Source organism: Drosophila erecta, unplaced genomic scaffold, assembly GCF_003286155.1.
Source record: "Drosophila erecta strain 14021-0224.00,06,07 unplaced genomic scaffold, DereRS2 tig00000055-arrow-pilon, whole genome shotgun sequence".
Lineage (NCBI taxonomy): Eukaryota > Metazoa > Arthropoda > Insecta > Diptera > Drosophilidae > Drosophila > Drosophila erecta.
In genome coordinates, this window is record NW_020825200.1 from 12652345 (window position 1) to 12792873 (window position 140529).

The 140529-nt window shown below is 44.0% G+C and overlaps 10 protein-coding genes across 15 annotated transcripts in view; 5 read left to right on the top strand and 5 right to left on the bottom strand.

The window, feature by feature from the left end:
• The first annotated feature begins 13068 nt into the window (after nt 1-13068).
• LOC6541141 (protein hunchback) lies at nt 13069-51027 on the top strand. 5 transcript variants are annotated; one of them, XM_015158950.2, is made up of 7 exons: nt 13069-14110; nt 23216-23257; nt 41505-43178; nt 43259-44033; nt 44340-45070; nt 45133-46363; nt 47396-51027. In XM_015158950.2, exons 3-7 carry the CDS (start codon nt 41566-41568, stop codon nt 49580-49582), a joined length of 6537 nt encoding a protein of 2178 aa, XP_015014436.1. In that variant the 5' UTR covers nt 13069-14110; nt 23216-23257; nt 41505-41565; the 3' UTR covers nt 49583-51027. The 5 variants fall into 5 exon arrangements, with proteins under 5 accessions (XP_015014436.1, XP_001969689.1, XP_026834042.1 ...); XM_001969653.3 differs by having other exon boundaries at nt 44328-45070; nt 47396-50309; XM_026978241.1 differs by having other exon boundaries at nt 13070-14110; nt 44328-45070; nt 45133-45823; nt 47396-50309.
• Nucleotides 51028-51633: 606 nt separating this feature from the next.
• On the top strand, nt 51634-53375 carry LOC6543342. Its single transcript, XM_001969654.3, has 3 exons — nt 51634-52742; nt 53024-53152; nt 53221-53375. The coding sequence occupies exons 1-3, from the start codon at nt 51795-51797 to the stop codon at nt 53272-53274; spliced, it is 1131 nt and encodes a 376-aa protein (XP_001969690.1). The 5' UTR covers nt 51634-51794; the 3' UTR covers nt 53275-53375.
• Nucleotides 53376-53719: 344 nt separating this feature from the next.
• LOC6543153 (ubiquitin conjugation factor E4 B) lies at nt 53720-59559 on the top strand. Its single transcript, XM_001969655.3, has 9 exons — nt 53720-54117; nt 54728-55045; nt 55293-56705; nt 56770-57341; nt 57457-57853; nt 57916-58028; nt 58254-58578; nt 58637-58979; nt 59039-59559. Exons 2-9 carry the CDS (start codon nt 54833-54835, stop codon nt 59305-59307), a joined length of 3645 nt encoding a protein of 1214 aa, XP_001969691.1. The 5' UTR covers nt 53720-54117; nt 54728-54832; the 3' UTR covers nt 59308-59559.
• Nucleotides 59560-59778: 219 nt separating this feature from the next.
• Nucleotides 59779-68509, bottom strand: LOC6541133 (serine/threonine-protein kinase Tor). The gene is made up of 7 exons (XM_001969656.3): nt 67953-68509; nt 67677-67897; nt 66961-67527; nt 65877-66610; nt 63878-65819; nt 61263-63818; nt 59779-61203 (listed from the first exon to the last, which is right to left on the bottom strand). Exons 1-7 carry the CDS (start codon nt 68176-68178, stop codon nt 60037-60039), a joined length of 7413 nt encoding a protein of 2470 aa, XP_001969692.1. The 5' UTR covers nt 68179-68509; the 3' UTR covers nt 59779-60036.
• A 614-nt stretch (nt 68510-69123) lies between these two features.
• Nucleotides 69124-72483, top strand: LOC6542152 (V-type proton ATPase catalytic subunit A). 2 transcript variants are annotated; one of them, XM_001969657.3, is made up of 5 exons: nt 69124-69199; nt 69531-69662; nt 69903-70600; nt 70686-71663; nt 71722-72483. In XM_001969657.3, the coding sequence occupies exons 2-5, from the start codon at nt 69587-69589 to the stop codon at nt 71812-71814; spliced, it is 1845 nt and encodes a 614-aa protein (XP_001969693.1). In that variant the 5' UTR covers nt 69124-69199; nt 69531-69586; the 3' UTR covers nt 71815-72483. The 2 variants fall into 2 exon arrangements, with proteins under 2 accessions (XP_001969693.1, XP_026834041.1); XM_026978240.1 differs by having other exon boundaries at nt 69130-69185.
• A 123-nt stretch (nt 72484-72606) lies between these two features.
• LOC6541789 (protein YIPF5) lies at nt 72607-79556 on the top strand. Its single transcript, XM_001969658.3, has 6 exons — nt 72607-72835; nt 72904-73109; nt 73527-73561; nt 75348-75458; nt 75627-75811; nt 79053-79556. Exons 1-6 carry the CDS (start codon nt 72741-72743, stop codon nt 79213-79215), a joined length of 795 nt encoding a protein of 264 aa, XP_001969694.1. The 5' UTR covers nt 72607-72740; the 3' UTR covers nt 79216-79556.
• A 14746-nt stretch (nt 79557-94302) lies between these two features.
• Nucleotides 94303-96811, bottom strand: LOC6542277 (V-type proton ATPase catalytic subunit A). Its single transcript, XM_001969659.2, has 2 exons — nt 95669-96811; nt 94303-95503 (listed from the first exon to the last, which is right to left on the bottom strand). The coding sequence occupies exons 1-2, from the start codon at nt 96788-96790 to the stop codon at nt 94421-94423; spliced, it is 2205 nt and encodes a 734-aa protein (XP_001969695.1). The 5' UTR covers nt 96791-96811; the 3' UTR covers nt 94303-94420.
• Nucleotides 96812-96901: 90 nt separating this feature from the next.
• LOC6541190 (V-type proton ATPase catalytic subunit A) lies at nt 96902-101325 on the bottom strand. Its single transcript, XM_001969660.3, has 5 exons — nt 101208-101325; nt 99948-100046; nt 98872-99569; nt 97783-98760; nt 96902-97713 (listed from the first exon to the last, which is right to left on the bottom strand). Exons 2-5 carry the CDS (start codon nt 100021-100023, stop codon nt 97621-97623), a joined length of 1845 nt encoding a protein of 614 aa, XP_001969696.1. The 5' UTR covers nt 100024-100046; nt 101208-101325; the 3' UTR covers nt 96902-97620.
• Nucleotides 101326-107616: 6291 nt separating this feature from the next.
• Nucleotides 107617-108842, bottom strand: LOC6542816 (high mobility group nucleosome-binding domain-containing protein 5). The gene is made up of 2 exons (XM_001969661.2): nt 108528-108842; nt 107617-108321 (listed from the first exon to the last, which is right to left on the bottom strand). The coding sequence occupies exons 1-2, from the start codon at nt 108681-108683 to the stop codon at nt 107629-107631; spliced, it is 849 nt and encodes a 282-aa protein (XP_001969697.2). The 5' UTR covers nt 108684-108842; the 3' UTR covers nt 107617-107628.
• Nucleotides 108843-139242: 30400 nt separating this feature from the next.
• The window catches only part of LOC6541869 (adenylyl cyclase X E), a 4583-nt gene continuing 3296 nt past the window's right edge, over nt 139243-140529 (bottom strand). The window contains exons 8-12 of the mRNA XM_001969662.3: nt 140470-140529; nt 140319-140413; nt 140105-140256; nt 139873-140008; nt 139243-139814 (exon numbers count right to left, since the gene is read on the bottom strand). The exon at nt 140470-140529 is cut by the window's right edge and continues 302 nt beyond it. Of these exons, the coding sequence (XP_001969698.1) occupies nt 139243-139814; nt 139873-140008; nt 140105-140256; nt 140319-140413; nt 140470-140529 (1015 nt within the window). The remainder of the gene's footprint in view (nt 139815-139872; nt 140009-140104; nt 140257-140318; nt 140414-140469) is intronic.

Consider the following 140529-nt stretch of genomic DNA (forward strand, 5'->3'; position numbering starts at 1 on the left):
CGCTTTATTCGCTTAGCACTCTCAACTTCATCTGTTTACTTTTGATAACATCACAGTCGTGGTCAATCGTCGTCGTCATCGGTAATGTATCGCATCGAGGTTTGAATGACGCGTATCATTGGCAATAAAATTAAAATTTACACAACCATAAATACGTATAAATAGAAGTGCGGCTACAGTGAAACTGGAAGCAGAAGTCCGCGGAGACACACGTGTGTGTGTGTTTGGTCGGACATACAAACTTTTTGCAATGCCAAACGCTGCCCAGATACAAATGTATCTGTATCTATGAGTTCGTGCGAGTGGAGGAGCGACTGCAGTCGCTAGTGATTTTTCGCCAGTGACATTTTAATTGCTGTTATGTTTTATTGATATACAAAAACTACTACAGCTAATTGTTTTATTGTTAAATGCGCTTTATTTGCTCTCTGAGTGGCAGCTTAATAATCAACTTTAAATATCATACAATTAGCGCTATTATGGGAAGTTTATACTTATCTCCATTTCTATCGATCTCCTCTGTTTCTTCAGTTGGCTCGCATTGAATCTTTCGATTTGATGGATTGCAGCCAAGTCTCCCGTTGACATTGCGAATGTTTTCATGGCGTTAATTGCGTTGGTGGAAGTGAATTATTTTAATGCCTTTATCTGTTCTTGAGAGCTCCGAGACTTGACATTGAGTGAACTTTTAGTACTTACTTGCATTTGATATTCGATATATTAAAATAAATAATTATTGGCTCATCAGAATAAAAAGACCTTACAAGTCTAACTAAGATTGCTTACTATTTTGCTATGGAAAACTAGTTAGGTTTTTGAAACTACTTATTACTCTTTATCATCAAAAGTCCGTCGCTTCAGTTACATAATTTCATTAACTCCTCGTACTCGTATCTCAAAATTTGTTTGCATTATTTGCCCCGCCGCTGCTGCTGCTGCTGCTTCTTCCAGCTCCATTGTTCTGCTTTTGGAAAAACACTTGAACTGCTAACTGGTGACTGTGCTCCTCCGCCTCTTGGATTTTTTGCTCTTCGTACTTTTGCACTATTGAAAGCTCGCATGTGTAATGGTTGGAACTGGGAACGATGGAACGTGCACAACAAGAGCTCGTGGATGGACGTAGTTCGTCATCGTCATCGTCATCGTCATCGTCCTCATCATCATCATCGTCAGTATCATTATCGTCATCCATACCGTCATCGAATCCAATGGCTTAAATGACATTTCCGCACCTGACGCCCCGTGGCCCCGCCCCCTTAAGCCAAAAACCGCCCAAGTCATTCATCAGCAAGCAGCTATAAAATAGCCTGTGCCTTGTCTATATCTCGTGGATACCCTTTGCAAATGGGGTACAGTAGGTTGAACGTATTTTTGGGGTGTGCCCAAATAGATACAAATTAAGACAATGTACACATATAAATTCCAAGCAGCAAGTTTTGCCTCTGTATTGTAGGCAATTGTTTGGAAACACATATATATGATTCATTATAGTTATGATAAATGGTTTTACCGCTCAAAGAAAAAAGTACAAACTTTTTGTAAATTTCGGAATAGTTATAATATCCCACGGATGTCTCAGCTCCGAGCGCACTAGAAGAGTATCTGAAGTTGGCCTGTCCGGCGGTTCTTGTTGCGTTGTACCGCTGTCCGTCTGCGCTGTCCGTCCGTTTGGCACTCCGTCCGTCTCTTCTGCGTCTGAAGTGCGTGCTTGAGTTGTGCCTTTGCCTTCCATCCTCCTCTGGTTCAGCTGCTTTTGCTTCTGCTTCGGATTCTTTTAGCTTTTGCTATTGCTTTTGGTGTCTTGCGTTTGCATTGCGTTCCTTTCATTTGCTGTTCTTGTGCAATCCCCACACTCACACTCGCACACACACACACACACCCACCCACAGACAATCGCAATTTCTATGGCACTTGTCCATGCCGCCACTTGTCTTCCACTTTATGCGGTCGCCGCTGGCGGCAACTAACCAAACCGAGAACCACCGAGCCACCAACAGCACCACCACACCAAAAAACAGACCCCACCACCTCCCATTAACGCCCCGAAAAAATAAAAACCAAGACAGACACTCCAATTGATTATTGGCGCTGGCTTTTTGTTGCTGCTGCTGGTTTGTCTCCACTTTTTGCACACGATGATATACATTTTGCTGTGCTACCCTGCATAAGTTGAGTGCTCAGTAGTATCCTACCATGGCAGGATATTGTATTTAGTTTCAAGTTAATCTACTCTGATAATTGTAATTAACTTACTTCCTAATTTGGTGCACCAGATTACAAAGAAGTTTGCACAGAGAACAATGCTCTGTCAACAAATTTTGGTTTATAAGCATTTTCGATTGTCTTTGAGAGAAAAACGTGTTCAAATAAATGATCTTCAGTTGTGGCAATAGACTTAATTTTAAATATCAAAACTGTGTTTACTTATTTGCAATACAATAGTATTGTTTGGTTAACGAAAACTCAAAACTCTGGTATTTTCTGACTTAACTATTATAAAAACTTACTTAAGTGGACACTAATCATTGCTGATTACAAATGAAATGATGGAATGTTGGGCCTTAGCCCATTAGTGGGGATAGTATAGAGTATATTTCAGTCGAACCCTATGCCATGAATATTCGCGATAAGTATAGTCCGGTGCCACCTCGAAAATGATTTCCTCCGCTGGTTCTTCTTCGTCGTGGTATTGTACTTGTATCTGAGTTTTTTGCTGGCTCTCATTAACCATGCCCCCGCCCTTCCCCCTGTGCTTCAATCTTCTTCAGTCTCCGCCTGCCGTAAACCTGAGTCCCCCGATTCCCGCCTTTTGTTGTCATTTGCACTTTTGATTTCATTTGAAGTCCGAATACGAGTCTGAATCTGAATCTGAATCCGAGTCCGAGTCCGAGTCCGAGATACTCGCAGACATTTCTGTCTGATGTTCCTTTGTTGAGTGCTCAACTTTTTGTTTGACTTGTCGCTTCTTTCGTTTCGTTATGCTTCGTTTTGTTTAGGTTGGTTTTTATAATATTTTTTGGCATACAAATTAAGTTGCATTCTTTTGGCTGTCGCGCCGCTTATTAGTATATATGCGCACTTTTGTTGTTTTGTCATAAGTCAAAAGAAGGTGGCATCTAATAAGCTCGGTACCTTTTGTGGTAAGCCCACACAATGATGAGTTCAGTCGAGTTGAGATGTTGATTTTGATGTTGATGTTGATGCTAATGCTGATGATGATGATGATGATCAGCGAGCCATAATCGCTGGGACTATTCAAAGCACGTCAAAAACCGCAGATAGATTAATTACGGAACGGACTTGGTCGCAGCCGGAGGTAGTTTCATAGTAGTTTTTGTGTGTGTAGCCATGAAGTGCATTTCATTTATTCTATAAATTATCGCCACGAATTGTTCATGTGAAACGGGCGTCGAGCTTTTCCATGCCACGCCCCCTCCCACGGAGCCGCCCACAATTTGAGCAGAGGTTCGCCATCTTTTCGCTTCCGCCGTTTGCCTCGTGCATCTTAATTACTAGTTTTTTCCCTCTTCTCTCACTCTGAAAATTTCCACAACGAAACGAAATTCAATGAAAAATACTTATTCAAATAGCAGCCAACTATTGAGGCTGTAAAGCCACCAGCAGTAGCAGATACTTTTCCCTATCTGTATTTGTATCTCTATCTGCGCCAGTGTATCTGTATCTGTGTTTCGTTTCGTTTTATTTTTTTTTTTTTTGTCGAACGCTTCGCTGGCTGCTTTGCACTTGAGATTCTTATCGCCGGTTGGGGCCACAGCGTTGATTTCCAGATCTTTACAATGCACATTCCCACTACTAAACCTCCCTCCGATCCGCACTTCTGCTTTCTGTCACCCGCCTGGGAAATGTTTTATATCTTAGGTAATATTCTGTGGAGAGGAGGCTTTCTTGAGGAGTAGCTGGCACGCCTAAAATCATTCGGTTACGTAAATTGTCCACAAAGTGACGTTTTCCCTGGCCAAGCCAAGGGCCACAATCATAAGCAAGGGTAAAAGAAACTATTAGTTCTTGATTAGGTACTAGCAATACCCTTGCAAAACCACACTTCCTAAAGCTCTCTAAAGACAGAACTAAATTAATTTTATAGTTTTTGAATTAGTTGTTCTTTAAAAATCATTTTTGGCAGTGCCATGTCCACCTTTTTATATTTTAATGGAAATAATTAATTCAAATAAAATTTGTATTCACAAAATGCCAGAGAACGTCTAATTCCCTTCATATAAAGTTTATTCTACTTAGTTTGAAAACAGTATATTTGGACTAGTATAAATCACTCAGCTATCAATTTAATGAAGGTTAACCAAGCACTCCAATGAAGATTTTTTAGGCATAATTATCTAAAAAGAATGGCCTTTTATGTAGGGTATTAAGATTAGAGAGGAGAGTGCCCCCGGAATCCGAGAATCCGAGAATCCGAGAGAGATGTCCAACTAAGTTGGGCACTGAAGTGCTCTGCGCTTATGTCTCATTAGAGATACTTTGCCGGCGAATCATCGTCGTTGTCGTGGATGCTTTGCTACTTCTGCTGCTGGTGTCTTCTTCTGGGGCCTGACCTCACAGTGGCGTGGCTTTATAAAAAGACACAGATTAGTAATGCTCTCGAGTGTGGTCCCATTCCAGCCACATCTGTATCTGGGGGCACGGAACACACAAGTGCGAGTGTAATGTGTGTGTAAGTAGCTGCGCAAAGTGTCAGCTTTGGAGGCAGACTTAAGCATAAGAAAGCTTTGCGCCAAGAGGGAAAATGAAAGAAAAACCAACGTTAAATTAGTGGCAATTGTGCGCGACATGTGTAGTGGTACACACACAGCGCCCCCGTCGATCCCCGAAATCCCGCTCTTACTCGTAACTATTTATTTAGTCGACTTTTGCAGTTTCAGATACATATGTATCTTCTGGGGCTCAAGATCAAATGGCCAGCGATTTGTCGGTGGCGCTGCCCGTAAATATCGCAGATTTCAGAAACTCTGTAAATGGCTCTGGTAGCTGATGAAGGCACTTCTTCCAAGTTAGAGCCATAAATTACCGAAGGATTGAAAGTTGCCTTCGTTTTACTTCAATAAACTCAATCTGGAACATTTTATACTGTCTATATCAATGTTTAAATCCCGCATTGCAATAAAAATATATTGATTATAGAATATAAAAGGTGATTAATAGCCAAAGATTACATTAACGCCAAATAAATTATATAATTTAAGTACGAATCTAATTTAAATGAAGACTCGCCAGTGGCATACATTTGTCATCATTTCTGCTGAGCGATATTTTGTAGAACTAGATAAACCGAGGGATTAGCGGATCTAAACAGATCTTAACCTTATGCACACATTGTTTGGGTTGATTGGCCTGCTCTTTCGCTTATCGTGGCACTCGGACCAGTCGTGATGGCCCTTATAGTGGGCACTTTTCCTCTGGATTTCTGCTGTGGCTCTCGTCGAGCTATCTAAACGTACATTTGGTGCCGGGGACTTGTCGCTAATTTAGCTGATTTGCTTATCGCGCTGACGTGTGCAGATACACTTGGCAAACAATCACTCACTGGCCAGCGCAGACCTAAAATTTTCACGGGCCATTTCGCCGCCTTCCCTTTTCTGTGGGCTGAGGTCTGAGCATTCAGCATTCAGCATTAAGCAGCAGCGAAGAAATAAATTCTATATTTTTTCGCAAACTGAAAAGCTGAAAAACTGAAAACTGACCCAAAAAGCGACGGGGAAATAAAGGAAATCCCAAGGCAGACAGATTAAACAAACATTGGGCCGACAGCAGCAGCAGTCGAGCTGAGTCAGTCAGTCAGCGCCTTGAAGTGGCTTCTATTTTTGTGGTCACCAGCGGACGAACTGCATAAATTTCAGATTGTGATTCTGTTGCTGTTTCTGTTGCTGTTTCAGTTTCAGTTTCTTTCAGCCTTCTGTAAATCTCGAGGCAAGTCGGAATGTTCGCTCTGCGAGTGCAATTTGTGCCAAAGTTCTTGTTTAAAGACCGCGCCAAAAGGAGGCCAAACTAATAAAGATGAAATGGAAATTCATTGCGAGAAAACGAGAACAGACGGACTACTATGTGCGATCAGTGGACTGAAGGCGGTGCGGGTTCAAGGCTGTCGGCGAGAATGGGAAAATGTGGGAAAATATGCCGAGTTGGGTGGGGAAACTGAAAGCTAGAGTGGGCAGGGAATTGTGTGGAGATGCTGGATAGAAATAAGTTAAATCGAGTTAAATCGGACCTTAACAACTGACCATTGTTCACCTTGAAGCATGAAGAAAGTGCGTACAGTACGTTTCATAGTTTTAGATACTGTTATACTTTTTAAAAACATTTTAAGTTCCAAGTTATGTAAAATATGAGTATAGCAGAGATAATCTTCGAAAAGACTTGTTTTAAGTGCCGTCTAAATTACCTTTAAAGCTTACACATAAACAGACACATAATTGCTTTTGTCCTGCTATCGCATTACCAATTCCCTCAAAATCAATTAGAATAATCCAATTGAATTCACCTGGAAACCACACCAGACTAAGCCCCACAATCATTCCGATAATTGTCGAATTATAAGCCAAACAGGCATCAGGTCTGATCCTTGGATCATTGAAGCCCTCGCCCAATTAATCCCAAACCGTTCCTAGGGGCAAATCCCCCGAATTAAATTCTAGGAAAAATCCCCTTTAAAGTGTGCGGCACAGCAACAACATGTTGCACGACCCACCCTTGGGCAGCAGCCGTTTTGTCACGAGTCCTGCCGCAAAGCCCCACTAAAGAGGAGCGCAGGCTGCCACTTTCAGGTTCTGCCGCCCGCAAATAAAAACATTAAATGCTTTGTTGGCCATGCTTTCCCCCTTCCCCGCTTCTCCCCGACGCAGCCACGCCCCCCGCCGCCCACCGCGCGGCAACGTGTTGGCCATTCATTCAGTCATTAAGTGGCAGCTGACGCCGCAGGGGGTGTCCACCGACCCGAAGGAGGGGGATGTGGATCTGGATCTGGGGCACAGCGACTCCCGCAATTTGTGGCCAGCTAAATAATTTTTATTACAATTCGGTTTCGGCTTAATGCTGTTTTAGTCAATTTATTATTAATATCCTCGTTTGGCACTTGCGTTTCTATGCGCTGTGGAAGTTTTGTGGCTGGATGGTTGGGTCACAGATGGATTTCTAAATATTTTATTTAGGATCGATGTAAGTTTGGGGGATTTATTGTTATATGTAATAAAGGCATAAAAGCATAAATATGTTTATTATAAATTCATTATATTTCATCATAAGAACTACACTCTATGTCTTTTGTAACTCTGTGATAAATACCTCTATATTTTACTTAATTACTTAAACTTAATCTAGTTCTTGATATAGTTTATAATAACAAAAATAGATGCTAATACCCTTAAATTCCAGTTTTCGTTACCGGCGACTTTTTGCCATCGGCAATTAAAATCTTTTCCATTCTGTACTTGAGCTTGCCTAGCCGTCAACTAAGTCGCACATAAAATAAATCCAATGTTGCGGAACCAACTGAACGATTGAACTTTGCAGTTGGTCTAAGCACACACAAATCAAGCCCAAAACCGCTGTAAAGTTTGGCACTTCTTCAAAGCGCTTTGGAGGCGGCACGGCAAATTAACCTTGAAATGTGAATAACATTTCGTCGAAGACTCGCAGCGCATTTTAATTGAATTTAATTAACATTTTACTACGCCCGATACTTTGGATATGGGAAAAGCGACGACGACGACGACGACGAAACCGAAACTGGCGGACAAACAAATGGACGGACGTGCGGACGGATGGCAATTGGCGGACAAGCCAAAAAACCAAGTTGACAATGAAGCTGGCGACGCATGCGCGCAGACTAATTGTCTGGCAAAAGGTTAGCGGCAGGGGGGTAGGTTTCGGCCCTGAGGGTGGCCAATGAAAAAAGCAGCTACAACTATATTGGCAACGTGACCCAGACAACAACAAAGCTCATGGTGGGAAACAAACGGACGGTTGTGGGTGGTTTGGCGGCGGAGGCGGCGGCGGCCAGACATTGCACTTGAAAGTCAAGACAATGGAAAATTTGTAACGATGGATGTTGTCGGCGATTTGATTGCAAGGTGAGGTTCAGCGAAGATGCAGCGGAAATACCCTGAGAATTTAAATAGATCCCAAACTAACGATTGTGTGATCCCGTCGTTCATACGGACGGACAGACGGACGGACAAACGGACGGACAAACGGACGGACAAACGGACGGACAAACGGACGGACAAACGGACGGACAGACGGACAGACATGGCCAGATCGATTTGGCTATTGATCATGATAAAGAATATTTATTCTTGTTACATACTTTCAACGAGTTGAGTATACCCTTTTACCCTGCGATTAACGGGTATACAAAAAATAGCACTTCAATATGGTAGGTAATCGAAGATTGGTGCAATAAAAAAGTAGAAACTCTACTTCAGAGTGAGATCTCATCTTACCAACAGCTTTGGTGCAATCAGTAAATGCGGAAAAAATGTTTGTCCAGGGCATTGAATGTCCGACCCAAAACTGACAGATTCAAATGCAGCCAGAGCTGCAGATACAGATACAAGAGGAAGGAGGCGTTTGCTTGGAGGTATATACGTATTGGTGGAGTTTCGCTGGGATCATATTAAACGCTTAGCTGGACTTAACCACCACCCCCTCCAGAGGCACTTTTGGAACAGAGCTCGTCTGTCAACGGGAATCCAGAAGGGACCAAGTCAAATGTGTGCATTAAATGTCAATAACCATAACTTAATTCGTTTGGACTTTCATTTGGTTTTCGGTTTTATGTTTTGGGTTTTGTGTTTTCGGTTTGTCTTTCACATCGTTCATTGTCATTGTTTGCTTTTGAAACAAAGGTCAACTTACGAACGTCCTCCCCCCACCTGAAATCCCTCAATTTGGAGCTGGAGCTCTGAAATCGAATAGGTCTGCTCACTGCAAAAATATTGACTCAACTGCAGCGTTTTTGCAGGGGGCGGAGTAGGTGCACCATAAATCACAATGATGGCCAGACTTGGTCAGTGGCCCAATATTGATTTAGGTCGCCCGGGGAACAGTTTAAGCTAATTGTCAGCCAGAAGAGTTTCAGTGAGATGCTTGACCCGTAAGTAGGTATATATAGAAGTAAGGAAGCTTATTCTGGAAGCCAACTGTTGAATTGAACATATTCAAGTCAAATTTCTAGTAAAAATATTAAATATTAAGTTATTCTAGAATGTTACTTTAAAATACATACATAGGTTAAGTAATATATTTAAAACTATGGGGAACATCTGAATATATTTTTGTCCCGAGCTTTACAATTTTTAAAGTCATAAGGTCGCCCAAGAAACTTTCCACTGAACTCCCACCAAGATTCCCAGCGTGGCCATCAGCCAAATGGAAATGGAATACGTCTCAAATCGAAATTCCTTGGGGATTTGGCATCAGCTCAGCTCCAAAACTATCTGTCAGACCAATAAAAACGGGAGCATTCAGCATGGAAAAAATGAAATACTCAGGTGGCTGACGCATGGCCCAAACACACACAGCTATAATTTACATACTTTTTGGCCAAAAGCCGAGTGGAAATAAAAAGGAGCAGAACCAACCCAAAAGTAAACAGGAGTTTTTTCGGTCCAGCGGAAAGGGGAATACCCATTTTTTTGTTGTGAGTCCCAGGAAGGTTGGTTGAAATTGAAAACGGCGTTGATTATAATGTCAATACTCATAAAAACAACAGAAATGCTCGTACAACAAAAAGCAGTTGCCCAAAAAAGATATGAATAACTCTATGCTTGTGACACACAGAGAAGTTCGATATATGTATATATATATAGCCTAGGGCGGGGGGATGCGCCGCAGCGCGGGGGCGTGGCTGATTGGTCCGCTTCTGCTGATGGGTGCGGTCCAAAACATTTGGCTCGCTTTACCCCTTTTTATTATCGTTGGGCTCTTATTTATTTTGCGGTCAGTGTTTTTGCTTTTGCCTTTTTGTGTATCTTTTTTTTTGTTTTATCGCCGTGTCTTTTTGGAGTTAAAAAATCAAAATGTATGTTTCATGTTCTCCATTGGCACTTTCATGGGCATTCCTAATGCTCGGGGGATATGTGGGGTATTTAAGTTTTGCAGCCTAAGATGAATGTGAAATGGCTTCTTCAAAATATTTGATTAAAAACGTACTATATCGTAATTCGACTGTATATTTACGGATTGTAACATTTGCTTACATTTTAATTTTTAGAAAAATCAGATAATCCAAGACTATCCTGAAATATTTCCTTCCACAAAAATTGGGTTCAGTATAGAGAGTATCCCGCTCCTCGAGACTCTAATGCTCAATTGATATCTTGTTGCTGACTTGTCCTTTGGCTACCTGCCTGATCCGCTCACCTCCCCGCACCGGGGAATCCCCCTCGCCCCACAGCTCCTCGATGTCATTGTCACCCCTCGACTTTAATGCGCTTTGGCATGCTTTTAGGCAATAATTCATGGATTAACGCCATTTGGCTTAAGCTCGTTTCTTTGGCTGCTTTTAGCGCAGAGTTTTTGATATTTGGAGCCTCGCCTTCACCTTTTCGATGGTGCCATCGCCAAAACCATCACCAACGCCATAGCCATCGCCACTCGGGATTTGGGATTCGCATTCCTTGGAAGTGACTAATCAACCTTTGTCCCCATCTCCATTGCCATCCCCATCTTCCGACTCTCTAATGATCTTGCTCATTTTTGGCCACAAACAGAGTTTCGTGTGTAGCGATTTGTTGACCACAACAAATTGCATTCGCCCATAGTGCCATAAATAACTTTTGCAAGGGTCCCCGTATACATATGTGTCCTTGTGCCTGGACAAAGTGAGTGACTGACTCCCAGGACTGACTGAGAGCACGTGCTAAGTGCCGAGGTAGTCATTTGTCAAATCGGGAGGAGCGGGACGTATTGGTCCGCCTTGATTTATGCCTCAGAATATTATTTTTGATTTTTAGAATTCCTTCGATTGCAGTACGTTCCTGCTGAATCTTCGCAAATTTCGTGTGGCATCTTGTATCCTTTATCCTTGCGCCTGTTCCGAAAGCATTTCGCATGAAATTCAATCGGGCCTGAGAGCATCCTCTTCTGTGTCCTGTCCTCCACTTGTTTTAGCCATTCCAATTCCCAGGCGGCAGAACATTTTGCGCTCGCTTTGTTTCTGCCAAGGCATGCAAAATTTTCGGATGGCGGATGAGTTTGAGCAAAACTCGGGGGAGGAATGGTAAAGCGAGCAAAAAGATACTCGAAACGGGTTGAGTCAAGATATAGACCAAGCGGATGTGAAAGCAAAAACGAAGGACTAGCAGGCGAATGAAAGTTTTAAGAAAGGTTGCATATTTAAGAACCAACTTCTTTTTTTCTGGGATGTTCGCAATATCCACACAATGCCTAATAATATGATTGCACTTTAGTATTTAAGTTTCATAATTTTCAAAGTATATGCATTGTTTTTTTATATTTGGTATGGAATTTTTGTATGGTCTTTTATTAATATGGGTTATTAAGCCTGCAGTAAATATAGCGTCTAAATAAAACAAAAGGATATCCCTTAAAACTACATACTATCTCCACAAAGTTATAATGCTGGAAATTCGAAACAAAAGGAGCCCGAAGAGAGCCTGGATAAGGAAACCTCATTGAGTAGCAGCTGGCCATCATTGTTTGGGAGGAAGGGGAAGACACCGAGGGGGTGGCGACTGGGAACTGTCTTGCGGGTGACTGAGGCTCCCAAGTGGCATTGGAAGCTTCCCCATCTTGCGCAACTTCTTCTTCTGCCTCCTCTTCTTCTTCTTTACTTCAACTTCCGTTGCATGAATTTCCGGCCATGGCATTTTCATTGTTTTTACCGCTACTTTGCCCGCGTCCTCGACTGGCACTTTCCATTTAGCTGAAAGTTGATTCGCATTCAGGGCATTTAATAAGCGCTTATTGTGCTTAAGCCTCATTGTTGTCCGTTCATAGTTATTTGTGTTGTTCGGTTAATACTTTCAGTGACTTTAATGACCGGGAAGGAACAATCGAGCCCGAGCAAATGGCAAACTTTGCCAGCAATTGGTTAGACCAAGCAACAGGACTTATCCGTAAATTAGACTTAGAGAGCAGACGAGTTTTGATTGCACGGTGGTAAGCTTTGTTTAATAAGTTTCAGTCCTCTCCGCCATGCCCAATTGTCATATACTGTATGTAACTCTTGGCTGCTTAACTTATATCTATGAAATATTTTACAGTTATTCACTAAAGGACAATTTGAATAAATGTTATAAACAAGTAAGTTACTATGGCTTTGCTGGCAGAGTTAATTCAATCAAATAACGGAAAAAACTTTGTTGAGGCAGTCCTTACACTGGAAGATCAATAAGAATATACTTGTATAAGATTACTCGTATACGGTTAGACTTAAATTTGCTTATGGGCCACATACCAGAGCAGAATTTTGGGAATTTGTTAAGCATTCATATCGGAAAATTCAAATACGAAAAGAAATAGTATGCAATGTTGTTTCGTGCCAGATAAAGGGCTAAGAGGGTGGCCTGTAATGCCATTCTGTGGCTTCTTTGGGCAATTAGATTGGGCATTTAGCCATGAAATTTGCGAACATATGGCTTCTATCAGGCAAAAACAACAATACGTCGTGCTAACAGAGCGGCTAACAGTGGGCGGTTAGCAGAGCGGTAAGCTGTTGGGCGTGTGGTTGGGAGGGGCGGTGGGGTTGCTTGGAAACTGCACTGTGGGGCTAGGCTTGGCGCTCTTTCGTGCGCCCTCGCTCGCTTGCTCTCGCGCTCTCGGTCTGGCTCTTTCGCATGCCCCCCCCCACCAACCAGTTGTTCGTGTGACTTCGGCTCAACGCGTTCGACGTTCGGCGTGCGCTTCGGCTGTGTTACAGCAGAGCATCTGTGTTCTTCAACATTCTTCAACACAACAGCACCAGCAGCAGCACCGCGGATGCTCCTGCTTCTGCTCCTGCTCCCCTTCGCATCTTCTTCGCTCTCTTAAACGTGGAGCTCTCTTGTGCTGTTCCGTTCCGCTCCGCTCGGCTCTCTGGTTCGGTTCTTATGGTTTGTGCCACCGACTGGTTGGCGTTGGCTGGTTGGTTGGCTGTCGCTCTGCAGCTGCGTTCGTGCGCTTTTTGAAAATAGTTACAAGATGTTCATCGAAGTGAGTGGAACGCCGCAGCGGTTAAACGTGGACTCTTGAGCAGCCGAAGAAGCTCGCTTCCGAAATCGCTAAACAAGCACAATCGCGTTCATTGAGTGGAAACGACAGCACAAATAAGAAACAGCCCCAAATCAAAGTCAAATCAAATCAAAACAACACTAATTCATCTCTGCGACTGGAAATCAATTCAAATTCTTCAAGCCAAATAAATAGAAAAGAAAACGCTAGTGAAACAAGAAGTGCATTTGATTTTCCTGCTCGTGGAGCTATTGTTATTTTTAAATCGCTGACCGCAGAATATTTCTACTGCTTAAAATAGACGGCAACACACAAAAAAGTGATGCCGCCGAAACAGAAATAAACCGAAAACCAAAAGGGTAGAAACTCGAAAGTGCCAAAAAAAAAAAATAAATAAAGAAAAAAACAAGAATTTTACTTCGAAAAAGTGCGTGTTCTAAAAATATAGCAACAAATACAAAACCGCAACACAGAAGAAGCAAATGGGATTATTTTGCTGCCCATCTCAACACAAAACTGCATTTTATTGAATTTTATATTCAATCTGGAAAAGCGAAGTGTCAAAGTGTAGTGCAAAAATATTTATAAATCTCTGCCAAAACATAAACAACCAACGAAACGGGAGAAGAGAATTCTACTCACATTTCGTGCATTTTACACAGATTTTCGTTTTTTTGGAATACAAAATAAACAGAAGTACAAGAGGCGGAATCCATTAGTCCCGCATTAAAGTGTTAAAATAAATTAAGTCTTGGATACTCCGTAAACTTTGCATTTTGGAATACTTCAGCAGCATTTTGGATATCCGTGCTAGTGAATTTTATATATACAAGTATATACATACGTATACGTATAATACGTTGCCGATCGATCTGGAGGGCAGAAGGAAATAATTTCACAAAAGGTTGGTAAACAACGAGTGTTTGTGATCTCTGTGATTGTTGAGTAATAGATTGTAGCTCACATAAAGAAATCCATTTATTGCCGTCGCAAAATATTTATATTATGCACACGTCATTAAGCATACGACAGGTTGGCCAATGTAAGAATCTGCTTGTGGACAAGCAAAAGGCCCTGGGAAAAGTGTAAACAAGAAGTATTGGCGTTTGTTTCTTTACACAATATTTAAAAATGAAATATTGGCAGGAAATGAAATCTGTGAAATTGAATATTTGGGAACTTTATAGTGAATACAGGCAGATGTGTAATGTTCAGAGTGATCAAAATTTAATATTAGAACTAAAATAAACATTTTTGATGTTTCCAATTTTTTTTACAATTATTTTTTTGGTCGTTGAGTTATAAGTGAACACAATTTCAGTCAGTTGTGAAATTTGCATATGTTCTTCAGCTTACAAAAAATGAAATAAATCTTCAAATTTTTAACTAACATTTACAAAAATGTTTTGGAGTTAGTTTCTCGCAAATAATCATGAAAAAGTTCAGACAGCTTAATATATGTATGTACATATACAAAATTGTTTGTAAGTCAATTGGAATATAAACCAAAAAGGTTTTAGGATCAGACTTCGACCAACTGATTTTAATTGGAATAAACCCAACCAGCTGGTGTTTAGGTAATTGAAAAAGCCGGGCAGACTTTCCCGGGAAAACGAATCCATTTCCAACAGACCACAAACACATGGGCACAGCCAGTGCGAGATCTTTACAAAGAATAATAGTACTTGAGCCCCTTTAGACACAAATAAAACGAAGCACTGTAAACAAAAGTCGCCGAGTGCATATCTCATTACCAGACCAAGGATCATCGTCAAACAAAAGAAAGAATTGCAAGAAAGAACAACAAGTGTAGGCAGAACAAAAAGACGAAACTTTTCTCATTATCAACGCAAGTGTTTCTGCACTCCCCCATTTTTTCTTTATTTTTTTTTTCAATTTCCTTATAAGTGAAAGTGTCAGTCAGGGCCATGAATATGGCCACCGGCAGCTGGTCAGTCTCAGTTCTCGATTCCCGAGTCTCGATTCTCGGATGGCAAATGCCACTTCTGCCACCGGAATCAACGTCATACATGAAACCGTGGAAGGAAAGATATTATAGAACGAGGGACATTTTTTACATCTGTCATAAATTCTTGCTGCACACGGGCATAAATCTATTTTCTGCATTTTATTTGTTTATTTAAAAATTCTTGTGCACAACGAGAATAACAGAGAGACGAGAGCCATAATTTGCAGCGTGATTGATGTGACAATTCCTTAATTAATTTTTGTTGGAAATACGCCTTATATATGGCTGCCATTTAATTAGCAAATCTGTTTTTGGGAGAGGTAATACATCAGGGCAAATGATGCGATGCGAGTGCAGCAGAGAAATGAGTTTATTCACATCGCCGAATCTATTATCTGGCTCGTTTACCTTCCCCTCGCCAGGTAATTGAACCCTGATCTTGTCCTGCAATGCCCTTCCTCATTAGACCCACATATCTGTATCGTTCCCACGATTTGTCAATCAACCAGTCACTTTCGCTTCCCTAACCAAGGCGTTTTGGCAATTATTTTAGAGGCAGCGCCCCGAAAATATTGGGCAAAGCAAATAATACACGCTTTTGATAAGGACTGTGTGTTGTGTGCTTCTGTGGAGATCGAGTTCAGTGACTTGACTTATCACTGCTTGCTGAAACTTTTTGGCTCAACATTCTTCGTTCTTCGCTCTTCGTTCTTGGGGCTTCTTGTTTCTTTTCTGCTGATAAGAGTTGCTGAGGCTGAGACGCCGAAGAAACCGAAACCGCAGCTAATGTGATTGCTTTGCATTTTCAATTGTCCAGCAACACGAGATATTTCTAGAATGGATGGTTACGAATGAGAAATTCTTGCAGGTCTATTCTAAAATCTTTTCATCATTGTTAAGGAGTAGGTACTACAAACATTTTGTTTTTTCGGAATTATTTTAAATACATAACATTCAAGCTCTTAAATAAATCACACCAATAATTTAAATTCGATTATATTTAATTGGCACTACCTCTGAAGAACTGCCTCTCCATGTCAGCAGAGTCAACAAATAGTTTTCATCCATAAACATTGTTAAGAATGCAGAATGCATTATACTCTGGCCGCGCCACCCCCTCAGTGGCCACCCAATTAGCTTTGGCTACTTGTGCAGTAAATAAGCCAGAAAAAAGTATACAAGATGCTGCTGCAAACAACAAAACACAGAAAAAAAAATATGGAAAATGAAAAGCTGGCAATAGAGGAAAATATTTTCTGCGCCATATTTTGCAGCCAACGCACATAAATAAGCTTTAGACCAAGAAGCCAAAAAGGCAACAGAATGGGCGTACCAAAACTTGGTCGCATTGTTGCTGCTGCCACTGCCGCTCTGTTATGGTTGGCAACTGGCCAAAAAGACATGGCCAAATGTGCGCCAGTTCTCGCTGCTCAGCCCATCGTCCAAAATTCAGCCTCCCAATCATCCCTTCTCGGCCAATTTCTGTTGTCGGCTGGCTAATAAATAATTTTAATTGTATTTCTTTTAGCTTTACTCTTCTATTTGGCTGCCCCACTTCTTTGGTAATAAAAAGATTTCCATTGTTGCACTAGTTGGTCTGCGAGAAATGGCTAAAAAGGAACGTGATCAACAGCAAATTGAGTTCGCCTTTATGACTTGGCCAATTTGCACAGTATGTGTGTCTTATCAGGCAGCAGCGACAGCATTGAGGTTGGCCAGGTTTTCCCTTATTTCCCATCTTTTTTTTATATTTTTTGCTTGCACTTTTTCTGTGCCGTCTACTGGCTGGTGCCTCCTCCAATCTTTGGTCGACAAATATGTCGAGTGCTTGACTTGGGCAAACTTTGTCACTGATAAGACTGTTGAACACCCCTGATCAGCCGTCCTTCTGCTCATGTTCGAAACTCTTCAGTTTTATGCTCGCTACACGCAGAAAAAAATAAAGATCTTTTTATTATAATATTCGAAAACTGTATTACCAGCAATGGCTTGAATTAATGAAGTGTTTATTAGCTTATCACGTGATTCTCTATGTCTTCCTAAAGTATATCATTTCCGAGCCAAGAATGCCAAGCTGTACGCTAGTTGTTCTCAGTGCAGCAAACAGAACCATAATAACCATACGCCACGTTGCACTGAAACTTAAATGAAATGAAACGAAAGTTGTCTTGGTTGTGTTTTTTTTTTGGCGACTTGGTCACGTCTTCAATGCACTTTGCCTCGTGGGAGGGGGAAGCGGGGGGTAGTTCGATGGTGTGCAACGACATTTATTCTGACTGGTTATTGGTGTTGTTGCCGATTGATGGTGTTGTTGAAGCAGATTCAGTTGGTCCCGGCACGAGTGTGTGTATCTACTAGATGCACGGATATAGTATCAACGTATAGGACACACCCACACACAGGGCGATGAGTTTTATAGGCGCTTTCAATACTGGGCCAAGGTAGTTTTTATCTTTTTACTTTGCCATTTCATTGTTGATGTGATGGCTGTTGTTGTCGTTCTTGTTGCTGTTGCTGTTGTTGCTGGCTCGTCTGGCAGCTTTAGCCGATTTTTGTTGCTGCCTTTTGTAATTGCAATTTGCAATCCTTGAACAATTTGTTTTTTCTCTTTTCTTAGCCCATTTGCGCTCATTGCCTGCTGTCTCTTCAATTTTGCATTACTCATCTGCTTAATATTATTTATTTATTTTTCCTTTTGCCAGATGCGAGGAAAATGTGCACAAATAGCACGTGCTGTTGGCAAAATTTTCCGATAATACAGCAACAATTACCCACACACAGAAATTAAGGAAAAATCACTGCAATCCAGCTTTGTTCTACAATTTAAGAGCTGGTATCTGGTTTCTCATAAAAATAATGATATCAAATAATTACAAATTGAGAGAAGCCCTTTCGCATTCGAATTTCGATTTGCTATCCACTTGGTTTGCTAGTTTTATGTGTGCTTTCGATTTTCCAATGACGTCTGGCAGAAATTTTCCATTGCAACGAGACAATTGGCAGCCAAGTCAAGTCAAATGAATGCAATTGGCACACACACAGCGGCATCACGCTCTCTCACCCCCTTGGAAAAGCCCGTCACCACGCCCCTGCACTTGTGTATCTCTTATTCGATCAACCTTCCTTTCTTGGCTTGGCTCTTTCGGTTCGTTTTTCAAACAATGCCAAGCTGTCAAAGCTATTGATTTGAGTGTGCGACTTATGTTTGCCATGTGAACGCCTTTGAACGCCCACTGCCGCCCCGATTTGGCCGCCCCCTTTTTGCCCCATCATCTCGGTGTCCTTCTCTCTTGTCTGCGTGTTGCAATCAATGAGTTTTACTTGGCAAGCGCTTTTCTTCTGCGCTTTTGTCCTTTTACCCGTTTTGATCCTTCCTTTCACTCTTTCACCGCCTCCTTTCACACTCCGCGTCCCATTTTCCTGGCTTTTCCACCCTTTCCTCATCCCTATTCGTTCCTCCACACATGTAACTGCATCTGAGGCAAAAATGCAGAGCGAGCACAAAAAATAAAGTAAGGAAAGGAACATTTTCCACTGCTCAAACTTTGTTGCCAAGCTTGTTTTACTTAAATTGTATTTGTACAAGGCTTCAACACTGCCACTTTTCACCCAAACTCCCCGGAATATTGCCCTTTTGAGCGTCCAAAAAAGTGCCTGCTGGTTAGTTGGTCTTAACTTTTCGCTTTTTGCCTGAACCAATTTCGAACGCCGGAGAAGCATTGCATATATCACGGATTTCTAAGTCATACACGTACATACCAAAATCCAGTCGCTCCATATGTATGGGGGGCTATATAGCCCCAACAGGCAATGAACCAAAAATCTGGAGCCAATTCATTGGCCTTTGGTCTCCGTTTTGCCAGAGGCAGCTGGCAACGGGGGTAAAGGTGGTCATAAACAAGACTTTCTGCTGAATACATGGTCATAATCTATGGCCACGTCCTGGCTGGCCTCCCATATCATTCGCTTTGGCCCGGTAGGCCTTTTGTTTAGATTTATTGCTTTTTCTGTTTGTGCTCTGGTCTCCCTCTGGTTGGGTCCTTCTTAGTTGATAATTGATGAACATTGTGAATGCTGCACTAAAGAACACCCCTGTGCCCACACATTCAGACCAAAGCCGGCCAGAGATCATCTCTGACCACACACATTCTCCTCGATTTGAAGCCAATCCATACATATGCGAGCATATGTATGTATGCAGAGGAGACATGTCAATCACACTGATTCAATTAAGTGAAGTGCAAGCCAGCCAAACAAACAAAGGCACACCAACACAAACAGACTCTGGGGACTTAGTCCAGGCAATTGAAAGTCGACCTCCAAGCAATTGTTTGCCTTTGTGCACCAATTGCGCTCACAAGTAGGCAACACAAATACTCGGGCGGCACATTTGAAATCGAATGGAATGATGAATAATGAATATCTGCTCGAAAAGTGGATTAATTAAAGTAAATACAACTTCTTGTTCGATCGTAAGCTAATAGTTTAAATCAACTGCCGTGATATAGCTGCGAGTAAAGCAATAAGCAGCTCTATGCCCAATTCCCCCCTCGGCTTCGACCTTCAACCCACTCAGCTGTCAACAAAGTCATTGCAGGTGTTAAGGCGTGAACGTGCACACAGAAATATATTGGTCGGGGAAGGAGTGTTAAGGACTGCTGTTAACTGCTCGCAGGACCAAAATCATGTGCCAAATGCCTTCGAGCGGCAGCTAAAAGTCGTAAGCAACAGGAGCAACAAGGGGAAACGCTGCGCTGGGGGAGGCTTTAATGATGACAGCCCAGGAAAAGGAGAAAAATGCTCGGCTCAAAGCCAAGGACTAAAGAAATCATCTCACTCGAACTCGCAGGCACACAGAAGTGAACAATATTCCGGCCTATTTTACACATTTAGTTTCTTGCAACCAAAAACGGCTTACATCACTAAAAGTTAAAAATGAAAAGAAAATGCTAATTTTTCATCAAAATATTTCCCATAATACGCTGCTGTGAAATCGATAGGTATATTTTTTTCCGTGCAGTTCATTGTTTTCCCCGGCTGTGTGCTCATGTTGAATGATTGCCGACGCCTGCTGCTGACAAGTGTTGCGTGTTTTGAATATGGTTCCACATCTATTCAGAAAGTGCGCCTATACTCGCTCAAGTATGTCCTTTCGATTTGTCGCCTAATGACAAAGCCAAGCGAATTTCGAGCCCTTCAAGTGCTTTGTTTGCTGGCTCATAGCGATGTTGATTGGCGCTGTCGAGGGGTTTCAGCTTGTATTGAAAGTGCCCTTCATATCTCAGAACATATGTTTGATCTGCATATAGGAAAGTACCCTTGTGTTTCCCATTTAGACGGCTAGTTCTTGACCTTCAGAGCTGGGTCATAAGACCAACAAATACAAGCAATTAAATTTAATTTACGAAATTTCGTAATGAGTTGCAAGAAGGTTTTTGTGATTGTAGTTCCGTATTATTAAATGTAAGAAACTCAGCAATAAACTGAGAAGTTTGTTGACTCAGTTCTTATATTTAAACTTCTAAATGGACAGTAAATAAGGCCCCAAAAAAGGGCCGCGGATAAAAACAGCTTCAGCTGGCTGAAATCCTTCTGTTGATTGACTCACCTTGAGTGCTGGCAACTTTGCCTTTTAACTGACCTGAAAGTTTGTTAATGCCATTCCCGAATGGCGATAGAATCCCGGCTATGCAAACTGCTGCAGCTGCTGCTTAGCTTCATTTTAATTTTTAGCTGCTGCTGAAAAAAGAGCAACGAATAAAAACTTTACCGTCAGGGCTTTTGCGCCACTTTTCATGCTGCATTGCAAATTTTTTCAATGTTGCGAATAGAGATTATGGGGTGGCACAAAACTTTATAACACTCATTTCATTCAAAGTTTTCCGGCACGAAACAAAGTCGTGGACAAGTGGAGGGTTTTACTGCAGTACTCTTGGGGTCATTCAATGGTTCATCAATCATGCCACGCCCTCCAATCAAAGCTTGAAGTGCCAAACAGAGGGTTCAGCTGGGGTTATGCCAGCCATATGCTGGCCGCCTAAAAGCCAGCAGCAATTTTGTTGATTAGCCTTGTGTCTGCAGGACTTTCCCACCCACAGCCCACCTCTTCCTCTGCCATTGCCGTGTTTGTTATGGCTAAACATAAAAACTAAACGCTAACGCACACACATGTGTTATGTAATTGATACGGAATGGGCAGGAGGAAGGCAGGGGGAAGTTGAGGACATGCCTCAGCAGCTTGCAGAATTTGCACCTTTATGTCCCAGTATCCTTCAGTCAGGGTATGAAATATTTTGTTGGTTAAATGCTTACAAGCAGTTTATCAAATATAAGAATTATTTAAAGAACAAAGGGGAAATAATGTAAGCGGAAACTAAATAGTAAACGTTTTTATTACATATTTATTGACCAGCTTTAAATTTTAATAACGTGTGCATGTATTAATATAAAATTATTGTTCAATTTTCACATATATTTTAATGGCCAATAGTGCATTTTCATGTCGACTCTTAACAGGTTTTCTTTATCTCCGCCTCCTTGCTTTTTTTATGGGTGACGCTTGGTTTTTATTGCGACTTGGCCCGCCTCAAGGTAACAGGCGACGCATGAATGTGGGTATTCACACCACAGAACACTCCGCCACTCTGCCACCCCCTTTCCTACGCCCACACCCACAACCGAGCACAAAACCTCAGCCATTCCTCAGATGGCGGCCAACACCCAAGGCAGCATCATTTGGGCCTGGCTTTATTCCCATTGCCCCGCAGCCCCTTTTGGCACAGGTGCACGTTGATATATGGGCTTGAGGTTGGCCCAAAAGCAGAGGGGGTGGCTCGCGGGAGGCGCGAGCGGCCCAAAGTCGTTTTAGGCTTAGGTCGGTGCTGATATATGTATATGGCCACGTGGCAATCGCCAGATCCCCATGGCACACATATCTCCCTCTTCCCTCGTTTATTCGGCATGGGCCACATTTGAGTTTCTAATCAAGGTAATTTTATGTTTGCCAAGCTCGTCTAATGCCAAAATTACATTTTTAGTCGCCCCGCCGCCGTTTCTTTGGCACTTTCCGTCTCTTCCCGCACAAAGTGGTTTTTTGGCCAACACGGCGTATGCGTGATAAATGCAAGCCAACATTTGGCTTATCCTTAATGCTCATGTGTGCGGTGGTTGTCTGTGTGTGTGGCTGTGGAAGTGGAAGTGCGACTGCGACTGCGACTGTGGCAAATGGCCATTCTCTTTGAGCTGCTAATTAGGCCAGCATTGTGGGAGGGAAACCAGCAAAACAACAGCAGCCAAGACAAGCCATTAACATTAGAGGGGAGGATGGAGACGCCGCCCAAAGAAGGCGAGTGTGAGGATAATACTTTGTGGCGGGGAGCCAAACAAAAGGTCACATTTGAGGCCGCGTTTGTTGCCTTGAATTGCTGACCAAAACAAGCTAGGCAGAGGACTTGAAAATGTGAAGTTAGGTAACGAAAACAACACAAACAAGTTTTTTATAGCCAAAAAATGTATGCTATTTACGATGATGTCCGGCATAACAATGTGTCAATATAAGAGTGCACGACCCACTTGACAGCTAAATCTCAATTCGAATTGATGCATCCAATCAACCATTTCGACCACCATCCATCAGTCAATCAATCAATCAGTCAAGCGATCAATTGCGCCTGCGTTTAGGGTCAAAAGGGAAACGCTTGTCAACGAGGAAAGTTCCAATAAGAAGGTGTCGGAAAATTCGCGCGCTTGTGTGTGTGAGTGTTCGAGCAGCTTGTGTGAGTGTGTGAATGTGGTGTGAAGTGCATCACTTAATGCATCAGTGAGCAAACGATATCTGGGCCATTGGCACTGAGTGCTTAGAACATTTTCATTCCAAGCCTGTGCTTTCACATGGCACAAACATGATGGGTGTCGAATGGGAGAAAAAATAAATATGCGAACTACAAAATGTTATGAATCTATTTGAATATAATTGAATATAATATACCATGCAAGTTCCTAAATGTATACTTATCATTTACTCCTTTGCTCTCTTTGCAGTTGACATGTTCAAAGGCGAGGAACACTCCTTTATACATATCGGTAAGTGGAAATTTCCGTGCCCCAAATACAAGTGGGGTATGTTCCGCATTAGGGCTCATTAAAAATTTATTGCATATGCAAATTGAAAGTTTTTTGGGATTCGCTGGGTGTCTGCCAAAAGGCACGACCCAAAAACGCATGAAATTGAAGCTAATCAAAAATACATATCGACACCACAAGGACGCAAAATGAAAAGGATGATAAAGAGAACTCTGCCGTTACTAAAGCATGAAAATGGAGTCCCATTCAAATGCAGATGCTGGCAATTTTCAAAGCAAATAAAATAAAACATGTTTGGGTGTGCTTTTCCGTCTATGAAAGTGTCGGTTAAACGATTTCACAGTTTTTCTTTTGAATATTTGACAAAAGCTCATCTAATTGACAGGCTCAACTTTCTAGGATACGCTTTTTCTGGGCTGCCCTGCCACATTAATCATACGCCATGTGTTACAGGCCGGCACACTCACATTGAATTATTATGGGCTCGCAGGGAAATGCTGCCCAGCACATGAAAATTTCATTAAATTTTAAGCTTGTTATTGTCAGTCTGCCCAGTCAGAGTCTCAGTCTGTTATGGGTCGAAATCTGGGCTGGGTTCCGACTCTCCATTGCTGTTGTTGCGATGACAAACGCCCCGAAAAGCTGTCATTAGTTGAAATCACATGTCATTGGCAGGGCGAAAGTGACCCGAGCGTGCCCGTCATAGGAACCCAGAAGAGGAGCGCAGGCAAGGGGGGTCAGAAGGTCGCCCTTGGTTGAGGAAAGCTGATCTTTCCGGGGCGAAAGCTGTGAATGTGACACCTGGGTAGCGCAACTCCTTGGGCCCAAGCCCAAAAATTACTTTCCCTCTGTTTTGTTTTTAGGAATTTCCTTAGATAATATTTATCCACATTACATTATTTACCACATTTGATGTTAGAACGCCCCCTTAAGCAGCCTGCCCTACGCCCATGGCCCCCTGTCAAGTGTAAATCTTATGTGTGTGAGTCGTCCCCTGTGCATGTTTGAGCCTGTTGTGTTTGTGTGTGTTTGCCTGCATCTGTTGTTGTTGGGTGCTTAAATGTTTGCCTACGTGTCAGTCTTGTCATTGGCAGTTGCTCCCTCGCTCGCACAGGATGCTGCTTTTATGACGGTTCATTGATATTCATTTGTGTGTGCTCGGCAATATAGAAATATCCTTGGATGGCAAATGTCCCTTCAACCCATTAGGTAACTTCAGTTCGAGTTTTGGTCAGGGCAATCCAGAACTAGCTGGAAAAATTCAATTAATGCCATGGAAAACCGCTGAAAGAAAGGCAAAGTTCTAAAGGGACCGCAAATCGGCTTAGGGTTATGAGCGGGTTCCAAACGAAACTCAATCAAAAGTGAAGTTTGATTTCCTGCATGCGACTGTCGCTTACTTCCTTTTCCTTGCATACTTTGCTGCGCCCGGGAGAAATGTTGGAGAAATGCTGGAGAAATGCTGGCAATTTCCAAGTGCTCAGTCAACTTTGTCTCAGTTTTCCCCGACCGTATACCCTTCATTCGGTTCCTTTCTCACTGCATGTCGCTTTATTTCCCAGCCTCAATCAATATGGCTTAGGCAGACTCGTTATAAATTCATGTCCAGAATTTTCATTTATTTCTTATTTTGCATGGAGCCTTAGCATGAATATGAATGAATGTGAGCATATACCACTGCAATACACATGATAGCTCCAGTGCGACCTTCTTCGAAATAGGATTATCCCAGATCAAAAATGCTTTATGTGCACAACTTTTTATAGCCATAATTAAAGGAAGAAAGCAACCATTTGTTTTATTGCTGTGATAAATTTAAAGCCGCACCCTTTAGTTATGTATTTTATCAGCTATTATCTTGGCTATCACTGTACTCCAGTACCATCACCCTGCCATTCTTATGACAGTTTTTCTTTACCTGCTTTTCCCTTTAGACTGCCTTTTTTCTGTTCGGCTTTTGCTACGCCAATTGAACTATCTAAATAGAAAACTCTTTTCCTATTCCTCTGCTCACCTTGCCCTTTGAGCGAAAATTCCTTTTCGAAATCCTCTCCAACAGCAGGATGGAAAAGTTCAAGTGTCGACAAACTTTAGCTTCAAAACCAAAGCAAAGAAAATCTCATCAATTTTTCAATGCTCACCTTGAAAGAGGGAAAACCAACACAACAGCAACAAAAATTAGCAAAGTTAAGGACGAAGCGGAAATTTCGTGTGGTTAAAGAGGAGGAAAAACTGGGGATGTATCTTCCACCACGCCCCCTCTCGAAAGCCCAGTGATATACATCTTCTAGGCCGGCAGCAGACACTGAGACACTTAATCCGCACGTTTACACCTCAACGCACACAACAAACACTCGCAGAGGGGCGGGGGGCGTGGCCGGGGGCCATGTTACCTTCAACTCGGTGCTCACCATAAATTTGTGTATTCTACTTAATAATTAACTGGAGTTGGGGGCGTGAAAACTTTGGGGCCTGCTCAACAAAAGACCCAGATACAGCTTAATAAGGATGTGGCAAGTGGAGGTCATGGGGGTCCAAAGGAGTTACCAAGAATGGAAAACGTGGAAATCAAACGTAAGATTAGCCTCAGTATGAAACCGAGATCGGCAGAAGGCCTGCGGCAAGAACTGAAACCTAAGAGGTCCTTCCTCAATCGATTTTCTCTGCAGATTAATTGCGATTCATCGAAGCGGTATTATAAACCATTCCTGGAATCGAATTAGATGGCTTAAGACTATTCATGTATGCATTTAATTAAACTCTGATGGGCAAGGTGATGCGATTTAATTAAGAAGTTCGAGTAAACAGCATTACAGTATGCCGTCAATGCTATAAGGTTATTAATTTGCAGCCTCATTTTTGGCAATAAAATCGCTTTAATTAACATACAAGGTGTAAGCAAACTTATCTTCATACTGCATCATAATGATTGGCCGAACTATGCCAATCAATTCAGCATCAGCAAATCCTCCTCGGAATTCCTTGGAACTTAACAAGTGGAGAGTGGACTTTTCCCATTCAATCCTGAGATATTTTTCTGCTTACTCTATATTCAGTTTCGTGCGGTTTTCGCTTTCCCGCTTTCTTTTGCCCACGTCAGCAATGAAACGAGGCGGGGGAAAAATTAGATGATTACAAGACAAAATGCGGCGCTGCTTTAATTGCACTTGAACCCACAACCTTCGACTCCCATCCAACCCCGCTTATCCATCCCTTTGGTCACCTGGGCCGCCAGTTCAAGTTAATTTGCTCGGCGCCTGGCTCAACGATGTTCCACTTGCTCATTAATTACAGCTTAGTCCGACCCGCAGTTGGAGCCTTAATGATTTACCTGCAGATGCTGTTGGTGCTCCCGCAAATATTGCGGTGTTTGGCGTGCTTACACTGCTACAAAATAGCTATCCCTAATTGCGGGATTTCGTATAAACAAACTACATAAAATATTTGCAAGCATATATCAAATATTATTCTAACACATCGGCTTTTTAGCTGAGCGAAATAGGCTGCATTTAAAACTGCCTGTACAAAATTTGCCAAGTCTTTTTTTTACATTTTAACAGATTTTTTATTTTGTTTTTTAAGAATTTCATTTTTGTTATTTACTATATTTTTGGGTAACGTCCCATCTTAAAATTAACATATATATTTAAAGAGCCTTGCTGTTTTGAATATTTGATAATTTTGTTCGCCCAAACTTTTTGCGCCTTATTATTTCTTGATTTCTGGCACTTTGCTTTCCACCTTTTGCACCTTTCCCTTTTGCGGCATTTTCCGCTGCGGCTGCTTGCAAAAGGACTTTTCTTTGGCGCGGCTTTTCCGGCGTTATCCTCGATGGTTTTTTACCTTTCGCCGCGGCTGCCGCTTTCTATTAATGTATTGTAATCAAATACACTCTTACTTATCTGCTCTCGTTTCCCGTTCCTGGATTTTTTCGTTGATTATTTTGAGCTTTGCGTACTATCTGATGACCGCCTGCCCTTTTCCATTTCCCCTCCCGTTGCGCATTTAATTAAGCAAATAGCAGGAAAAGTTTGTTTGTTTTTTTCCTTTGCGGGATTTCCCTTTTGCTCTTTTCGGGATTTTTAAGGCTGGCATTGATGTTCACTTGTTGCTTGCTTTGTGGGTTTTTTCCGGTTTCTATTTGGCCAGCGGTCGCTTTGATCGAATAATTAAGCAAAGAGTGAATGTAAATTGTTGAAGGGGCCAAAATATTTGACATTAAAGTATAAACTCCTCTTCAGATTAAGTTCCAATACCATTCATTTTCCCTTAGATTCTGCTCCCATGACTCCCTTGACAACTTTCCAAAGACAATGAATTTCCATTATCGTTGGATTTCCTCTCTGGTGAACATATTTAAGCATTAAATAAACTCTAAAACCCATATACAATGTACAATGCGTTAAGTTTCCGTTGCCACCTTGAAATAAATAAATGGGAACTGAAACATCGTCCTTAAGTCCACTTGAAGTGCATTTTGTATGTTGTGCCACGGCATTGATTTCTTTTGTGCACACGTGTGAATAGGGACCTTCGGCACCAACTTGACGCCTTTCAACTCCACTCACTTTACCAATTTGTGACTAAATTTGCACGGCTGTCGCTCAGAGGAGGAAAAAAGGGGAAGGACATGTCTCTCACTCACGTTGGCGCGTTGGAATTTAATAAGAAAATATGCTGCTGGCAACGTGATGGAAGTGGAAATGGGGAAAATCAAGAAAATCGGGAGGGAATTCCTCTTAGAGCAACTGCCAGCTGGCGAGGAACCGCAAATGCAGTTTAATTTTAATCAAATTGCAGAGCAATTAACCAGCAAAATGCGTTCGGAGCGGAGGCATGAAGGAAATGCAGGTAAAACGCAAGGAGATGACACAATTAATAATGAATTACACGCAAAGAGGGGCGACTTGTTCGAGCCAAAATGTCAAGACTGCGACTGCGAACAAACAAGGTTGCCACTGGCAAAGACAACTTAATTAACCTCGACCTTCTCCTTACAACAACGGCAGCAACAACAACGCCGACAACTGGCTGACGTCACCGCTGCTTTTTAGCCACTCAATGCCGAACGGTGGACATCGTGGGCAAGTCGCCGCTTCGATTTCAATTCCAGTTGACCATCGCCGATTGCCACATCAAGACATCAATAATATGCCAAAACCGCAACTTTTAGCAGCAATAAGTTCAACAGAGTAAACTTTACAAAGGAAAATATGACAATCTTGCCAAAAATGTAATTCATTGGCCTGAATATTTAAAAATACGAGTGCTCCATTTTAAAGGATTTGTACATTTTTTAAAAATCATAATTTTGTATATGATACATTTATACTCCTTTTTAGTATAGATTTATTATATTGCATTATTAAATCATCTCCACTAAATAATTAAAAAGTCATTTACGGCTTAGTATAAAGTGTACGAGACTTTTTTGCGGTGCACGTACCACTAGCCAGCTACTAAATGCGTGTTGACGCATTGCGAATTGTGCGCATGCGCGCCGTTCCAAAGCCGAATAAAAAAAAAAAGCGAAGCCGGTGCCCCCCGCCCCCTCCGACCCCTCAAACGTGGCGCTGCATTTGCCGGCACTTCGCGAAACCTGTTTGTCAGCCTCTCCCAATGTTGCACAAGTGCTGCTGCGGCTGATGTTTGTTGCGGCTTGCTGCCGCTGCTGCTGCTGCTGCTGCTGCTGCCATTGCAGTTTCAAGAACCGGGTCAAGGTTGCTGCTGCTGCTGCTGCAGCGCCTCGGCGATCACAGTTGACGGCGGCAGAGCGGCGCAGCTTTCGCCTTGTGCGCCTCGCATTGAAAGTCAAGTTCGCGCACACATGTGTTTGATTGACATTGGCCAAGTAGCAACCATCTGGCGATCATCAGACTTGCAACATGTTGCCTGCGATTCGCTCGGTTTGAGCCATCGAAAAGTGGGAAGAGTTATGCAACTTTCAGGTTTCTGCGCCACTCAAAGGATCTTGTTGCTTTAAATCTCACATGACCTACAAAACAATATTACGAACGCTGAATTACAGATGCAAGATTTAATCAGGGGCTAAAGGAACAGGGACCATACTCTTAAAATAGGCGTCCTCAATTAAATGACTGTAATAGAATCCTATTTTAATATTTGTCTACATTTTATCTGAAAATTTTCGACAAAGCATGATTAAATTAAGCTTGTTATCCAATTTTATTCAATATGTTTCCAATTTCATGTTCACTTGAAATGCTTTAATGGGCTGAACAGAAATGCCAATCGATATATTTTCATATTGTGAGAATTCTTTCATTTTCATCATTCTGGCTCTCCTTAATACGTATTCATATTACCAATTTAATTCTCTGCCAAGTCCAAAGACCAAACAAAATGTATATTTATGACTGCAATTCGATGGTGGGCAGAATTATATTAATTGCGAGATGCAATAATTAATAATATTTTAATGAAATTGTCAAGCCAAGAGCGGATAATTAAAAAAAAAAGATAAATTCCGCATTAAAAGTGGCAATAAAATAAAGAAAATGCAGACAGCGGAAGGGTAGAGGGTGGAGCGTGGGGGGAGGGGAGTCGGTTTCCATCAGCTGCAGGCAGCAATTTAATTTCGTTTGTGGCAACATTCTCTCTCACTGATTAATGGCTAGCCACGCACAGAAGCCACCCACTCCAGCCAATCCCACACCCCTTTTGAGGCCGCTCAATCTGCTCCTGGCTGGGAAAACTCGGGCGCAAGTTAAGCGAAATGCTATTAATTTTCATAAGTAAATGAAAATTGATGTACGTGTGCCCTCCTGCCATTGCCCACTTTATCACTCCCATGGATGGAGGGCCTGCACACGAGTATGTGCGTATAGGTTCAGTTATAAAAGCCTTGGCAATCCGAACTTTTCAGTGTGCGGCACTCGAAGTGCAAGTGTTTCGGCCACCCATCGGTGGGCGTTCTATGTGGTATTTCAGATATTGTGCCCATAATCTACAAGTATATAGGTCCAATGGTATCAGCAAGCGGGCGCTGTCATTGCGCTGCAAACACAGTTCTCAAAGTCATCGAGTGCCAGACCATAACACACTAAAACAGAATTTGTATATACTATAGTACGCTGTTTATTTAGATGCACCAGAGACCCTGAAAGCTGCAGCAACTGAGATAGCAACACGATGCCAGAGAGAGACGGCAGGCGAGCGGGCAAGGAGACACGCTGCGATGAGATAGCATTGAGCAACTTGGCAGCCTCGATTGTGCACTCATCATCAGTAGTTGCTGTTGCTGCTGCTGCTGCTGCTGCAGTTGCTGTTGCGATTTTCTGCTGCAGCTGCTGCTCCAACGGCAACCGCAATGCCAAACAGCGACTCAAATGACTCAAGAAGTCGGCTCTGATTATAACTGGAACTCTGCCATGGATCTTTGATACCCTCTATAAAAGAACGAGCATAATAATGCAGTACAATTCGGCAATTAGTTGAAATAGGTACCAGCACTACTGCGTTACGCACGTTGATGCAATCAATATTTCCGTAAGAAACTCCATTCAATTTCCTTTTTAATATTACTAACGAAGAGCACTGTAAGTGCCTTAAATGCCGTTTTCATTTTGAGTCATTAATGATATTGTTGTTTTCAAAGCGATTCAGGCCTCCGCCGCTAAGAATAAATTATGAATCAGGCTTTAACCACAAGAGTGGATGCCAAAGTGGTTCACTCTGGTGTTCGTTTTATAATCATTGCTGTTGTTGCTGTCTTTGTGGCTGCGAAAATCAATTGTCACAAGGCCAAACTTTGGTTTAACCACCACCACGTCCCCTGAATTTCCTTTTGTGCCCCTGCGTTCTGCACGCAATGCTGCTGCGGAGCCAAAACGATTTTGCTGCTGATCTTGAACCAATTGCAAATTGCTAAAACGCAGCCACAGCAACAACAATTGTTGTCACGGCCGGCTACAGATACAGATACAGATAAAGATACAGATACTGATGCTCAACACTGTTTGAGTTACATTTATAGGCATGCCATGGCATTGACTGGCATCAATAAATTAGAATTAGAATTAGAATTGTACTCTCTGCGCTCTTCTCTGCTCGATGCGACCATTCGGCAACGGTGCGTATGCGTAATAAACTTGAACTTGTGCGTTCTCATTGCGATCGCTGTGCAGTGTGCATGTGAACCGTATATTCTTTGCGCCACATCACACTTCTCCATGCCATATTTGCACATTGCGCATACGCAGCGTTGACCTCGTCTCGGACAATGCAACTAATTAGCGATTGCAGGCAGATAAACAAGCGAGAGTGTGTGTGTGTCCGACTGTCTGACTGCGGACAATTGTTTGATTATCAATTAGTTTCGTACAGGCCCAAGTGGCTGACCTTAGCAGGCAGATAGTAGTAGATAGCCGTGGTGTCGGAGTCTCAGCCCGTAAACTCTTGCGCTCCTCAATCCCTGGCTGGAACAAATAGACCAATGTCAAATGCTAAATATCTCACAACACACGGCCACTGCAAATTTGCATTTGTCTTTTATCTCTTCCACTCGGCGTTTGTTTCTCTTCAAGTCTGGAAAAAGAGACTGTGGCTCATCACTTTAAATTTGTCATCGCTTGACAGTAGTATGTGTTTCATTTAAAATGCAAAAAGCTACTTGGCCATCGCAGTTTAGGGATAGCAAGTTGCGTGCTATTTTAGTTTTGGTTAAGCTGCTAAACAAAATTCTCAACTATTTAATCAGCCGTCCTTAGAATTCATATGTATATTGGCAGTTTCACTTTCAAAATGATTCAGAAAGTCAAGTCACACAACCAACTTTACTTTGATCTAAGCAAACCTTTTTCATTTTTAAGAACTTTCACAGCCCCAGGGACCCTAAAACCACGTTGATCAAAGACAAAACCGAAATAAAAATAAACCGAGCTGGGTGGAAATATTTTCAGAATAAATGGGAGAAAATTCGGCATTTTTGGTTTCTTGCCTTCCGAGGACATATTTCTTATAAGTGAACTGCGCCACATACTGGCAAATATTTGGCCCAACATTTCTTATTCGACTCTGTAGAGAAATGCAATATGTTTTCCAAAATATGCAAATTTCATAGCCACACCCATCGTCTGCGACATAATTAAAGAGTGAACCATAAATTTGCTTAACGCAACAGCGATGCATAAATTGTTTTTCTCCCTTTGTGAAAATAATTGCAATTTATACGAGCTTTGTGGTATATCGACGCGTGGCATCGGCGACGTTGTCGCTGTTGCTCCATAAATTTTGACCACACTCGCCACTCGACGGGCTCAAAGAATATTTAATAAACAAAACTTGCGCTAATCGTTAAATTATGATTAATGTGCCGACAACAAACAATAAACTTGGCCGCCCAAGAACAGCAAAAACGTGCATATGAACCGTGGGCGACAGCAGCGGACGTGCCTAACAAAATCGCAGACAAAAGGCCAAAATACTAAAGAGCAGAAACCAAAAGACCAAGATGGAACGCAATATAGAACCCAAAAATCGAGTCCTTGAAGGCGAGTCGTGTGTGCTAAAATATGCGCCGCCATGAACTCAGCCGGCCAACAAACATGGAAACTTGGCAGGCATTACGTGATAATATGTGACGAAGTGAATAATTAGGGGTGATGTGCTAAATAGCAAGACGGCACTGTTTTGATGATTAAAGTCGGCTAGAAGTGCTGTCATGTCAACATTTCGAAAGAAGAAAAATGGAAAAGTTCGAGTGTATAGAACTTCATTTAATACTGACTTAAATTTTCGTACCTTGGATTATAGTAAGTAATCAGACCACCGACTTGCATGCTACTTTTTGCCACAGTATAAAACCGTTTGCCATCTGCCACCCCACTGCATAATTTTCATCCGGCCTTGGTCTTGTTTTTCCCCCAATTCATTGGCCATGTCACCGTCTGGGCCAACTTGCCTTTACGCCACGCCTCTTTTGCATAATTGAAGACGGCTTTTGCTGCTGCCTTTCGGTTTTTTTCTCCTCTTCTGAGCCAATGGGGTATTTTGGCTTAGCTCTGCTCTGAACTTGCCTAGACCGAAGTCAGCTTATTAAATATTAAAGGCCCGACTGGGGACCGCTAAATCCTGCGGCTGTCAAGGTGCCGCAAAAACTCGACTCAAAAGCCTGTCACACATCCTGCAGAGCTGGGCGGAAAAGGAAGTGGATGGGGAAAAGGTGTTACCTGCCACCTGCAGCCGAATTCAATTTCTTGTCGTTCGCTTAGTGCCTCTGCCATCTTGTCAAAGCCAAAACTCAGTTGCAAGTCTGTGCGGGAAAACTGCGAAAAAGGAAAAATCCGTAGCAAAACCATGGCAGAAAAAGTGGAAAGTAAAGGAAAAAAAAATCAACTACTAAAAGTATTATTATTGTTGGTTGCACCTGCAGGTGGTTTACTTTGTCACGGATATGTTTTCTTTAGACTTACCATGTCAGACCCGACTTTATATATCCCCATTGCAGTGTGGGCACGCTTTTGTATGTGTGCTGAAACATGCCGGAAGTTAAATAGGAAATTTTATATGCTTTTATAACTGTGCACGTGTCTACAAGTGGCGAGCTCCCAGTTTCTGGCTGCCGCAAAAGCAAAGAGTTCTTAACTACATGGTATATCATGGTATATGTACACGCACAGCAGCGGGCAAGGTTATAGCACTTAAGATGGCAGTTATGGTAAATACACGATGTTCGAATTTTTAGAGCGCTTAAAGTCTGCAAAGGTCTAAAATATTAATAACAGCATATTCCTTAAATGCAGTGCATGTTTATGTTCTGAATATATTGTTTTTCCTCCAACTGTTTTGAGTGTGTGGAACTGGGTGTGTTACCTTGCGGCAAGTTGCTCGTTTGATGAAGTACTGCTCTTGGTTGCGGCTGCGGCTTTGACTGCAACTTGCAGCAACTTTGAGGCGAGCGTGTGCATCCTGCCTCCTTGCCACACATACCTCAGAAAAAAGTAGGAAAATAAAATACACGTGTATGCGGCTTTTACTCTGAGAACCAATCGAATTTGCGTGTGAAGCCATGAAGTTGCCTGCAGCTTGGCAATAGCAAATTTAAATCCCTAAAAAATAGGCAATGAAATATAAATGAAATATTACCAATTCAATTTTTGTCAACAGGCAGCAGAGATTTGTAGCACATGCGAATGAACATGCTATTGACTTATTTATGGTGATGATATGGCCTTAACATAAGGAATTTATTTGCTCACCATTTTCTTTGTTTGTGACTGATATTTCATTTCAGCCCTTCCTTTTGGTTATGCCCTAAGAATTTTGCCAGTTTTGAGTTATGATAAAAGACATTCATATCGTTTTTCTTCAAATAACCAAAGAGACATATGAATAACTATATAAAGATTCGTTGATCTCTTTTATAATAGAGCATTATAAATAAATTTAACTCGGTACTTATGGAAAATTCTAACCATTCGGAATTACCAAACTTTTCCACAATGCGACTTTAATTTTCCCATGTCAGTCTGGGGTCAAGCAAACAAGCTGCAACAAATTACTTTCCATTTTTCCTCTTTTTGATTACTGCAAAAAAGCCCTGAACAATGTTGTGTGCATTTGTGCGGCTTCATTACACCTCCTTGGCAGAATCCCTCGCCCACATTGCCTCATTCACTGACCAAGCAACACTTTTTGCAACCACATCGCCATGGATGGAGGTCTCTGTGTACCCATAGGATTGCAGATGGAAAAACTTCGAGCTCCACATGCTGCACTCGAGGAACTTTCTCTTCACTCTGTGGGCGAAATTGAGCTGCTTCATTTAGCTGCTGGAGAAGAGCCGAGCTGCAGGATACAAGTGCAGCTCCATCGGGGCAACAGGCAAACAAACAAGTCGAGTTTTCGGCTAGACACGGACTTAAACACACCCATCCTCCCACATATCCGGAAAACACTCTTCAACGCTTCCGTGGCCGAGTGTTTGATTAGAAAAGTTTACAGAGGAGTTGCTTAAAAGATTTGCGTCAGTACGAACTGCAGTTTAACCACTTCTCCCTTCTGGTCAATATTTGCCGTCAAAACGTGAGCTCGTTCAGCATGTCCTGCTCATAAATGCAGTAAAAATCTGAGGAATTAACTGAAGGCACAAAAATGTCCCACATTTATCACAGGCCTATGGTGAGTGCAGAATGGTTAGGAAAACCATACAGGACCCGTCTCAATGGCAGGCTTAAATGTCAAGTGTCCGTGTCTGATGCTGACCATGGATGCTTCCTGTCCTTCCGGGCTTGCATGTCCTTCTAACCGTTGCTCTGACCTCTCCTTCCCTTTTCTGTGTGCACATGAAAAAATAGTACACATTTTAGATATGGCAAAAGACTTTGCTACGAAGCGAACGTTTTTTTCCCCAATTTGTATGTTGTAGACCTAAAAACAATGTGGATTTTAATAGTTAGCACCCAAAGCCCTTCTTCTAATCGCTAATATTTTGCAGTGCAGGGCGAATAAAAATGCATGACCGCAACACATTTCTCAGCTGGAGCACCCCTGCTCCATGTTGTATCCTTTTGCCTTAAAAGTGTTAAAATGTTGATTGTCCTTTTTTGTCGGCGCCTCATGCGTCTGTGTGTGTGTGTATCTGCGGGTGCGTGTGACTGTGTGTGTGTGTCTGGCTGCCACAGTGTGCGTGTTAAGTGTTTGTACTTTGCAACGCCTTCAGTTGGATTCTCTTTCCGCCCATCACCCGCACCCTTTGTGTCTGCGTCTCGTGCGTGTCACAAATAAATTTTTAAGTAGCATTTGTGTTGATTGCCTTGAAAAAGGACACGGAACAGTGGCATAGCCCTCAGCCCAAGGACCAAAACGAAGCCGTCCCAAAAAACCGAACCCAAGCTGAAATGAAACCCGCATCGCAGCTCGTCTCATTTTACGGTTTCGGCTTAGCCTCTCGACAGTTGCCGCCCGGCTGAAGTGCGCTTGATTTCCACATTATTTTCCCCCGATGGCTTTCCTTTTTGTCCGCCGGCTTTTCTTTTCAAGTGGATCTCGTTCTTCTGCCTGGTTAACAAATTAAGTGCGGTAAAATGTCATTGGGATTGCCACAAATTAAACTGGTGTAAATGGAGATGCTGTCTTGCCTTTTTAACAGGTTTTGTGGTTTACACTGATTGGCTTTGATGGCGGAACTGATGATCAGTTAAATAAGTTATGGATACACTAAGGTGTTTAGGCATAGAAAAGAAATTTAGGTAATAATGTTATCAAACTTGATAATTATTATTTTCATTTTCTTTTATCTCTTCATTCAACTAAAATAAATTGAATGGCACTAAGGAAAATATCTTGCAGAATTTTAGCCGCAATCCTGCTAAATGCCAAAATATTTTGTTTAGCTAACAGACTCTGCTTAACATCCTGCAATGTTTTCTGTTGCCTTACATTTGTAAAGAGAGAACAGAACACTCTCCTTCGCATTCCGATTCTCTTAAGGCCAACTGTATGGCAACCTTTAACAGTCTTGCATCTGCAGAACAAGAGAGGCCAACTTACCAGCAGCATCCGCAGTTGAAGCAGCACCAACAGCGACATCCTTTTCACAGGATTTTCGCTGTGAAAGTCCAACCACGGCGGTCACTTCTTCAGTTGTTGTTGGACCGCTAGACCGACTCGTCGTGTGACGGCTGCGAAATAATCGCGAAAAAGACATTGGCAAAGAGAGAGAGAGTGAGAGAGAAAGAAAAGAGCGCTAAAAAGAGAAGTTGTTACTGTTTTGTTAAAAAAGGAAAATCTTTCTGTTAAGTCCGACGACAGGCGAACCAAGTAAGTGTGTATGTGTGTGTGTAGCTGTGTGCGAGCAGACAATGCAAACGGGGCGCATTAGCAACGTTGTCCTGCCATTTTTGTGCTGCCTATTAATTTGCATGTGCGCGGTTTCATAGATATCTCTCACATTTTTACCAACATTGTGGTTTTTGCTACTCGCCCCTTTTTATAAGCGCTTCCTAGGCTGTTTTTTCCCCATTTAATATTACAAACTGAAGCTCTCGAAGCATATGTTTGTTTTTATTTTGATTTCGGCCTCTACATTTCCCCCCAAATATTTCATAGTTGTGGGAGGAGCCTATAAAGCTGGAAAAAAGTATGAGTTGCGAATGGACAACATGGCGTATGAGTGTCAAGAGGTGAAACTGACTACTTCGCGTCATGTTTATGTATGAAGGGACAGGGCGACTTGTGGGTGGGTCTCATCAAATCGGGCGCCCACGGAAATATATTCACACATTCGTAGCCAGAGGGCACAGCAGGTGACTGTCAACATATGCCAACATATGCTCGTATCAACGCCCCTAGTAAATCCCAAATGAGCGAAAAAGCCAATGAAAAATTCGGACTTTTTGTAGCACTTTGATAAATACTTAATTTCGATTTCACGGCACATTCCAGCCACTCTACTTTAATCTAAAACGGAAGTGGGAAGTCTGGCCACTTCCGGTCAACTTTTTTTTCGCGACAAAAAATGAAAATGCCAAAGTTCTCGAATATCTTAAAAGGCAAGGTTTCGACCTTGGTATTTGTCTAGGAGAATAAGAAAAAGAGAGCAGAAAATACGGAAATACAGTTTTACTTTTTGCCGTCTCATCATCCGTGTGTGTGTGTGTGTGCTAGGGACAACTCAATATGTGTGGGTGACTTTCAGCAAATGGATTTCTACGTGACAAATCTTTATTTAATTTCAAAAATGCGAAATAAACTTTGACGTCTGTTGAGATTTATGTGAAGGCAATATAAATGCGTTGGCCCCGTTGGTACTTAAGGATGCCAAGGAAGTGGATTGGCCGACTGTTTTGTAAAAGTTTTGACTGCCTCGACGATTTAGTTTTAGCAACAGAATCTTTAAGTAATAACACCCCGAACACCCCGACCAAGAATGGCAAAAACTTTTCCGCCCCTCATCAACTTTATTTAGCGCGAAGGAAAAGTGGCAAAAATCTGGATAACTTGTTTTCAAACATAAACATAGGCAATTTGAATACCAGTTTTAAAGCAGCAAATTGTGTTTAAGAAAGCGATTTTCCATTTTCCAAACGCTCTTAATTATAAACTTTGCTATTACACTCAGCTACATCGCACTTTTACGATGGCTGTTATAACGTTTTCAAAGGCAATTCGCACAGCAGTAAACATGGCGATAACTTCCTCTCGAAAGGATCATGAAATTAAAACGAAATGACCAGCATGAAGAGCATCGAAAGCGTTAGTTGCCATCGAATAAACAAATTGATGATGAATAAACATTTTGTCGAGCGTTCGTGGAGACCTTTTCCCTCTGGCACATTTCTTATTTACTTCACTGCAGTTTGCTGTTAATTTGTAGCAACAACACAGCTTCCGTTCTCCCATTTCCAGTCGCTCCACTTCCCTTTCCGGCTCCCCGCCCCCTCCCCGTCCTCCTGCTGCTCCGCAAGCAAATGACCAAACAAGGAAATTGGCTACCCGAACGCCACTTGGTCCACAGAAACTTAACGATTGCAGTGCCAATTAAGCTGCGAAAATTCGAACCGAACATTCAGGACATTTTAGTCGCTGTAATGCACAAATTATGCAGCTTTTACATTTTACAAGGCTGACGAATGCAGTAATTAGGGAAATGGAACTCGTTTAAAGTAAGAATTTCATTTAAGATGGGTTTATTAAGGTTTTTATCTAGGCTTCCCTTTTTTGAGCATTTTACGTTATTTTAGATTTTAAAATGTAACAAAAGCGCTATGTCTGCGCGGTTGTTAATTAAAGTGACAAAAAGCCGAAAAGCTGAAAAGCTGAAACGTTTGGGACTCTGCGAAGCATCAATCAAACCGCCAACGCTCAACAGTGTTTAATGCAGCCGAGGAAAAAAAGGCGTAGCACTGTCGCCTCATTATCACCAAAAACAGTACAGAAACAGACCGAAACGGCAGAAAAGAAGTCTTACAGAGTCAAATCGCTTGGTGAGGGGGGATCCGGTTGCGGGAAGGGGCAGAGGATAACCGGGATAACCGAGCACTGCCAGGACAACGGGCTAAGCCCACAGCAAGATTAATTAAGTCCGCGTAGGCTGCAGCAGCAGCAGCAGCAAGGAAAACAACAACAGGAAGAGCAAACAATGGCAACAGCTTGGGCCCACCAAGTGCGTACGCCAGCCCCTTTCACCCAGCACATCCTTGCCTCATCCTTTGTAGCATACTTTTTGGCGTCGCGTGAGAAATTAAAATTTCAAAGCAAAACGTGTTGCCGCATAAGCAGGTTGTGTGTCTGTGTCTGTGCCTGTGCCTGTGCGTGTGTGTGTGTATAAGCGTATTTACACAGCCAAGAACAACAATAACAATAGGCCAACAACTGAAAACTGAGCAGAAAAAAGAAAACATCAAAAATAAGAAAAACAAACCGTAAACAAAGGCAAATAAGCAGGAAGCAGCTCGTCGACGTATTTTCTCCAGTGCCTTCCGTAATAAGCGCGGTGTCAACAACGCATAAGGACGGGGCGATCCTGTCCAGAACGAGGGCTACCAGAAACCGTGACTGGGTTTAGCTAACTAAGTTTTAAAACTTATACACTTTAGCGCTTTAAAGTGGGATTAGATTTTGAATAATGCTCACTTGTGGTTAATAAGCCCAAAAATGCATTCAGCACATACGGAATATGTATTTAAAATACAACATTTTGAAATTAATCCTTTTTGCCGTGGCATGTAATCTACACTGAATTGTGAAGTGCAAATGCATATATTCCGAAGTCCAAGAGCAGCAATTACAGCTCGCCTGACCGACCCCAGGTTAAATTAATATGGAGTGTGTCCTTCCGTCCAGTGATCGCCAGCAGTGACTGCTGTGCATGTTGTCCTGCCAGCCCTGCAGCCATCCAACCACCCAACCACCCACACGAACGCACTTACACACACACACACCCACTCTCTCACTCGCTCTCCCGTGTTGTTAATGAGTTCCGCCTTGACGCTGATGAGGATGTAGGAAGAAGGATGAAGGATGCTGGGAGGATGATGAGCTTGTTGCTCTGCGACAATAAACGTGTTGAATGTCAAGAGTACACAGCCTACACGAGTGTGTGCGTGGAGGATATATATGTTTATCTTAATGTGTTTTTCGCGCCATCTCTTTTTATAATTAAATACGTTACTTAAACGACGGCACCAGAGAGATGCTCCATCAAATTGTTTCGTCTTTTTTCGATGGTCCTCCTCTAAGCCAAAACACAATTGCGGTTACTGTGCGGAAAGGACTTTCGCACACACACCCATGTGTGTTGCGGGTGGGCAATAAAAAACGCTTAAAAAGCAAAATTACTGCATTTGATAAAAACGACACCCCAAGGATTAGCCGCAAGTGGGGAAAGCGCCCACGAATTTCCGCCCTTCCTGTGCACTCATGCAAACGGTGGCTCCACTAGAAAAAAAAAAGGTTGACCTTCACTGGATGCCGACCCTTTATGAGTATGTGTGTGTGTGTTTGTGTGGGAGCATTGAAATTTTCCAGCTCTCTTACTCGAACTCATCCTCCGTTTCCCTTTTTCAACTTGGCCAACTCCAATTAGCCCCAAAATGGATTTGTGCTACGCACAAACTACAATACGTTTACCTCCGAGATTTGAGGCGGCTCTTTGGGTTCGTTTTCCCTGTCAAAACTCTCGAATGATTTTCCATTTTCCGTTGCCCAATTTCCCCAGACTTTCTGTTGATTTTACGCTACTTTGTCGCATTTTCGGCGGACAGAAAACATTTCATTTTAATATCCTGCCAAGCAAGTTGGAAAAGCGAACCAACTTTCGCTGATAAAGGTTGGCTGGAAACGGGGATGTCGGCGTTTCGAGGGAAAATGCTGAAATATTTATGAGACTGACACACACAGAAACAGACGACTCATGTGTGCTTCTGTTAATGTATGTGTAATGAGTTGGGCAAGTGTTGAAATCTGCATTTAAGACATCCTTTCGCATATGGGATTTCATTTCCTCTGTCCTTTCCCCGATTTGATATCCAAGTAGTAGTATACAGTACAGGCACAATATTTAAAAATATTTCTTATAATTTGGCTTTAAATAAAGCTAGAATGATATTTATTAATTTAATCGATATTTAAGCTGGATCAGCTCATCTAAAAAATCACTATGAAGTACTGTTTCACCATATTGAGTGTAGGGAAACGTTTCATCATGGTGCAGCTGCCATGAGATAAGATTAAATGCGATTATTTCCAAGCACATCTAACTGGATTACATTTCCTCCTCCTGCAGCTAACCACTAGCCAGTCTTGAGGGAGTTGCCAGGACAGAAGACCATCAGACCGGGATCAACATGGACCTGCCTTCAATGGTGCAGCGTTCAGGAGACACGCTCATCGTACGCAGCGTGGTCAGCGGCAATCAGCTGTACACGGAGCAGGGTGGCCACCAGCCCACCAGCGGGAACACGGGCCTCATCACGAGCAACTCGAGCGGCAATACGCCAGCCGCACAGGCGGGCTCATCCCTTCTGGAGCGACATGTGGAGCGCTTCCGCCTGCAGCAGTTGCTGCAACAGCAGCGACAAGCGGCAGCTGCAGTTGCCGTCGTGAACAGCGTGCAGCAGCAGCAGCAACAGCAGCCACAGCAGGTCGCCATCGGCATGGACGCCAAGGAAGAGGGCCTGCCGCAGTGCAAGATCAAGCGGAACTACAGCTGCAACCACTGTGCGTACTTCACACAGAATCCGCGCTACCACCTGACCCACCTGCGCGATGTGCACGGCGAGAAGATAGTGATCAACAAGTGCAAGCTGTGCCTGTACGCCTCGCGACATTTCCAGAAGCTGGTGCGGCACATGAAGATGGTGCACGGCTGCACGGACGGCATTCCCAGTGGTCATGGTCAGGCCAGGGGCAAGAGAGGCATGAGCAGGGAGGCACGCAAGCGGCGGCTGGAGGAGAGTGTGGGTGTGATGGGTGGCCAATCCCTGACAGTCACCGTGCCGGATGTGCCCACGCTGGAGCAAGTGAAGCGGGAGCTGCTCCTGCAGGAGGAGAAGCTGCAGCGGGACATTCAGGCCTTTAACCAGCGACAGCGCGAGGAGCAGCAGCGCGAACAGCAGCGGGAACTGGAGCTGGTGGCCACCAGTGCGTATGAGCGACAAATGCAGGTCCTTCGCGACTACGAGCGCCAGTCGCCGGCAGAACCACCCACTCCCTCGCCCACCAGTGGCTCCGCAACGCCACCCTCCAACGGGGAGGAGCCCCAGAACCGGCTGCTCAAGTGCAGCGCCTGCGAGTTCACCACCCTCTATCGAACCCAACTGCGAGCCCACGAGCTGGCCGAGCACGGCAAGACCAAGTTCTTCCGCTGCGACAAGTGCAGCTATGTGACCCACATCAAGGCGCGCTTCAGCAAGCACGTCAAGTACCACTCCATGCCGATGATCAAGTGCGTCACCTGCGACTTCCGCACGCCCTACAAATGGAATCTGGACAGGCACATGAAGAATCACGGCGGCGCCGGAGCCTTCAAATGCGCCGCCTGCGACTTTACCGCCGACATCAAGCAATCGCTGACGGTCCACGAGATGAACCACCATGTGCCGCCGGTTGGCAATGCCGGCTCCATTTGGCCAAGACGCCAGAACAAAGTCGGAGCGAGCGAGATGTGCGAGGACTTCCTCAGCGATTCGGCCGAGCTGGAGGATCAATATAACAACAACAATGTCGACGACGAACTGGACGGCGTCGAGGATGCCGACGAGGCAATGAGCGGCGGGGAGGAGCCACCGATGCACCTCCATCACTACGGCAAGCGGAGCAAGTACGACGAAGAGGAGGAGCCCACAGATCTCTCGCAGAAGGGCGGATGCTCCTCGGACACCTCCAGTGTGGGCACGCCCACACCGAGGGCACAGCGAACCATGCCCAATCTGATCCCGATCAGCAAGGGGGCCAAAGAGTAAGTATCTTCAGACCGCCAATCAATATTTCACATTTCAGAGCAAGTACCAATTACATTTTCTTCCCCATCCTCCACAGCGTATTAAACCTTTCAAAGGAGACGAATGCCTCGCGCAGTTCCCTGACGGAGATCGCCTCCATGTTCTTCAATGAGAAACAGATCTCGGAGATGCTTGACAAGTCGGATGTGCCACAATTGTCGCCGGCAACGACGGTGGCCTCCCAGAACTCGACGCGCAGCCACTTGACCAAGAAGTCCAGCTTCATGGACAAACTGAAAACGGGCGCGCAGCACGAGAATCTGGTGTGCCAGTGCGGTCACGTGGCCAAGTGCCTGTCGGAGTCGATCATCCACGGCAAGAGCTGTCACGCCTCAGCGGTGATTATCGACGAGGATGATGCAGGGCTGCACGAGGACGATGCCGATGATCGGCTGGAAATCGATGAGGACGACGAGGATCACCACTCGCATTCGGCCCTGAATCTCAGTGTGACGGGATCGACGCGTTGCCAGCACTGCCGCCACCGCTGCAAGTCCTCCACGGATCTGATGCACCATCTGAAGCAGTGCGTCGAGGCGATCCGTTGCGCCAACGAGATGTACGACTCGAATTCCGGCGAGAGTGGCGATCGGCGCCCGGACTCGCAGAGCCTCCAGCAGCAGGCGGCCGTCCAGCAGCAGCGGGTGTGCATCTGGAACAAGGCCACCAAGGAGATCGTCGCGGCAGCCGCCGCATCCCTGCAGCAGGAGAAGAACAACCACGGCCTGGTCAAGTCGCCCACCGGAAGCCAGGTGGCCAGCAACGAGGAGAACAGCTACTATGGCGTAGAAACTGCACCCGGATACGGCGAGGTAAGTCCGGAGTTCACTTAGCACAGATCCCACAGTCCCCCGTTAAGTTTCCATGTGTATTTATTGGACAATAAAAAAATGCTTAAAATTTATAGTTTCACTTAATTGTTTAAAAGGAAAGTTTTTTCTCCTTGGGATAGTTATTCTAAAACATGACTACTTTAAAGAAGCATAAAATTAATGATTATAAGCTCAATAGTTTTGGTTTGCTAGGGTATCATTTAGTTGCATCTCCTGACCCAGCACGAGCATATGCCACGTCAAAATGAAATTTGACTCTTTCACGCACTGCAGGTAACCAAAAAGATGACGCCGGAGGAAGAGGCAGCCAACTCCTCGCTGAAGAAGGTGTACAAGTGTCCGCACTGCAGCTTCTGGGCCTCCACGGCGTCGCGCTTCCACGTGCACATCGTGGGCCATCTGAACAAGAAGCCCTTTGAGTGCTCCCTCTGCTCGTACCGCTCCAACTGGCGCTGGGACATCACCAAGCACATCCGATTGAAGACAATCCGCGATCCCTCGCACAAGACGGCCAAGGTCCTGATGAACGACGAGACGGGCCGCCGGAACTACACCAAGTACAACAAGTACATCACCCTGATGAAGGTGACCGAGGAGGATGGTGATCCCAAGCTGATGAAGTCCGGCGAGATGACCCCGAACCAGGTGGCCTCGTTGGCATTCCTCAAGGACTATGCCAAGGTGGGCTCGGTTTCCGGCCAGGATATCACATTGGAACCGGTGCTGCCCAACAAGCCGAACGTACTGGACGACGCCCACTTGGCGGACAACCTCATACGGATTCCCTTGCTGGCCACTATGATGAACGCCGCCATGGCGCAACAGCAGCACCAGCAGCAGCAGCAGAAGGAGCACCAGTCCACGATGATCACGCCCTCGGTGACTATTTCCCCGGTAAAGCGATCCAATCAGGCAACCGCAATGCAGGGCAAGCCCAGCGACGACCTAATCACTGAGGTGCACCAAGAGGGCAATGAGAAGAGGACCGTGTATCGGTGCCGCAAGTGCAACTTCGGGTGAGTTCCGGCGAGGGGAACAGCACTAATTTAATGTACTGATGTTTTGCTCCCAACAATAGGCACCAGAATCGCGATGCTGTGCTGGCGCACGTGAAGATTCACTACCAGGACGCCAGCTATCCCAAGTCCAACTCCGGGAACTCCAGCACCTCGCCCCTGCAGGTATCCGTGGGCGGCAGTCCACAATTCTACATGAACAAGGTGTTCGCCGCCATGTGCCTGTCGCAGAGCCAGTCACAGTCGTCGCCCAACTCCGGCTCCGCCGGAACGAGCCCGGCCATCTCGGCCGGACTGCTGCAGCGGGCCATCCAGGAGGCCCAGCACTCGCCCACTCCGAACGCCAGCGCTCTGAGCGGACTTGCTTTGGCGTTGGCGGGCGGGAAGCCACAAGCCAATACGACGAAAGCCAGTGCCGCCTCCATTTTAGAGCACGGTGAGCAGAAAGCGAGTCAAAACGAGGCAAGTGCCGACAGTCTGACGTCGCCGAACACCACCACCACCACCACCAACTCAACCACTAGTAGAACCACCAAAGACACCACCGCCAGATCGCTGCAGGATCTGCTCACCTCACCGCGCAGTGCCAGAAATGGAAATCATCCTTCTAACGCTAACAGTAACTCGGTTGTGGGAAATGGACTCCGGCTGGATGCCGTCTACGTCGCCTCATCCACCAACAATACCACAACACCACCACCACCACCACCTCCCACCAACTCAGTCAGCAAGCCCAATGCATCGCCTTTGCCAGTAACTACCACTCCTACTCCTATTTCTACTGCCACACCGCTGGCTCATCAACTGGGTGCGGGTAACCACAGTTCATCCTCATCCCACCACAATGACCAAAATCATCCTCCACCTTCACACATCGCCGGTGATGGTTGCCACCTGGCGTCGGGTCTAACCCATGCCCACACCATAAACACTAACACGAAAGCCAATCCCAGCTCCAATTCCTTTCCCTCGTCATCTTCGTCGTCGTCGTCGTCATCATCGTCTTCAGTGGCCTCCACTTCATCGGCCGCCGGCTCCGCGTCCGCCTCGGCGTCCTCCTCCACATCGTCGCCACCGCCGACGGCAGCGTCATCCTCCGCCTACCTGGCTGCCATGGCGCCGCAGAAACAGGCGCCAACCGCTGCGCAGATGTCGCATCCGCAGACGAGATTCCATAGCCATAGTCCAGGTAGTCCCAGCCTCCTGACCATGGCCGATGGCGATCGACGGGACCCCTCGCCGTATCGCTGCGGCCACTGCCACCAGGTCTCGAATTGGAAGCATGTCATCCAGGTATGGCCCAGTGCACTTTAATGGATTTGTGTTTTGTCCCATTGAAAAACCGAAACGAGCCGCCAATCCCCTAAAGTTTCGTTTTCACCCGAACTTTGCCAAGAACACTGAACTACTAGGTCTTCGAAGTAGTCTTTAGAAATGGAGGTATCCACGGATTTCTGTCGGAAAGCTTTAGTGGGCGATATTTTAAACATTTTTCAGAAGCATTCCAAAGTAAAAATATAAAGTTCTTGTTTAGTAATATATTTTATAGTAATATCTTTAGGTAATATCTTTTGTAATATTTTTGTGCTTCTAAATTGTGGGTGATTTTCCAAGTATTTATCTACTTGAAGAACTTGCGTAAGATTTTTAGGAAAGAAATAAATATAGTGTAAATCAGCACAGTACATAAACTGTTTGGAGAATCCGGAATAAAGTTTGAGATTCTTAGGAAAACCGAAATAGTCCCATACCAGCTGAGCACTCAATTTAGACAGTTTGCAGTCCCGATCCGACACCTTCTGCCACCCATCTCACCAATCCATCTGTGTCCGTAGTCCCTGCGCCGCGCTGGTAAATATGCAAAGTCTATTTTGTAAGCCCCCCTTTATATCCCGATTTTGATTGTTTAAATGTGTGGTGTCTGGTCTTGCTTTTGCTGTACGTCTATATGATAAACGATAATTAACTATAAGAAAATCATTGGTGAAAGTCTTGCTTGCCTCTATTTACCTCTCGAACTAAATGTAATCCATAAATCCAAAATCATAAACAAACAAAAAAACAAACCCATGACACCATAAAAATATTAAGCTAACCTTTAAGGGATTCCCATTACGGTGCGAGGGTTTTCGATTGGGCTAAACTCATGGTTTATTATCCCTGAATAAGGGCACACACACACGTACATACACACCCACACACACGCGCGCACAAACACACACACCCATACACATACATGAAAACAGAAGGACACCCGATGAATGCCATTTACCCATGCGAAGTTGTACTAATTGTGGACTTATTTCCCTTGTTCCATCCAAACAGCGGCACTGTCGCTTAAAGCATTCCGGGGATATTCGGATCGAGACCCTTGAGCGAGGAGCCAGTGTCTCGGCGAACGCAGCACCCATCTACCGACCCTTGGGAGCAGGTGCTAGCAACGAATCCCAGTCCCACATCCACAACCCGTCGAACCCCATCACCAGCAACATGAAGCCCGGCAGCAACGCAAATGCCAACAGCAACAGCCACATCAACAGCAACAGCAGCAATGGTGGCCAGCCCCTGCTGCTGACCACCAAGCAGCTGGAGCAGATCTTCCACACACCGCTCTCCGCCAACGCCGCAGCGGTGGTGAACGCGGCCAATACCCAGCAGGATATCCAGGCGGCGGCGGCCTATTGGGCAGCAGCCTGCAAAGCAGTGGTGGCCAGCAGCAGCGCCGAGGAGCTGCTGCAGTTGCAGCAGAATGACCAGATCGAGATCACCCGCCTGCCAACGGCGGCGGAGCACTCCATCGGATCCAGCGGCGGCGGCAACAATACCAAGAGCAAGCAGCAGAAGTGCCCCGTGTGTCCCTACATCTCGGAGAGCAAGTCCCAGATGAACTACCACGTCTCCCTGCACAAGCCCACACAGTACGAGTGCCGGCTGTGCACATTTGTGTGCGCCAAGAAGCAGCATCTGAGCAGCCACATGAGGACGGTACACCAGCAGCAGATGGTTGCATCGGGAGCAGCTGCAGCCGGAGGAGCAGCCGGGGGATTAGGTGGAGGCGCTGCCTCACTGGGTCTAGACTTCAGTGTGGCCCTCCAGTTGGCCGCCGCCGCCAAGCAGGTGCAACAACTGCCCGCCTCCACACCGCTCTCCATAGATTTGTCGCAGATCCAGATGGATGCTGCCTCGGATGCGGAGCTTAATCCACAGCAGCTGCCGCCGGAGTACCAGTACAAGCTGATCAGCTACTGTCCCAGGTGTCCGGCTCGCTTTGCCCAGAAGCACAATGACGAGCGCAATGCCAAGCAAGAGCTGGAGCAGCATTTGCTGGCCCACAGCGATCAGGAGCCGGAGGATCAGGAGCAGAGCTATGTCTGCGCCTACTGTGAGTATCGTACGTCGGAGGAGACCATGCTCCAGCTGCACCGGGCCGTGCACATGTCCCACTACCAGGAGAAGTGCCAGCAGCTGTACCGCAACTGCAAGGAGGACGTCGAGTATCCGGCACCCAAGTTGCTGCAGCTGACTGGTCCCGAAACCATTTGGGTGGTGGACAACGAGCTGAGCTTGCAGCTGCTGCAGCAGGCTATCGGAGGTGGAGTTAGTACTTCCACCGGCGGATTTGACAACCAGAACTCTCTGCTCAAGAAGCAGCTGGAATCGGGTGGCGGCCAGATGGTCGCACTTCCTCGGGAAGCGTCGGTGACCAAAAACGAGGCGGAAACCCCCGAGGAGGAAGAGGAGCGGCGTAGCAGCTCCACGCCGTCGACCAGCGCTTCGGTGGCCACCAGTGACTTGGCGGCAGATGGCAGTAGTGATGCAGGGTCCGTGGACGTGCCCCAGTCCATTCCGGCACCGGAACGCTGCCTCCACTGTCCATTCGAGACGCAGCAGCACGAGGAGCTGATGCAGCATCTCCAGAAGCACGCCTGCGTGAATCCGCCGCCTCCCAACTACCACAAATGTGCCCACTGTGATTACAATGCCAGTGAGGAGGCGGAAATGGAGGAGCACACGGCGCTGCATTTCAATGCCAGTGAGAAGCTCAAGTCCGTGGAGTTCTTCACCTGCTACGATCAGCTGGAGATCAGCGTGGAGCGCGAACCGGAGGAGGCCGGTGGCTCAAAGGTGGAGCAGACCGAGCACAACAACAACCAGGACAATGTGATGAACGCCAATGTGCAGCAGCAGCAGCAGCAGCCGAGCAGCAGCCACCCAGATGAACAGACAGCTGTCGACACGATGGAGGAGGCGTCGTCCAAGAAACCCAGCACCAAGTTGATTCTGTACAAGAACGACGGCGGTTTGAGTGTGAAGCTCTCCCAGGATGAGGGCACCCATTCGGAGGCCCAGAAGAGCGAGAACATCAGCGATCGCCTGCGGCGAAGAATCCTCCGCGGAAGTGCCAACCAGTCGGAGGACACCACTTCCACCGCCGGCCAGGAGCGACCCGCTACACCGGACAAAATGATACTGGTCAATGCCCAGACGGGCAAAGTCATTTCCAGAAAGTAGGCCACATCCAGGGGTCGAATCTTTTATTTAATTTAATCACGTTATCCATCTAAGCTTATTTTATATTTCGATTTAAGTGAGTTTTGGTTTTGTTAATATTTTGTTGTTGCTTATGCTTTTCCTTTTTTTTGGGGTATGCGTTAGTGGAGTTGGGGATTCGTTTTAGGCACCTGTTTTAGGATTTCTATTGTCACTAACACACACCCACTTAAACACACCTAGTTGGAACATGTTCCTGCACTTTTACGTTTTTTTAGAACCTAAGTTAGTGTTACGTAACCATAATTTATAAACGAAAAGGAAAGGAAAAGAGAACCCATAATTCGAATACTTTGCAAATGGGATAACCCGGAATTCTTAATGTATTTACTTGCTAGAACGGTGCAAAATGTAATTTAAACTAATCGTATTGTAACTTATCAAAGAGATAACTATAGGAACATTTTAATATAGAACCTATATTTACCATCGGCTTAATATGGAATTAAAAAACCAAACCAATCCGAGCAAGATCCAAAAGCGTTTCAAGGAAATCAACTTTGTACAGGAGAAAAAGAGATAAATTCAAAATTATGTCTTGCTACAAATAATTCGTTTAATTTTTCGAATGGGAACTGTGATTATTGATAATTGTAAATGCAAAACAAAAAAGAATAGAAAATGAGCGCGTATATCATGCAATGAATATGGTACTATATACATACTATATAAATCTATACATATATATTTACACACAGCTGCTGCAAAAATAAAAACTAAAAACAAAACACATTCAAAATGCAATTCAGAAATCGACAGAGAATAGGGAAATTTTTGCAATATTTGCAATATTATTTTGTACATGTGCAGCACACGGTTTAAATTAGTTGATAGTAATTAGTTTCTACTACGGAATCGTTATGTTCTCATCATTTATGCGAATGTTTTCCAGCAAACAACGTCTTTGTAGCACAGTGTAGGCGTTAACACTACAAACAAAATGTTATCATTAAACTGTAAGCAAACAAAAAGAACACATGTGGAATAGCGGGGCCATATTTAAATAGTTTAAACTTAATGCAAGGAAACATTTAAAACAAAGCAAATCAAAACCAGAAGATATAGCGCAAAAACGCGATATACATATATACAGAATCTTACTTGGATATAACTGCAACCGCCTTTGATATGCATATATACATCTTATATCGATACGGATATCTCTACACACAATATATTATATATTAAATAGTCCTTAACATTGAACTACATTTAAACTTAAAGTTAGTGTAAATAACTTAGTTTTGTTTACTGCGCACACAGACACGAAACACTTACACACACACATACACCCTACAAACACACAATAAGATTTACGGCATTGAATTACAAAAGAGAAAATGTACAAAAAACAATTGTTAATAAAGAAATCAAATAAAAACAACACAAGTTGCATTTACAATTGACCGCTTATCTGTATTTGTATCTGCATCTGTAAACTCAAACAATCTGAATATTCCAAATTACGTCTCCTGTAATGGAAATTAAAATGCAAAATAGTTCATGTCAGTATGAAATTGAAAACTCGTCCATATCTTTATTATTTAACATTAGTTGACCTAAATCAAACAAATAAAATTTCAAGCATTTTTTGTTTGGTGGATTTTGAATTCAAAGGCAGCCGTGGTAACGGTACTTCGATTTTACTGTGACTTTCAACATACGGCAACTCTGTCAATGTCGTGGGACGATGGAATGTGGAACAGATAATAATTTATTTTTCCTAAGCGTAAATAAAGAAAGGAAACTGAAGAAATAAAAAGATCTGTTAATATATTTGGGATATGCAATAATATTTCTGATTTCCCACACAGAGGTCTTTGCGTGGGGTGATTACTTACGGTACAAAATAAATTTGAACACCATACAAAAAATATTATTCCTAACAGCTCTAAATGTAAAATTATAAATTACAAATTATCAAAATATTAAAAAATTATAAAATATGGCTGCGTATTGCACATTCCACCGTTTCACAATCGTTGCCAAGTCACCTTTGTGAATTTGACTGACTACGAGCGAAGGTATTTTTCACAGTTGGCGTTACGGTAACACTGAGAAAGCCGTTTTGATGAAAGATTACAATTGAATTGCGATGCATTTAGCCAAAATTGAACTGTAGCAGCCCCGCAATACGAGAGAGAACGCAGATCAGCCGGAGCCACCCAACCACATGGATACCAAGTCCAATGATGACTCGGCTGGCAGTGACTCGCTGGACAAATCTATGCAAATCAAGTGTGTGATGGTGGAGACTACGACGACGGGCGACGGAGACTCCACAGTCGGAGATCTGGACAACTGCAGCAGGGATTCCGCTGCGGAATCGATGGGCAAGGGATCGGGTGCGACGGTGGGAGCCGGAAAGCAGGCGGATCACAAGACTGAAGCTGTGGCGGGGACGCGGGGCGAGGGCGATCGTCCGCCGAGCAGCCAATCCCCACCAGAACATCCGGCCAGCAAATCACCCACGTCCCCATGCACTGCCTTCGAGACGAAAGTCAAGCTAATCTCACAGAACCTCAAGGAAACCACGCTGGCCGAGAGTACCGGCGCCTCAGTATCAGCATCCACATCCACACCCACGTTCGCCTCCAGCAGCAGCAGCTTGCTGGAGTCGCAGCAGATACCCAACAATTCCACCCCCGAAACAACAGACTCCGCCTCGTCGTCCGTCCGCGTGAAGAAGGTACGCTTCCATCCGGATGTCAAGGAGAACGACGGCGGGAACTGGATGAAGAGAAAGCGACGCTCCATGCAGACCAAACGTACCTCCTCGCCCAGCGGCGCCAACTGTGATGGCATGGAGCTGGACGGCGAGGCAGAGGAGGAGTACGAGGAGAATGACGACGTGGAGCAGGAGGAGGCGGAGGAGGAGTTCGATCTGGCCAAGACAATCGCCGAGGCGGAGGATTACCTCAAGCAGCACCCGTTGACGTTCGTGCAACGCGTCGAACAGAACGGCGAGCGGGTGCAGGATGGGCTGCTCAGCATCGAGGACATGCTAAACGAAGTCGGCGAGGAGGTGGTCACCGAGTACAACGACGAGGACTTCTTCAGACGCATCAAGCCCGAGAACGGCATTGAACGCATTCTGGGCAAGGAGACCAAGGCGGGAAAGGTAGGTTTTTGCAATAGGAAAGAACTAAACTACAAGAGTGGTTCAGGGTTCAAATATTTTCTAGAATTCCATTAAATAACATTGCCATTCTAAGCTAGAGCAGGTTTGTTATACAAACATTGCCTAATATTTTAGCCTCAAGGGTTTAAGTGGTCTGTAAAGTGCTTTAACAAAGTATATAAATCAAATATCAGCGTTCTATACTGTATAAAATGTAGGAAAACTCTTAAAAACATTCTGAATTATTGTTAGTCTTATTGTTAACCTAAATATCCTTGCAGGTTGAATTCCTTTTGCGCTACGAAAACCAAGGCGGGCTTTTCTGGGAATCGGAGGAGTTCATCAAGCGTACGTGCCCCTCGCTGCTCAAGGCATACGAAAAGAATCGGGAACGACGTCAGCAGCGTTTGGTTAGTCCTTATCTTAATTAAGACCATTTACAATGCCAGTTTGTAATTGTAATACTTGTGTTTTGCAGATGCATCACGTTGCCAAACGGCAGAGTCTGCGACAGCGGTACACGGATTTCTAGTAGCGGTTACTTAGGTATTAGGTTCATAATTAGGTTCCACGTAATTGTAACATTTTTGTAAAATGAAGTAAATAATTTTCTTTTGTTGAACAAAAATAACTAAACAACCCGTTTCTCTCATTACGTGTCGTATGAAATATATATAGTTTGGGTTGCCTAATGTTCTATAACCTTCATAAGTTAATAGATTGGTTACGCTACTAGTAATTCAACGAATTGGATACGAATTTGAGATATTTTGAAACTGCATCTTAAAAAGCGAATCAATTCATAGCAACTCCATACCCATTTAAGTGAGAATCAAAAGTGCAATTCCAAAAATCCACAGCAACTTTCTGTTTTTAAAAACGTTTCGCAACGTGTTTGAATTCGATAATGAAATTTTTGAAAAAATGTGAGAGCCCTGCCAAGGGTTAATGCAACTATCGCCGAGCATTCCGTCTCTAGGTGTGACCACGCTGCGGCCAGTGTGACCGTCGGCCAGCAGACCAAACTGAAACTCAGTTCGACGACGGACGCGAAACCAAAAAATTAAAAGTAATTCGATTGGAGCTCTGTTCGGTAGGCTGTGAGATTTGCAGTGGACATCGCCTGGCCAGAGAAGCAGCAGTGTCGATATCCGGATCGCAATCGGGCGATCCCAACAGATATAGCCAGCCGAGGGCCGATAACCAATCCCCTCGAAGCTCGCGAAACAAAAGAGAAATTTTTTGCGTGGTCACCAGACGTGGAATTGATCGGTTGAATTGCTAAACCAGACAGAATTCCGTAAAATGCAATAGTTGCGGACCGGAGCACAAGCAACTCGTTTCGCAGCAGGTGAAAGTCGGTCCGCAGAGTCAGGTAAGTGCGAATATATGGCTCCGCAACCCCCGATTATCCGCATTTCACACACCCTCACATCGGCCCGATGGCCGATTATATATCCCACGATTTGGTGTACCTTATCCGCTTCCTCAAATGCGCAGATGAGCGGCTGCATATGGTGGCCATATCCCGCGCCGATCTGATCGGCTATCCCTAACCATTATATAAGGTTTCGCCATCCGATTCCGCATATGTTATGATATTGTTTACTGCACTTGTTTTGGGTGCAGTGCGCCCAGTGCTCGAGAAATCCCCTTCTAAAAATAGTTGCAGCCGTGCATTTTTTGTCAACCTCGGCCGATCTGCGCCCGATTTTGATTTGCATGCTGACTGCGTGCGGCAGGTCAGTTGTCCTGGCCCCCAGGTATGCTGCACACCATCTGTCTAGTGCGTAGTTGAACACAAAGACAAACGGCCCATCCATCTGGTTTTGGCGATTGGTTGGGGCGGCATTGTCTCCTCGTGAACTTGACGTTGACCGCTGGACTTTGTTTTAATTTTCTTACTTTTTGTTATTTTATTTGATTTGACTGCGCGTGCTTTTGTTTGGTTCATTAACCCACATCATCGCCTCTTATTTTCGCAGGAGAAGAAGCGGCGGAAAAACTACGCAACAAACAAACAAAAACAGAGAGAGCCGAAAACAGATTTGGTAGCACAACTGCGCATTGTTTCCCAGCAGATCAGAGAAATGCCGGAAGAAGAGCCGCCACAAAAGCCCATGGAGGAGGAGGAGGATGATGATCAGGAGCAAGAGCAGGACCACGAACAGGAGCCGGATCTGCAGCCCCAGAGGGCGCAGGGCGAGGTGCCCAGTCAGCAACAGCACGTGGAGCCCAACCCCGAGGAGCAGCCACCACAGCCGGCGGAGGCTGTTGTGGTCACCGAATTAACCGCCGAAGAGGCAAGTATCTTAAGGAAGCAAGAAAAAATGCATAAAAATGATATTGTCACACTGCTATTTCGAATGGAAGTATTAGTCTACCTCCATAATCAATCCTTTAAATGCAATAAATTCGAATTACATATCTATAGTTGCAAAAACTAAAACAGTAAACCCTTTCATAAAAGGATAATGAATATTGAGCTATGATGTACCAATTGAATGTTAACAACTGAATTTATTAAACTAACCTCTTGAAATCTTCCAGATGCGCGCCCGTCGTCTTCGGACCTTGGCCGCCCGAAGTGGCATCCAAAATGTCCTGGCGCCCCTGACTCCCAGTCCGGAGAAGGAGCCCCGGAAGCCGACCAATGTCTCTGGCGAGTCTCGACTGGTACGCGGAGCCACGCCCAGCGACAAGGAGGTGTCACTGCCCACCAAGGCGCCCGCCTGGTCGGAACTGAGCGGCAAACCGGACATGGATGTGGAGATGAAGTCGGTGGCCTCGACACCAGTGCAAGATGTGGATATGACGCCAGCGCTCAGCCTGCCAACCACCGAGGCCACCAAGAGGAGTGTGCTGCAGAGTTGCAAGATATCCGCTGGAGCAGCGGAGCTGTCCATTGAAACAGTTGGCAGTCCAAACAAAAGTCCAGATGAGCAGAACGAACAGCTGCTCTCCCGCCTGCTGAATGCCACGTGGAATGAGTACGGTAGCGGGTCCATCATTTGTGCCCAGAGTGCCAGCTTCCTGGAGCAGCAGCCCCACCGAAGATTTGATTTTGAGTGCATTGTGTCCAATGTGCTTATGGAGGCTGCCTTAAAGATCTACAACGATGAGCTGAACGAAGGCGAGGGCGTTTCCGTTAAAGTGGACGATAAAGAGTTCTCCTCTGCCAAGAAAATAAAATCAGATGATACGGAAGTACAGGAAATCCTTGCCAACGCCGTCGCCACCGGAGGAGCAACAGCCACCGAGGAAACTGCGGCTGCTGGCGCATCTGGACCAGTTGAAGCGGCTACTGCTGAGGCAGCCGGTACTTGCGTGGCTCCACCGGTGCTTAGTATCGTGACCACCACCAAGCACCACGTACTGCTTTATTTGATACGGTGCTACCAGAACTATCAGGCAGAGTGCGCCCGAAAGACGCCCCTCACCCAGCCTGCTCTGCAGCTGGCCTTCGAACAGGTGATGCGAATGACCGTCCTGGTGCTCACCGATCGCATCTACCAGAACCTTAACGGCCACATGGATCAGTCAGCTCTGCTGGAGCTGATGTACACGGACAAGGTGAGCGAGTCTTTCCTCATCGACTTGATAGCCCACACGCACCAGGACCGCGATGCATTCGACACCATTTTCAGTCAGGTACTTCGTGGCCTCTTCGCCGGAATGCAGCGCAATATCTGCACTTCCAAGATCAGTGTGCAGCAAATCGAATGGCTGGCCAAACTGGTGGTCATCAAGGTGGGCAATGTGCGACCCATCGCAGATCTCGTGTCCAGGCAGCCCAACTTCCTGCCACCCATCTGCACAAAGATCTCCGGACGGGAAATAGTTAAATGCAGCTTCCTGGGACCCTTCCTCTCCGTGTCGCTTTTCGCTGAGGAGAACGTAAAGTTTGCAGAGTTCACCACGAAGAACAAGCTCGAAGATGCTGCCAGCTCTCGATTGCGATGGGTGAGTAACCAATGTACTAGTTTGATTTCGTAAATGTACTGACTGGATTCGTGTTACCATTTAGGAGCTGCACTCTATGCGCACTCACATGCACGTAGTGTTCCACTCGCTGTGCGTCAATGCTAGCAGTCGTCCCAAGACGCTGGAATACATCGCCAATATCCTTCGCCACAACGACCGTCGTGTGCAGTTCGCCAGCGACGAAAAGCTGCTGGCCAGGGACGGCTTTGTGATCAACCTGATGAGCGTGCTGCAGCAGCTGTCTGGGAAGATAAAGTTGGACCGCATTGAGCCAAACTTCCATTACTACAAGAACTCCCTCGTTAACATCGAACAGGACACGAAGATTAGGTACAGCGAAGAGGAGTACCGCAACTTCCTGGCCCGTGATTTCAGCCAGCCCGTGGAGAACACTAACTTCCAGACGCAGTGTTGGTTCCTCACCCTACAGGCCCATCATCTGGGCTACCTGCCTGCCATCCAGCGCTACCGTCAGAAGGTGCGCGCCATTAAAGAGCTGCAAAAACTCATCGACGAACTGGACCGTACCAAGCCACATTGGGTCAACTCCCGCTACGCCAACCGTAATAATCAGTTCAAGGAACGCTGGGAAAAGCAGCTGCGAAAGCTAAATCGGTAGGATATTTTAAAACATTGCATATTTTTAATTATTTAGGGGTATTTGACTCACACAAGTTACCTAAGTATGGCGCTGCTTTGGACATTATTTAGAATCCCTTCCACATTTCAGATCAAAAACCTGCTGCGAGATCACTCTTTTGGATCCGGCCCTGCTCCAGCGCTGCACGGAATTCTACTCCACTGTCTGCGAGTTCATGCTGTACCAGTTCGAGGGCCGCCCGATCGAGGGACCCTTCATCTCCAAGCTGCCCGTGCAGCAGCTCATACCAACGGATGCATTTTCCGCACTGCCCGAGTGGTACATCGACGACATCGCCGAGTTCATTCTGTTCACCATGCAGCATGCCAACGTAGACATCCGTCAAGGCATCGACCACTCGATCATCACCTGGCTGTTGACCTGCGTCTGCGCCTCGCACCTCATCAAAAATCCATACGTGACTGCCAAGCTGGTTGAGGTGATGTTTGTGTTCTCCTTGAAGCCAGCCAACTCGGTTAACACGGCGGTAGGTTCCAGTTACAATCGCCTAATGCCACTTCTAACGCTTTGTATGTGTACCCCTCACAGATGTGGAACCATGAGTTGGCCCAGAACGCCCTGGTCAGCGCCCTGATGAGGTTCTATGTGGACGTAGAGACAACGGGCCAAAGCACTGAGTTTTACGATAAGTTTACCATAAGGTGAGCAAGCCAATGAACCCAACCGAGGTACCTTCATAATTGGAATGAGTCATACCGACGTTCTCATTTTGGTGACCTAACTGCAAAATTCTGAAAGTTATTTTGGGCTTAGATAAAGATAATTTTTAGTGAAGTAGATAACAGATAAATGCAAAGCACTCTTTCAAGTAGCCTAATGATCGATTTACACTCTAATGTAATTAATGAAATATTATCTCTATGCAGATACCATATTAGCCATCTGTTCAAATCCATGTGGGAGAATCCCATCCATCGGCAGGCCGTCATTTGTGAATCCCGGGTGGGAAATCAGTTCGTAAAGTTTGTCAATATGCTGATGAACGACACCACCTTTTTGCTGGACGAGTGCTTGGAGAACCTGAAGCGCATCCACCAGACCCAGCAGCTGCTATCGGATAAGGCTAATCTGAGCAAGATGAGCGCGGAGCAGCAACAGAGTCGACTTACTCAGCTGGCGACGGACGAACGCCAGTGCCGCTCCTACTTGACCTTGGCTCGGGAGACAGTCGATCTGTTTCACTATCTGACCGTGAGTGGAGATAGAGAATGCCAAGGCTACATAGATGTAATCCTATTATCAATTTCAGAGCGACATTAAGGAGCCGTTCATGCGCGCCGAGCTCGTAGATCGGCTTAGCTCCATGTTGAATTTCAATCTTAAACAGCTGGCCGGGCCCAAGTGCAACGACCTGAAGGTCAAGAACCCGGCCAAATACGGCTGGGAGCCACGCAGTCTGCTGGCCCAGATCTTCGACATTTATCTCCACCTGGACTGTGATAGATTCGCTGAGGCCCTGGCTGCCGACGAGCGCTCCTTCGACGTTCAAATCTGCAATGAGGCAGCATCGAGGATTAAGCGACTGGCCCTCCGATCGGCGGTTGAGGTAGAGCGATTCAAGGCGCTCACACAGAGAGCCCACGAAATCTATGGTAGGAGGTGAAGAAACAACGAATGGAAACATAATACAACTCAAATGTTTCCTTTGCAGTTACCAACCAACAGACTGAAGATGAATGCGCCGACGCACCCGATGAGTTCAAGGATCCGCTGATGGACACCCTCATGTCGGACCCAGTGGTGCTTCCCTCCGGCACGGTGATGGACCGGGCGATTATCACCCGCCACCTGCTCAACAGCTGCACCGACCCGTTCAACCGACAGCCCCTCACCGAGGACATGCTGGTGCCCAACATTGAGCTGAAGCAGCGCATCGACGCCTGGCGCAAGGAGCAGCGAGGCAAGCGGAACAACAGCTAAGCCTTGTTCCCATGCGGTTGCACCCGGTTGTCCCTTCAACCTTCATGCTATACTTAGGACTAGTTTAATGTGCAGTTTTAGTGTCTACCTATCTTCTACATATAAATATAAATATTCTTTGTGCAGGATTTAGTTTATTTGTGGCGCCCCCGATTTTTGAGTGGCCTACAAGTATCAGTTATCATTTATCTCCGCTCCCGATAGGAGTCCTAATAATTTAGATGTTTGAAAAATATTGAAAATTTTTGCAAATGTTTCGTTGTTTTTCTAATTGGTTGCGAAAGAACGACGAAATATCGAATTGTTCGTTTGCCCTTAACGTTGTGCGGGTCTTTGGTGATTTAAAAAATTGAATTTATTTGCAATTGGATTTCCAAATAAAAAATAATTGAAAAAAGCCGATGGTTTAATTTGATTTGAGGTGGTCCAGATGGTAAATCAATAAATCAAAGTAAGAGAAGTTTCGCAACGTTGATTGTTTCACGGTTTTTAATGGTTTATACAAAGTTGGAATCTATTTTCCAATCTGATTTACAAATAATAGATAATTAAGCGTATCTCTAACATAAATTATAAAAATATTGTATACTTAATGCCTAGTTGCAGTCACCTCGGAATCCTCTCCAGAGATGGTTGCACCCAATTCAGTTAGTAGTAGTAATCGTAAGTTCGTAATCTCGCTCAGTCAATTGCCGGTTGTCGCACGGGATCTCTGCCAGATCCTTGGACCTACCAAAACGGACACCAACCAATGTAGCACTGGCAGAGGTTCTCGTTGTTGGTAGCCTGCAGGATGAGCAGATCCACCTGCTGCTGCTCGTTTACGCTCTTTTGCGTCTGGAAGTCGGTGCCTGTTAGCTTGCACTTGACCCGCTTGATTACCTGGCTGGCTTTGCTGTTCGTCTCGTCGGCCACGTTGTTGTGCAGGCCGCCTTGCTGCATCGTGGGATCGTAGGGCTTCGACTTGGCCATGGGCAGGGAGTCCTCCACGGAGTTGCTGAGGCTGTCCTGCATTCCGGAACCGCCCCTTCCACCTGGAGCCCCCGCACCAGCCACCGCATCGTTACCCTTCTTGTCCACATCCAACAGTCTCCAGTTGAGCAGCGGATCATAGACAAAGGCCTCCAGAACCGCCATCAGGGAGTCCTTGTTGCGGCGGAGCACCAGCATCACGCTTTCGCAAGTGCGCCGGTAGGTGCCCTCGATGCCAGTGACCTCCATCGCCTTGATTAGCATCCGGGTGAGACGGAAGGGTATCTTCTCGGGAAACTTTTCGCGCGTCATGGCCACCTCAAAGCAGTCGCCGAAGTCTATGTGCAGTATCTTGCCGCTCATTCGATCCAGCATAAGATTCGATGGATGCCGATCGCCCAGACCCAGGATGTATCCCACCATTGACATGACTGCCAGTGAGCGGGTGTAGTTGTTTCTCCGCTCAAACCATAATTCGGAGGACGGAGACTTGAGCCACAGCAACTTGGCCAAGTCGTCGCCTTGCGTCTGACCCAACGCATGCTCGAACACTTCAACCTTCTGCATCAGCGTGAGGTGATCATAGTCTGGCGCAAAGTTGAGCATTGTGCGATGCTCCTGATTTAGTGGCACCTTCTTCTTGTCGCGGTAGTCGCGGATAAGCGTATGCAGGGTGTCACAATGTGGCACCCAACCGATAAGGCCCGAGTTGGTACTGAGCGGGATAACCGCATACCGCTGGATAGCCAGGTTACGTCGGAACGTGTCGGGGTCATCCAATAGCAATGTATTCACCAAGGAAAATAGCTGCATCACGCGTTCGTCCTGACGAAGATCCTCGTGTCCCTTTAGAAGGTACATATAGTCCTTGCCATTGGAGCCACGAATGCACAGTTTTCGTGGGCGCTGCTTGGATGTTATCACCTGAAATTTAAGGATAGAAACTTGAAAAAAAGAAATTTTAAAGAAAATGGAATCTTTACCTGCAGGTTTGTTTTAATGATACTAATCCGGATGAGCTCCTGGCCAGGATTGTAGGACCCGGGTACGGCCAGCTCGAGATCTTTGCAGGTCATCAGTTTTGGCGATACATACGGCAGTTCCAGCGAAGTAAGCTGTGGCAGCTGGCGCGAGATCTTTTGGAAGACGTGGTAGTAGATGTCCCAGGCTCGATCTAAATCCATCACCACCGCCGATGTCTTGTATCGCTGCGACCACTCGTAGGCTTCCGTCAGCTCGCGTCCGTACGCCTGCGAGAAGGATGTCTCCTTGAGCGTCTGCGGTCCCCTCTCCAGCATAGCGTGCAGTGGTTCCAAAATCTCAAACATGCCCTTTACGTTGCGATCTCCAAAGTAGAGTCGCGACGCCTCCTCCAAGCCCTCGTGCCACTGTTCGTGCCACAGAATCGCCACACGGATGAGCTCCTCGCTGCACATGACCGCCTGCTCAACCAATGTGGGCGAGTGTTTTCTCATCGAGTCGAGGATCTTAAATGCGGCATTCCTGCGCGCCAATGACGCCGACTTGGAAGCGACTGTTAGAGGATAGACCAGAGCCTGCGGGTGATTCTTTCCTATGTCCATAAGCAGCTGGTGGATCAGTTGACCCACCAACTGACGGTGGGTATCGATGCGGGCAATAAGCTGCGGGATAACCTGAAGCCAGGTGTTGATCTCGATCAGCTTCATTCCAGAGAGCAGTGCCTCGTACACCTCCGCATGGTTGCCATAGTCAAACCAAAGGGTTAAGAGACGTAGCGTGTCCTGCAGTGAATTGCCCTTTATAAGGCTGATTGAACGGAAGAATCCCTGAACGGCCGGAACGGCGAATCGCTGTATGATCATTAGATCACTGTCGAGGCCCAAGTTCATTGTCATACCCATACTGGCTCCGGGAGGCTGTTGTTTGTCCAGCGCCGATTTTTGGGCCTGCACCACCTTAAAGTTCATGTATGCCAACAGGTGCCAGGCCTTGTACCAGTTGGGATCGTAGCTAGTGGCCTTTTCGAAGAACTCGAGGGCGCCTGGAATGGCCTCCGGTCCGGTGCTGTCCTGCAGCTTGTTCTGCCAGGTGGCCAAGCGCAGACAGCAGCGGGCCATAAGTCGCTGATCCTGCTGCTTTAGTGCTTCCGGAGGTAAGCAGCTCAGCTCCTGACTGTAGGTTTCTACGAAGTGCCTCAACTGATCGTAGGCATCTTGCAGCTGATTATTGGCAGCCATGTACTTGGTGTACGCATAAGTCACCTGGGGCTGATTGCACGGCAGTGGCTGGTTCGGATTAAGCTTGGGATCGGTGCCAAGTAGCATCACCAGAGTTTTATGGGACAGGTGCAGAGAACCGCTTTTTCTGCACAAACTGGCGTACTTCAGCCAGGTGTGTATGTCGTCGTGCGGTTTGACCACCAGCGAGTGCACCTGGATGATCCTGCGCCAGTCCTCTACCAGTCGCTGCCCTCCTTGAAGACGCTTCCACCACATGGTCTTTAAGGGCTCTCGCCTCTCTGGGATCAGCTTGTATTGGATGACCTCCTCCAGCTCCGCCAGCATTTGTACGCATACCATGGCTCCGTAGGCTCTTTCATAGGACTCGCCCGCCATTGATGTAAGCTCCGTGTCTAGGAGGTCCCTCGTTTCGTCAATAAGGCGCTGTGCGGTCTCAAAGTCGTCATGATGCACCGCGAGCACAGCTCGATAGTAGCTTCCATCTTGGGTGTCCTCTGGTATACACCTCACGTACTCCCGCATCGCTTCCCAATCCTGGAGACCCCAGGCAGCTACCGCTGCCAAAGGTCCTGCTCTAGATTTGGCCTCCGTTCCGAAGGTTTCCCACTCGTTCTTGGTCACGGTACTCAGCTCCGACCAATCTCCGAGGGCCTCCAAGCAGCGCATGTGACCGAGGCGGGCCTCCAAGTCCAAGGAATCCTTCTTTAGATTCCCTTTATAATGTTCCAGCGCCTGATCCCAATTGTGAAGTTTTTCATACCATCTTCCTTGAACATTTAGCTCCTTGGCTGCATTCTTATAGGTTGTAAGCAGACCTTCCGCTGCTTCTCTTTGCTGCAGCTTGTTGTTGATTAGAATCAGGGACTCGAAAACTTGGGAATCCTCCTGGAGGAGAAACTCCTCCTCCTTGTAACGCAATGCTTTGGCATAGGCTCTGCAAGCCATCGCTCGGGTACCCAATAGCTTTGTTTCTATTGGTATTGGATCGCGGTCGCAATGCTCCATGAACTCAGCAAGGTTGAGAATTGTCTGAGTGATCTCCGGCATGTCGGTGACTTGCAGGGCTTGAATCAGCGACTGAGTTAGCTCGTTTTTCAGATCCGGCGAAAGTTCCGTCCAACAGGAGATAAATGCGGCGTTAAAAAGATCTCGCAACAGCGTATCGTACTCTTGGGCCAACGAACGACAGGCTCTAAGTGCGTGCGAGGGCGATTCCTTTAACAGGCCAATGGACAACCGCTTTAGCCACTCCACCCAGTCGTCTTTGGACACCCGGCGCGTCACCTGCCACGCCGTTCGTAGTTCGTTTGTGGTAACCTTCAGGGAAATTAACAGTTTTAGAGATGGAACGAAACGATAAACTATTAACAACGAACCTGCAGATTTTTGTTATTGCTATTCCGGTCAGTCACGAATGGCTCGTTGTTTTTGGACTTGGCCGTGCGCAGACCTGACTCTCCGGCCCCACAGGAATCCGCCGTTGTGCTGTTGGTCTGAATCAGACTCAGTAGCTTCTCGTATTCGGGATCCGCAATGCGATGCTTGTTGAGGGTGCGCTGGACCATTGGCACGAACACGAGGTACTTCTTGCCGAGTTGCTTCACCAGAGAGCGGAGGGTTATCATGGCCTGGCCCCGAAGCTCTGGTTCAGCATCGAGCACTCGAACCAGCGGATGTATGATGCGCGAGGAGAAGTCGGTGAAGTCGAGCTGACAGGCTAGATTGTTGATCGTTTCCAGGGCTACCATTGAAACCTGCTGAGGTACATACGGCGAATCGAAGAGTTTCACGATTGGAGGCAAAATCAGCGGCAGATAGTACCCCAAGGTGCTGCCAAACTTTTGAAGAGCTTGGAGCAGCCTTCTGGTGACCATTCTGTCCTTGGAGTTGTCGTGCTGCAACACTCGCAGAATTTGTGGGATCAGCTCCGCCAAATAATCCCTAAACTCGCATCCCAAGGCCACGGCGATCTGTTCAATCAAATTGATTAAAGTGTTTTGCAGAGGTGTGTTAATGGTCCAAAACTCTTTGATCAGCTTGAAAATATCTCCCATGTAGCTGATGATGTGAAGCTTCACAAAAGCCACCAGAATGGCCAGCTGCTGGAAGAGGAACTCCCTAAGATTGTTATCCGCAGTGCGTACGTTGTCCAGCAAATTTGGAAGCACTTGGGCCAAATATGGCACACATTTGATGCCCAGACTCTGGAAGATAAACGTCACCGCCTGCACCACACTGGTGTGTCGCGTACTCAGCGTGGGATCCCGTAGGATCCTCATCAAGGCAGCTATGGCCACAGCGGGATAGTACTCATCCAATGCGTTACCCATATTAACCAGCAGCTCTGCGGTGGAGATGTCCTGACTTTCATCTACCTTGCCATCGGAGTATGCTATTAAAACATTATCCTTTTGGCTATCAATCAAGCCCTTGTTCATCTTATGCTTGTAGGGATCCATGGCTCCCAATAAGCCCAGCACTCGGATCGTTTCCCTTCGTATGGAACGACGTTGTTCCGTTTTAAGGAAATTAATCAGAATGTCTATGAGCACGGGGTACTTGTGATATGGGCTAACCACCCTGCCCGTTGCACTGATTAACTGTCCCAAGGTCCACAGGGCCACTCCTCGCTTATCCGGACTGCCAGCGTCGCCCAGCATTTCGAGTAAAATGGACAAAAGGTCGTCTGCCCACAGTTCCATTTCATCGGAGCCTCCATTTACCTCTGCAAGATCACCAATGGTGCGCAGCACATTTAAAATAACTCCTGGATTCGATTCCGGCTCATGCAACTTGGGCACTAAGGCCTTAAGGATCGGATTCATATATGAGGATATTAGCCTGGGCGTGCTTATCACCAAATGGTCAAGCATCTTGGCGCTCTGCTCCTTGTTCCGACTCATTCCCGAGTACTTCAGATCCGTGATTAACTCGATCATGGTCGTTCTTAATTTGGGCATCACATAGGCCGGGTTCATGGACGATAATCTTCCAATGGTAACCATTGCCAGCTCGCGGATCTCAAAGATTTCGTCATGTAGCGTAATAAATAGTGAATTCAGGGACTCTGGCTGAGCAAGCTTCGCATCAAAGGTCTCGTCCAGCGAACGCAGAATTCGTATTCGCACATTGCAGTCCATATCAGTAATTGCCACCATGAGCAGGCGCTCAATCACGTGCGAAACGGTGTCGCTGAGTGTCTTGGAGTTCTCCATACTTTCAGAGGATTGCACTGCCAGTTTGAGGAGTCGTGTGCAGGTTTGCACTGCTTCCAGGCGAATCTCCTGCTGCTCGTGTACAATGAAGAAGTCGGCACACCTGAAAAAGAATTCAGACCTTGTAATGTGACTAAAATATAACTAAATTAATTCTTACCGTTGCACGAAGTCCAGCATGTTTTGCTCCTCAAAGTTGAAGGTACCCAGTGTTTTTAGTGCCAGCACTGTGGTGGCTCCATCAGCATTCTGCATCAGCGAACCATCGATGGCGATCGATGGCAAAGCAGTGTATGGTACTACAGTCGCCTTGTTCATCAGCACCTGGGATAGGATTCCGATCAACCCTTCTGTAATGGCCGACTTTAGCTGCGGCACATTCTCGGAGAGTTCCCTTAGGCAAACAGTAAGAGCTGGCGAGAGACCCGTGTAGAACATCTGCTCAAGGATATCCTTAACATCGCCGGCTATCTCCGACTTAACGGCATGCGCAAGGAGCGTAATGCAGGCAAAGACCGCAGGATCCACTGGTACCTTTCGTTTGCTGGTCAAATCCTTTGCTGGCAAAGCGACCTTCACGCTGGTCATTATACTGGATAGATGAATTTCAATCGCACTCTGCACTGCCACAGCCATGTAACCAATGGTAATGTAGGCCACCGTGCGATCCTTCTCCTTGCCCCGCAGGATCTGCATCAAATGCGACACGCATGTCTGTAGGTATTTTTCCACAAAGACCGCGCGGTTAAAAGCAGCCAAGCGGGGCAGTATTTGAAGGAGTGCCTGCTGTACATACGGAGACTTCGAAGTTCGCTGCTCCAAAACATTGTCGCAAATGGTAGTGTAGTGGTCCTGGAGGATCTCTTGGGCATAGGCAGACTCCAGTACGTTATGCTGTTGGATGTCGATATTATTAGTTATCTGTGTGTTTTGATTGTATTTTAAATTTAAAATATGATATTCAAATTAAAATAATAAAAAAATACAACTTTATATAAACAAAGTTATCTAAGTTATTTGCCGTGCTACAATTATTGCTGCTAAAGTATCACACGCTGCTGCTAGATATGAATACCTCGACATTTTACACAATTTTGTAAACTATAATTAGGTCAGCTGATTTCTGCCCGTCAGGCATCTGTTGGTTTTTAGATACATGTAAAGTACTACGTAAACCAATAGGTAAATACATGAAAATAACAAATACATTTGTGTGTGGAGGTATATTTGATCGTAAGACTCACGCTCGCGAACTTGGCCACTCCTTTGTGATGCTCTCCCTCGCCCAAATGCGTTTGGGTGCTGCCGAGCTTCTCAATGAAGGGCACCTTTAGCCGCGGCACTAAAGTGTTCAGCTGGGAGCCCATACCCGACGAACTGCTGGCCTCCAGGAACTTGTTGTGGTGGGTCTTGGGGAACAGCGTCTTAAGCGACGTGTATCGCCGCTCCCATGTGGCATTGGCACAGCGGAAGAGCTCGTTGAAGACGATGAGGCCGCCGTGAATGCGATCGTCTCGGGTCATGCCCTTCTGATCCTTGCTAGTGGCCAAGTCTGCACTGAAGCTCGCATTGGCCTCGTCATAGCAGATTCTGTACCACTGTGGTTCACTAGACTGTTTGGTGCTCTCTCGCTGCGCTGTGACAATTAAAGCCGCCCTCAAAGCCTCGCCAGCAGACTCTCGTATAGCAGGTTTGGGATCGAAGATGGCGTTGAAGATAACCTCAAAGAAGGTCAGGATGTGCTGGTAGAAGTATGTCGGCAAGGCGATCGCCAGCTCACGGAGGATAAACACGGCTGCATGTCGGCGGTACTGAAAAAAAAACACATTTAACATTTTGCTTCCAATATATTAATACTAATATATTACGTATTAACGTAAGATTAAATCATAATATTGTGAAAAAAAGTTATTCAACCTTAAAATCAAGATTAAAATTTTATATTTCTCTTGTAATTCACCTCTTGTCTCTCCCCCCTGAGCACCTCAAAAGCCTTCTTAATATCGAAGTCAAAGGAGTCGGCTCCCTTGGAGGTGGGCATGTTGGCCAATTTGACCAGGGAGCGGGCGGCAATCTCCATGACGGACACATCGTTGATCAGTAGAAGATCGCGCAGGCGGTTGAGATATGGAGAAATTCCCTTTCTGGCAGTTAGACTGCCCTCGCAGTTAATCAGGCACTCTGAAAGGAATGACGTTAGATCCTCTAGTAAACTACCGGCGACCCAGGAACTCACTCATGGCCAGGGCACCACCCTTCTTCTCGTTGATGTCCGTCGCATTCACCATCGTGAAGATGTGGTGGTCGAACTCGTCGAAGAATTGCGCCAGCTCCTCCTGGGACATCTCACGCAGCTCGGTCTTCACATAGAAGAGCAGATCCTGGGTGGCCTTGTTCTGTACATTCCGGTTGCGGGACTTAAGCCCGTTGACGAACTGCTGCACCACCGACGTCGTCGACATGGCTGGGCAGGTTTTATTCACTATTAAAGGCGATTTTCACTTGCATTTGGGAGGGGAAAGGGTGGAGCAGGTGCATCTGCCTGCTGTCTCCGGACTTTGGAGGTTATCTATTCGGTTGCCCCGGGGCGCTACACGCACTGTTCCACTCGTCGCTCGATACGATCTCACGTGCTGGCACCGGTGCCGAACGATTTACCTCGAATGCAGGTTGTTTGCTTCCTTTAATTCCAGATTACTTCGGTTTTTACGGAAATTTATTGCAGCCGCTGCCGATTAGTGATGTAAAACAGAACTCGATGAACATGCAATCGATGTTTTCTTACCGATATTTCTCAATGTCTTTATCGATATCAATAATTTGCCATTAACAACTTTAGATATTTTATAGATTTTATATTTAAATTAAAACAATTGTTCATAAATTAAATAAACTTCTTTAAGAAGTGATTCATTAAAGACCAAATAACGGAATTTGGTTTAAATTTATTTTCAAGGAACGAAAACCGAATTTGTATTATTTGAATGAACAAGTTACATTGAAGCCTATGAATGATTATACAGAAGTGTGAACTAATTATGTAATACTTATTTATCTATTTAAAGTTAACTTAAAGTATTAAAGTAACTAAGAACTAGGAGAATTAGCAGCTAAGGCCTTCCGCTCGTATAGGGTGAGAATGGTTTATACAGAAGAATATAGTTTTACATTTTATGAATTAGGTAGCAGTTTAGCAAAAAGATTATACTTATGTGATATATATATATTAAGTATTAAGTAAACAGGTATTTTTATAAATTTATTATTATATTTATTTATATATTCTATTTATATATTTTTATATAAGAGCAGATTGTGTAGTGGAAACCACCTATTAATTCCTAATGCCTTGCGTGCGTGAAAATGAGTTCGCTGTGAGCTCATCTCTATCGACACCTGGACCCCTCGCCGATAACCGATAGATCAATACTAGAGTGGAATCAAAAAAGCAAGAGAATTTTCATAAGAGGTGGTGAAACAAATGTGAGCTTATTTAATTTTAGAGCAGCTAAAAAAACAGTTTTTACGCCACAAAACAATTAGAACAATGAGCCCCGAAGTGCTCAATAAAAGAGAAGAGTGGAAATTGCTATTGTGATGCGCAAAATGTGGAAAATTCATCGTGCCGTTAGTGGCATGTGTGAAAATTGTATTGGAAAATCGATGCTGGGCTGCGGGGGTGTGAAGCTTTTCACTGGGGGTGCTTCTGCACATCAGCGCCACCTATGATTTTCCTCCCGGAAAACTCTCTCGTTCGGGGGCATGGAAAATGCGTGTTTTTGTTTATAACCCAAACGGTTACTTTTTCCCACAGCCAACGAACGATTTGACCGTTACCGAAGCAGAAGAAGAAGAGCAGCAACCGCGACCATGTCCAACTTGAGAAAATTCAAAGACGAGGAGCGCGAGTCGGAGTATGGCCGTGTCTACGCGGTATCCGGACCAGGTAAGCGATGTCCCCATCGTCCTCCATGCCCAAGACCTAATCTCTAATCTCTACATTTATTTACTTCCCCATATCCTTCTCCGCCATTCTTCCTTCTTCATTATCATGCTTCTCGGTTTTATCCTTCGGCCTACCTTCTTGTTCCTCCTTCTTCTATTGCCCTTTTTCTGTTCCTCCCACTCCGTCTCCTTATATATTTGCTCCTGCTTTTCCTCCCCGAACTACCGCAACCCCCCTCAGTGGTCACCGCGGAGGCCATGTCTGGATCCGCTATGTACGAGCTGGTCCGAGTGGGTTACTACGAGCTGGTGGGCGAGATCATCCGTCTGGAGGGCGACATGGCCACCATCCAGGTGTACGAGGAGACCTCAGGCGTCACCGTGGGCGACCCTGTTCTGCGTACTGGAAAGCCCCTGTCCGTGGAACTTGGACCCGGCATCATGGGCAGCATCTTTGACGGCATCCAACGTCCTTTGAGGGACATCGGTGTGATGACCAACTCCATCTACATACCCAAAGGTGTCAACACAACCGCGTTGTCGCGCTCGGAGATGTGGGAATTTAATCCGTTGAACGTGCGGGTGGGATCCCACATCACGGGAGGAGATCTGTATGGAGTGGTCCACGAGAACACGCTGGTGAAGCAGCGCATGATTGTGGCGCCCAGGGCTAAGGGAACCGTTCGATACATTGCCCCCGCGGGCAACTACAACCTGGAGGACATTGTTCTGGAGACGGAGTTCGACGGCGAAATAACCAAGCACACCATGTTGCAGGTCTGGCCGGTGCGACAGCCACGTCCCGTCACAGAGAAGCTGCCAGCTAACCATCCGCTCTTCACGGGCCAGCGCGTCCTTGACTCGCTCTTCCCCTGCGTCCAGGGCGGCACCACTGCCATCCCCGGTGCCTTCGGTTGCGGCAAGACTGTCATTTCGCAGGCAAGTTACAAATTATTCATTCAATCCACAGCTTACATCTTATTAAAAACCAATCCCTTCTAATCTATACTTTTACCATGCGCAGGCTCTATCCAAGTACTCCAACTCCGATGTGATCATCTACGTCGGTTGCGGTGAGCGTGGTAACGAGATGTCTGAGGTACTGCGTGACTTCCCCGAACTGACCTGCGAGATCGATGGTGTCACCGAATCCATCATGAAGCGTACTGCCCTGGTGGCCAACACCTCCAACATGCCTGTGGCTGCTCGTGAGGCCTCCATTTACACTGGTATTACTCTGTCCGAATACTTCCGAGATATGGGCTACAACGTAGCTATGATGGCTGATTCCACCTCCCGTTGGGCCGAGGCTCTTCGTGAGATTTCGGGTCGTCTGGCTGAGATGCCCGCCGATTCCGGCTATCCGGCTTATCTGGGTGCTCGTCTGGCCACATTCTACGAACGTGCTGGCCGCGTCAAGTGCTTGGGTAACCCCGAGCGCGAGGGATCCGTGTCCATTGTCGGAGCTGTGTCTCCTCCTGGTGGTGACTTCTCCGATCCCGTGACATCCGCCACTCTGGGTATCGTACAGGTGTTCTGGGGTCTCGACAAGAAGCTGGCCCAGCGCAAGCACTTCCCCTCGATCAACTGGCTGATTTCGTACTCCAAGTACATGCGTGCCCTGGATGAATACTATGACAAGAACTACCCCGAATTCGTGCCTCTGCGCACCAAGGTCAAGGAGATCCTGCAGGAGGAGGAGGATCTGTCTGAGATCGTGCAGCTGGTGGGCAAGGCATCGCTGGCCGAGACCGACAAGGTGACTCTGGAGGTGGCCAAGCTTCTGAAGGACGACTTTCTGCAACAGAACTCCTACTCACCTTACGATCGCGTTTGCCCCTTCTACAAGACGGTGGGCATGCTGAGAAACATCATGGCCTTCTATGAGACCGCCCGTCATGCCGTTGAGACCACAGCCCAGTCGGACAACAAGATCACATGGAACACCATCAGGGAATCAATGGGCGGAATTATGTATCAGCTGTCCTCGATGAAGTTCAAGGTGAGTTGGCTTATTTGTTCGCATGGTTATTATACATATTAATAATGCACGCCTCCAGGACCCTGTGAAAGATGGCGAGCAAAAGATCAAGGCCGACTACGATCAGCTGTACGAGGATCTGCAGCAGGCCTTCCGAAATCTGGAGGACTAAGCGGGGAGGTCCAAAAACAACTGCGGGCTTTCCTAGCAGGAGGAATGGACACAGAAGCAAAGCAAACCAAACGAAATAAGAAACCAAAGCTAGGTTATTATTCGAATTCCCCATTCAATCTAGTCATATTTACATAATGCATAATAAGATATTTGAATTCAAGTTTACTTATAAGTTTAACAACAGTTTGGCCCGCTTCAGGTCTAGTCAGGTCAGAATCGAATCATCAGACGATACACAAAACAAAAAACAAAGCGATGACGGCGAGTAAGGAAAGACGAACAATAATTAGTCGGTAGCGCAAATGGAACGCAGTTAAACCAGCCATATACATAAATACCATACATATACGACACATATGTATAATTATCTATGTTGATATATAAATATAATTCACAGCTATGTATTGTTAGTAAATTTTCATATAGTTATCGAATGTGTTCGTTACCCTATTATGTGAAACTAAACCAACTAAATGAGCCTAAAGGGCGTTTGAAACTTTACGAAATTACGAAATATTATATTCCTACATATTATAGACCTTTAAAGAACGCAATAACAACGTAGCCCCAAAAGCATGTACCTCTACTACCAAAGGATAGCTATTTCAGTAACTTGTGTGTGTTGCAAATGGAGCTATGGAAATAAAATGTATTATGAATGTTACAAACTGATACGGTTTTAATTCATTCTTTTTTTCTAATAAAAGTGGCGCAGCTTTTTGAACACAAACAAAATCGATTGGCGATAAAATATCGATGACCATAGTTTTCAGATAGCATTGATGTCAGTCGTCGACTATTTTAAGCGATAGGTAAAGTCGAAAATCATCGGTTACATTTTGCTACATGCCGTCTCTAGTTGACGTGTTGTTAAATTAAATATTATTTTAAACATATGTGAATTGCGCTTAAATTAAAGTAATTATGTCTCAGTTTGGCGGACCCAATGACTTCTACGGCTCCGCGCCCTCGGGCGATGCCAGCTACAATTTCGATATGCCTGAATTTGGCCAGGAACTGTGAGTACTTTCCCGGGATTCCACTTCACACACAATTCATTCCCAATTGTTGCTCCACTTGCTTGCAGGAATTTCCAAAACTTCGACAACACACAGGCTTCAGTGCCGCCCAACTATGATGCGGCCTATGCCCAGCCCCAAAGCCAAGGATTGGGCGGGTTCTACGATCCCACGGCGTACAGCGACACGAGTTACGGACAGGACAAGAGTGGCAAGTCAGGTGCCCCCGGAGGAGTCGGCAACGAATTCGACGACGAGCCCCCACTTCTGGAAGGTGAGATTGTCTTCCAAGTGGGCACACAGGCTTTATGTCCTTATGCAGCCCCTCAGAATTCCGTAGCTATAAGTCACTTGCTTGGAGAACTTAAAACCAACTATTGATACATGCAAAACTAATAATATATGTGTATATACCTGCAGTTAAAATAACTTTAAAGCAGTCTAAGCCCAGCGTGTTTGACCAATAGCTTATGCCCATTTAAATTATTATTTATAGTACTAAAAACTTGTTCTCCATTGACAAAATGAAAATGATCAGTATATCGAACACATAGTATTATTCATTCTAGACAAGTTGCCAGTGAACAGATTTATGTATATTGCCATTGTCGAGTCAAATAAGTTTTCACATTTAAGACGTCATCTTTTATCGCATAACGAATTTTATCTTGTTTTTCCTTTTCTGTTGCAGAGCTGGGCATCAATCCGAATCACATCTTCCAAAAGGTAAGTAAAGAAAGCAGAACAAAGGAGCCTCCGCCGCAGCTTTTCTTAATTTGCGTACTCCACCTTTTGAGCTGCCTGGTGGTGGAGGATAACGTCCCTTCCTCCTTAGCCCGCTGCTCTTGAACGCATTTTCAAATGGAGATCTTGAGGGGGGCCAGGCAAATTGCATATTTTATGCGCCCGATTCCACCGACACACGCCACAAAGGAGCTGCGAGTTTTGAGTTGCCCACTTTGTTTGCCCAGACAATTACTCCACCCGCCGCGTAATTCCTGCTTTGCCTTTACGCATTTTCCCCGGTCCCTGTTCCGGTCGCGGACCGGTGCCTTTTTCTAATTTGTGCAACGCAACGGGTGGCTTTCCTTCTGGGCGGCCACTTTAGGCCGCACTTTTCTGGCGGGACCAACTCCGTTTTAATTGAAATTTAAATGTTTTTGCATTTTGCTTTTGTATTTATTGCAAGCATCTCCTGCTGCCGCAATAATTCTATTGTTTTTCGCTTCTATGCCATTTTTTTTATGCATTTTATATTGTGTGCCGTGTTGTCGTTGCACTAGCGGGCTTGTGTCGTTAATGAAGACATATTTTTTCATTGCACTCGCCGCCAGCGTGGCCGTAGTTGTTTTTAAATAAATAAAGCAACTTTTGTGTTTTTAATTAAAGTTTTTCTCGCTCACTTTTTACCCCTCGCTTTCGGTCCCATTTGCTGTGTAACTTTCTGCATTTTTGTCCATTTTGTAAAAAAATTTGCGTGCGCCTGATTCTCATTTCTTTCGCTCCGGCACGGAATTTATTACGCTTGTGTTAATTGAAAAATGAAAATGTTAATGTTAATGAGTCCGTGTGCCATCATAAAACTGAAATGAAATGAAATGCTAATTAAATTGTTCATCAGCTAGCTGGGGGAATTATGGTTAGATTTGTGTGTGACTCTTGCCTGTTTGTTAAAGTAATGGAACGTTGGCAAATGGCAAATGGCAAAGTCAACAGAGGTATTTTCAAGGATTTTATGCACTCACGGGTCATATCCGCATAAAAAAACTAAAAGCTAACACTTAGCTGTATTACAAAATGTGTGGTATACTCGTATAAATAAATTCTCCCTTTTCAATATGACTGTAGCACTTGCAACCAACTCCAATTTGATCTAGTTTTGGATATCGAAAAAGTGCTATAGAAAACTAATTTACAACCGCAATGTATGGGCTGCATTTGTCCACTTCAAATTCTTTTCAATCTCAATTAATGTTGGTAACCCCACAAAGAGACACTCGCAATTTCATCGACAATTTTCAGTGGGTCCTTGTCGGCTATAATATCAAATTTCATGGCCCTTGTCCCTGGCCCACATTCGCATGCATCAAATGCGTTGACAGCTTTTGGCCGAGTTTCCAAGCCCCGGCTCACTTACTAGCTGGCTGGCTGGTCAGCAATATCATTTATCATCAATTTCCATTTTTCAAATTTCTCTGCCACTGCGCACGGTGCAAAAACAAGGGGCAAAACCAAAACGCATAGAGAACAAATGTTTGGAAAACGGGAGTTGGGCTTCGTTTTACGACCGCTGTGCGAACAAATGAATTGTGTTGTGTAGTGTCCAGTGTCCCGTGTCCCGTGTCCCGTGTTCCGAATTCCGTGTCCTGCCGCAAGCTCCATGAGTGATGATGGCCTGTTGCCATCCATGGTCGGACTTCTGCCGAACCAACCCCATTCCTGTCGTTGTGTAATCCTTCACTTGCTCTAATTTTAATCGTATTACTCTCGCGCCCTCTCTCTTCCGTTCCAGACGCTCGCCGTGCTGAATCCGCTGCGGGGCACCGACCAGCAAATCCTCCAGGATACGGACATGGCGGGTCCACTGGTGTTTTGCCTCACACTTGGCGGCTTCCTGCTGCTGGTAAGTTGTTGACTCTAAATGCAGTCGAAATCACATTTTAAGTGATTAAAATTCTATATTGTGCCTACGTTTCATCACGGATCTAATATATACTTATATTTTTATAAAATAATTGACAATAGCTTGTGAAGCAATCAATAAATCAGTTAATATCTTCTTTTTCCACAGAGCGGCAAGGTGACGTTCTCGTACATCTACGGAATCGGAGTGATGGGCTGCATCTTCTTCTACTGCCTGCTGTCCCTGATGGTCAGCCGGTCGCAGGTTACCTTCGGAGCAGTGGCCTCCGTGCTGGGCTATTGTCTGCTGCCCATGGTGGTGCTGTCGGGCATCAACATTTTAATCACCATTCAGTAAGTAATTGTTGACACAAGGCGCTGGCCCTTCATCTGCCCTCCATTCATTTCACTGGCCAGTGAAGCAACAACCATTCATGCCATCAGTCGCTGTGCTTTATATTTATGTTTTTAATTGAAAAGTTGCCAATGCATTGACGTCGAATCCTCATTGTTTGTGGCCTGTAATTACAAACTTCTGCCTAAGCTCGTCCAACTGCGACTGCAGCACGTTTTCGATCCGTTCCAACCGCTGAAATTTGTTCTATTGATGCCTCGACTCCGGCTGCTGCTCCTCGCCCATTCAAGTTGATCACTTCTGGCTGTTATTACTATTGTTATTGCGAGTGTTGTTTTTCGATTGTTTGATTTTAGTCTGCAGTTCTGTTTGATATGGTCATGTAACTGCAATGGAATAGTTGCCCTTGCGAAGCTGCAAATCCCCCAGTGGGCTGTAGTCGCGTGTAAATTGCAATTAGGATTGAAGAAGTTATTGGCGCGAATGGATTTAAAACATTTTATTCAATTTCCTAGTGCTATTGTTGTCCCATAACGATATATTCAATGGGGAATTTACATCTCAATCTAATGACCTATTTATTAATAGGTGTGATGGAAGCAGAACTCCTTATTTCTAGTATGCAACTACTATTCCTGCTCGGCCAGCGCTTAATTTTTCTTTATCTGCCCATCCTTTGGGCTTGATTTCCCCTTGGCTCTTTTCGCACAATTTAGGTTTTTAATTTTGTTGCAGTTTTGGGCCAGCGATGCATACACACGGATGCGAATAAAAACGAGTAGCCAACTTAATTTGCGCTTTTAGTGCACTCCAGGGCCACAACTGCCAAACTACAGACTACGGACTGCGGACAGAGGACCGTGGACGCCCAACTACGAACCAAACGGACGGAGGAGCTCGGACTCCATTGAAGCCAAGGCAAGACAGGCAAAAAGCGGAGCCAAATAACGCCAACTATGCGCCGTTTAATTTTCGCGCTGAGGACGGTTGGAGTGGGTGGTTTTGGCCAAGTGGGCGGTTTCGGTGGTGGAAATGCTCCTGCCCGGCGGTCCAGTGTCCATCTGTCTAACGTTCCATGTCCTGTTTTGCCACCCGTTGAGTTTCGCTCACGTAGTTTCCTTTTCAAATATGTGTCCAGCACTTGCTGGCCCAGGCTTTCTGCCCACTTTTCCCTGCCGTTTTCCTCTCCTGGCCTCCGCCCGTTTCCCCGCCTTTGTTCTCCGGCATTTTTTGTGTTCTTATTTCCGTTTTTGTTTTTTTACTGACTCCACTCACTCGCCACGCTTTTTATGATGGCCATGCGAGGAGCAACACGCAAATGCTGCGTGAGTTTTTAGCGCTTTCCCTGGTGGATGCACCTCCTCCTGACCACCGGCCACCACCCAGCACCCACCACCCCGTTGGCACGTCATAATTTCAGAGCAGCGCGGGGAAAACTAAGTGCTGCGCTGGGTGGGCACGGGTGGAAATGAGTGTGTGTGTGGAGAACAACTATTGCTCGAGCTTACTCGACACCAAGCGCGTTTTGTTTACCCCATCCTGCCACCCAGACCACACCACCGATTTCCAACCCACTACCCAACCCTATCACCAAACTGTCCAACCGACCAGTGCAATTGCCATTTTGGTTGCCTGTTTGCCTGCATTTTTTATTTGTTGGCTTTAAGCGCTTGCACTTTTGTGGGTGGTGTGTGTGTGAGTGTGGGTGTGTGTGCCAGCTTTGATGTTCATATAGTCCTGCGAGTGCCAGCCAAGTTTACAGTAAATATTTTTGCGATTCCCCGCTGTCCATTTCCCTTTTCCTTTTTTTAGACAGACTTTTTAATTGAGTTTGTTTGGTGATGCAAAAGTGCGCAAAAATTACACAGACAGTCGAGTTATCCGGCCCTACATAGTATTGTTTTGATTGGTTTTTAGGCTAGTGCCGGACCATTTAAGCTGCCCAGTTCGGGGCCAAAAAATCACTTGGCACCAGCACTGCTGGACACTGTGACCGGCAAGCAACAACACAGTTCTGGGGAAGATTGCAGGGACCATAAAAAAACGGGAGCCCAGTTGAGTGGCGGAAAACGATGGGCGATGGAGGTGGACTTGTCGTAGGTGACAGCAGAGGAGCGGAGCCGAGCCGCCGAGACCACAGAAAGGCAATCCATTAAACGGGTGCGTGTAGCTGAAAATTGGAACTCTGGAATATGGGGATTTATGTTTTGGTTTCCTAAATTGATTTCTTTGTCGGATTTTATGGGTTTACTGAATGAGATTCTGGGATCACAACTTTTTTCTCCGCTTTTCAAGTGTTTAATCTTATATCTTACTCAAGTATGCTTTTTGTTTATCCTATTATATTATATATTATGTTTTCTTTTTTTTGATTTATTGATCGTAAAGTATTTGGATTTGAGATGTTTGCCCAAGATTCTGAAAACTAAACGTGTATTTCACGTTCTAACTAAATAATTAATTGCTTGGTAAGATACTGCGGAAATGAATGCTTCAAACCACTAAATCAAAGTAATTATTCGGATTGTATCTTAGTAAGCTTGCCTTTAATCTTTCGCCGACTTGTGCGTCAGGGAATAAAGGTAACATTTTTCGCATATCGCTTTGAAATCAATTTTTCATTTTCCGCTGGGCTTTCCCCGAGTGAGCGTGTGTGTGTTGGTTGTACGGTTGGTTATGTGTGCGCTTTGTAGTTGGACTGTGTTTGCACATCCTTTTGCCGGCACATCGCCTGCTGTCTTTGTTTGCCCTGCCCATTCATTCGCACACACGCTCAGACTTACCCACACCCACATGCGCACTCATCCTTTTTTATGAACACTCAGCCGAATAGAGTATATCCCAAGTCGATAAACTGAGAAAAATAGTGCCAAAAGCAATCAGTACTTCAATTCTGGGGATTACAAAAAACATTTTTATCTGACCACGACTGAAAGCCTACCTAAACTTGAAGTTAGTTTTAAATAGATCAGTAAGTATCTAAATTATATTTTGTGTATAATGTTTTACTACATCTTATCGCAAGTCTAAGTAATTAAGATCAATATGAAGACTCCAACTGCAGGTGAATGCATTTCCTGTGTTATGATATTGAAAGATTTTAAATCGGAGGCCAGGAACATTGGGCCTGGGATTTTCTCACTCTGTAGAGCTGGTGCTTCATGCATATGCATTGTTTATTGATTTCACCGACGTCTATATCTATCTGGACTGAGTTGGTATCTCGTTTCACTCTTGCAGGGGCACACTCGGCCTAATTGTGAGCGGCATCTCCATATTCTGGTGCGCCATATCGGCCTCCAAACTGTTCGCCACCGCCTTCTCCATGGACCATCAACAGCTGCTGATTGCCTATCCGTGTGCGGTGCTCTATGGAGGATTTGCGTTGATTACCATTTACTAGGGCTACGAGATCCCTGCTGCTATTCCGCCACCACCACCACGCCCTCTGTTGTTGTGTTTGCCTGGTTTTAATTGTCCTGCAAACACACACTCTTGCAGCACAATAAATACACCCACACACACACACACACACACAGAGACAGATGTCAGGAGGCGAAGCAAGAAGAGGAGCCAAGAGGAACCACCACATATGGATATGTATATTTTTAAGAAAATAAGCGCCGATTGCGAATTTGTTTTCCATATTCTCCTTTTTCGCTGGCCAAGCTCCACGTTTACTCAATACTTTTGTTGTCAGCCGATGTAATAAATTTGATTGCGAATAAAAAAATGGTTAACAAATTGAAATTGGTTTTTTGCCATGCCCAATTGTAGTCGTGGTAAGCAGCATATTGAAATTTCGCGCTCTCGTTTCCGTTTCCGTCGCACTGAACACTTTTTGGGGCATGCAAAATTAACGCGACTCGGGCAATATGCCCCCCCTTTTCGGATTACTCTTCGTGTTCACCCTTTATTTGTGCAATTATTGTTTTTTGTTTTAAGAACTTTGGCATTGCGTTGTGGGTATTTATACGGGTATTATGCCACGAATCGCCAGGCGAAAATTCACCTGGATAGTTAATCGATTGCATGAGCTTTGGAAGGCATGCGAAACAAAATGGGGTAAGTGAATTAATACAAATATTTATATTTAAGTATACTCAAAATGAACATTGAAAAACCAGGGAGATTGGTTGGTATTTTTCAGCCAAAATTACACAGCTCTTCAAAATAAAGTATTTCAGATTGAAGAAAAAAGATTTTAAGGGGCTTGAACGTTGCAGCTATTTCTATAATTGTTCACCTGTACTGTTGCATTTTATATACTTACGATATCGTTTGACACACATTCATTTCTTGTTTGGCAATCGGCTTTGTTCATATTCATGAATCGTTGCAAGAAATGTTTACATATTCCGGTGAATCACTCGGGTATCCCTCTTTGGACTTTTGTGCAATTTCCAGCACGTTTACCTTGCCGACCAGAACCAAGAAAGAAAATCGAATTTTCCACCTCCGATTGTTGGAATTTATGATTTTCACAATCCTGCTTCTGCCTTCCGCTCGTTTGTTGCACTTTGCGGCACTAATCGACATCCAGTGTTCGAAGCAATGCAGGTTTTTGAATCCATCGGTTGTGAATTCGTTGGCCTAATTGAAATTTCAAGTGCAGCAGATGCAGGCCAGATATCAATGGAGATTGGATTTGCTTGTGGCTCTCAGTTTGCCACGTCAATGCAGTGCTCTTGTTAAGGTAATAAAAATGATTAATAAAATTCCCGGCCGCATGCGGGGAGTGTTAATTTAATTTGGTAATGATTGAAAAAACAAATCAGCATAAAAAATGACCCGAAAAGGACCCGCCAAAGAAAAGGTTCTAAGTTGTCCTCTTCCGCTGCCTTACCATATGCAAATAATTCAACGTTGTCCTCGCATTTTCATATTACATAATTAGCGTTTTCTCTCACAGCGCTCTTTTGTATTTTTTCGGAATTTCTGGGTTGTCCTTTTCCCGTTCGAGTGCCTGAATAAATTGCAAAATGCGTAGCATACTTCTGTGAGCTTGGCGCGGTGCTTTGCGCTTTTTGATTTCCGCCCCACCACTTTGCCCCTTTGCGCTCCTCTTATGCAAATTGTTGTAATTACTACAATTCGGTTGAGCATTTTTATGGCCAAAACGGAAAGGCAGCGCGAATATAACAAAAAAAACAAAATAAAAATGAGAAGAAATATATATAGACGCGGAAATATTTGTGCGCTAATTGCGTGGCCCGAATGAAGAAGGAGGAGCAAAAAGCCCGGCCAGGATCTGTGTGCTTAAGCATTTTGCGCTCATCAAAGGCGTCGCTTGCCATTAGCGCTATTAATAAATACTCGTTAGCTGCCAGACAGGACGTGGCGGGTGCGGAGGAGGTAGAGGGAGCCGTGGAGTCCTGGAGTCCTGGTGCCGAAACCGGGACCCAGCCGAGAGCCAGTGCCTCTCGAATGTGTTGCTGATAATTAGAATTAGCTCACAATTAGCTGGAACCCGGTACGATGATGATGGCTGGCTCTTCGGCTGGTGGCATGGCCATAAGCTTATTAGTTGCCGCTCATTTTCATTTTTATTTTTTATGTTTGCTCTTCTTTTTTCATTTTTTGCGATAATAAGCAGCTTGGTCTTGAAAAATCCTTGCCAACGAAATGAACGCTCACCCATTACACTGATACAAATTCTTGCAGCTGGCTTGCCATATATCAAAAGAATATAACTATGGATCAATATTCAATTCTGAATATGATCATAAGTGATCATAATATTCATTAAAATAAATTAGATAAAACTGGTCATGAATAGATAGTTTTTACAAATTTCTTTAAAGTATACCAAACTTAGGATCTTTATAAATATTTTGTACCCCTTAATCTTATTATAGCAATAATATGTACTTCTAATATTCAAGTTCTTAAAATTTTGAAATTAAGCCCTATTAAAATAGGTAGTTTTTGCCAGTGCCTGTCCCTTAACGCATCGCTTTCCATCGAGCGTTAAGCGTTGAGCCAACACAATAGCAAACACCTGCGGACAAAAGCTGCTTACGGAAATGCATAGCCCAGGAAAAACGGAAAGGGGGTTGGGGGTGGGGGTGGAGGTGGTGTGGGATTTTTCCCAACAAGAGTTATTACATTTTAGCTTTTCCTCGGCTCGTTCGTCTTGCGTTTGTGCTTTCATGTGCTGCAACTTTGGCTGCATTTTAATAAATATGCAATCTAAAACGCTTTCCACACAAACAAAGCCGCAATAACCACAGGGGCTTTTGGGGTGGCCGCAAGAAAAGCGTTGCGGGGGTGGGGACTTGGGGGTTTTCCTGCGGTTTTCCTTAGTTTTTCCAGGGCTGCCAATGCCAAGAGTAAAGGCGTTAATTGCGCTCTCACAGAAACGCAAAACGCACAAGAGCAGCCAATAGAAACGGAGACGACAGCCACATTATGTGGCATCCTTTCGGGCCAGGCCTTAATGGCATGAAAGGCGGTAGGAGGGTTGGTGGGTTCGTGGGTAGTTGGGGGCGGAGGCGTCTGCATTGGTTACACTTGCCACATTTTTAATTAGCGCTCTTAAAAGCTCATTGAATGGTCGAAAAAACGTAAACGAAGCAGGAGGAAAGCGAAACAAGCTGTCAGCCATCCAACAGTTTTATTTATTACGTTTTCAGCAGTGAATCACCAACTGGTATTCATCTCGGGCACATGGTTTTGTATGAAAACTAATGATGGCTTTAACATTGGCATGTCCTGTGGATTCAGCACAAATCTTGACAAAAACCGTACAAACTATAAGAAATTAAGCAGTGATGCACACTTTTATTAGCAAATCATTATTCAATTCATAGCTTTTTCAACCACATTATGATAAGAAAATATTCTACAAATTCCTTCTGGAGGTAGTGAAATGTTCAGCCTAATTTAATTTGCTTCACATTTTCATTTCTGCAAAAGTAAATTATTGGTTAATAAGAAGACAGAGAATGAGAGTGCTGATTAAATACAACTTGGTTATAAGGGAACCACATATGTAAATTCCTCTTAAGGACCTTTTGTTTCAATATGTCTTTGTATTGGTTCATGTCATCATAAATTCTTTAACTGCAGAATCTAAGCCTAAGCTGTAACACAACTGGACACCAACAAGTGGAAGATTCAAACAGACCACATCTCCGGCCAAAGGGATGCGCAAGGGAGGAGCGGTGGGGGCAACGGGGCCATAATGGCAGGTGGATTCTTCCTGAATTGCGGCACCGAAATGCATAGAGAATTAGCCGGAGATGAGCGGTTGGCTGAAGGACGCGTCGCAGTCGAGGCACGTGTAAAAAGGTGGGCAGATGCTGCCTGGTTACCAGCTCGCATCCCATTTGGCTGGGGAAAAGCCAACCTAAATTGCTGGTAAGCCTCATCCTCGAACCCCGCAATACTCCTACCTTCCACCGCCCACTGCCGTTCGATCCCCCTGCATCGGCTGCCACACATACACACACACGCACACACATCGTTAGGTTGGTTGCAGCTTAAAAGCGAAATGCAACATTTATGGTTAAGCTCCCAAAATGGCCGCCACTGCAGCACAAAGGGGATGAGCGGGCCTGCAACTTGGCGCGTTGATTGCTGCGGCCACACTTCCGGTGCGCCAGTTGCAGACAGAGATTGAGCATGTTGGCGAGATGATGGATGGGTGGCCCAAGGACCAGGTAAATATTCTAGGACACTCGACCATTTCAGAACCAATTAGCTGTAGAGTGGTTTGGTTGCCATGCAGTGCGAGAGAATTGGGAGTTTTGAATTGCGAAACACTACCTCGTGTGATTTAGGTGCAAAGTTTATAAAAGGTTTTCATTTGCGAGAAAGATAATGCAAGTTCGTTGCTCTACCAACAGTGTGAAAGACAGTCCTTCGAAACTTTGCAGAAATACTAACATTATTATACTTACGTGTATGCTTGGTGTTATATACAATAAGCTAACAGCTCAGTGTACCAATTAAAATGGTATTGTACCAAGGATAAATGGGAGATGCCTCAGACACCAAGTATGCAATTGAATTTCATTTGAAATTAAATTATCAGACCACCCAACTCTGTGGTGGCCAAGCCCTGGACAAAGCAGCCACCCAATGATGTTTATTGTTTTTCACTTTTTATGCACTTCACTGAACTTTGGCTTGTAGCTACCTAGGGATGTGTGGAGCAGTCGATTTCAACTGAACTGTAGATAATCCCCTGACAACAGCAGTTAACAGGCAACGATTACTTGGCAACAAGTCAATTACGACTCAACTGGAGTCGGATGCGAGTGGAGTCGATCCGAGAGTGGTTCCGTCTATCCACCCATCCAGCCGCCTGCTTTCAGCGATAACCGACTTGGACTTGGGAGCCCAATAAATTCCTTGACCGGCCAGGCGCACTCCCACCAACTCGCTCCTCGAAAGCTCTGCAATCCCCTTTAATGCGCTAACTAATTGACCGGGGCCATACGGGTTGGATGGGGGGCAGTAGATACAATCCGAAGGATGGGTTCCTCGGTCGAGCTGTTGGCAGCGCTATCGCCAAGTGGCAATCGCCTGTAATCCGCCGTGTGGATTTCCTCAAAAAACTAAGGCTGCTAAAGGGTGCAAAACAGTCGACAGGGCATCTACATTGGTGGAATGCTCATAAAGTAACTATTTCAAACAAAATTTCACTCAATCAAATATATACCTTTTGCGGATATTTTCGGATATTGATATTTTTCACTGTAGAGGGTAATAAAGCTTCGATGCTGGCCCGATTAAAGGAACCAACTTGCTTAGCGCAAATTACTTTTGGCGAAATTTTTACAACACTTTTATTGCCTGTCGAATGGAAGTGGGCAATCGGGTCGGAGGTCAAGATTTGGCTGCGGGCTTGCGATTTCAGTTATGCGGTTTCAAAATTCAATTAAAAGCCAACATAACAGTTTCCTTGTCCTTCAGCGCTGGCTCCTTATAGTCCTTACTCCTTCCGACTCTCTGGAGCTGAACTCACTGAGATAAGGCAGGAATAATTGAAACAAAGGGGAAAATGGTGGATCGAGTGGGTAAGCTGCCAAAAAAGTGGTTTCAATGGGTTTTATCAGTACGACAAGTTGGCCAAAATATATAGCATCTTTGGGAGCAATTGGTTTTAGTTCAACTTGAGCACTTACATATAGTGCAAAGTTGACTTTATTTTTGACTTTCGGAATATGCAAATCTTAGTAGACTGGTTTCCTTTGATTTGTTGTGCTAGCTGGTAGCATTCAGATAAGAAATGTCAGTTCTGTAACTCCAGATATAATGCTTGAAATTGATTTAATTATTTATTTCATTGGAAAACGAACGAACGTAAGATAATACTTTTCAGGTGATTACAAATTTTTGCGTGTCCTCACCAGCTCCACGTTGGCCTAACACTCCCTTTGACAGAGTTATTTAATATTGTTATTTGAAGCATCACGTGCTGCAAATTTGTCTGGCAAATGTTCGGCTAGAAACCATTCAGGCGACAACAAGCAAACAGACAGAAAAACAATGCGGCAAATGCCGGGCAAAGACAGATTTCAGGGAACCCGAAAAAGGGGGCGTCAAAGGGATCGGGATGGCAGAGGAGTTGGGCTCACTCGCTTGGCTGCATTTGCATATTTTGTTGCGAATTGCTCGACTGGCTGCTAATAGGAAAATGCGACACATAGGCCAGCGAAATGTGTGGCGGCCAATGGAGGGGATTTCGGGGGCTTAAACTCCCCGTAAGTTAAGTGCTAGTTTTTAGAAAGCCTTTCAGATCAAAGAATAAATATATTTTTAACAATGCAGTTAACTCACTTTATACCCAGTTTCCAGCACCCATTTGTAAAGGATTAAAAGTGACCTATAGACTTTTATTTCCTTTTTTTAATTATTTTATTTTTTTTTATAAAACACATGAAGTGGAAAAATATTTAAAATAAACAAAATAAAATAAAAACTAACCGATTTTTTTCATTTGAAACACATAATTAATTGTAATTATTATACAGTGAAACCCCCTAAAAACACGCCCCTGGCTTAGTGTGTGTCTGAGGGAGACGCAAATAGAAAGTGTGTGTGTGTGTCGGCACGTGTTTGTTTTGCATGCCTAATGCGCTTTGAACTCGTCGCTGCAGTGAAATATGTATGTCAAATGCTTAATCAGCCGCACACACACTTGCGCCTGCACTCTCCCAAACACACTCACCTCCCTCTCTTGCACAGACACACACAGACACAGAAAGAATGCAAACAAAGAAAACGAGCAAGGCGAGCATGCATAAATATTTCAATAGCATACTTTTCGGCTACGTGCTCCAAGTCCAACTCCAAATGCAGATGCCAGTTTAACAGGGAACTCCCAGAAATCTCTGCCTGTTTGTGTGTGTGTGCGTGTAGCACACAGCAGCGGCCAAAAAATAATGGTAGCCAACATAAATATCAATGTTAAATTAAATATGAACATGAATATGAATATAATATTGAAAAGCCCTTTCTGTAAAAAAGTTTTTACGCAGTTCGTTGAAAATACTTATAGATATATTATAAAATTGGATATATTTTTGGGCTGGAGATGTTCTAAACGCAATTTTGTGCTATTATATTTGATTTATATTTATGTTTTCAATACTAAAGTTAAATTAACGCCGTTTGCACTAAATAAGTTGCTATGAAACTGTGCGAATGAGTGCGTGTGTGTGCGCTCTGATGCGTTTTATTCAACGTGAATAATTGAAACTCTTTTGCCTTTTAACCCAGAGCCTGACAATGAAAGGCACAAAACTTTTCGGATTTCGCAGTTCATCGAGCCCATGAAGTGCAAGCAGCAGGAAATTCCTATTCGATTTGCTCAGAAATTGGGAAACAAACGATAAGGTGTGCAAACTGAAAAAAATATAGGGAAGGTCTAGAAATCCAGAATATTGATTTTAATTAAGTGAATTAAGTGGTTGTATGGTTACATATTTTAAGAGCCATAACTAACTTCTTGGCTTACAACTCAAAATGGGCTTAATAAGCTAACAAAGCTTGTTGCCTGAAAATTAGTTGAATTTTCCCAAACCTTTATTACAAGTATATATGCTTTTCCGATTAAACGCACATATTCTCCTTGAATCTAAGCCAAGTTTTCGCGCATTTAATTCCCCGACCAATTTAATTATCCCGACTTCAGCTTCAGTTCTATCTGTCTAGCAGCCGTTGGCGAAAGTTTTGCAATCAGTTTCAGCACCGAGTTAATCTTAAAGAAGATTTCAGCCTTGATTCGATTACTTAAACATTCTGCGAAATCTATGGCCACGACAAACAATTAAAACGCTTTGCTAGCAAGACAGACCAGCTGAGTGTTTGGGGAAAAGGCGGGCCGGAAAAGCGGTCGGGAAAAGCGGACACCCACACACTCTATTAAAAATAGCAGCTAGGGGAAAATGGCGGGAAATTGTTGTATTTTGGGGCGCTCTATGCGTGGCGGAGACAAAGTTTCGGTCCCAAAGTATTTGGAAACTCATTTTGTTTAGCAGCGATTGTTGTTGGCTTTCCCTCTGCTTGGCTTTTGGTGTAATTTCGTTGTCATTAAGTTGGCATTATAACAAAATGCCTTTTCAATCACTTTTGACTAAATGCACTGACTACGAGCTGGAGAGCTCCCTTTCATTCCTTCCTTCATTCAGTCAGTGTCCCACGCTCCGCCCTTTTTGCGCCCCCTCAAGGACGCGCTCCACCAAGTTTTGGCAATTTTTCGACAGGGATAAGTAAGCACAACAATGCCGGCAAGCAGAAACGGAATCAGGACCAGAGCAAGGACCAGGATGCGAGGAAACCACAAAGTTTAAAAAAGGACATAAAAAGTGGTTACTTTACACTCAGCAAAATATGTTTCATCATTGATGTATTTGTAGCAACAGCTTTGAAAACCAATTCACATCTAAATTACCAATTAATGTGTTTTAATATTTAGTTTAATTTCTTGTTTATCTGGGAAATAACCATCATTAAATGCATATACTGCCCAGCTAACTTTTTGTAGACATTTCTTCGAGTGCGTTCTACTTTATTTTAAAGAGAAACAAGGCGTGGAGGAGGTCGCAGCGCAGTAAATTTCAAGCGTTTCATCAATGTCACTGTAAAAGGACTCCTCGTCCTGGCCCACGCATATCCTTTTGTATTTAAAATGTTTGCCTGCCTTCGCCTGATGAACACAGAACATAGCGAAAAGTTTCTTTTTCTCTCTGCGCTCGCAACAATTTCATTATCTGCGGAGCAGCGGTGAGGGAAAGTGGGGAAAGTGAGTGATAGGGCAGTTGTTGTGTGACAGGCGACACGCCGCAGCAAGTGGCAGAGGACTTTCCCCAGTCCCAGTCCCTGCCCCCTCCCCTCTCCATTTCCGTTTCCCTTCCACTGGGCACCTCCATGTGGCGCTCCAAGATGCGAGCAAATTTTTATGGCAAAAACTTTTTCATAGCATTTTTCAGAGCATACATTAAGGCGCTGATTCATGTGTGCACAGTGGAAACCCAATAAACTGGTCATGGTTAACGGAGAATTGACAAACTTTTAACACTCAAACGGAAAATGGTTTCAAAGGTTAAGTTCTTTTTTTGTATTTAATACATTGCTCTTAGAGTTTTGGTTAGTGCTTATTAACTGTCCATATTTATAAAATACCTTTCTCTCATTGCATTTTGTATATATACATGTTTGATATAAAACCTCATTTCATATTTTTACAATCTTATGATTTGGTTAACTGTAAGAAATGGGCGTGTCCAAAAAAGGGCGTGACTGCAGCCATAATGCGGCGTTAATACAGCCAGCAGTTGGTGGTTCAATCTCCCTTAAAAATCAAGAAAAACAGGCGCTGAGGAAAGAAAAGCATCCTGAGGCGAATTTGCATAGGCTTAATTTAAATTCCCTTAAACAGTAGCCCGATATGTCTTCGCCTATATGTGTGTGTGTGTGTATGAATGGTTAGGGCCAAAAAGGACAATGATCAGCGGACCTTTTTTCCACCGAAACTGAAAACTTGGCCAAGCCGAAACCGAAGAACAACCGAAAAGAACGTGGAAATTCATGGAAAACAAGGCGAAAAGGGTGTACCCTTAAGTTTGGTAAATAACTGCAGGCTAGCCGGTTAGACTCATACACACACACACAGCAACGGAGAAAAAGGATATACCAGGGGACACTGAAGACCTTTAAGCAGCGACATAACAAAATCAAAAGGATTTTGCGTATAAGTTGCAAATTAAGTTGCCCTCATCCGTGTTCCCACGCCCCCTTTTTTGCCATTTGTTCATGTCCTTGTTGCGCCCTGCCTTTCGTCTCAGCCTGGGGTTTCCACAGCATTTCCAACTTCATCATCTTATGTGCTTATGATATCCTTTTGGCCCTGCGGCCAAGGAACAACAACCAGAAACAACAATAACCAGCAGTGAAACATGTCCTTGGCCTCGGCACACGCTTCCCATTCGGGTTAAACTTGTCAGCGATTGCGGTGAGTTGGGGGCATGGGTTAAGGATTGGGTGCTGAGACCTTAAATTAACAGATAGGATATCAGAAAAAAGTCCCAGGAGCTGAACGCTCCTGCGTTGAGGTGAATGTCTAAGTCAACGTATTTTTCTGAATTTTAATTGTTCAGTGAACATGTAAATTGAGATTATCGAGAAGTGTATAATCTGTTAAAAGCCCATTGGATCTACCTTGTTTACTTCGGCTAATAAGTATAAAGAGCTTTGATTAGATTAGCTACGTAAGCCATTTTAATCGGAATTGCAACGTCATCTACTATTATCTATTATCGTATCTATTAATAAAGCGAAAAGACTGTGTCCAATTAAGGTCATATAAATGCTCGGTTTATAGATAATTGCGATAAATCAATTAATTGATATACAATATTCTATTTACACTCGTACGTTTAAGAGATAAGATTACATATTTTAGGCATAAATCATAAATCTTAAATGTTAATGCAATATTCATTTTTGGCGTTCCGAGCTCAAATTACACAGTGGCATCGAATAAGCCTATATTTAGACGTTCTTATTTTTGGCATTTACTCGAACTTGCAAGCCTGCTTGTGTTTTGTATTTGCCCAGTCTCGAATTTGGCATTTACTCGAATTTCCAAGCCTGCTTGTGTTTTGCATTTGCCAGTCTGATACGGCACAGATCGGCTTAAAAATGTCGAGAAGGGCAAGTATCTGGCAAAGGGTAACGAGTGGCGCAAGGCTTATCTAACCATTCCAATATTGTGTGGCCGTTAGCCTCTGTCCCGAAAAGAAATCCTTTAATTGAGTGCACACTTAGGCCAAGCAGCAGCAGCAGACGGAGAGGAAAAAAGACACTCACCCACACACACACAGCGCACCAGCACAACCACACACTCGCACACTCACACCAAGCGATGGCAAGGGGGTGGGGGGCTTTCAGAAGTCCTTGCCGGCTGACTGCTGCCTTTTTATGCGCTCTTAGCGCCATTATCCTTTTACGATTATCGCCGCTAAAGCAAAATTGACTGTTTGACGTTCAATTGAAATTTTGCATTAAAGCTCAATGGCTTAACCCCTTCAAATTATGCAATAAGTCCCCAGGACCCCCAGTCCTTCTGAAACTCCGCCATCAGCAACGCAATCCCAAGCTGAGCCCAAGCAGCTTTCAGCTCGCAAATGGTTCAGGGACTCCATGGGGGCAGAAGGCAGGATGTCTGGATGTGGAGCAAGGATTCTCGCCTGCTCTGAGATCCAGAGCAATGCCAACGAAACGGAACGGAACGGAACGGAGCGAGCATCGAATGGCAGCCAATTAGCGCGCATTGCTCATACGCCACGTTTGTCATGGCAGCCAGACTCCCACACATACACTTGCACTCTTCCGCACTCTCTCTCGCACACACACACGCGCACACATGCATACATCGGTAAGAAGCACACACAGTTCGAAAAGTGTATTCCCATTTAATTTACATAGATGTGGTACCCCATTTGAAAATTATATCGGTTTTGGAATGAAAAATATAAGCTTATATACGTTTGAGTATTCGCATATCTGATTAAAATTAAAATAATGCCCACTATCTTATATTTCCTTATGAATTTATTACAATTAATTAACATTTTAAAATGCTTACCGAAAATGTTTCCAAAATAAGAGTTAGTTAGTCCGATCCAACAAACTATTCAATAACTTTAAACACGCTGTCTTTAACATTTCAAGACTTTTTCTTACAAGTTTCATAGAAACGAATTAGTTCACCAATTGTCATGCTACCCACTTTTTTCGAGTGCACTCGCTTTTTCTCTCAGTGAGGGCCCCTCGCATAGCGGAAACGGAAGTTGTAGGGGGATTTTCAATTTGCAATTGAACTGATTCTGATTTTTTGGCTTGCTTCTTTTGCTGGGCGCTCATTTTATGGCTGACTTGGTTTGCCATAGTGGGCGTGCTGGAGGATTGGGAGCCTGGGGGCGGGAGCAGGCGGGCTGCGGAAATGTAATCATCGCAATCCATCGGGTGGGCGGCAAGGGGCGGTGGGCAAGGAGCAGGGGTGGGGGGCGTTGCAGCGAGCGTGGTGGCGACTTGTACATATATACTTACATTTAATTTCCACTAATTGAATCGAAATCGATCTCTCGCTCCCTTGCTGTGGAAAAAAGCCCTTCACAGGGCCTTGACGTTTGCTTTTCCGATTGCCGATTGCGGCTGCCAGAGGTGTGAGCTGGGAAATTCGGTCCGTTTTCCCGTTTTGTCGGGGCGTGGCTGCTTTTGGCGCATTTACAAACTTTTCCTATAAATCAACCAAATTTTTTATAATCTCCTTTGGGTTCCCACCGATGCTCGGCAAAGGATTAACTGCGGCTGGCGTCCGCAGGGAAGCTGGGTTGAACATTTCAGAGCAGGCAGACGATGCACCATTATGGCTTCTAATGAGCAAAACGCGTTGGCGGGTAAATGACTTTTCACCGACTGGAAAATGATTGCGATAAGTTGGGTGCAATTACTACTCGATAATCGCTGTTCGTTGGCGGTTCGGTTCAAAGTGGGTTTCCCCTGCTTGCAAACGTAAGTACTATTTTGATTATAATCATCTAATGGTTTCTTTTCTCTTATAATTCAATGAAATCATAGTTTTATTAAACAGTTTGTAATATCAATTTAAATTCAAATTTAAAAATAATTTTTTAAATTTGAATGCAGATTTTTAGAGAATTGCTCCAGAAACATTTAGAGGTATTCCCCTTCAAAATCCGATTAAGGGAGGCTGAGTTATGGACCTTAGAACTTCAGTCCTTGGACATTTCTGAATTTTTACATAATTATAACATCAGAAAAATCACAAAAATATTAAAAAAAAATAATTTTTTAAATTTGAATGCAGATTGTTAGAGAATTGCTCCAGAAACATTTAGAGGTATGCCACTTCAAAATCCGATTAAGAGAGGCTGAGTTATGGACCTTAGAACTTCAGTCCTTGGACATTTCTGAATTTTTACATAATTACAACATCAAAAAAATCACAAAAATATTAAAAAAAAATAATTTTTTAAATTTGAATGCAGATTGTTAGAGAATTGCTCCAGAAACATTTAGAGGTATGCCACTTCAAAATCCGATTAAGAGAGGTTGAGTTATGGACCTTAGAACTTCAGTCTTTGGACATTTCTGAATTTTTACATAATTACAACATCAGAAAAATCACAAAAATATTAAAAAAAAATAATTTTTTAAATTTGAATGCAGATTGTTAGAGAATTGCTCCAGAAACATTTAGAGGTATGCCACTTCAAAATCCGGTTGAGATAAGTTGAGTAATTGAGTTTTGAACTTCAGCCTTTGGACATTTCTGAATTTTTACATAATTATAACATCAGAAAAATCACAAAAATATTAAAAAAAAATATTTTTTTAAATTTGAATGCAGATTGTTAGAGAATTGCTCCAGAAATATTTAGAGGTATGCCACTTCAAAATCCGATTAAGAGAGGTTGAGTTATGGACCTTAGAACTTCAGTCTTTGGACATTTCTGAATTTTTACATAATTACAACATCAGAAAAATCACAAAAATATTAAAAAAAAATAATTTTTTAAATTTGAATGCAGATTGTTAGAGAATTGCTCCAGAAACATTTAGAGGTATGCCACTTCAAAATCCGATGAAGAGAGGCTGAGTTATGGACCTTAGAACTTTAGTCTTTGGACATTTCTGAATTTTTACATAATTATAACATCAGAAAAATCACAAAAATATTAAAAAAAAATATTTTTTTAAATTTGAATGCAGATTTTTAGAGAATTGCTCCAGAAACATTTAGAGGTATGCCACTTCAAAATCCGGTTGAGATAAGTTGAGTAATTGAGTTTTGAACTTCAGCCTTTGGACATTTCTGAATTTTTACATAATTATAACATCAGAAAAATCACAAAAATATTAAAAAAAAATATTTTTTTAAATTTGAATGCAGATTGTTAGAGAATTGCTCCAGAAATATTTAGAGGTATGCCACTTCAAAATCCGATTAAGGGAGGTTGAGTTATGGAGTTTAGAACTTCAGACTTGGGACATTTCTGAATTTTTACATAATTATAACATCAGAAAAATCACAAAAATATTAAAAAAAAATAATTTTTTAAATTTGAATGCAGATTGTTAGAGAATTGCTCCAGAAACATTTAGAGGTATGCCACTTCAAAATCCGATTAAGAGAGGCTGAGTTATGGACTTTAGAACTTCATTCTTTGGACATTTCTGAATTTGTACATAATTATAACATCAGAAAAATGACAAAAATATTAAAAAAAAATAATTTTTTAAATTTGAATGCAGATTGTTAGAGAATTGCTCCAGAAACATTTAGAGGTATGCCACTTCAAAATCCGATTAAGAGAGGCTGAGTTATCGACCTTAGAACTTCAGTCTTTGGACATTTCTGAATTTTTACATAATTATAACATCAGAAAAATCACAAAAATATTAAAAAAAAATAATTTTTTAAATTTGAATGCAGATATTTAGAGAATTGCTCCAGAAACATTTAGAGGTATGCCACTTCAAAATCCGATTAAGAGAGGCTGAGTTATGGACTTTAGAACTTCAGTCTTTCGACATTTCTGAATTTCTGCAACTTTATAACATCAGAAAAATTACAAAAAAATTAAAAAAAAATAATTTTTTAAATTTGAATGCAGATTTTTAGAGAATTGCTCCAGAAACATTTAGAGGTATTCCACTTCAAAATCCGGTTGAGATAAGTTGAGTAATTGAGTTTAGAACTTCAGCCTTGGGACATTTCCCAATTTTTTTGAGTTTCTACAATTTCATAATATTCTGGAATATCGGTAAAAATTGAGAATAAAAATGCGGATAGACGAACGAAAAGACGGACATGGCCAGTTCAATAGCCGGATCCTGATCAAGAATATAATATATATACATACTTTATATGGTCGGAAACGCTTCCTTCTGCCTGTTACATATTTTTCAACAAATCTAGTATACTGTTTTACTCTACGAGTAACGGGTATAAATATTTCATTGTTTATACAAATTCTAAGACAGGCAATTAATTATTTACTAACAATTTGTAAAATACCTCAATACATGTAATTTTTGATTTAGTCGGTACTAATCACCTTACAACTTCAGTAGTCCTCTGCATTCTCCTCTATCTCCCGGAAAGTTATAAGGATACTGTCATGCAGCTTGTTCATGCTCTCCATGAGAAATGCTTCGCCCAACTTGGGGTCAAGGAACTTCATGGTGGAGAGCTCGTACAGAATTTGAGCGGCTTTTGTCCGGATTAATCCCCAGGTTACCCGGGCCTCATTTTCCGCCGTATTCTGCACCGACAGGATCGCCGCATCGTAAAAGACCATCATGTTCTTCAGCATGCCAACGGTCTTGTAAAAGGGACAGAAGGCATCGTACTGACTGTAGGAGTTTTGCTGCAGGAAGTCGTCCTTCAGCATCTTGGCCACCTCGAGTGTAATCTTGTCCTCCTCGTTCAACGAGGACTTGCCCACCAGTTGGACGATTTCCGCCAGGTCATCCTCCTCCTGCAGCACCTTCTTGGCCTTGGCTCGCAGTTGGGTGAACTCCGGATTGGATTCCTCGTAGTAAGTGTCCAGAGTGCGCATGTACTTGGAGTAGGATTGCAGCCAGTTCACCGATGGAAAGTGCTTCCTTTGAGCCAGCTTCTTGTCCAGACCCCAGAAGACCTGAACGATGCTCAGGGTAGCGGATGTTACGGGATCGGAGAAGTCGCCACCAGGAGGCGACACAGCTCCCACAATGGACACGGAACCCTCACGTTCGGGACTGCCCAGGCACGTCACCAGTCCGGCTCTCTCGTAGAAGGAGGCCAGGCGGGCTCCCAGGTAAGCCGGATAGCCAGCATCGGCAGGCATCTCGGCCAGACGTCCGGAGATCTCTCGCAGTGCCTCCGCCCACCGAGATGTGGAGTCCGCCATCATGGACACATGGAAGCCCATGTCGCGAAAGTATTCCGAGAGGGTGATGCCCGTGTAGATGGAGGCTTCTCGTGCAGCCACCGGCATGTTGGAGGTGTTGGCCACCAGAGCAGTGCGCTTCATAATCGACTCCATGGTGCCGTTGACCTCCACCTCAAGCTGTGGAAAGTCCCGCAGAACCTCAGACATCTCGTTGCCGCGTTCGCCGCAGCCCACGTAGATGATGACATCGGAATTTGAGTACTTGGACAGGGCCTAGGGAATAAGTTGAATAGAATATTTCTCTACCAGAAACTAATTTTACTTATTTAATATATTAACTATTTAATTATTAGGCAATCAGGCTCTAAAAAAGCAGTTTTAAATTAAAAAGGAACAAAATTGAGCAGGAAAACGCCAAGCACAAAAGTAGCATCTCACCTGTGAGATGACGGTCTTGCCACACCCAAACGCTCCCGGAATGGCGGTGGTTCCGCCCTGGACACATGGAAAGAAGGCGTCCAGAACGCGCTGGCCAGTGAGGAGAGGGGAAGTGCTGGGCAGCTTATCCTCCACCGGACGACACTTGCGTACCGGCCACACCTGGAGCATGGTATGCTTGCTGATCTCGTCGTTGAACTCCGTCTCCACGATCACCTCGTCCACGCAGTAGTTTCCGGGCGGGGCCAACCACTTGATGCGGCCCTTGCAGCGGGGCGGCAGCATCAGGCGGTGATCGTGCATCATGCTGTTCTCGAAAACAGATCCGTAGATATCCCCGCCGGTGACCAGAGCATCGATCTTCAATTTTCCGGGTGTGAATTCGTAAGCAATGTTCCTGGGCAGGGAGGGCGTATCGATGCCCTTGGGCACGTATATGGAGTTGGTCAGTTCACTGATCGATCTCAGGGGACGCTGGATACCATCGAAGATGCTGCCCATGATGCCGGGCCCCAACTCCACGGAGAGCGGTTTGCCCGTCTGGTAGACAGGATCGCCCACACTCACACCCGAAGTATCCTCGTACACTTGGATGGTGGCCATGTCGCCCTCCAGGCGAATGATCTCACCAACAAGCTGGGAGTGTCCCACGCGCACCAGCTCGTACATGGCTGCCCCGGCCATCTCCTCGGCATTCACCACAGGACCCGAAACTCCGAAAATGCGACCCCTTTGCGGCTCCTCCTCCTCCTCATCCGATGAATATTTGTGCGTTTCTACCACCTCCTCGACCCCAAAATGCGAGTCCTCATTCAACACGGGATCCGTTGCGATTTGAATGTTCTTTTGCGACTGGTCAGACTCCCTCGCCGAACCGCCTTCCTCATCGACCTTATGGGGTGGGCTCTCCGCCTCGGCTACAGGCTTGCGATTTTGGGTGGCAGGGGGTGCCGGTTTTACTTTACGGTCAGGACGTTGGCACTTGCAGTCCGTACAGGTGCACTTCCTAGCCTGCTGCGCATTTTGGTTAGAGGGTTCCGAGGTGCGGGGTGTGGAGTCCTCGTGACTGGCATCAGTGCTAGTGAAGGAGGTAATCGGCGCAACCCAAGACTTCTTATCCATTTCGTGTAAAAATATACAATTGTTCCACTTGTTAAAATTTGTGCTTATATTGTCAAACAACCAAAGGGGCAGAAGTGTATGGAAAGACTAAGATGATGACTGTTAATGATATAGGATTTTAGACTATTCTTTTCTATATTTTCAGTGTTTTGCTTTTCTACATTGTTCTTAAATGAATTTAGAAATTAAGTTCATGATGAAAAAAGGAAATATTTTAAGTTACAAAATTATTATCTCTTTATCGAGGTGACACATTTAAAATCCATTTTTGCTGCCAGTGAAATGCACTTTCAATTACATTAAATGTATTTGTTGTTGCACTTTATTCGTACATTTAATATTTCATACTTTAAATATTTACATAAATTTAACAAACAAACAGGGAGAAAACATGACTTTTTCACAAATAAACAAGAATTTCCATTCATTAAACAATAATACTATTTATGCATGCATTTGTATTTGTGTCTTTTATGTATGTGTTGTGTGTGTGCGCCAGTGTCCGTGTACTTTTATTCAAGTGTGTTTTGTTGTTGTTGTAAATGGAAGTACATAGCAGGACGTTGTAGTTGTTGTTGCCTTGAGCTGCCCTTCAGGGGGCGGAGGGGGCGTGGTTAGGGGAAGCATTAACCGCAGGCCGGAATGTTTACATCTCTCGCAGGCACCAAGAAGTTGTGGTATTTGTTGGACTTTTGTTTTTCATCGAATGCAGCACGGAATTGCTGGTGTTTGATTAGGCTTTTCGGGTGGTTTTTGACTGCTTTCATTTTTAAACGTTAACTATATAACAAATATAAGATTAGAGTGTAAAAGTAGGGCCAACGCGGTATCTAGTCCTCCAGATTCCTGAAGGCCTGCTGCAGGTCCTCGTGCAGCTGCTCGAAGTCAGCCTTGATCTTGGCCTCACCATCCTTAACAGGGTCCTGAAATTGATTGGAAAATGTGGTTACACAGTCTCAACGAAATAATCACATCTGTATCTGTTGACCCACCTTGAACTTCATGGACGACAGCTGGTACATAATGTTGCCCATAGCCTCACGAATCACGTTCCAGGTGATCTTGTTCTCGGACTGGGCCGTCGACTCCACGGAGTGACGGGCCATGTCGTAGAAGTCGATGATGTTCCTCAGCATGCCCACGGTCTTGTAGAAGGGGCAGAAGCGATCGTACGAGGAGTAGGAGTTCTGCTGCAGGAAATCGTCCTTCAGCAGCTTGGCCACCTCCAGCGTGATCTTGTCGGTCTCGGCCAGAGAGGCCTTGCCGACAAGTTGCACGATCTCAGACAGATCCTCTTCCTCCTGCAGGATCTCCTTGACCTTGGTACGCAGTGGCACGAACTCGGGGAAGTTCTTGTCATAGAAGTCATCCAGGGCACGCATGTACTTGGAGTACGAAATCAGCCAGTTGATCGAGGGGAAGTGCTTGCGCTGGGCCAGCTTCTTGTCGAGACCCCAGAACACCTGTACGATACCCAGAGTGGCGGATGTCACGGGATCGGAGAAGTCACCACCAGGAGGAGACACAGCTCCGACAATGGACACGGATCCCTCGCGCTCGGGGTTACCCAAGCACTTAACGCGACCGGCACGCTCGTAGAAGGAGGCCAGACGAGCTCCCAAGTAGGCTGGGTAGCCGGAATCGGCAGGCATCTCAGCCAGACGGCCAGAAATCTCACGAAGAGCCTCAGCCCAACGGGAGGTGGAATCAGCCATCATGGACACGTTGTAACCCATATCACGGAAGTACTCGGACAAGGTAATACCAGTGTAAATGGAGGCCTCACGAGCAGCCACAGGCATGTTGGAGGTGTTGGCCACCAGGGCAGTACGCTTCATGATGGACTCGGTCACACCGTCGATCTCCACGGACAGCTCGGGGAAGTCACGCAGTACCTCAGACATCTCGTTACCACGCTCACCGCAACCGACGTAGATAATCACATCGGAGTTGGAGTACTTGGACAGGGCCTGCGGGCAAATAAAGGATTCGTCAGGGATTATATTTTTATGACACTTGAGTGTATGGAGGATGCACGGGGCATCGCTTCTTAAACTCTCAATTCAGGTGACGCCTCTCACCTGCGAGATCACAGTCTTGCCGCAACCGAAGGCTCCGGGAATGGCGGTGGTACCACCCTGGACACAGGGGAAGAGCGAGTCGAGGACACGCTGTCCGGTGAGCAGGGGGTGGTTGGCGGGCAGCTTCTCGGTCACGGGACGTGGCTGACGCACTGGCCACACCTGCAACATGGTGTGCTTGGTGATCTCTCCATCGAACTCCGTCTCCAGGACAACATCGTCGACCTTGTAGTTGCCGGAGGGGGCGATGTATCGCACTGTTCCCTTGGCGCGGGGGTTCACAATCATCTTGTGCTTGACCAGGGTGTTCTCATGCACCAGACCGTACAGGTCACCTCCGGTGATGTGGGAGCCGACCTTGACGTTCAGGGGGTTGAACTCCCAGCTGGCCACGCGCGACAAACTGGGCACGTTCACACCCTTGGGGATGTAGATGGACTCGGTCAGCTCGTTAATGTCCTTCAGGGGACGCTGGATACCGTCAAAGATGCTGCCCATGATGCCGGGTCCCAGCTCCACGGAGAGGGGCTTGCCGGTACGCAGCACCGGATCGCCGACAGTCACGCCGGAGGTCTCCTCGTACACCTGGATGGTGGCCATGTCGCCCTCCAGACGGATGATCTCGCCCACCAGCTCGTAGTAGCCGACGCGGACCAACTCGTACATAGCAGATCCAGACATGGCCTCGGCAGTGACGACTGGAATAAAGCGGTTAGTCGGGTTACATTGATGACTACATGATTCTCATCAAGTATTCATAACTCAACCAGCGAAGATGGAACCTATTTCGGCCTTGGTCGGCCTTTTTACTATTAATGATATTGGATTCTTATAAACAAAATGTAGTTATATAACAAAATTGTAAGAAAAACTTAAAATTCATTGAAACATTATTTAATTTTGAAAAATAAAGCCAATAATTAATAGTTGGACACATTTCCAAAGACGCCATTATTAAGCACAGAAGTGTAAATTGTAAATTATCCGCAGAATTAAGGCTTCCAGTTCACGTGTAGAACTTGCATCAACTTTCGGATAGCATGAGTTATGGTTAATCAGTATGGTTAGGTGCTTACCAGGACCGGAGACAGCGAAGACACGTCCATACTTGGACTCACGCTCCTCATCATCGAAACGCTTAAGGTTGGACATTTTGCTTTATTCTGTTTTAACGCCTGCAATGGAGGGAAAATGGGGAGGAAAATGGTAAAGTGCTGGCTGGAAAAGGGCAAAGATAAAGGTGAATATATTCTTATCGCTAATTTCTGGCTTGGCCCTCTGTCAGCTGACAAGGGACAGGTGGATCAGCTCCATTTACAGGTTAAGTTTTTGGAGAGTCCACAGCTCCTGATTTTCCGATTATAGGTTATAAAGTGGTAGGTGGGCAGCTACTGTTTCGATTGATTTAATTATTTTTTTTTAACTCCCCCTCTTAGATTATGCTGCGTAAAACTTGAAAAGCAGAGCTTTCGTTTCACGTGACGGAGCTTTGAAAGTTCGAAAAGGGCAATTTGTCTAACTAATCGCAAAATAAATAAATTAATAGCTGTGAAAACACACGCACGGGTTGGCAAATTCAACGGAGAAATGTAACTGAAACGCTTGTTTTTCAAAATATGCGGGTTTTCATATTTATCAGCAAAGAAAAACAAGAGAGGTGGAGTGGGAGAGAAACTCTCCGCTCTGGCTCTCTCGCTCTCCATTCGAGTTCGAATATTTGACAATTGCTTTTGACGTTGATCACAAGACTACTGTCATTGCCGTCAGCTGACAAATGAAAAAAAAGTGGGTAAGGGAAATGGTAAAAATCTTGGTGCCGCCTTTTCAACTCGCTCGTTCTCCATATTGGATTTTCATTATCGGAGCACGAAAAACTTCCACTTCTGTTTGGAGTTTCGAAACGGGAGAGCAAGCGAGCGCCAGAGAGGCGGCGATCACAAGACCCGCGGTGCGACAGAGATGGAGCGAGCACGGGGAAGGGGGTCAGCTGACAAGGCAAAATAATTTTCCACGCGCAAATTTTCACGTTTTCATACCGCACTTTTTCAAGCTGCCTCGAGAACTAATTGATATTCGGCTTTTTCTGGGATTATCTTACTTAAGTGTGGACTTGTGCTGCACTCATTATCTAACACACTTGCAGTCTGTGTGCGTGTTTTCGCTCTGCGCTTTGATCGCTGCTTCGTCACTTTTTCGGGGCGAATTCAAGACGGATTTCAATGCCGCTTTCTTTTGCTAATTGTTTAGATCGCCCAGAACCGTTTTGCAACCATTATTTATCTTTACTTATTTGCTTTGGGTGGGTGGGTGTGTGTGCTGGTGGGAGGGGGGCTTACTTTGCTGTGTCTTCGCGTTCACCTTGCGAACGTGTGATTGCTGCTTTTCTCCAACAGAACGAACTAAAACCGACTGAGCCGCAGAAATAAAACGTCGACGCTCGCACTTCGAAAAGCTCTCTGCCGCGATTCGATTTCGATTTCGACCCGTGCGATCGCGAGCTTTCCGCGGCGAGCTTGCAAGCGAAGTTGTGAGCTGATATCGAGTGCGAGCGGAGCTTTCGCCAATCGATGTGCGGGAGCGAGACGGAGCGAAACAGAGCTACAGAGCGGGTGGGGTTACACTGGCAAAAGAAGTTCGTGGGTTGATTCTGAAGTTATAGGATTCCTTTCGAGGTTAATAAGATCCGTTCCTTATGAAATAAAAGATTAATCGGGCTATATCAAATTGCACATGCATGTATTTCTAAGGTACATTAGGTATTCTAACTTACTAGGACATGCTTTCTTTATGTTCCTTTTTAAATTAATAGTAAAGCAAACCTCGTATATAACAAGGAAAAAACAGCAAACATACAAATCCATTCAAAAGTTACCTTTACATTTGTATTTTGCATGATGTAAAATGACCTCAATGAAATGGCAATTAATTAATTACACACACTATTAGTTTCCTACTTAAATGCCTGAAAAAGCAATTTTAAATTAATCAATTGGCGATAATGGATTGTGGGAGGGTCGCCCAATAAGTTCACCATAACATGATGCTTGCAATTATTTCAAAATGTTTATTCAGTTTAATACCATGTTGGGCAAAAAATTAAACGTACTGCGGATGCAAAAACTTTGATTAAAATCCGCATCGTAAAAAGATATTTGCCAATGGTTTGAGTTTTTGCTGTCCGTCCCTTTTACCCATTTTATCCATTCTTCTTTCTCCTGTTCTTTTAGTTAGGATTCCATTTTTGCCCCACTTTCTTTTTTGTGCGGCAGTAATCAATGAGAATGGAGAAGCGAAAAAGTTAAGATTAAACCGTGCAGACTTTGTATGCTATTTCAAATGTAATACAATATGCAGCAATTTTAATAATTCTTAGTAGCGAATTTTTTTAAAGCAAAAATCAAAAGTGACATTCGAAAAGATTCAGAAATTCGCATTACCAAAATCCCTTTAAATTGGAATTTAAAGCAATTCGATTAATGTGATATATTTTTAGTCTGCATTGATTTAGTACATACCTTCTTTAAAGTTTGAAAACGTAAGATTTGTGCCACCTTACCTTATATACCTTACAAATAGGTCGAGTTTCTCTCAGTGTCGCTGCACTCAGCTTGATTTAGCTAAATTTTCGAATGGCAGTCAGCAAAAGTGGCAACTACAACGTAAAGCCATGCTAACATAGAAGTCGAACAGCGAGTCCTCGATGTTTCCCAGATGCGAGAGATACGAAGGACACGCCAGTGGGTAGGTATGTGAGTTCTGGCTGCCGCTCTTTGCATAACTTATAAATCGATGACGTTGGCAGGCGAGTGAGCGCATCTCGAGTCGCAGCATTTGCATAATAAGGCAGCAGTGCATGCGGCATGATGATCTGCCAGCGATTCATTGGAAATTTCTATCAGCTCTGGGAACGGGGATTCCCCGCACTGCAGATGTGTGTGTGCATGTATGTGTGTGTGTGCGTGTGTGTGAGTGAGTGACTGAGTGTTTCGGATTCTGATTCGGTGTCAAAATGGCGCAGAAAAGTGCTCGACTGACTCTGCTGACTGCAGAGCGCCAAAGTGGAATGAATTTGACACATCGAAGCGGGAAATGCACCCTCAGCCACTCGATTCTTGATTCCTGGGCCACTTCCCAGTGTTTTTGGGTGTCCTGCATAAAATCCTTGTCGTGTTTAGCAAAAAAATGCATTGAAATCACCATTTTAGTAAACTTTTGAGTGTGAAAACCTCTTAAGTTGTATTCTTGTAGCAGCGCAAACTTCGCTTGTTACTAAGTTATATGTTCCTGAATATCCAGCGCATTTCATTAGGCAAAAATGCACTTATTTTTTGGCCGCATATATTCGAAGTTTATTTGTTCAGTTGGGCAGAAAATAAAATGAGTTTCGCTGCTTTTGAATCATTTTTGAGCTCTAGGCTGCGCTAACTTTTGCCTCCGAATCTGCATTTCATATGTACACATGTATTTCCGTACAACTTTATGCTCGCTTAGAGATATTTCGACTGCTATCTGCTGTATATGCCATATACATATATGGATAACTGTATACATTAAGTCATAACTTCATTTGGCGGCCATGGGCATTCATTTAGTTTATGTCTGTGCAACTCGCGCTCCACATCTCCACATCTCCACCCATCTCCACCCATCTCCATCTCTCGATAAATTCATTTGGGTCTTGTTAGGAAGGCTCCGAACCGCCAGCACCACCAGCAGCCATTGGCCATTGGCTAATCTTGTTGCGCATTGCCATAATTTTCAATTTACATGCACCCAGTCACCCCCCTGTGGGCTCCACCAAACGGGAGCTATCCGGCGAGTCAGTCCGGGCGTAATATTGGTCACAATAAATTGACTGCGATGGCACTGCCATGTGTGTGTGTGTATCCTTCGCCGAATGTGGGTGTGTGCACTAGAAAATATTCAATACTCAGGCTTTACTTTATTCATATTTTATAGTGGAAAGCGCATAGTTGCATTAAAAGTGTCTTTGCATGCTTGCCAGCCATTATAAATACGACGTGGCTCAAATGTTTATCACTCTTGTTATTTTCTTATCTAAACGATAACACGAGCTGCTTATCAGCTTGATGATACTTAAAACTGTTGTAGATAGCATTTAAGGGAATGGTGTGGAGTGGTGGTGGCTACGTACGTATATTTGAATGCACTTAAATATGCAACTAACATACACATATGTATATGTATGTATATTTACAAACACAAATAGCTTTATTTACTGAACAATTTATCAGAATTTCTTCCAGTGCACTGAGTATCGTGGCAGCCGTTGTCCTTTGTTTCCATTCGCTTGATTATGGCCTGCTATTACCGCACCCCGCACCCCGCCGATCGGACCCCGCACTCCCCTCACCCTTCTCCATTTCACTGCAGTTGCATTAGGCGATGAGGTCTTCCCTTCCCCGCCCCGCACCTCACCCGCGCCCCCGAAGAGCCGGCCAACGTGGAGTGCAACATTTCGATTTGCGCCATCATCGTGGCCATCGTGTCCTTTGTCCCGGCGTGCCTAATCATTGACACATTCATTGATGCATCCGAGCGCATTCTGGCATATTTACGAGCTGTCCTAATTGCCCCCAAGCAGATGCATCGCCCCCAGTTTAAAGCCCAAAGGGTGCCAGCTCATTTGGGCCTTGGTTCCAATGGTCGCACTACTGCCTTTCGCTGGCCTTCATATCTTTTAATTATAAGCTAATTGACATGACCCAACGGATTTATATACATATGAGATCGAGGAATATGGCCTTTTTTTACAAAAGTACCCTGCTGTAGTAATTGTGGAAATAGTTCACAAAATCAGTGTACATTTTAAAGAGTGCGTGATTTAAGCTATTGTGGCGGCTTCTCCTATTCTTGGCTGTAATATTATACTTTATTAGGTCAGCAAAATTACTCCTAGTATAATCTTTGTGGCGTAAGCAATGGATGCACTTTGCCACAGCAAACAGAGCTAAGACTTGGCAAACGCAGAGGGCCAAACAACAACATGGCCAAAACTCGGGCTTCATTCAGGACCAACAGGGCGGTGGAACAGTTGGTCCTTATAAGCAATAAACTTTTCCACACACACACTCACGCACATGGGAGACCGAAACTCATTAGCAAGAACATTGAAATTCCCCTAAAAGTGCTGCGATCAGTTAAATGGTAATATGGGTGCTATAACCAAAAAGTTGGTAAAAACAAAACTAATTTATATGTATTTTTTAGACCAGAAAAATAATTGTAAATAAATTAGGCCATTTAAGCCTTACGGTTCCCATTAAGTTCTTAAGACTTATTGTAAGATTTCATTGCATATCTTTTAAATACTCTCGTACAATAAATTGAAAGCGTAGGGTTGCCATTTGCTATCTCGAACTTTACTTGTAAATACTTCCATTAAATAGCATTTCTAAATATTAATTTATGGATCGCTTTGGAGCCGAAACTGATAGCCCCTCCATAACGAGCTCTCAAACAAAGGCCATAAACCCAAATTGGAGAGCCCCGCTCCACCAAATGGCTCCCAAGCGTATGTGTGTGGTGGCACTTATCCTTCCACCCCCCTGCAAGCCCCTGCCCCACGCCTGTGCCCAACTTCATCAGCGTTCCCCCTTCCAGCCCCCCTGGCCGTAGAAGCTGTGCAACTTGTGTGTTGCTCATTTCAACTTAACTGAATTATTAGCCGACTTGTGTGAATTATGATCTCTTAGTGCTGGTACACCAGGTCACACGGCACCGCCAGGTTTGCCCCCTCCTTGCCACCAGCCCCGCCCCCCCTTCCCCCGCTTGAATGGCACCCCCTTTATGCCGGCGCCACTGTTGCACTCTCAGCCACTTTCCTTAATGCATTTGCACTGGCCATGTGGGATTCTTGTTGCTGCTGCCATATTTGTCGTTGCTGCTCAGGCAATTTTCCAAAAACAATAACAGATACCACAAATACGCACACACTTGCACTGAAAGAAAGGGGTGTTTGAATCGAAAATGAGCTAGTTTTGCAAAATAAGCCGCTATACAGAGGTATTCGATTATCTAAATTATTATCCCAGCAACCCAACTTTCATTTTAAAGTGTCTTACTTTAAAGTTTTTCATTTTCAGCTTGGTTTTTATTTCAGTGGAATTGTGTTTATGCGGATTTCAACTGTTGACTGTTCACCTTGCAGTTGCAACTCACAAAATCCAAAAAGAAGCAGGCTGAGTCACACAAAAACTCGCATTTCGAGCCCCAGTTGAAGCTACTTTTCGGTCTGGGACTGAAGCTATTGTTATATTCATGCCATTGTTATTGGTCCTTGCAGTTGTTGTGGCGCTTTGCAGGATCCAGATCCCTATGGATCTGGCATACATTTTTTTATACCCTGCTTCCCACAGATTGCAGCATAACTCATTCCTGGAAAGAAGGAAAACCCCGTGAAGACTGCGCACGAAAGTGTAGATGATGGAAGTGCTCATGAGCACGGTAAGCAAACATGCACAGGAATTTGGCTTCTAAAAAATAATTTGCTTTAATTGCCACAAAAAATGATTGAGGCGGGTGCATTGCTCATAATTAGAAACGATATTTGGTAGCAAAACGGCTTACATGCAATGGATTTAATCTACAAAATACCAAATATTTCAAGCTAGCTTTAATAAAATCCTGTCATGAATTGTATAGCCAAATCAAGATGCGCTTTGAATGTTTGCTCGAACTCACATGCTGAGAGGGCATCGTCAAATGCTTTTAGGCCCAGACGAACTTTACTTAACCCCGACCTCCATTGTCCTGCGGAGCAGTCGTCCCTTGGCCAACATCCATTCTCCAGCTGGTTGAAAATGATTTATGGCGCTGCTCGTAGGGATTAGCATATGAGACCAAACAGAGCCGCTTGTCCTGCCGACTGCTTGCCAAAACTCCCAAACGGCTGCTCCAACTAAGCCAGTTTCCGTTTGTTTGCTTAGGCTAGAAAATGGACAAGATTTGGGCTAAAATCGAACCGGAAATGGCTAAGCAAACATGCACACACACACACATGTGGGCCACAGTGTGCATAGCTGAGTGTGTGTGTGTGTGTGCTGCGACAGGAGGGCGAGTGTGGGAATGACCTGCAGTATGCGTAATTAACCTTTGACACGAGCGGGTTACGCCGCCCTGCTCCGTCCCACTCTTCACTCCTGGCACATTCATATTTCACTTAACGTTTGGCCCGAGCTTCGTTTCAGGTGTGTAAGGGCGCCCTTTGCAGGGAAAGGAGCCAGCATTGCCAATTGAACTGTGAACTGTGAGCCCTTGGCCAAGGATGACTACGATTTTGCTCCTAATTATGTTTTTCTTAATCTGCATGATGAGATTGTGTGTGTGCGGGCAAGTAGGTCCTGCATAATCTCTTTCTAAGCAGCTGCGTACATGAGTAGACGACGTAATTTAAAGATAACTATGGCAAATCCGCAAATGACATTTTGTGTTCATTATACATGGCTATACTCGTATTCCTATACATGGACGTCATTTCTGGTGACCTGGATGGGCTGTGTGCCTCTGGAATAACTTATCTGGGTGAAGAGTTTACGAATCAAATTAAATATCCTAGCGAAGAAGTTCCATGATTATACAAATTTGACTCCTTAAGTAAAAATACCTGGAAACGTTAGAAAGCTAGAATTGCAAAGCTATTCCGCTGAGCAAAAAAGATACTTGTTAACTGGGTCTGTGTTATCTGTTTTTAATGCCTATAAAATACAACGAAAATAAAGAAAATCGCCTTAGGATTTAGTGATGTCCATGATCGTGTTCGCTGCTCTGCTTGTGGGACTTGTGCCACTTCTTCTTGTGCTCCTCGCCGCCCTTCTTGCCGTGCTCCTTCTTGTGGCCCCACTTCTTGGACTCCTCGTGCTTCTTCTTGTGCCCCTTGTGGCCCTTCTTCTTGTGGCCCTTCTTGCTGTGACCCTTCTTGCCGTAGTGCTCCTCGTGGCCGCCCTTCTTGTGGTGTCCCTTCTTGAAGCTGCTGCCCTTCTTGTGCTTCTTGGACTCCTCGAAGCCGCCGTGCTTCTCCTCGCCGCCCTCATTGTGATCCTCATCGTAGAACTTCTTCTCCTTCTTGTTCTCGTCCAGCTTGTGCACGTTGTGCTTGCCCTTGATGGAGTGTCCTTTCTTGTAGGAGCCGTGATCCTCGAACTCGCTGCCCTTCTCGCCCTTAGAGCCCTTCTTCTTCTTCTTGTGGTGGGACTCGGAATGCTTGTGCTTCTTCTCGTGACCCTCCTCTTCGCCGTGCTCCCCCTTCTTGCCCTCCTTGTCGTGGTGACCTTTCTCCCCCTTCTCTGAGTGCTCGCCATGCTTGTGACCCTTCTTGCTCTTTCCGCCCTTCTTGTGGAAGTGCTCGCTGTGGTGCTCCTCCCCGGACTCCTCCTCGCCGCCCTCGGAATGCTCCTCGTGCTTCGTGGCGGCCACCAGCTGATCCTCTTCCTAAGTGGTGGTAGTATGCATAAATACGTTCTTCAATTAAAGCGCGAGTGCAACACGGCGTATACTTAATATTCAGCTAATTCGTGCGGTATCACTCTATTGCAATCTGACAATGTCGTAGCAATTGAATTAAATTTAGCTTACAGCAAAATGGAACTATTTTTTCCTAACGACAGCTAAATCTCTGGAGATATAGAATTCCCTACCTGCTCCTGCTTGCGGCCGAAGTATGGCTGGAAATCCTCAAAGTCCTGGCCAAGCAGCGCCGCGCTTATGGCCATTGCCCCATCTGGCGTTGAGTGGAGGGCCAAAGCCCCGGCCAGAAGCGCCAGCAGCGTTATCACTTGCCAAGCCGGCCACATTGCTGATGCCACTGGTGCTCCCTGTTATCCTGGCTGGCTGCTGTTGGCCGCTTGTTTTTACCCTGCTTCTGGTGCGGCTGCCACGCCCGCTTATCGCAGTCTACTGGAGTCGCCTCGAGCCGCCGAAGCTTTTTATCCAAACCCTTCTCGCCCTGCCACAGTTTGCGGCTGATTTGCCAACTTTGCTGCCAGCTTTTTGCACCCCTTTTTATTTGGGTTTCGTTTCGCTGTATTGCGTTTGGTAGTAGGTATTGCTGAGGTATGTATTGTGCTAAGATTAAATTAAAATAATATTCTTTCCAAGCGTTTCTGAGTATTTCTGGTTATTTGTTGTATATTAAATTCCAAATTCATGTGTGGTTTTAAACTACATTTTTCATTACTGTGCTGTATTTTATATCTAAACCCTTAGCCCAGTACAGATACTGATTGGGAGAAATTGAATACTCGTCATAATCCAGTGCATAAAAGGATTTCGAGTGCCTTGCTCTTCACAAAGTGAATATGCTTGTATTTATATGAAATAATATACACCTCATGTGGGGTATCAAACGTTCGAAATAATTTTAAGCACAGCGTTTCTACCCTTTTTTCTTTGATATTTGTTTTGTATTTTTTGGTTGGTTGTTTGCCGTATTTCTTTTGTCTCTAAGTGCATAACGTTGTTCCCGACAAAAAACCCTTCGATCGGGCCAACTTCTTGCGGTTTGGGAGCCCTTTCTTGCCACTGTTGCCGCCGTTGGCCAAAACAAGCGACTTTGTTACGCTGCACATTGCAAAACCGCTCCAATTCCACTGCCCCCATTGTTGTTGTCATTGGAAATCAGCAGGCCAGAAGACCGAAACCAAATGCCCAAGTGGCACAATGGGCATTATTGCCTTTCGATTGGTTTCTCCAAATACCCATCAATCATGGGTCTGCTGTCTTGATTTTCAACTTAATTAATAATTTATTAACCACTTGTGAGTGTCGTGTATGCGGTGCGTTGATAACGACAAAGGCGACTTGACCACCACATTTGGGCTAGCATAAGAAGACATTAGTGGCGATACTGAAACCAAATGTGTAGGCAAATTATTTAATTTGACAAATTTGAGACGTATGTAAGAAGTGTTAAATTACTCCGCCCATTTGTACTGAATGGGTGCCTCCAGCAATTATGGTATTCATGATTCTCATTTCATTTTTCGGTTCTTGCTTATATTAATTGGCTATGCAAAAACATGGGAACCAATCTTCTTATCAAAAATTGCCATATGCACATAAGACACTATGCACATTCAACATTTGTTCGAAGCTGCATTTAACTTTTAGTTGACCCACTTCTTGCGTTCTCAACTGCTCCCGGAGGCATTTTCGGAACTACGTCACTGGCTATTTCCGGAGTCCGTAGTCCGTAGTCCGGAGTCGGGAGTCACGTCGACACCTTTCCGTATTTATGCGCCCGATGCGTCGCCATAAAGTTGCCCGGTTGCGTTATAAATACACGTCTTAAAGTTATTTCTGCGGCCCCTCGACTTACCGTTCAGCACGTCTTAATACCCTTTTTCCCAGCCCAGTTTATCCAACGCTTTTTGGCCATTTCTCTTGGCCGGCTGCTTTCATCTGGGGGAGCGAGCCCAACCTGGTCGCAGGAAATGCATTTTAAATGTCGGCGGCGGCATAAATAAACCGTTAATGTTAACATGGACATGGAGTGCAGGGAGAGCAGAAGGACATGGGCGGCGGCGCTGCGAAGGGGGATGCGTTGGCTTAATTTATGAGCCGCGGCAGCAAGGACAAACGAGGAATGCCATTCGATTTCGCATTTTCATTCCATTCGATTCGATTTGGGCGAGGGGAATGCGCTGGCAAAAGTTTGACAGCCACTTGGCACCTTCGGAACTTTTTCTAGCCCAACCATCGAATCTGCCCACCATCCGCATCCGGTTTTTGTGCCGCCGCTACTCCAAACTGTCCCCAGCTCCCCGGCTGCTTTCGCATTCACACAAAGTTCAGTAGTTGGCCAAAAGTCACTTGGCATGCATATAAATTGTCAGCCATTAAATTTGCATTGACATTTTGGCCGTGTTTTTTAACCCACCGCCACCCGCCACCGCCAACGGCGCAGGCATCCAGAACCCCTTCCCAAATATCCACCCATGTCCCAGACCCTCTGGATTTAGCCGGGTGATTTATCTATGCACTCTTTGATTGCATGGAGCTGCGAGCATTGAGGGCAAATTCTCGACGACTCGACGAGTTTTGTTTGCCATGTTTTGGTGCTTGTTTTTATTGAATTTCCTGAATTAATTTGCCGACATCAGGCTGCACATATACAAAAAAAAATAAATAAACAGCCAGGGTACGCTGCGAATACTCTACGAAAAAGTTATTCTTCTAAAATTCAATGGAAAATCGCGTCAGTGTGATATAATATCATATAATAGTCACCTTTACAGTAAACTGCTATAATTTACCTATTTCAAATCAATTAAAATCGGACGTATTCATAATTGGTAAAACATTCCGTTCACAGCTTAGTAAATCAAAATATGTAGTATACGTTTCCTCAAAACCTAGTTGGTTCTTCGGAATTTTAATATTTATATTTGCACATTATATTATCACTTGCATCTGCATTGAAAGGCAACTTACAGAAAGAGTATGCGAAACTATAGGACTCAAAAAAGGTCGGCAAAAACTAAGTGAGGGAGAAAAAGTCTGTGGAACGTTGATTAAACTGGGCTTGGCATTGACATGAGTCAAGGAGTGTCATCCACTCCACAGATTCAATCCGCATCCGGATATCTTTTCAGGTTGGTTCAGCAATTAGCCTAATACCCAAGGACCTGCTGGCTTTCTCGCTTGGCTTTTAGCCATATTGAGTTGACAAGCAGTCATTTCACGATGTGTCCCAATCATAATCAAAAAAGGTTCGCCCACGACCTCCACCGCCCGTACTTCTTTTTTGCTCGGGATTTATGTAATCACGTCGCAAAGGGGAATGATCAAAAGGGCATTGACTAAAGGCTTAATTGTGGCTCTATATGTGGGGTTTGCCATGAAAAGAAATCTCGAAATCCTCTTCAGGTAATCACTTCATTTGCCTGGTTATTTCTGAGTAGTTCCTTCGATTTGGGCCTACAGCATTTGCCCTAATTTGGTAGAAAGTTTTTGTAGTGCGTTCCTGAATGAAAGAAATCATTATCCATGGCAGGCCAAAAGTAAACCACTTTTATTTAAGATAAACCGCTCTTCCTTAATCGATGACAGCAAAAGCATTTAAAAGCCATTTTAATACCCTTTGAGCTGAGCATTTTACTGCAGCTGCTATGCCAGAGACATTTATATATGCATTTAATATTTCTTGGGAATTAAATCCTTTTCGCTCCAGCTGCTCCAGTTTCCTTTCACCTGGCTACTTTAAATACTGACAGCTGCCTGGGGGCAACTAGCCGAAGGTGCAAGCATGTCCGTTAAGCGTTATTTACCCGCAAGCGCTTTCAAATGCTTAGCACCACCTTTGCGCCACCTTTGTACCACCCTTGCACCACCCTTGCCGCCTTTTCCCAGCTGCCTCAAGCCGTTTGAGGGTGTGGTCTTTGGCTCGCCACGTTTATTTATTGCAACGTTTTTGACAAGCTTTAAAATATCCCCGCTAAACTTTGATCGCACTGGCGATGTGGAAAATCTGCCACCCCCTTTGCTGCAGATTCCGATGCAGTAAGGAAAACAGTTTTCCAAACATCGAGGCGCGGAAAATGTGGCATGTAGATATGTGGTGGTGCACAAGAAAAGAGTGGTTTGCCATATTTTATAGCTTGAAATCTTTCAGTTATTAGCAAGAGCTGCACTTAAGCTAAAATGTAATATTTAATGTCCAAGACTCTTCTGACTCTTCCCACTTTTAAAAGCAGTACATATGACTGATCAGAACGCAGTGATATATTTTTCCAGTGTAAGCCCCCCACTGGCACGTGCTGGCTTCGCTTGAGCCCAAGTCGCACCTGGATGAGGTATTCTTCTGGCTGATACTGCCCCAACTTGCGGCAAATGCAGCGTGACAGTCGCGGCTCTTTCACTAAGCGCACACATACACCTGTACAGGCGGTATTGAAATGTGGGTCGAAGGGTTGACGGAAGTGAAAGGGGGAGTGGGTGGTGGGCGGCGGTTTGAGATGAACAGAAGGAACTTCACCTCAGCGCAGCATTTCAAAATTCAATAAAAAACCTTTTGTTTTCGGTACGCGCGCATTGAAAACTTTGAGCCAGGGTTTGTTGGCTTTCCATGGTGCAACATGACTTACTCCCCCCCTTTCAACGACGCCCCTGCCCCGCGGTGCATTTTGCACGTACGCTGCACTTTTACGCTCCGCATTTTTATCAACAATTTCACCTTCAGTCTCTGCGGTGTTTGTGTGCGTGTGCAGGGCGGGAGCGGCAAGGGCGTGGCATGTGTCTGTACAATTTTAAATGATTTGCTGGGGGCATGGATCAGCTGTGTGGTTGTTGTGGAAGCGTGAGTTTTCATTAAGGCCGAGCACCGAGTCTTTGCCCTGTGAGAAAAGAGATTCTGTGGCTTGACTTTAAGACGAGGTGGCAGTGGAAATGGGTGACCTCGCCAATCGATAAGTAAAGTTGAAAGCAGCTAAACTTGCGGAATAAAGCTAATTAACTCACATGGGCGAGGGTGGCGTATGAGCAATATGTCAGTCTGCCGGCTGTTATGGGAGTGAAATTTTATCTGGAATTATATTGTTATTTTACAGCTGGAAAGGCGGGCTGATCCGGCATATTAGAGGGATTTTCAAGGCAAAACTTTTCACGACTTGTAGCTGAATAACAGATTTTCCAGGTCCAACCACCTGGCTGTCAGATGTAGTTAGGTGCTTCACAAAAGCTGCATAAGTACATGAATTTGCTGAGTCTATTTTATTGTGCAGTTAGGTTACTGATTTATGTATGTGCTCCATATGAGTAACAGCTTCATTGGCAAGCCATCAAACGACTAACCTTAATTCAGGGAATTGCTTGGAGTCTCCAGTGATCTTAGCCTTATGTATGATTCCCCTGGCATAATCGAAGTTTATGGCAGTTTTCCACGCACATGGCAAATATCTCACATTGTTTCGACACCTGAGATAGATTCCCAAATTGAATGCAGAATTTCGGAGGATGGCGTTGGAATCGAATTGGTCGACTTCATTGACAGACGTTGTCTAAATTATGGAATGCCCTGCGAGGCACTCACACCGACATCAGCTTATTTCGATTCAGCATTTCCATTTTCCCTGCTCCCCACCCTTCAACCCCATCCGATTTTCCTATCGTGTGTTCAGTGGTTCAGTGGTTTTGCTACCTTTATTCTTTTTGTGTATTGATTTGAAATGAATCTCCGTGTAAGCGAGGCCAAGCGCAGAATCCGCTTCGGAATCGGAATAGGAATCGGAATCAGGCAACACAACACCACCTCCTGCAGCAAACTCCCAACTACGAATTGCATTGTTTCAATGCCCTGGGTATTTGGGGAGTCTTAGTCTGAGGAAATTGGGTGTACGAATTGAATATTCCTGGGAAATCCTAACAAACTTAACTTAACAGCTTTAATGCACTCTTTACATAATTTAATTGTTGAATATGCATTTATTGTTTGGCTTAACTCACTTTAAAGTGTAACAATGCAGAATGGTAAAACAATGTACAATAATAAAAGCACCTATTAAGTTAATATACGCAGTACTTTTTCAATACACCTAGTCATTTTATATTTTGAATTTTTTAATCTACTTGTTCGCTTTCAAATGTGTTTTTATTTCATTTTACGACAGCCCATAACAATTAAATATTTTACAATGTACAGCTGAGTGCAGTTATTAACCCAAAATTATTCCAATTACGAACCCAGTTTTTTCTTTAATGCGGTAAATTGCTAAGCATTTTTTTCAATTATTAAAGCAGCGTTTAAATTTGCAAATACCATTTTCTATGCGCTGCTCGGCAGTTGGTCGATACTCCTGCTTCTGTTACTGCAACCATTTCCGCTCCTTTTCCTGTTTTGGCTTTGGCAGATAACTTACTGTCATATTTTCATCTAGTCATGGCTCCCAGTTTTCCCTCGGAAAATCCAGCCCCTCCACTGCTCCCTTTGTTATTATTGTGCTTGCCTCTCTATTGAATGCTTCTTTCGTATTAAAACTTTCATTCTTTTCTGCACAGTGCTTTTTGTTCTTCGGGGATCTATGTTTCATGGGGTTTTCGGGGGCAGATATGCTCTTCTGGATTTTGTTAACTTTGTTATTTCTGTTGTTGCCTGACGAGGAGCTGGTGGCTTCTGCTGCTTGGCGCTATTCAATTTTCAATAAAATATGTAAATTTATTCCGCATTCTGTTGCCCTCCTTCTGCTCAACCCAATATTTTCCCACTTCTCTGCCTATTTTGTCGGTGGCCCCTGTTTTTGGTCCTGGTCCAGAACTTGACTCTCTTTGCACCGCATAAAAATATGTATTACCTTGGAGCAAAGCCAGAAAAATACGACTGAGCTGGATTTCTTAAATAAGGTCATAGGAACGTACCTATATCTATTTTCGGAAAAAAATATTGTGATTTTCGCCACATTTCAAGACTATGCAAAATATATTCAAAAAGTATGACACAATACAAATCTCCTAAAATATTTTTTAAGGTACTATAACAGGTAATAGTATCCAAGAATATGATCTATGCAGTAAGTAAGTTACTAAAAATGTTTTAAATAAGCTTACTTGTCAAGTGTATGAGCTTTTCTCCCAGTGCCGTTTCTATCCCGGCTCATTCTCATCGGCAACATTTGATGGCTCCAAGTTATGGCCACAGCTTTTTTCTCTCCTTCCGCACACACACACACACACACTCACAGACACACACACTCACAGACACACACAGACACAATGTCCCTGTCTGCCACTAAGCAGTGAAGTATGTTATTAATTTGTAATTTGTTTATGGTTATTTGTGCACAAATCAAAGGCCAGAGATTGTTACTTTGAAGTAGTCGATGCAAAGAGCTTACCCAGAGGAGAACTTTGTGCTGAAATTTTAGGAGAGGGGCGAAATATTGGCCAGATGGTGATGGGGTGGACGCAAAATCGCCTTGAATATTTAAGGAGAATTATCCCATGATAAACTCGCTGAAATTGAGTCGAAAATTGACTTGGTATGTCGCTTGCAGAACCGTTTTAGCTTGTTTAGTTTATTTCAGCTTACTTGGATATTTTTGCTGGGCGTAAACATTATTAATAGGTTTTTTTGGTCCCTGTTGGACTGCAATTTAAACTTCACTTAAACGAGACTTACTCGTTGAATGATATTTTGTATTTGAAAATAATTAAGATATTATTCGCTTTTTTCATTTGCATACAGTCAATCTATTCATATATGTCAAATGAAAAATAGTTATTTGAATAGTTTATTAAAATCAAACAAAGCACTTTTCAACGAGGTTAATACTAGTGACGATCGCACCTCAACACACAAAAGTTTTGATATCAACTTATGTGACGAAAAATGATTATTGTATTTATAAAATAAATTTCTTTAAATTTGTACTTTCCTATTTTTCATATAATGTACTCGTATGCAATTCCTTTTGTTTTTGTGTTACCCTTCGATTGGTGAATTAAAAAGTTAATTATGTAAAAATATAATTGAAGTGAAAGCAAATTAATAGTGTGGCAATAATGTACTATTCTTAACCGTAAATGTTGTTAAAAATATTAACCAACGAAAGTACAGACACTGTACTTTATAAAATATGTAAAGTGTATTTCTGGGTTTACATTTTCGCTTAGATTTTTCACCCATTTTCTGTTAACTGAGCTGAAACATTATAATCAATCATTAAACTGCAGTAGTCATTCTGCCGTTTTTCCCTCCGGCTAAGCAATCAAATCAAATCAAATCAAATCAGAGGAAATAAAACGTCAGGCAGTGTTTTGTTTGACTTTAGCATTTTTCATACAAGAACCAACAATAAAAGCGGTCATATGAACAGCAACAATTCACTCATTCGCATTCATTGTCATTTGTTTCATCTCGTGTGTATTTATTCATGCATTTGTTTGCTTTCTGACGCTTGTTTCCGAAAAATTATGTGCAAACAAAGTTGAATTAAAAAAGGAAAAAGCACAAAAAGGCGAATAAAATTGTCAAATAAGCGCAAAGACAAACAAAAGCGGGAAGCGACAGAGAAGCGCCAAAAAAAAGCAAAAATTACAAAAAAGCCTCGAAGTACAAAAAATCTACCGAAAAGCAATAAACCCAGCACACAAAGCGAATTTAATTGCCTGTCCCCAGTAAAAAAAAAGGAAAAGGCACAAGCATCCTTCGTGTTGTTCTTGTTGCTTTGTCAATGTTAATTTTACTGCAAGGGCACAAGTTCATAAATGAGTACAAGTATGAGTACGAGTACGAGTATGAGTATATGCTCCCCAGTCATTGTTGTATCCACTAGACGACACAAGACCATTTCCATGACTTGCAAAAGGCAGCAGCACGCCACTCCACTCAAGTTTGTGCTAAAACAAAAGTTAATTAGAATGTTCCTCCATTATAATGCGTGGCCCCATAGACTTGTATTCCATCTCATATTCCACCCGCCGGAACAAAAACAGAAACCCAAAAAAAAGAAAGAAAATAAAAAATAAATAAAAACAAAAAACAGAAGCTGAGGAGACAAAGTTGCAGGCAGTAAATTAGATTAACAACAGCAACAACAACAAGCGTTGACAAAACAAACGCAACGAGCAATTAAAAATGTAAAATTTTGGGCTCCTAACTTTGGTCTTCCTTTAAAATGATTTGCGCAAATTTATGAGCAGTCAAGTTAAATGAAGCATTGCAATTGGTATTCGAAGCTCAACTTTTCGGTAAGTGTCCCGAAAAGGAAATGGATGGCAGAGCTATTGTCCTATTTTTGTATGCTTAAAAATGAGTGACAGAAATTCCAATGGGTCAGAATTCAATGCGCTCAAAAGTAGGCAATGAATTATCGCCCTCCAACGAAATCATTTGTTGCAAGCTTCTGCACAGCTTTGCATTAATTATTCCCGTTACTCGTGGAGTAAAAGGGTATACAAAGGGTATATAAAGGGTAGATTCGTTGAAAATTAAGTTTTTTTTTCCTTTTATTACTTTTTCCCCAATTTCTATCGATATTCCAGAAAATGTTGAAATTTCTCGTTTGCACTGAGTACTAACATTCGGTTGCATCTTTGTTGCTTGTAATTTTCGAAATTATTCTAATAGAAATATAATGTTCTGCTAAGTTTCCTGTTTTAGCCACAAATTTGAAGCCCAAAGGAAAGTTATCCGCGAATCTATTTTCGCTTTAGGGCAAGGAAATCCCAAAGTCAACTGTTAATTAGGCAGCGCGACTGTACCGTCAATGGTTGAGCATGTTTTTCTTTCGGCTATATCAACTTTTAACTAACCATAATTTATGGTACTCATAGCTAAAAGTTTGTCGGGGACTGGCCCTCCATGCCCATGTCTTAAGCTATTTTTAAATGGGCTTCGGACAGAAACTTTTCAGAAGCAAACAAACAACATTTTTGGCGAGTTTTTCCGCAGACCCTCCGCCTCTCCTGGAAAACTGTTGAAAACTGTAAAACCGTAACAGTTGACAGATCCTTCTAATGATAAACGAAACTTGCAAGTGGCAATGAGTTTTTAATGAAGCCCGGCTAGTCCGGCAAAAAGCCTAAGAGCCACCACTAAGAAAAATAATTAGACCATCTTAAGAGCTTAGCTCAAATGGTTCAAGCTAGTGTTCTCCATTCTCGGTTTTCAATATTTAATTTCCATATGGCTTACTAATGAAGAAAACGATATTTTCATTTAAAGCTAATGAAATCTGTGTAACTTTGGTATATATTTTTGTTTGGCTTTGGTGCGATTACACCTGAATGTCCAAAGGTTTGTTATCGTATTTTTTTGTAGTGTGAGTGGAAAGATATTAAAAGCTTCTGGTTTAGTTTGTGTTTTCAGTTTTCGGTTCCATCTGCAAGTCAAACAAAGTGAAATGGGGCAAAAGTGGCTTTAAGCTAGTTGAGCGGCCCAACCGTGTTTGGTCATATTTTCAACATGGCTAGCAAATAAATAACAGGACAAACTTTTCAATAAATAAAATTAAAAACTTTTCCTCAGCGTTCGCCCCGGTCAAAAGTTCGTCGCCAGGCGGCTCGCACACACAAATCTTTTTGGGTTTTTCTTGTTTTATTTTTTTTTTATTTCTCGTTTTTGTCGAATCAAATTCGAGTTGGGCAAACAAACAAACAGAGTAACAGGAGAGCAAACCAGCGAATTGGGGCAACTGGGGTTAAAGGGTATGTGGTTGGGGTTGGGGTTGAAGTCCAAAGGACAGACAAACGGCAATTGACCGTAAAAATGTATATGTATATGCCAGTTAAGCCGAACGCCTACAAATGCCTTCCACGAGCTCCAGAAAAGAGGATGGCACGGATTGTCGGCCAGGTCCACAACTGTTGTAAACTTGGCCCTCTAAGTAAACCAGCTGAAGCGCTTGAGGTTTGAAAACAATCACCTTGACGGCCGAATTTCATTTCGAACATCCTTGGCTGAAACTGCCCCCAAACAGTGGGCTTGCAAAGTGTGCGGCCAAATTAAAGTGAAACCACATGCGGCAATGTGGAGCTGGTTGGCTTCCAACGAAGTTGGAATACGTTTTAATTTAAATTAGCAAACTAAACCTCGGCTTGGCTACGGAAATAAAGTTGTCTACAGAGCTTGCCTGGAAATAGTCGATTTGGGTACAAGCTAAATCAATTCCCTAACATCACACGCGTTTCTCAGCGGTTAATATAAAGCATAAGCTCCCCAAAACCATCTTTCCGGCGTCCAATTTGTAATTGAATGTTTCCTTTCAGCTCTTGAGCGCTCTGCACAAAGTGCAACAAAAATGGTGAATCTCGATGTAGCTCTGCGATCCCCAGCCACTGATTGCCCCGAACCAATCAGAATACTGTTTGCACTCACTGTAAGCAATCAGTTGAGCAGAGCAAGCGAGTTCAATTCGCGTCGCGGGGCAGCTAAATCAACTAAAAGTTGGTGCGAAGAAAAAACAAAATCAAATTTGGGTGGGCGGACTGAGCGGGGGGAGTTGGCCAAAAATGAATTGGTCAAGTGGAAAAATTGGCAGTGCTCTTGGTGGAGAGTTCAAGGGTGTGGTCCGAAAAGTATTGAAATACATTTAATGAAAAAGTTAGACAAAGTCGCGTGGGAAGGCAAAAAATCGGAAAACGTGGTACCCAACTTGCCTTCGTTGCTGTGGCGGAAAATGGGAAAATCCCCGCCCCCACACATAGTACATCCACATCCACAGAGGATCTAAAGTGATTTCAGTGTAAGCGAGAGAAACAAGTACGAAAATAAGAATTGGACATGCTAAGCAATGATTGCGTTTTAATGCCGGTTATGGATGAATTGAAGGGGACTAAAGAGTGCGGAAAAGTTGATCAGAAAATGGTAGAAAATGTCCAGAAAAACGTATATAATAAGAAGTATCTTAAGAAATGGTATTTTAATTGCAGATTGGTTCAACCTTAATCACTCATTTTAAATAGTGCAAAGTTAAATAGCTCGTTAATAAACTAATCCATCGAATTCAGCAATTTGCACGTAAACGTTTAGGGGATATAAATTAAGTTGGCGCTTTATAATAATGGAGCTTTCTATAAATAATTTGTTCCCAAATTCGTATTTTCCCACACCAAATCATCAAATGTATATATGTACAAGGAGTTTTCCATTCGAATCTGGAATAATTTGCTCATTTATCTGGCTGTCTCCCTGCCGCATCGTCCATCATCTTAACGCTTTTTCCCATCTCCTCATTGTCCAGGATCAGGCCACTGCGACGGGCGGCTAACTGATGATTCCCTGACCATGGTCCACGACTTTCCTGCAGATAACAAATTGGGCTGCCTCCAGTGCTCCATCTTCAGCGGCTCCCTCTTTACCGCCGCCCAAATGCCATTCCTTTCGGGCCTTTCGAGCTGCTCCTCCTGTTGCTCCTTCCAGCGGTCCTGGGCCGCGTCCTTTGGGTGCTTCTGCTTCCCCGCATCCTGTCCAATCAGCTGCCCCTGCTCGTGGCACAGCAAATCCTCCGACTCCTTATACAGATATCCCCATTTTTAACGGCTTGGCATTTGCAAACTGCAGCGTCATTTAAACTTTTCTCATTTGATGGCAGCGGCGGCAGCAGCGACGCCAGCGCAAAACTTAGTCCTGCTGCCGCCTTTGCAATCGAGTGCTCAATGAGGGGGGTGGGGAGGGGCAGCGGAGGGGTGCACCGACTTTCCGATAAGCAGTGCACTTGCAGAAAATCTGAGTTAAAATTTAAAAAATTCCGTAAAATCATTTCTGAATTTGGGGAGAAATGGTATTCTATCTATAAAAACGTTATATGGATATTTAATAAAATAATTAGCTGTCTAACCTGCAAGTATAACCTTGGGAAGTAAATATTTTCCAAGTGTGCCCGACAAGGGGCCTGGCTATATAGTACTTCTTAGAAATTTTGGCTTCGACTTCACCCAAGGCACTCGTCATTGTTTGGCCAACGCATTTTTAATATGCAACTAATTTGCAGGACACGACAGCGACGCAATGCGGCAGAGTCGATGGATGGTCGTGGGGGGAGGGTGAGGGGATTTCCGGAGGAGGAGCAGGTGCAGCTGAGCTGCAGGAGATGGTGCAACTCGGTTGTGTCCCATGACGGCTATTGTTTGAATTCAATTCCCGCCTTTGTCGCCTCTACTACTTTGGCCAAAGTTGCGCACAGCCCCCCACATTTTGAGTCCCTCCTCGATTTCTCGCGTCCTCCCTTGGCTGCTGTTTGACTTTCAGTCTCGAATGATTTACCTTACAAGATAAACAGACCGACGCAGGCTTTGTCTGAGCAGCCAAGTTTGACTTTTGTCTTTTGTGTCTCTGGAGCGCGGCGCGGATGCTGCTCCTCCTCTGCTGCGCTGCTGCTTCAGCTGCTATGACACTACTCCTTCGATTTTACTTTCAGTACTTCACATTATTTGTACTAGCTCTCAAAGAAAAGGCGTTGCGTACTAAAGGTATTCAAACAAATAAGTTGTGCACATAGTTTCAGCATTTTAAGATGTCAAATTAACAGCATATTATATAAATTACTTTATTCAGTATTGAATAACTAATGTAAGAAACTAGACTATTTAGACTGCTGATTAGACTGCATTAACTTACTCAAGTTAATACATTTGTGATTAAAAAAAATGTGACCGTAGCACTTGAAAATATCCAGTGTCATAGAGGCATATTCCTGCTGACAGCTTAGCAGCTGCATTCTCTGCTCACTTCCTTTCAGAGCTTTTTGGATAATGCGCTTGAAATTGTTGCTAAAAGTGGCGCCTTCCTCTTTTCCTTGGCTGGCGACGCATTGGGCCTGGGCAATGCAATTTCAACTCTTTGATAACTCGGCTAAAGTGCATTTGGCTGACAACGATATGCGCCGACTCCCCGACTCCCCAACTCCGCCGTCTTATCAGTAAAAAGAAAGTAAGGCACATGAAAATGCAATAGCCAAAGTTTGATATGAAAACGCACTGAGCAGACTTCTCATTTTCCCCGCCAAGTGGAAAGCCCGCTTTCCATCGTTCGCTCAGCCGCGTATTGCAAAAGTTTTCAATTGTATTTTTTCCTCCGTCCGCATCTTCTTTTAGTTTTCCGCCATTGCCGATTTTTTGTTCGCACTTTCGGGTTTTTGTATGTGATTGCGTTTAATTTTGAATGTTGCCGCCAAGCTGATAAATTGCCTTGGCATTTGCATTTTCCTTTAACCACAGGCGCCATCTTAACCCCAAAAAAGCCATCTGGATGGCCCAAAAACGTAGGAAGATGAATTGTCAGCTGAAATTCCAAAGGAGGAAGTGCGAAAATTGAGGATTTGAGTTGAGGAAGTTCTAGTGGATTTGAGGTGCGAAATTTGCGAAGAAACTTGTCGTTTTATTGATTCTGGTTTACCTTTCTGGCACTTTCTTGGTGTTTTAAGTTTAAGGTTCAAAATTGATAACATACCTAAAGGTTTATATGCTCCTTTTCAATTTAGCTTGTTTCTTGGCTGAAAATCATGCTGTTCCCAATTCTTGCCTCTCATCACACTTCTTCCATGGCCAAATGGAAACCACACAATAAGTCAACATATTGGCCCATTAGCTATTCCTCCCCCTCCTCTTTCCCTAAGTAACCTTGTTTCAAGCTTAAGCCAAAATCCGCAAATGGAGAACAAGAAAACACATTTATGTTGCAAAATATGTCACGTGCTGAAAAGTCCGAGTGCCAATAAGTGAGGGAACTACAAGGGGGGCCGGATGAAATCCTGAAAAGCAGGAAAACTGAAGACTGCGGACAGCGGACACATGTTCCTTTTAGTTGCGAACTGTCCTCGTCCGCTCAAAACTTGTCACTTTTTACGCGCAGCTGCAGTTTATTTTAAGATTGGCCGGGTGGCAACATCACCACCCACTTTCACCTCCCTGGTTGCCTTATTTCGGTGGCATCGCTAACGCTTTTCGCTTACTTTTCGCTGGCCGAAAAGTTTTCCACTCTCGTCACACTTTTCGCCGCCCCACCCCCCTAACACTTGTCGCTACTTTTTAGCTATTTTGATTTTTAAGAAACAAAAAGAGAGTTGAAGTGTCGCACTGAGGAGGGGAATGAAAATGAAAAATAGTTCAAGCACCGAAAACGGAAATGCTCTGTTTGAGTTCAACTAAAGTAAAATATTATAACTATAGCAAAAAAAAAAAAGGTTAATAGGTGTTCACTGATCCATGATCGTCAATGATACTTAAAGCAGATATTCATGTACTTTATTGTTACATTTTCAGCATGGCATAAGTTTGGGCGACTCTTTTGTATTTGCAAATTATGATCAGCCTGAAATCCCCTTATTTATAGGGTATAAACAAAAGAAGTGGACTAGGGGGTCGCAGCATCAACGGAAAGTAAACTTTTGTTGCTGATTTCTTTTGCGATTTTCGGCAGCTGCCCCCGCTGTCGCCCCCTGCAGCCCCACCCCCATTTTGACCTCCATCGCCAACCCCAACCCATCTCCATACAAATTTCACCTCCATTGAAGCGGCGTCATGTGCGAAATAAGTTTCACACTTAACGACATAACAAGTTTTCGCCGAGCAATGTCCGCGCACCCCCCAACCCCCCTGGCGACCCATCGGCGCGGCGACATTGTCCAGGGTTTTCCGGATTTTCCGGGCTCTCTGGGTTGTCAGCGACAATGCGTTGATTTTTGAGCGCAGGTCATTGCATAAAGGAGCGGCGAAGTGTCTGCTCTTGGGGCAAAGCGCATTGTTAGCTGCAAATGAAACAATCTTCAAGAACGTTTGAAGAGCTTAATTCGAGAGAGTTATGGCTGAAACGGAAACTGTCGAGTGCTGCAAATGCGATGAGAGATGTCCTTGTGCAGATGGCAGCAACGGATAATAAATGCTCAGCTTAAGTTCCAAAAGGTTTGAAGTATTAATACTAGCTGGAACTATTTTATCAAATATAATTTATAGTTCCATATATAACGGGCTATCTTAATAATTGGCCTGAAACGGTCTTGCGTGTGTTTGTCCTTTCTTGTCTCAACTAGTCAGCTAGTTTAACACTAATGTTGGAAGGTATAAACCGTCCAGATTTTTCACCAGATAACTCAACTTCCTTGCACTTCGGAGACGGTCTGTCATGTTTCGGCGAAGATGCCGTGATATGTAATTTAATTTCATGCATTGTCTGGCTAATGCGCTTTGGCGCTTAAAAGTATGCTATAAGTAAGGAAAACGCGCAAATGTGCTTAACAAAAAATAAAGCTTAAAAAGTTTGGCCACTGGCGTCGTTGGCGGGGGCGCGGTAATTTTACCCCAGTAGGAATGGGGCGTTACTCTTCAGTTTTGGTAGTGTCAGAGGCAGCGGCCTGGAAACAATGCGCGACATTCAGGCGACATTGTTGCCAAAGCTTTTTACAACTCGCATGAGTTTTTCAGCCCCTTTTAGCCACCCCGCCACCCCTCGTGTTGTCATTTGCGCCACAGCAGTTGTAGCATATTATCTAAATGTGTTGCTCCACATATGCGAGTGTGTGCGTGTGCGTGTGTGTGTGTCTGTGTGTGTGGCAGTATTTGCTTGTGTGCGTTTGTTTGTTTTGTTTGCTCTATGATTTGTTGTTGTAATGTGCTTTAATGTGAAAAGTTTTTAATGCTTAAGCTGTGCCCCCTTCATTACGCCCCTGCGCTACCCCCGCCCCTTCACAATCCCCGCCAACTTGGAGAGTCACTCAGTGCCACAGCCAGTCTCACTCAGCAGCAGCCCACACCGGGAGAAAAGTTGGTATGCGACTGGATAGCACTGGGAAAAATACGTTTTATATACTTTTTTAATACTTTTTAATACTAAATACTTAATTTAATTTTCTTTTAGTTTCTAAGTTTAAGTTTCTTTAGTTTAGTATTCTAAGTTTTAAAAATTTCAATCAAATAATAATTTTTAAATAATTTTAATTTATTTCAGTAGTATTTAAATTATGCACATATCAAAAATAGCATTTCAAGCTGATATCTTGCGTTAGTAATCTTAAGTAAACACATTATTTTTAAGACTATGTATACCATGAATTTCATTTTTTATGTCTTTATGCTTATAAATTTTTTGAAAATTATATAATATATCTGGTCATGTCCGTTTGTCCGTCCATATGAACGTTTAGAACTCGGGAACTATAAAAGCTTTTGATAATGTTATAGTTAGCCTTGTAAAATTTCTATCGACTTGCCAAAAAACTTTTGGCCACGCCCACGCTAACGCCCACAAACCGCCCAAAGCTGTCACGTCCACACTTTTGAACAATTTTTAAATATTATTTTTTTCCCCAGTTTTCAAGGCAGAAAAATATTGAAATATTTTAATTAGTAACGGGTATCTGATAGTCGGGGAACTTGACTTGTTTTATTTTCAGTGCACCAAACGCAATTGTGATTGCGCTCCTATTTCTTTAGCTCCTCTTCTGATTCCGATTCAGATGCTGATGGTGATGCTGGTGGCGCTGCTGCTTCTTTTGCTGCTTCCTTGGTGCTGCGTTAGTTGGCAACTTTTATTTGTGGTTTTTTTATGTAAATGCGCCCAAGTGATAAGGCAACTTTTCGGCTGCAGCGGCGGCAGTGCGAGAGAGAGGGGAGAACGCTGTCGCTACATGACAACAGCAGCAACATGAACATGCTGCCAAGTGCTCTCCATCTCCATCTCCATCTCTCGCTCGCACCCGCTCCGCAGTCAGCGTCCTTCGGCTTTTTTGTTCTTCCTGCTGATGCTTGGAAATTAAATTTCAGTGACTTTGTTGTTTATTTGACGGCGGGCAAGGGCAAGGGGGCGGGGCGTTTGGGGTTTGGGGGATGGGGCATGGCTTGTTGCAGGAGGAGCATAATGACTCGGGGAATACGTTTGCGAGTGGTAATAAAAACTGGTTAAGTCATACTACATTTTATTAGCATAGTCCTTAGCCAACTTTTTATTAAAGGGTTTAATTTGGCTAACCGATCGTGCGTTTCAACAAGAGTCTATAAGATATAAGCATGCTATCACATCCTATATTAAAAAATACATTTTGTTTAAGTAATTTGTAGTCATGAAAAGATTTTTTTCTTTTGCATTTAATTTATTTGGCAATTTGTTGCGATAATTGCACAAAGCGATGACACAAATTGAATTTATTTATGCAACGCTGGACGCTTTTCAATAAAATGAATACCATGATTTTTCCTACGTCAGATTCGAAGAGTACTGCGAGTTCGTTTTCGGGCTTCCATATATCGAGGTATCTCTGTAGGGCATTGTGTCAGTGTGCCTGTCATGAGCGCCTTTCTTTTTGCGTGTGTGCTTGTGGTTGTGCCTGGCTCCTTTTTGTCCTGTGCACACGAGTGTGTGTGTAAATTAGAGAAATTTACGTTTATTATTATTTTTAGTGGCAGTCGCTCATCAGAGTCCGGGACAGGCAGCGCACTTACAATTCCACTCGCAGCCGGAGTCCATTGTGCGAGGAGCAGGCTCGACTGAAGGGTCTCGGCCCCAACACCGAAATCCACACCCATTTTCCGGCCCTCCCCCCCCTGGGGGATATCTCTGTTATATTTATGTTTTCAGCATGTGCTCGTAGTAGTTTCAGTCGGTTTGCTCATGCCACTCATGTGTGGAAGCAGATAACATGCAACCAGCTCCAGATCCCCAAGAGACCGCCCAGCGAGAGGGACAGAGATGGGGCTGGAGGACGCCTTTTGAATATGAAATGAAAATGCAACTTGGTCCTGGTGATGATAATAATTATGGGCCCTGCAGGCGATAATTGCCCACTAAGCGAGCCATAATCTCAGGCGACGTGGGAGGAGAATTGGGGTTTCTGCAGGGGGCGCTTATGTCCAGAGGAGAAGACCCCGAAAAGCCAACCGAAAACCGCACCGCAGTCAGAGAAACTTTTTTGCGAGTCCACTCACATCCCTTACAGCACATATTGCCACCCGTCCTGCCACTCTGCGGTTGCTTTGTCTTCCGTGTGAGCTATGCTTTATCTCACTCTTCCCAGCTTCTCCTTCTCCTTCTGCTTCTGCTCCTTGGTCAGCAGCAAGAAATTATTCATGGCATCTTCCACTGGCAACTTCCTGTGGCTTTAACGGGCTGGGCCCTAAATTCAATGTTTAATTGCCGTTGAGAAAACATTAGGAGCACCAAGGACAACAGCAAACCAGCTAGAGAAATACCTAATACATATACAAATATATTTGGCCGCCACAAGGACATTTGCAACTACTTAGAGCGATGAGCAGAGATGCAAGGCTATTACATATTTATGAAATTGCTGCATGTATTTAAGCCTGATTTAAAAGTATATACGAAGGATAAAAATACATTAATGTACTTACCATTCGTTCGATATTAAGTTATACTTCATTTTCTATATGCAAATAGAGGTTCTTTAGGAACTCGTTAGTGGTCTTTCTTATTGAGAATTATTGAAAAAGAATTTATTTTTTTCACCAAAAAAAACAATACATTATATTGTAAGCGGTTTGTACCACGTTCAGTGTATCTGATTATTTTTTATATTTTCCCCCTGGTTTTACCGCGACAACAAAACTTTTATCATTTTTAATTTAAGCCTTCGGTTGACGCTCTTTATGTCCTCAGGTTCCCTTTTTCCACTCCTGCCAACTTTCTGTGCCTGAGTGCTTTTGTCATTTCGAAAAAGGCAAACATTATTGGCTCAGTGAGATAAGCTCCGACTGTAAACTATTTTTCTTACATTACGTGACGCTACCTTCCGCAAGATTTTCCACATAAGCCCCCCACCATCGCTCGTTTTGCAACCGCAAAATGCGAGAAATATTATGCCTTATCCATTTTAATAGTCAATCGTTTTGTCATTTTGCTTCCACTGCCGGCTTCAGTGAAGGAAAAATTAATTTTATTTTAATGCCCGTTGCGGGCATTTGAGAACGGGGTTTTCACCAGCACACTTGAGTGGGATTTCCAAGGATTTTCCTTATCAGTGGTGCGGCATCGTTTCGCCTTAGCCCCGCCACCCCTTTTCAATGTCGTCAGGTGTGTGTGTGGTACCTTTTTTAGCTTTTTTCTTTCCCTTATTTATGGCGATTTAAGTGAGTTGTCAAGCGGGGATAAGGAAAGTGCGATACAGGGGTTGGGGCTAGAAAAAAGGAGAGTTTTCATAGCAACAAGCTCAGTAACGAGGCATGTGGCCTTCATGTGGTTATCTAATGCGATTTTAATTGAAATTGTGGGCATTGCTGATGGTGTGGTTAGGGTAATTGGGTTCAGCAAGGGGTTGGCTAGGTTCAGAAACTTAAGGGCTCTTAGTATGCCTTTAAAACATGTTTTTAGACGGCTGAATAGTTTTGTAGTTAATTTTACATTGTAATTTAAAAAAAAATGTAATGCTTATTACAATAATGGAAAAATTAAAATACTATCACATTTAAAACACATTTAAATGGGATCTCCTGCTCAAAAGCTCACAGGCAAGCCAGTAAAAGTAGTTTTTAAATAGTTCAAGCGCTCAGCTCCATATCAAATGACAGAGGAAACAAAACAAAAATGAAAACAAAAAACTGCCACTTAATGAACTACTTTAAATAATTTTCCGACAGAAAATTATTTTCATTTACTAAACTTTGTCGTCGTGGCCGTAGTCGTCGCTCCTAGACTTTGAAGAGCCCCAACCATCCCCACTTATCCCCTTTTTTTGGCCAAGGCCAGGACTTTTAAGAACGCCTTAACTCTCTTTCAATGGCAACTTCAGCATCGTTAACAATTTGGCAAGATTTAAAAATGGCAGCAATTGAGGGGACGAGCCGAAGAAAGAGAAAGCATCGAGTGAGAACCGAGGGGGTAAACCGAGACTCCGAATAAAAATATCACTTTACTGTGTCGCCCGACAACGTTAAAATCGCTGCCAAGGACGGGGTAATTTATCAAGACAAAAACCAAGCAACAGTGGAAGACGGGGTACTAGTGGAACAGAAATAAAAGCCAAGTACTCACTGCAAAAAAGAAGGAATTTCATTAAAAATCGGTTGGGAATTCAAGTCCCAATCGTTTAATCATTTGATTGATATAGCTGCGGAACGAAATGAATAAGTATTGTAGAAAATAAAAAAGAAGCGAACTAGCAGCTTAACAGTCAAAGCTGAAGATACTTAGTAAGTAAGTGCTCAATGTCATTTAAATGAACTTCAACACCTATTCCAATAAAAAAATAAAACTATTAAGTTGTACATTTTAGATAAGTGTGCACTCAAAGGACACAACATTGCGTATACGTAATATGCGCAAGTATACGTTACTTTAAGTTACCATTAAGTGTACGTTGTATATGAAGTATTTCCTGCCTTTTTTTTTATTAAAATAAGTAAAAGGTCGCTTTTTTCGCGCAGTGCAGAGATGGGAGCAGCAGAAAAGGTGAAGGGGCTGCCGGGGGCGTGCGGGGGCAGCAGCTTTGAGTCTTTGGTTACTTTCTTAATTTCATTTACGCAATAGCAGCGACGCCGGCAACTTTCCAGCTTCCTTTGGACTGTTTTGTTTTTCAATTTGGCCCTGGCGATGGAAACTTTACCAAATACATCTCAAAAGCAGCAGCAACAGCCAGATACGACGGCAGCAACAACAACAACAACAACAACGGCAAACGGCACCGAGAGGAGACGTGCAAAGTTTCTATTAAAACGGATTTAATTATGTAATGGAATCATGATAAATTTCGCGCAACGTGAAAAGTGTTCGTCCAAGTCTACCCGCCCACTCCCTCATGTTGTGCCGATACAAAGGCCAAGAAAAAGGAAGCCAAGACAAAAGTTGTACAAGTGGAGCAGGCTAAAAACCGGCTAGGAGATGAACGGCTTTGGCCAGATAGCCAGATGGATGGTTAGCCAGATAATGGGGGTGTGGCCGAGAACCTGGCTGCCTGCCGCACGAAATCATTCTACATTTCGGGGCCTATGATTTATACGGAGCAGTTTAATTAACGATGCTCATAACTAGTGCTTCAAAGTTTCCGCTTCCGGTTTGCCGCGCCATTTTCTATTGTTGTTTCCGGCTGTTGCGTCAAGAGTTCTTCACCCCTGCCGACATTGTCTTCAATTGCTACTCAGTAGATTCTACCCAATTAGCATATCAAGTGGAACAAAACTTGGATTTCTTATCTCAAGAGGCTGCTATAAATCCTGTTTTAAAAATTTTGTAGCTTAAAAGTTTTAAAAGCTTATCTCGAGGAGTATGTTAAGCTTTCATTTTTCATAAAGTTTTCGACGCACAGGTTTGTTTGTTAACATATATTAAAGTGTGCTGAATAGATGCTAGTGATGTTAAAATGCATTAATCACAATATTCAAAAGCAAACTTTTAATTTATATATTAATTAAATTTAAATATCTTTTTCAATTGATATATTTTAATTATTTAAAAAATTGTGCATTTTGTTTTTATTTCCACTTCATGCACTTAATAGTTCTTCTTAATGTTTATTTCCCCTGGTTAATTGAAATGCAGACTCATAAATCTTTTTTCCCCCTATCCTCCCAGTTATGAACTGTCCTGGCGCTTTTACAAATATTTGTAAGTCTGGGTGGAATGCGTGATATAGTGCATTATTCTCTATGTTGCACTGCCGCTCATATCCTTTATCCATTTGTGTGTATGTGTGTGTGTGCTTTCGCCTATTTGTTTGTTGCTTTGTGTTTCTGCTCGCAAAGATTCTTTGTTCTGGGGCCATACTAAATAATTAACATCTGTGAAGTTTTTGTTTCGCTCCCCAGTGCCCCAAAATGGAAATCTTTTCATGTACTTCTTTGGCCATAATTAACATTTCAAGACCAGAAAAACAAATGCACCATCAGCAGCAGCGGAGCAGCCACAATAATTTAGATACATTGTGGTGTGCAACAAAAGTTTGTGTTATTTTTCTTGCTTTTGATTCCCGGATGCTTCTCCCATTCTGGCTGATTGTCGTTCTCACAGAATACAAATACTAGATCGATAAATAGCCACAGTTTTACTTAGATTTGTGGAATGCCAGCTAAAATACATTTTAAACTGCTCGGGAGGTGCTCTATATTGTTATTTTATTTACTTTTAAAAAGTTTCTGCCTTGCTATTAAAGCATAATGTATTATGATTTATTTATTTTCAGTTTAAGAGGAAAAAGGCTTATTAGTAATAGTAACATGTATTTTCTATAACTGAATTGGTTCTGATTTTATCGCTTCGACTGGTGCACACTGTACCTATTCCCTAACACAGACGTGCACATGTGAAAAAATGCACATTTCCATTTAGCCCACACATTCATTAGCAGAACAGCCTTTTGTCCACATTCTTGGCCACAAATTCACTAACATTTTTTACCGCATTGTCATTTATTTGCTGCTCGTTTTTGGCTTTTCTACCTTTCATTGTATCTGTTTCGTGGTCGGTCCGCCGTTGCCTTTTCAGCGAGTCCTTTTTGGCCCATCCTTGCATAATTCTTATTTTTTTCCCCCCGTCGGTCGCTTAATAACGTTTTAATTGTTGTTGTGGGCTTTGGCCGCGGAGGACCATGGAGTTTCCCACGCAGACTTGTCCCGCCCAGCCACGCCCTCTTTGGCCATATCGCCGTGGCGCTCAGCATTTGTATTATCATAATGAGTATAATGGTAAGAGGTTGGGTTGCTTTGGGTCGGTGCTGAAAGGAATGTTGCATAATGTGGCCGCCTCGACGCCGAAAAAGCATTCGAAATTATGCATGCCGTGGTATTATTTCTAGCCTTTGTTTTTGCTCTCTGAATTTTTGTTCTATATTTTTTTGGTGAACCAAACTCTTAACTTTTGCCGCTGTGAAGTGGGGAAATAAATTCAAGTTGGCGAGAGTCTATTTAGATTTTCAAAACAGCTTTACGGCCCGCCGAGTTTATTACCATGAGTTTAAAGCGAATCCTCCTGGCTGTCTGCTTATCAAGTTGCCATTAAATCTCCCGCTAAAACATCCTAAAATCCCCCTGCCACGCCTCGCCGATAAGCAAAATTTCAGCGCAAATTTATTTGATGTGTTTTATTGTGTTGTTAAATTTCGCGTTGCGAACTGAGGCCAACAAAACAAGAAACAACTGGCGAAAAAAAAGCTCAACTTGCTTAGCTCTATCAGACGAGCCGTTTATCATTCCCAGAATCCAGTCTCCTTCGAAATGACTCTCAGCTGTTTTTGGAGCCGTGTTTTCCGGCCTCTTACCTGGATGGCTGTCGCCAAAGTTCATTAAATGCGCCATGAATTTCAAATGCCCCAGCGAGCTGAACTTTAAGCTGAAATGGAACTCGATTTGGGTTCCGTGGGGGAATTGCGAAGCAAATTGACGCCGAACGCAGTTCAATGTCAGTGAGAATTGGCTTATTTCGATGCAAATGAGCTGGAACTGCTCCACATTCCAATTAAATTGAATTAATTTTGATGCGATTCGAGATTTTCATTTTGCTTCAAGCTTTGTTACATTTATGTGAAAAATATCTGAGTATGCTTATATAAAACATACTCCAAATATATTTGTATCTATGAGAAACCTTAAAGTTCAATGCCAAGAGTTGGAAAATATGCCATAATATTTATATCATTCTCTAGAAGTTATCTGACGCAATTGTATCCTTCAGCTTAATGCCTTCTTATTGGTTAAAGTTCAACAAGTTCTATTCACAACTTTTGCCATGTGACAAAGCACCGAAAAGCAATTTCCCGATTAAATGTACTTTCCTCCCTCGTCCTTCTTGGCCCCCCATCCACGACAAGCTATTCCGATATTAGCCATCATTCCTGCACAGATAGCCAGGTTCCCCCTTCCGGCCCTCGACCATAAACAAGGCATTATCGAAACACCGAACAAAAGTCGAGTCAGAAATGCAGCTGGCTTCGCTTGGATTATCGTTTATTGCATTATTTTTATGCGATGAACGCGCGTCGATTAGAAAACTAAAAATGTATTTCGCATTTCGCTCGCCGCTGTTCCTGCTGCTGCTGCTGCTGCTGCTGCTGCTGCTGCTGCTGCTGCTGCAGCCGAGTGGCGAAAAGGGAATGAAATGCAATAAAAATGAAACTGAAATGAGAACTCCTCACGGAGCGCCAGGAACTGGGGAAAAATTCCAGGGAAAAGGGCAAACCAGAACGCGGAGCTGCGGAGCAAATGGCAATCGCATTTGGCGCATTGCACTTTGCCTGGCAACGGCAACACTGGCAGCAGCGGCAACTATCAGCAGTTTACAACAATATTGGCACCTCCACTTGGCTAACTTGGCTAACTGTGAAATTGTGGCCCATAAAACGTGAGCATTGCCGCGGAAAAGATGGCGCACGTTTTCGACTATAAAATATTCGGTACTTCAGCTAAAATCAGTACATTAAAGCGATATACCAATTTATCTATGTAAAAAATAAATTACCATATACTTAACTTAAGTTTCGTACTCAATGAAATGTACTTTAATTTTTAATAACCAGAGCTCAGTAATTAATAAATGCACTCGTTATTTTATAAAAGGAAGTTATAAGCTTTTTATCTGTACTGAATGTTCTATTAAAATTCTTTGACCTCTTTTCGGAAGCACACATTTAATGGGAATGGTTTCCAAATTCCAAATATATTGTGCCCAATCAGTAGGATTTAAAGTGTACATTACAGCCCCCTTTTCGTGCGAGCTCAGGAGTGCCAAGTGAAAAACATGCACCGCCAAAAAGTATGCAACGAGAAATGCGAGCAACGGAGCCGAATCTCCGCGACTGCCAAGCAGACACAAAATCCTGGCCAGCCACATGGCGTATACGTGTTAATTTAGCGCAGCGATTAGACACAGGGCAACTCCCTTCCACCTCCTTGCAACCAGCAACGCTTCCTTCTTCTTCTACTTCTGGCGCTTCCGCCGACAATTGCAGTTTGGTAAATTGGCCGTTTGGTTAGCACAATAAATTTCAACACTGGAGCCTGTCAGTCAATGGCCAGGAGCTGGCGGGGATCAGGGGGCTGGCTCGTTAAGTGCATTTTAGCCGAAACGTTTTCAATTTGGCCCGAGTCAGTCTATTTTTAGGCTAGGCCCGACACAAAGCACTATATTTTGCCGGACTATAAGTAATGATGTGACGATTTGGCAGCAACCGAATGAGGTGAGTGCACTGGAATGGGCTGCGATCCATACCCATATACATCTGCATACACGTATATTCCTGGCGTGGGCGTTCCCTAATATGGTTCATTGGCCCCAGGTCGTGTTTTCCTTTACCCACGCAGTTCAAGGCCCCGTTTTTTTGTCGGTTGTTGATTAAAGTCTGGGCATACAAATTTACCTATACATTGCTTGGGGGACCTTGGTTTCCAGGGAAAAGTGGAGCATAGTAATAATAATAAATAATAATAGCTAGAGGAAACCCAAAGTGGGAATCCAATATCCCGTATTCCACTTTTGGAACTTAATTTGCTTCTATTAATTTGCAATTAGGTGGGAACGGGGAACCAAATCATATACGGATAACCAATTTTCCTACAATTCCAACTGTTTCCTCTTAAAGAGTATCTCAAATTTCCAGCCATAACTCGTGGTGAGAATGTTCTCTACTTTGTTTGTTTGTTGCTGCCGTTAAATAAAATTTACTTTACCATGCACTTTGGGCATACATTCTGCTCTGTAAAAGTAGCCGGAGTCCTTGTTTTCGTGTTTCTTCTCTCGATTTTTTGTTTCCTTCGGCGAGGAACCCAGCTTGGGTCGTTTGCCCAGTCTGATAAATTGTTTCCGTAGAGAACGCTGCACGTAATTGCTGAGCGGATCGATGAAAAGTAGCTTAAGGATGCCGGGCCAGAGTGAGTTGTTGTTGCAGCTACAGCACTGCTGCTGTTGCTGTTGCCTGTGACAAGGCCAACTAATTTGTACACTTCACTCGAGAAACCGAACGACAGTTGGCACAAAAATAAGACAATGTTCAAAAGTGCAGAGCCAACTCATTGCAGCACCCAACTTGTTTCCGTGTGAAATGTAATGCAATTTCATGTCAAAAACCAACACAGACGACAGGACTCAGTGGCAAACTTTAAAGTGATATTTTTGTGTCGGTTGCTACGGCGTACAGCACACCTGTCCTGTTCCGTTTGCCTTCCACCACCTTCGTGCTTCCAGGCTTCGTCCTGCCGACTTTATCCTTCCTCCTGCTGCCATCTTCGAGTTCGTGGGCTGCCGTGCGGCTGTCTCCTCTTGGTTTTTGCTGTCACTGCAGCAGCAGCAGCAGAAGTAGCAGCAGCAGCAGCAGCAGAAGTAGCAGCAGCACCAGCAGACAGAAGTGTCAGTCATGAGGCCGCAAGAAAACAAACTTCAGCCTGCTTCCTGTCCCGCCTCACTCCTTTTCCCGATGGCCCCTTTCGCTCCTTTCGCTCCTTTTGCTCCCTTTGCTCCTCTCATTCCGCTCATCCTCGACCGCAGCACATGCCGCTTACTTCCGCTTTTGAGTGTTAAGCAACGCACACAGACGGAAATACACTCGAAAACACACTGCGAAAGATGGGGAGTCAACGAAATTCAATTGGAATTTAAAGTAGCAAGAATTAATAATTATATAAAACAAAATTTTGCTGTAACGATTTAAGTGTATATTTTTACCAATAGATGTACCACTTTTGCCTTACAAGCAGCCATGAGGCTATTATTTCTCCCGGTGTGGTATCTGGCACACTCATAGATTTCGTTGTCCTTTGACATGCATGTCTCGGTCTTTAGCTGTTCAACCTGTCTGCTGCTAGCTCTCTGTGTGCAGTTTTTGTCATTTCTCGTTCTTGCCGTGCGCCTGAAGGCTGTGGAAGTTATGACAAAAACTGCCACGCCTCCCGCCCATTCTGCCCCCCTCGCCCCCACCCAACTGCCCAAGATCCTTTGGCCGGAAAAAGGATAGAGGCGAAGTGGCTGGGCGAAAGACCAAAAAGTGCATGGGAAGCGTTAAAGGTGATTCACTTGTTTGTTGCTTGTTTGTTTGCAATTTGCTGCCATAATTCTGTAGTAGTTGGCGCACGGTTTTCGCGCTCCAGGATTTAGATATCTGCCAAAGCTGGTTGTCTTGGAGCGGGCGTGGAAATTCTCAGGGCAACGCACTTGATGCTCAAACAAGATGGAATTTCAGGGCAGATTAATTTTTTATCTTCGGAAATATCCGTACTTACAGACTTGTATATTTATTGTGGCAAGCATATTAAGAGGATGAATAAATAAAGGTAATTCGGCCTGTAAAAGATGTGAGTGCACACCTGCACACCAGCCACACCTGTTTTTATATTTGTTTCGTTTTGAAATGCAAATTCGAACAATGTTTCAAGGGCATTCAGAGCCATTTCCCCAACGGATACTTTTAGCGTCACTGTTTATGGGGCGTATACGTGATGTTTTCGTTTGCATCTGTACCTCAGCTAAATGTGAATGCTCACCATTTTGGTGGCCATATCAATTTCGCCATCGCTTGCTTTTGGACCACATTACCGTTAAAATTGTATTGGATTGGTCCTGGATGCTTTGCTGACCGACTGGATAACCGAATGGCTATTGTGGCCCCAAGTCACTGCCAGATTGAGTTTCCCGGCATCCTTTTTCCAGCCCGTCTGCATTCAGTCGGATTTTGCCACTCATATATATATATATTGTATATATATATATAGATACTGGTATATAAACCCTTACATGTGTAGCTATGTGTTTTTATAGAGTTTTTTCCTTATAGCCACACGAAGTTCTTCTTAAAATGCAATTTTCAAGATTTTCTTTTCCTTTCAGCTCGTTTGGCTGGCGCCATTTCAGTTCTTGCCCGCCGATTTTGAGCCGTTCCCCCCGCTCTGCTCAACTGGCCAACACTTTTGGCTCTGGCCACGCCCCCCTTTGGTTCTGCTTGCATGTGTCAAAAGGTATTTTTTATGTTCAGTTTCGTGTTTTCCAGCATTTTTCCAACGTTTTATTTTTCCTCCTCCTGGCTTTGGCCGGGTTGGCTTGCTTGCCTCGGTTTGGTTCAGAGGACATTCGAGGCGGGGGGCGAGTCGAGTCCCATCTTGTGTGCAGGTAATGTGGCACTTGGCTAAAATGGTGTGTGAAATTTTATGCGAAACGGCTTAAGATGTTGTTGCTGTGGCCGGAGTTGTTGCCGTGCTTGTTGTGCTGATATTTCTGGAACGGAACACAATCATTCTGCTATGTTGCACATAAAAAGTTACGTTGAGTGGCAGTATATATGTATATACGTGTGTAGTTCCCAGTCCGATTGCTTTCTCTACTATTCTCTGACCGAAGCTCTGCTGATGATGACATTTTCGTTTTGGTCGCTCGGATTGGCAGCAACACACACAAAACTGGTAGAAGGGAAAAAAAAGAAATCCCTGAAAAAAGATTAGTTAGCTTGGGAGGGTTTAGTTTCAGTTCCATCTTTTTTACGGACTTAAGTCAATGTTGTTAGTTTGGATTCTGGGAATGGCAAATGGCCTGAGAATGAAACTCGATTTCGATTGCGTTCTTGTATTTTTTTTTTTTGTTTGCCTCTCGGTTTTTGTCATGGAAACATTTTTCGCTTTGTTATTGAGTGTGCCAGAATTGGTCTTCATTTCCAGCTACCACATTCGAAGTAATCATCTGGCTACAAAAAATATAGAGTGGGTCAACCGACGGCTGCATCTAAAATATACTGAATACAAATATTTTCATTGCGTTAATAGTACAGGATTTAAGTTCCGATAAGTGCGAAGAGTTTTAGGGAAACCCACATGGCAACGGCTATTTTTAAAGCTTGAAATGGAAACTAAATAATATCGAAATATTCCATTTAGTCCCAGGCCGACTTATTTTTTTTCTAATTGAAATTGAATGTTTTAAAAGCCTCGAATGTGTAGATGCACTTGCCAAATTACAAACTGTGTTTTGTAACTCAGTTAAATGTTGTTGTCTTTTTTGACCTTATACGTAACTTTTTTCAAAAGGATTCGCCACACAAATAATGTGCCACTCATTATAGAGCAATGAAATCCAGTATAAAAGTGAGTTCCATATAACGAGGCTGAAATACCCTGTAGTAAAGAGTAAAATATATGCATTCGGGGAAATATTGCTATATGAAAACATTCACTTAAGAAATCACAGTTGTACTCATAATTATAAGTATAAGTATTAAGCACCTTTGTAGTGCAACAAAAGAGTTGTCATATATCTCGTCCGTTTCCAGAGCAGATAAGTTTTACATTTTAATTTGCATTTCGAAAAAACGAGCTTTCTTTTTTTGGACGGCGTGCAGTTGGACGAAAGCGTTTTACATGTCAAAGGAGTAGTAGCGTGTCCGTGCAGATAAAACAACTCTTTTTGGAGCAGGAAAGGACACCGAATCCTGGGGGCTTTCACCGGAAATGGCTGTTTCTCTAAAGCGTGTTTTTGCATTTCCGTGCTGTCGTGCTTTTTTGATGTTTCATCCCGGTGAAAACTCGTCAATTACAGAAAACAATGACAAGCACCATCAGCATCAAAGGTATGCGATCTCACCTTCCACATCTGTCGGCGCCATCATATTTTCCAAATTGCTTGTAAAAATACCTTTTAATTGGCTGCCAGAAAGGGGATTCCAACCCATCCAGTGGGCACTCTTCACACTCAAAATTTTAGCACGGCCTGGTATTAATTCAATTAAAACTAAAATGCGGGAATGAGGTAAAATCTAGTTAGCAAGCAGGCTTCTGATTTGCTTTGTTCATGTTTTTGACACTTTTAATGGATAGGCACAGCAAAATCATTAATTATGTTTCGAAATTCGAATGGAAAATGCATGTCACATGCCGGATCAGGCAATTAGATGACAATTGGGCAGGTCTTTGAAGAGCTAGTACCGAAAATAAATCGTCACATAGAAGGGATGATAAGTTTATTTGGAGGTTAATTTAAGCCCCAGTGCTTAGTTATTTAACTAACAAAAACCTGACTTAAATGCCTTGCAAAGTGTGTCTAGACAGACTGCCCATACTGTTATTACCCACTTCAGGATGGGAGTAGGTGGACTGCAACGATATAACCGTGCTGCGCTCCTGGTGACTGGGAAATCGTGTGGCCTCCTTTGAAATGAAGTTGAGGTTCTCATCAATGCCCACCAAATAGGTAGGAATTTTGCCACGCCCCTTTACAAAAGTCTGGCCGCGATATGAACAGGAAATGCCGAAGTCTTGCAGAATCCTGGCTGTCTCCTCCGTCACCTGGATGTGTCCCGGCAGCCCCGTTGACTCCATTCGCGAGGCCATGTTAACCGGATTGCCCCAGATGTCGTAGTGCGGCTGCGATGCACCCACAATGCCGGCCATCACCTCGCCGCTGGAGATGCCGATGGCGATGGTTCCGTCCGTAATATTCCGATCACCAGCAATACTCTGGTACACCTCATTGCTATTGGCCAGGGTTCGCATCATGTCCAGCGCATACGAGGCCATCACAAAGACCACCTCCTCGATGTCCTCACCTTTCTCTTGGAACATAAGTCTTCGGTTGGGTCTATCATTGTCATCTGTGAAGCATTATTTTATACGTTTTTTCACTTCGATTTTCATTGGATTAATATCTACCAGTTGAAGGCATGCTCGTTTTGCGATTTGTACTTGTGGAGCCGGCGAAGTTAAGATCGAGTCCACACGCCGCCATGTACGTGCATCCGACGATTTTGATTTTCTCAACCGTGTAGTACTCCTTGTAGAAGAGCAACTAAAAGTGGGATAAGTAGCTTAATGTAATTGTTTTTCGCTTAAATACCTATTCCACAAATCAAATGTATTATTTTGTTGAAATATACAACCTTACCAAAGTATCAAAGTCGGCAATAATTTCGTTGAGCACCCTTAAGCTGCGCAGATCCATTTCAAAGTTAATCAGCATGGCAAACATGACAGAGACCATTTCATAGTTTTCGTAGTAGAGTTCGTGTTTGGCCAAAGAATTGAGATACACGTCGACTAGAAAATAAGTAATGTCTATCTGAATATCAATGTATCGAATTTACCAGTTCGAGACTAACCAATATGGGATGGCAGTATGTTGTTGAGGATAATTATGATCGAATGATTTGTAAGGCTGGCGTCATTCTCCTTTTTTCGCAGCTCAACACGCCAGCTGAGGGAACCCGATTGAATAGGAAGTAAAGTGTATATAAATTATAGCTAGCTCACTTGAAGTTTACTTTGTTGGTGAACTCTATTTGGCGCTCCTTCACAAACATTGTTAGGAAG

What these genes read in the sequence shown, in the direction of transcription:
- LOC6541141 (XM_001969653.3), top strand. Translation starts at nt 41,566, where the DNA reads ATGGACCTGCCTTCAATGGTGCAGCGTTCAGGAGACACGCTCATCGTA. An exon ending in ATCAGCAAGGGGGCCAAAGA is followed by an intron (nt 43,179 to 43,258) that starts GTAAGTATCTTC and finishes CATCCTCCACAG; the next exon opens with CGTATTAAACCTTTCAAAGG. An exon ending in TGCCGCAAGTGCAACTTCGG is followed by an intron (nt 45,071 to 45,132) that starts GTGAGTTCCGGC and finishes TCCCAACAATAG; the next exon opens with GCACCAGAATCGCGATGCTG.
- LOC6543342 (XM_001969654.3), top strand. Translation starts at nt 51,795, where the DNA reads ATGGATACCAAGTCCAATGATGACTCGGCTGGCAGTGACTCGCTGGAC. An exon ending in AGGAGACCAAGGCGGGAAAG is followed by an intron (nt 52,743 to 53,023) that starts GTAGGTTTTTGC and finishes ATATCCTTGCAG; the next exon opens with GTTGAATTCCTTTTGCGCTA. An exon ending in AACGACGTCAGCAGCGTTTG is followed by an intron (nt 53,153 to 53,220) that starts GTTAGTCCTTAT and finishes TGTGTTTTGCAG; the next exon opens with ATGCATCACGTTGCCAAACG.
- LOC6543153 (XM_001969655.3), top strand. Translation starts at nt 54,833, where the DNA reads ATGCCGGAAGAAGAGCCGCCACAAAAGCCCATGGAGGAGGAGGAGGAT. An exon ending in TACGATAAGTTTACCATAAG is followed by an intron (nt 58,029 to 58,253) that starts GTGAGCAAGCCA and finishes ATCTCTATGCAG; the next exon opens with ATACCATATTAGCCATCTGT. An exon ending in ATCTGTTTCACTATCTGACC is followed by an intron (nt 58,579 to 58,636) that starts GTGAGTGGAGAT and finishes TATCAATTTCAG; the next exon opens with AGCGACATTAAGGAGCCGTT.
- LOC6541133 (XM_001969656.3), bottom strand. Translation starts at nt 68,178, where the DNA reads ATGTCGACGACGTCGGTGGTGCAGCAGTTCGTCAACGGGCTTAAGTCC. An exon ending in TCAGGGGGGAGAGACAAGAG is followed by an intron (nt 67,528 to 67,676) that starts GTGAATTACAAG and finishes TTTTTTTTTCAG; the next exon opens with TACCGCCGACATGCAGCCGT. An exon ending in GCAATAACAAAAATCTGCAG is followed by an intron (nt 63,819 to 63,877) that starts GTTCGTTGTTAA and finishes ATTTCCCTGAAG; the next exon opens with GTTACCACAAACGAACTACG.
- LOC6542152 (XM_001969657.3), top strand. Translation starts at nt 69,587, where the DNA reads ATGTCCAACTTGAGAAAATTCAAAGACGAGGAGCGCGAGTCGGAGTAT. An exon ending in CTACGCGGTATCCGGACCAG is followed by an intron (nt 69,663 to 69,902) that starts GTAAGCGATGTC and finishes AACCCCCCTCAG; the next exon opens with TGGTCACCGCGGAGGCCATG. An exon ending in GCAAGACTGTCATTTCGCAG is followed by an intron (nt 70,601 to 70,685) that starts GCAAGTTACAAA and finishes TACCATGCGCAG; the next exon opens with GCTCTATCCAAGTACTCCAA.
- LOC6541789 (XM_001969658.3), top strand. Translation starts at nt 72,741, where the DNA reads ATGTCTCAGTTTGGCGGACCCAATGACTTCTACGGCTCCGCGCCCTCG. An exon ending in CCTGAATTTGGCCAGGAACT is followed by an intron (nt 72,836 to 72,903) that starts GTGAGTACTTTC and finishes ACTTGCTTGCAG; the next exon opens with GAATTTCCAAAACTTCGACA. An exon ending in CGAATCACATCTTCCAAAAG is followed by an intron (nt 73,562 to 75,347) that starts GTAAGTAAAGAA and finishes CTTCCGTTCCAG; the next exon opens with ACGCTCGCCGTGCTGAATCC.
- LOC6542277 (XM_001969659.2), bottom strand. Translation starts at nt 96,790, where the DNA reads ATGGATAAGAAGTCTTGGGTTGCGCCGATTACCTCCTTCACTAGCACT. An exon ending in GCAAGACCGTCATCTCACAG is followed by an intron (nt 95,504 to 95,668) that starts GTGAGATGCTAC and finishes CTTATTCCCTAG; the next exon opens with GCCCTGTCCAAGTACTCAAA.
- LOC6541190 (XM_001969660.3), bottom strand. Translation starts at nt 100,023, where the DNA reads ATGTCCAACCTTAAGCGTTTCGATGATGAGGAGCGTGAGTCCAAGTAT. An exon ending in CTTCGCTGTCTCCGGTCCTG is followed by an intron (nt 99,570 to 99,947) that starts GTAAGCACCTAA and finishes GCTTTATTCCAG; the next exon opens with TCGTCACTGCCGAGGCCATG. An exon ending in TGTCGTCCATGAAGTTCAAG is followed by an intron (nt 97,714 to 97,782) that starts GTGGGTCAACAG and finishes AATCAATTTCAG; the next exon opens with GACCCTGTTAAGGATGGTGA.
- LOC6542816 (XM_001969661.2), bottom strand. Translation starts at nt 108,683, where the DNA reads ATGTGGCCGGCTTGGCAAGTGATAACGCTGCTGGCGCTTCTGGCCGGG. An exon ending in TCGGCCGCAAGCAGGAGCAG is followed by an intron (nt 108,322 to 108,527) that starts GTAGGGAATTCT and finishes ACCACCACTTAG; the next exon opens with GAAGAGGATCAGCTGGTGGC.